The sequence below is a fragment of the Cryptomeria japonica genome, chromosome 1 (genome assembly GCF_030272615.1).
Source record: "Cryptomeria japonica chromosome 1, Sugi_1.0, whole genome shotgun sequence".
Taxonomy (NCBI): domain Eukaryota; kingdom Viridiplantae; phylum Streptophyta; class Pinopsida; order Cupressales; family Cupressaceae; genus Cryptomeria; species Cryptomeria japonica.
The window spans coordinates 284215865-284360043 of record NC_081405.1 but is presented as its reverse complement, the minus strand read 5'-3'; positions in this window follow the sequence as shown (position 1 = coordinate 284360043).

Here is a 144179-nt window from a genome sequence, read left to right as displayed (position 1 = left end):
TCCCAAATTTACAGGTGATTTCGAGATGTTTTGACCCCTGAAACCAAGCCCCCAAGTTCAAAATAGGACTTAATTAGGGTTTTTGATTGGAGGAATAAAATGAAAAGGGCACGATTTAACGAAAGGGCCCAACTTTATGATGTGGAGGATGATGAAATAGGACCTTAGACCTAATTAATTTGATTAATTAAGTGCTAAAGGAGAAATGCAATGCAAAATGTAAAATGCACCAAGGCGGGTGCTAAACTAGGTGTGAAATTGTACCACCCTAGCAAGTGTGTACAATTTACGACGCTACAATAATATAAAGCTAAAATAAACAGATAACAATCATACATGATTCAATCCATAACACATATATTTTGGTTACGCAGAAACTCTTGGTTAGAGAGAAAAACTGTGGTGGGGATGGCACCCACAACTTCACTACTGCAATAATAAAGGGTGCTCGGTTAGAGCTACATGTTTAGCTATTTCTGATAGCTTACCTTGTTAGGAGTAACAAGATTTGTTAGATCTACCTTGCTAAAGGATTTTACAACACTTAAACTAAATGCTACACCTAGTAAGAGGCTTTACAATTTATAGACTTGATTAGAGTCTTTTATCTTGTTAAAGGTTTCTCTTACAACTTCAAAATATTACAATAAAATCATTACAAATATATGCAACTTTACATCTAGAATGTTATAGCAGATTCTATGTGCTCAGAATATGATTACCTTTCTTATAGCATACCTTGGTAACCCATATAGTAACTCGGTAAACCCTTTTGTTTACTCTGTTCTTTGACTGTTCTCTAAAATCCTTCTCAGTGACCTTTGTGTCTCTGTAATAGTCATAACACTTAGTGCTTTCACATGTCTTGCTTCATATATCTCTATATCTTCCTTTCTGTCATGCTACATGTATATTTCTAATCTTAATCCATGTTGTATAAATAGATCTCTTATGACGGTGATCCTTTCATTGCTTTGATCTTACAAACATGTTTTATCGAATGAATAATCATGCAAAATATTTCATTGGTTAGATGACCTCAAAATCATACACAATCTTTAAGAGCAATTTCCAATGTGATAACGGTTAGATGTGCCTCGATCTTGTAACATGTTTTCATATGTATGTCCAAGTTCAATGAATCTAGTAACACATTTCACTTGGTGTATATCAACTCGGTGTGTCATCTTTGCTACTTGGTAGACATGGAATGATACTCGGTAGACAACTCGGTGTATACTGCGCTTTGAGATTATTTTCTTCTGTAACTGACTAGACTATGCATATTGACTGAATATTTTAGTAGTAGTAACCGAATAGAGTATATAGAATAACTTTGAACATAAAACCAATGACAACTTGATAAGTAGTAATACCTCACTCACTACATATAAATCCATACTACAATCTAGAGAAGTATTGAACTGCAAAAGATAGCATCTCCTATGCCTGAGTACAGTTCAAGTTAAGCTCAATACCAGAGGACTAAATCCTCTTACATAAACCCAATTTGATCTCCAATGATTGACCAAATCCTCTGCCTAAATGATATTACATTATTCTCATATTACATCCCTTTCCCATAACCATGATGATCTACAATGAGATCTTACATCTATATATACAAACCCTTGACCATAAACAATTAGGTCGGCCGTGAGATAATAAAATAATTACATAATTACAACCCATGTTGGCCTTAGACCAAATAAATAATATCCAACAAATAAGACATCTCGAAAACACATTGAGAGCTCTAATCCACACATTAAATTAAAGTCAATCCATAACCTAGATCAATCGGGACCCAGTACTAGTCCACATGCTACAACAATGATCTCCATCTACCAAGTCTTGAACATGATCACTATCAGCATCCTGAAACTTCACCAAAGCTACACCAACACCACTTATGCAATTCATCAAGGATCTTCATGAAAAGCTCTATCAGTGAAACCCTCTCCAGAACCAGAAGCCAAGCTTCTAAGAAAACAAGATAGCATCCGATCTCTAGACTAAAACCAACTGATTGAATATGAATATGAGTATCATGAATAAGCCAATTCCATAAACAAATCATATTGAAGTTCTACCAGATCATGCTAGATCCAAACCAACCAGAAACCACTCATCCTACCAGGACCAAAAGGGTGTCGGTAAAGCATCCCAATAGCTAGTGTTGGCATCAATGACAAAACATCAATGCAACACATAATCTATTCCACCAAATGGCCAGAAATATAAGCCATAGAACATTTAAAAACTATCCACAAAAGATAACACCAAGATTTGTACTTGGAAAACCTGGAAAAGGGAAAAGATAACACCAAGATTTGTACTTGGAAAACTTGGTAAAGGGAAAAACCATGGTGGGAAGCCAACCCACTGTCAAATAATACTTATGCAGTAAGTATGTGATTATAAAAAGAGAGGCCTACACATGCAAGAAGGCCAATATCCTAGAGTGCACTACTCATCGCAAAAGGAGCCTCACTAATTACAAAATAAATCCATACTACAATCCAGAAAGAAGAGTGAACTGCAAGAATAGTATCTCCTATGCTTGAGTAGAGTTCTAGTTAAGCTCAGTACTAGAGGTCTTAAACCTCTTTCACCAACCTAATTCGATCACCTATGATTGACCAAAACCTCTGCATATGATTACAACCTTATTTGCACACAGATAATTGGATATCCCCTAAAACTATAAACCCATAACCATAACCATAACATGATCTACAAAGAGATCTCACATTAAATTTATACCAACATGGCACTTAAACAATTAGGTTGGCCACCTAAAAGATAATACAATAAATTCATAATATAAACCTGCAATCTAATGATCAACCAAGTCGGCCTAAGACCAGAATAACATAATCCAATCAATAGATCCAACTGGTAATGCATTGGGATCATCCACCAACACATTACATAAACTAGTCCATAACCTAGTAGAATAAGATAGCATTAGGTCCGGTCCTAAATACAACACCACCGATCAACAAGAACATGAACAAGATAACCAACAACATCCCAAAATCCATCTAGAAGCTGCACCAATACCACTTATCACTTGCATCAAAAGTTCTTTAGCAAACCTCTGTCGGTAAAACCCTTACTGATGACCAAAATTCTTAGTACAATAAATGATAGCTCCTGATTCATCAAATCTGGAACCAACTGATCGTGATACGCATCTAAATAGCATGAATGACTGATCCAAACCAATTCCACAAACCAAAGCATACAGGATCAATGTCATAATCCAACCACTCTACCGAAATCTACCAAAATCCAGTAAACAACCATAACAACCAGTGTTGCCATCAATGACAAAACATCAATGCAACACATAATCAATTCATCCAATTTGCCAATAATCTCCCCCTTTGGCATTGATGGCAACACTAGATGTGAAAAACATCCAAGTGCCAATAAATGCCAAACAAGTCTCCCCCAAAGGAAGAGAGCCAACAATCTCCCATAAGATGATATTACAATAAAGTTAACAAACACCCCTTTTGAATGATATCCTCATTAAGCTTTGATCTCTCCCCTTTGACTGATATTTTGTTAAGCTTTGTTTTTCACATATATCACTCCCCTTTTGACATCAATAACAAAAATCTAACATAAATATCAAAGAAAAATCATAAATCCACTAAACCACATAGTTGGCTACTCCCCATGAGTAGTAGCACCAGCACATCAATCCAGAATGAATAGTAGCTATGCAGATGCATACTGGACTGATGCCAATCAACATCACTCAAGTCTCTAACAAAGGGGAAAAAAACCCCAATCTGTCTCTGAAGTACTCAAATGATTCCTTAGGCAAGTGTTTAGTGAAGATATCTATAATCTACTCTTTAGTGTTCACATCAACTAGTCTGACTTAATTTTCTTCCACCTTCTCCTTCAAAAAGTTGTACTTGAGAGATATGTGCTTTGTCTTAGAATGAAATACTAGATACTTTGATATGTCAATAGCAATAGAGTTATCACAGTGAATAACTACTGGTTCATTACAATCCACCTTTATATCCTTCAACATTTTCTTCATCCATAGAACTTGTGTACAGTTAGTAGCAAAAACAACATACTCAGCTTCAGCAGTAGATAAAGAGGTACATGACTATTTCTTGTTGATCCATGAAACAAGTTTCTTTCCAAGAAAGAAAGCTCCATTGGATGTACTCTTCCGGTCATCAACAACTCTACCCCAATCTACATCTGCATATGTACATAATGTAAACACATCATTATTAGGATACCACAAACCATATTTAGTTGTTCCTTGAAAATACCTAAAAATCCTTTTCACCACACTCTCATGATTCTCTCTAGGATCACTCTGATATCTTGATACAAAACAAAATGCATTCATTATATCCGATTTAGTCTGAGTCAGATATAACAAACCTCCAACCATAAACTTGTACATTGTAGGATTTACAGGTGTTGATGCATCTATATTAGTTAGTTTTTCACTTGTAACCATAGGAGTACCAACCAGTTTAGAATTTTCCATGCCAAATTTCTTCAGCAACTCCCTAGCATACTTAATTTGATAGATGAAAATACCTTTATCAGTCTGAGTAATATAAAAACCTAAGAAAAATTTCATCTCCCCAATCATAGACATCTCAAATTCATTCTTCATATTATCAGAGAATTCCATACATAACTTATCCTCACCTCCAAAAATGATATCATCAACAAAGACCCCAACAATCAATAAGTCATCATCAATGATCTTATAATATAAATTACTGTCAGTATTACCTTTAGTGAAACCGAGCTTCAAAAGATGTTTATCCAATCTTGCATACCTAGCTCTGGGGGCTTGTTTCAATCCATATAAAGCTTTCCTTAACCTGCAAACCATGTTTTTGTCATCTAAAAGTGAAAGTCCATTAGGATGCTCAATATAAACTTCCTCTTCAAGATCTCCATTCAGAAATGCACACTTAACATCCATCTGATAAACCTTGTAGTTCTTATGTGCAGCATAAGAAATAATCTCACATCTTTAATACTAGCTACCAGAGAAAAAGTCTCATCATAATCAATTCCTTCCTTCTGATAATATCCTGTACAAACCAATCTAGATGTCACAACCCTCCTTTATCACTTTTTTTGATTTAAATACAAAACTCTACTTATATTCTTTGGATGAATTATTGAATGAATATTGTAAGGGAATAAAATAATAATAATAAACCCCACACACATGGAAAATGCATATATATTTTAAATTAGTTATTTAATTTCCCTCACCCAAATTAAGGCACATGTTGTAGGAGGAATAAGAAGCTTCTAGAGGCTTCTCCACCTCCTTGCATGTAACTCCTCCCACTAAGCCCAATTAATTTGCATGGAGGCCAAATTGGGAGAGAATCTCCTTTTTTTTCCAATTAATAATTAGGTAGTGGGAATTTGAAATTTCTTTTATAAAATAGGTACAAGTTTCAAAAGAAAAGTTAGCTATTCCATAAGAAATTTCTGCAAGTTGAATTCTCTTTTGTAGTCCACTCTCATTGGCAGCTAAGATTTTTGTTGGGAGGATTTCTCTTCAAATTGGAGGATCAAGGAAGATTCTACACCATCTTCAAGCATCCAGGTTCCTTCAACTTAGTTTATGCATCTTATTTTTATGGTAGATTAGATTTGATTAGATTAATTATGAGCATGAAATTCATTTGTGTTTTGTTAAAGAATTAGTTTAGATTTTGTAGAAAATGAGAGTCATGGTTTAAATAAGATTCATTGTTAAAATTCTTGATATGAAATTAGTCTTAGATTTTGTAAAGAATGAGATTCATTGTTTGAAATTTTGATAAGGAATTAGTAGAGAATGAGATTTATTGTTAAATAGGATTCATTGTTTAAATTTTTGATATTAGTTTCAGATCTTTAGAAAATAAAATTCATTGTTTAAAGTTTTGATAAGAAAATTTGTTTCAGATTTTGTAGAATGAAATTCATTGTTTTAAATTCTTAGTTTCTGATTTTGTAGAAAATAAGATTCATTGTTTTACTTCTGAAAAGAAATTAGTTTCAGAGTAAATGGAAATTAGATTCATTATCTTCAGTTTATTTTGATAAAAATTAGATCTCCCTGTGTGTATAAATAAATATCCTCTCTCTGTGAATGAATTTTTCCTGTGTAAAGAAATGAATAACTCTCTCTTTCTGTGAATGAATTTTCCCTGTGTAAAGAAATGGATAACTCTCTCTGTGAATGAATTTTCCCTGTGTAAAGAAATGAACAACTCTCTCTCTGTGAATGAAATTCTTCCTGTGTAAAGAAATGAATTCCTTTCTCTGTGAATGAGTTTTCCCTGTGTAGGAAACAGAAGAAATGAAGAAAAGAAATAAACTCTCTTTATCTGTAAATGTATTTCCCTGTAGAAAAATAAAGAAATGAAAAAAAAATCCCTCTGGTTACTGCTTCATTTTATCTCTGAAATCTAATCTACAAACATTACCCTGCTCTGAGTAATCTTCAATAACTCATTAAAAATAAATTTAATACTCCTGTATGAGATAAAAAAATGATAATAATAATAATATAACATTTATGTACTCATATATATATATATATATATATATATAAAAATTTATGCATTATAACATTTAGGTACTTACATATATATATATATATATATATATATATATATATATATATATATATATATATATATATATATATATATTTATATCTATATATATACATATATAAATTAAAAAAAACCCAAAAGCAAGAAAACCCCATCGAACGTAGAAAAATCTCCTTAAGCTCCGTAACGCACGGCTTTCCACGTGCTCGGGTCGCAGTTTGCATGGACGGTTTCAATAAACCGTCGCAGGGTACGGGGGGGCCCACGGCATCCCCTCATCCCTGCGGACCTGCGACTGCAGGGCCGCAGGGGTGATGGGACCCGTGGTCCCCACCCCGCAGCCCCTTTATTATCATAACAAAACCTTTTAAAATTGATTTTTTTTGTAATTCGAAGTTGAAGTTTTATATTGTTTTTTTTTAAATAATAATCTAAGTTAATTACCATTTAGTTAATTTTTTTTTTAGGGTTGATAATAATGACATTTAATGATGATTTTATTTTCCTTAATGTAAATTTAAGGATATTGAATTTCAATTAGAAATGGGATTAATGATTGTAATTAAACTATCCTTAATAGACTTTAAAATTGTAGACTATATTCTTCTAAAATTAAGAAAACATTGGGACACTTGATTGGTCCTTGGAGATTAACTTACCTTATTACAAATATTTAGATTTAATCGTCATTTTGGACTCGCTAAGTCATCTTACATCATGGATTAATTGCTTTCGTTCATAGCATGCGAATTATTATATCTTTCATGCAATTACTATTATGCAAGTTCCATTTGTTATGCAAATTACACTTCAAGTAGTTACTTCAATTAATTACGCTTTCATTTTGTTATTCGTAGTTAGAAAACTAAATAAAGGAAGTTGGAAAACCAAAACTAGCAGCGTTCGGTATATATGGTGCCTCTGGGTCACACTTACGGGTAATGCCGTCGTGTTGAACTACTGCACTTAACGCCTAATAAAGCTGCATTAACGACGTCTGTGGCATCGTCCCTATAAATCGTCGGGGAGTAATAAGGGACATTTGGAAGTTAAAATCCAAGGGGCGGGTAATCCCTCTTGGATCGATAATTTAATAAGATAACTTTTAATGAATTTCACATCCGTTGAGATAAACCATAGTAAACCCCTCTTAGGGATGGTCAAGTTAAGAGCTCTCGTGAAATTTACTTTATTTATTTAATTATTTATTTACCTCGAAGGGATATTGGTGATTGCAATTGGGTGACGCTCATTATAAGTATTAGGTTCTAGTTATTTTGTTTAGGCCACAAGCAATAGGCCATCTTGAGCATTCGCTTAAGTGCTACCTTCGTGGGTAGCAACCGCAGAGAAACTGTCTGGGACACTGACCCTAGAAAGGGTTGTGTACCCACAAATCAGTTTACATCAAACCATAGATTAGAAAATAGAACTACATACTTTACGCCTTGATCCCGTGCCGAAGCGGGTATGTAGGCAGTCTTGGGACGGAGTTGTCCCTCGTACTCAGGCGTTCGTGGGTGGGGTCTAGGCTTGGTTGAGTAAGAATCCTAATTGAAAGATAAGATAATCAAACTTAATTCAATGCATACTTGGAAGGAATCCCGTATGGATTCGCTTGACTTCCCGAGGCTTTAAGCCAAATTCCGAGGCGGAATTCAAGCTTGTATTATTTCCTTATTACTCCTAAGGACGGCGACCTCGGTGCATTCTTGTTAGAAGAATGTAGTACTTAGTGAGTGGCTCAGGACCCGAATGGTCCCGATGAGTCTAAGTCTCTAGCCAGAGCATCTCCTATCCCGTTTGGATGGATGCCTACCCCGTATGGGTAGATGCCTATCCCGTATTGGATAGATGGAATTTACGTCCCGTATGGACAATTGCCTAACCCGTATGGTTAGAAGCTCATCCCGAATGGATGAATGCCCAATCCTATTTGGATGGATGCCCAGAGTATGCAATTGAATAAAACATAATAAAGAAAAAAAAAATATACTCAATTTTTGTTGGATGAATCATGGTGGGTTATTACACTAGCCTTATTCCTCACAACTTGTCCATATTCATTGAATTTATTCTTAAAACCCCATTTAGTCCCAATAACATTCTTATTTTCAGGTCGGGGAACTAAAGTCCATGTCTTATTCTTTTATATCTGATCTAATTCCTCTTCCATAGCTTTCATCCAACATTCATCTTTACATGCTTCAATTACTGATGTCGGTTCAACTGGAGAAGTTAAATTTACCTCATCAACTTCCAACCTTCTTCTTGTTATCACTCATTTATTCTTGTCTCCAATGATCTGATCTTTTGAATGATTTAACCTAACATAATTAAAACTCTTCTGACTTTCTGTTCCTCTACTTTGATCTTCAGTTATTGTTGAATTTTTTGATACTACTGGAGTAACTAGTTCAACATTTTGTTCTAGTGTAGGTGCTACCGGTTTTGTTATGATCATTTCCACTATCATTTCTCTCTCATTAGTTCTGATTTGACTTCTATTCAGCTCATCCAGCTTGACATTAGTGTTCTCCACAATTCTCTGCAATCTTTTTTAATAACATATGTATGCTTTTCTTTCATTAGAATAACCAATAAATATCCCTTCATCACACCTAGTATCAAACTTTCCAATGGAATTATCTCTTTTGATATAGCATTTACTACCAAAGATTTTGAAAGACTTAACTGTAAATGTATAACCAAACCATAACTTGTAAGGTGTCTTACCAATGTCTCCTTTGATATGAACTTTGTTGAATGTGTATACCACCATGCTCATACCTTCTCTCCAGCAGATATGAGGTAGATTAGCTTCCATCATCATAGTTCTAGCCGCATCCAAGATAGTTATGTTCTTCCTTTCCACAATACCATTCCGTTGAGGTGTCTGGGGTGCAGATAACTGTCTCCTTATCCCATTCTTTTCACAATACTTGTTAAATTCACCAGATGTGAATTCTCCACCTTGATTAGACCTTAAGCATTTAATCTTCAATCATGTCTCTGTCTCAAATTTAGCTTTAAAGATCTTAAATTTTCAAATCCTTTAGATTTCTCCCTTAGAAAAGTAACCCACATCATTCTAGAATAGTCATCAATGATTATCATAAAATATCTATCACCTTGAAAACTTTTGATTCTAGCAGGACCACACAAATCAGTATGAATAAGATCAAGAACATCATTAGATTTGTCTTGTATACTCTTAAAATAAGTTCTGACTTGCTTTCCCATTTGACATTCCTTACATAGCGGATTATAGGGCTTCACAACCTTAGGTATATCTCTAACTGCCTTAGTGGAATTGATCTTAACAATGAAATCAAAATTCACATGACACAGCCTCTTATACCATATCCAACTCTCATCAATTTGTGCAATAAAACATGTCTTCTCACCGGAGTTCAAATGAAATATGTTACCTTTAGTTTGAGTACCGAATGTAATCTCCAATCTAGATTTGTTGATAATCTTACATTTTCCATCCTTGACCTGCAACTAAAATACCTTATACACCACTTGTCCTACACTCAAAATATTATGCCTTATACCTTAAACATAATAAATATTTTTAGTATTATGCTTACCATCCAATGATATAGTTCCTCTTCCCTTGATCATGTATTCTTTGTTATCTCAAAATCTAACCAGACCACCATCAAATTCTTACAAAGATAGAAACATCCTTTTATCTCCAGTCATATAATGTGAACATCCACTGTCTATCACCCATTCATCCTTGTCTTCAACTTTAGCAGCAAGGGCCTTTTCTTCAGGTACCAGATCATCTTCCTTGATAGCCAATAATACCCATTCCTTTCCATTGCCATATCCACTAGTTGAATCTTGTGTAGGTTCATCATTAGAATCAGTCATACCTTCCTCATCCTCATAGTACCATGATTTGTCTTTGTCCCTCATATACTTATGCTTGTTCTGATAATCATGGTTGGGCCTAAAAGATATTCTAGCTCTTTCCTCAACTATTGAGTTCCTTTCAGGACATCTAGATGCAAAATGACCTATCTTATTACATGCAAAACATTTAAAAGGTGATTTTTCTTCATACTTACTTCCTATCAGAGCTTTAGGTACTCTTCTAGCAAATAGGGCTTCAAATTTCTTAAACTCTTCATATTATTTCTTCATTTCCTTTAGTTTCTTATCATATAAGGCTTTCGATTCACTCTTGTTGATAGATGATGTAGATGAATGAAAAGAAAGTTCAAATTTCACAACTCCAGAAGTACCAAATTCCTCAATCTCAAAAGTAGATAACTTTCCAACCAAGGTATCCCTATTAAAAGAGGTGTTTGCCATTGTTATGAACTCATTAATTGCAGTAGTCATCATCTTATAAGCCGGTGGCAAAGCTCTCAATACTTTAGAAACTATTTCATCTTCACTCAGAGATCCACCGCAACACTAAATTTCCAGAACAATTTCATTAACTCTCCATAAAAGCAGTAATCCTTTCATCTTCTTCCATCTTTAGGTTCTCATATCTCACTTTGTAACAATCAAGTTTATAAATTTTAATAGTAGGGTCACCTTCATTCAGACTCTCCAATTGATCCTATATAGCCTTTGTAGTTGATTTGTCAGTTAGTCCAATAACTTGTAGATCAAAAAGGGGACACAAAAGAGCTTCTCTAGCTCTATAATCATTTTCAATTTCCTTATCCAAGCCTACCAGAGGAGGATTTACAGATGATGGATTATTAGGTGTATATCCTTTCTTAGTGATCTCCCAAATCTCCTTACCAAGAAATCTTAGATGAGTCTCCATCCGAATCTTCCATACTCTATAATTTGTTCCATCAATCCAAGGAATTTCTCTCCGAAAAATAGCTACAAATGAACTTAATGAAATTGAACTATTAGATTCCATAGGATCTTCCTTGAGTGGTTAAGCTTCTACAGAGAGGACCAAGCTTTGATACCAATTGTTAGACAACTCAGATAACTAGTGGACAATTGAGAGGGGGGGTGAATCGGTTGTCAACATATTATAAAACTTTAAGCATTAAAACCTTATTACCAGAATACATAAACCAAGTAGCAGAATAGTAGATATAATAGTTAAGAACAAATATAAGACACAAAATATTTACCAACCATCCACAAAAGATAACACCAAGATTTGTACATGGAAAACTTGGTAAAGGGAAAAAACATGGTGGGAAACCTACCCATAGTCAGATAATACTTCTGTAGTAAGTATGTGATTACAAAAAGAGGGGCTTACACATGAAGGAAGGCCAGTCACCTAGAGAACACTGCTCATCACAAAAGGAGCCTCACTAAATACAAAATAAATCCAGACTACAATCTGGAAAGAAGAGTGAACTGTAAGAATATCATCTCCTATGTTTGAGTACAGTTCTAGTTAAGATTAGTACTAGAGGTCTTAAACCTCTTTCACCAACCCAATTCGATCACCTATGATCGACCAAAACCTTTGTATATGATTACAACCTTATTCACACACAAATAATTTCATAACCCCTAAAACTATAAACCTATAACCATAAGCATAACCACAACCATAACATGATCTACAAAGAGATCTTACATCATATTTATACCAACTCGGGACCTAAACAATTACGTTGGCCACCTAAAAGATAATACAATAAATACATAATATAAACCCACAATCCAATGATCAACCAAGTCAGCCTAAGACTGAAACAACATAATCCAATCAATAGATCCAATCGGTAACGTATCGGGATCATCCACCAACATGTTACATAACCCAGTCCATAATCTAGTAGAATAAGATAGCATTAGGTTTGGTCCTAAATGCAACACCACCCATCAACAAAAACATGAACAAGATAACCAACAACATCCTGAAAGTCATCTAGAAGCCGCACCAATACCACTTATCACATGCATAAAAATATCTTCAACAAAGCTCTACCAATAAAACCCTTATAGGTGACCAAACGACTTACTAGAACAAATGATAGGTCCTGATTCATCAAAACCCAAACCAACTAATCGTGATACACATCTGAATAACATGAATGATAGATCCAAACCAATTCCACAAACCAAAGCATATCGGAGCATACTGGATCAATATCATAATCCAACCACTTTACCGGAACCTACCGAAAACCGGTAAACAACCAAAATAGTCAGTGATACCATGAATGACAAAACATCCATGCAACACATAATCAATTCCTGCAATTTGCCAACATACACACACATACAACCACATACATGCATACACATACACATGCATGCATACATACACATACACACACATGCATGCACATACACAAGCATACACACATATACAAACATACACACAAATGTACATGTATGCATGCATATATGTGTATATATGTGTGTATGCAAGTGTATGTGCATGTATGGGTGTGTATGTGTATATATGTATGCTTACATGTTTATGTCTATGTGAGTATCACGTGTGTATGTGGGTGTATGTGTGTGTGTGTATGTATCTATGTGTATATGTATGTATGTATGTTTATGTGTGTATTTGTGTGTATGAGTGTATGTATGTCTATATATATGCATGTGGGTGTTTGTCTGTCTATATGTATGTATGTATGTATGTGGGTATGTATGTTGTATGTATGTTTGTGTCTATGTATATTTATGTGTGTATGCGTGTATATATATGTATGTGTGTGTATGGGTAAGTGCACAAAGCTGGGGGACCAAAAAGGGGTCTTAAGATCCCATTTTTTTATTTTTTTGAAAACAATAAATTCTGAACTTCGACAAGAAAATGAAGATAGTTACACTCAAAATATGAGGATGCAGCAAGAAAAAGAGTTGTAGTGCTCCGAGTCTACTTTCTAAACTACATTTTTTTTTTAAATGGTGGAGATTAAGGGTTTCAGAAAGGGGGAGCACATAAAATAGTGTTGTTTTCTCAAAAAAAAATAACATAGCACCTGGTGTGCTCCCCCTAAAATGTCAACTTTTTTTTTGAATTTTTGAAACCGTTCTAATGAGAAATTAGCTAACATCATGTAGTTCATGCTAGATTTTTTGGTTAGTTTTTTAATCAATACATGATTTTTTACTAATTTTCAAAGTGGACACATCCTGAAAAGCATAAATTTGAGTGTGCTCCCCCTAAAAATTTGTGAAAACTAATCAAAATTAATTTATTTTCTTGAAATTATGTAGAATGGAATCTAGTTTCTAAAAAAGTATTTTTTTTAAAATTCGATAAACAAGTAAAAATCTATGGCCGAAATATGACATGTTGATTTTTGACAAAAAACAGACACACTAACAAAAGAAATTATGGATGAAGACCTTAACATTATCAAAATTTGAAAATAATTATATGGTTGGATAGCTAAGAGAGAGCTTGACAATTATATGGTGTTATTTTTATTTTATTGAAAGACGTACAAACTTGATGGAGAGCATGAACAAAAAAGTAAGAAAATTTTCAATATTTGCTGGAAAACACATCTCAGACCTGAGAAGGGCATCCAAGCTTTTGGGTTGGATGCCCAAGACAAATCCAAGCCTTTGCCTTGGTGTTTTCCAAGGCAACACATTTGGTGTGTACCAAACAAAAAAAAAAATTTAAATCCCTTTAGCATGTGCATGCACCAATGGATTTCATAAAAAAATTTCATCTTAGAAAGAAAAAAGTGTTCTCTCTCTTGGAATAAATACATAAAATATAAGTTACATGGGTAAAAGCACAATGTTGTGTCACACTTTTATCAAGGCATTTTGATAGCATAAAAGTGACATTTCTAAATTGAATTTTGAAATGATGTAAACTGATCAAATGTAGAAATACTAATGAAATTTATGTTTGTTATTTTTTAATTTTTTTAGGAAAAAAATTGATATTTTTTTTAATAAATTCAAAGAGATTTTTCATTGCTAAAAAATGCTGAAAATCAAGGGTTCTAGTTGGCGTCAACAAAAAAACTGAAAAATGGACTTATTTTTTTTAGATTTTTTTTTCCAAATAGAGAAAATATATATGCAGTGTTAAAAAAATAAATAAATAAATTTGATGTATATTTTTCTCGTTATAATATTTTGAAATCCAACCTAGCTAAATTTGACATTTTTTGTTCGACATCACCTTTTGACTACTAAATTTATCATTAACCAAAAAAAAAAACCCTTTTCGAGAAAAAACTCTCATCTAGTGAAAAATGATTTTTTTAATTTTTAATTTTTTTTTAATATTTATTTTTTAATTTCTAATCAGCCTCTTTTTTAACATTAAAAAGATACTCACAATGTTTAATTAATTAAAAATATTAAAAAGTATCAAAATAGTAAAAAAATTATATGACTGGATTCGTGACTTCGAGCTCTGCAAAAGGGTATTTTTCATTTTTTGTAAAAAGAAATTATGTGTGACGAAAAATTGGTCAGAAGTTCAATCTGGTGAAAATGTAGAGCAAATGGCCATTTTGGTGCCACATGGCAGGCCACATCGGCTAGTTTGGTCGGACTCCTACCCATCAAACTTAGTCCCCCATCCGACCAAGGGACAAAAATATATTTTTTTTTTGTTTTTTGTTTTATTTGCGAAGTCATTGACAACCATTTGGATGTATTGTTGACGACTTTTACAAGGTATTTTTTATTCAATTTAGTATTTTTTATGTTAATTTTAATTTATTAATATTTTAATATTTAAATTACGTTTATAATTTGAGTTTTTACCCTTTTTCCATTTAAATACTTGTAGTTTTTTGGGGAGAGGGTGATAGGGTCATCCTTCCAATCCTGGAGGCCCCTAGTTGTTTTCTCACCAAAAAGGAAGCACTAGTGAATACACCTCTCAAGGTGCCCCTACACTTGAGTTGACAGAGATTCTAGGTTTTGGGCTGAAGTTACCACCATGAGAACATTGACCTTAGGATAAGAAAGTGTTTGATATGTTTTCGATTATATTTAGACCCGTGGAAATTGAGCTAAATTTGGCCTATGAACATACACATTGGTCATGTTAATTTTTATAGTATCACTAGTTGTAATGATCATTGTGTCTTCTTGTTTGCGATGTTTGATCTAAATGACTACAAAAAAATTATGTATATGTGTTTCTATATATGTATATATATGTTCATGTATGTGTTTATGTGTGTGTATTCATGCATGTGTGTATGTGTATGTTTGTGCATGTGTATACATGTATGTTTGTACATATGTATGTGCACACATGTGTGTGTATATGTCTATGTCTTTATATGTGTGTATGTGTGTATGTACGAGTATGTGTAGATATATGTGTGTGTGTATGTGTGAGTATATATATGAATGAGTATATGTGTATGTGTGTGTATGTGTGTGTATGTATGTGTGTGTGTATATGTGTAGGTGTGTATATGTATGTGAACGTACATGTGTGTGTGAATATGTTAGTAGGTGTGTATGTGTATGTATGTCTACATGTGTGAGTTTGTGTGTATGTATGTGTGTATGTAAGTGTGTATGTGTATGTGTATGTGTGTGAGTATGTGTGCATGTATATGTATGTGTATGTGTGAGTATGTATGTGTACATGTGTATATCTGTATGAGTGTATGTGTGTGTATGTATGTGTATGTGAGTGTATGAGTGTATGTGCATGTGAATGTATGAGTGTATGTGTATGTATGAGTATGTGTGTATGAGTGTATGTGTGTGTGTATGTATGTGTGAATGTGTGCATGTATGGGTGTGTATGTGTGTATGCGTGTGTATGCATGTATGTGTGTGTATGCATGTGTGTGTGTATGTATGTGTGTGTGTGCATGTGTGTTTGTATGTATGTGTGTATGTGTGTATGTATGTGTGTGTGCATGTGTGTTTGTATGTATGTGTGTATGTGTGTATGTATGTATGTGTGCATGTGTCTATGTGTGAGTATATATGTTTATGAGTATATATGTGTAAGTGTGTGCATGTATGTGTATATGTATGTGCACGTACATGTGTGTGTGTGAATGTGTGAGTATGTGTGTATGTATGTATGTGTATGTGTGTGAGTACGTGTGTATGTATGTGTCTATGTGTGTGTATGTATGTGTGTATGTATGCATGTTTGTGTATGTGTGTGAGTATGTGTGTATGTGTATGTATGTGTATGTTTATGTGTGAGTATGTATGTGTATGTGTGTATGTGTGTATGTGTATGTGTGTATGAGTGTATGTGTGTATGTATGTATGTGTATGTGAGTATATGAGTGTATGTGTATGTATGATTATGAGTGTATGTATGTGTGAATGTGTGCATGTATGTGTGTGTATCTAGGTGTGTGTGTGTGTGTGTGTGAATGTTTGTGTATGTATATGTATGTGTATGTGTATATATTGTGAATGTATGTGTATGTATATGTATGTGTATGTGTATATTTTTGTATATATTGTGTATATGTGTATGTATGTATGTGTGTGTATGTGTATCTATGTATATGTGTATGTGTATGTTTGTGTATATACTGGTATATGTGTGTGTATGTATGTATGTGTGTGTTTGCATGTATGTTTATGCATGTATGTTTATGCGTATGCATGTATGTGTGTCTATCTATGTCTATGTTTCTATGTCTGGATGTATGTATGTGTGTGTGTTTGTATTTATGTGTGTATATACTATGTATATGTGTATATTTATATTTAAAGCTAGGTCCAATTGACTTGAAATATATGTGCATGTGTATATAGAGGTTTGTAGATTTGGATTGCTTCTCAATAGAAATTTGTCCAATGGCCAATAAAAGGACTAGATTACGGAAGTATGATCGAAGAAAAGAGACAAAAAAAAGGTATACAACACCTGCTCAAGAACAAGTTCCCATTGATGATGAAATGGTCCTGATTCAAGAAAGAGAAGAAATTGGTTCTAGTCAATCCAAAAAAAAATTATTTGGTATGTCCAATTTGATGGAGATGGATGAAGGTTCTCTTTTCAATGAGATTTTAGTTGAGGATATGGTACCAGAAAGCACAATAAAGCTATACAAAAAAAATTTTTGGGATGAATATTTTCAAGATAAATCTCTAATTGGAAGAGCACAATTGTTTGCAAAGTTATTTAGGAGAAAAGAAATGACCCCCATTCTGGAGTTGCTGGGTGTTGATGACAAGAAGAAATCATCAAAGGGTTCATTAAATTAGACAGTGGTTGAAAATTTGCAAGAATCTCTGAAATGTATTGAGAGCACAAATCAAACTACTGATTTAAGTGTTACACGGAGAGCATTAATGATTATTATTTCTAGTAAGAAATTATCACAGAGAAGACAAACTCAAGCAATTTCCAAGTTATTGGATGTCTCTAGAAGAACTGTGTAGAGATATATTAGGAAAAAAAATAGATTGGATGAGAATATTAAAAATAATTGGATCAATATTTGTAGGTTTCCTCGAAAAGATGGAATTGTTGGAGATGTAAAAAGACTTGTTATTGAATACTGGACTAGTCAATCTCATGTTTCTTCCAATAGAAGAGACACTATACAAATTAGAGATGAAGATGGTACAAAAATTGCACATCCAAAATAGTTTATAGACACAACATAGAGCGAACTGTTTGGAGCATTCAAACAAGAATTTCCATATGTAAAATAAAATTTGAGGGATTATGACCATGTTTTGTGCGTATCAATAAGGTATGTGAAACTTGTTGTCGAAATCATGTTGAATTTCAGCTACACCTCTAGTCATATAAACAGGCAATGGCAGAAACTAATCCAAATGTAGTCATCCCTGCAAGTGCAACTCAATTTGTGAAGTCTATTTTATGTGATAGATTAGAAGGTACAGATGAGTACAATGTATAAAAAAATACATGTGTTGACTATAGAGATTTGAAGAAATTTGTATAGATTGAGAACATTGATCTTTTAGCGCAAGTTCTATGGAAGAGATTTGAATATAAAAAATATCAAACAAAGTCAGGAGCCGAATAGAAAAAAATTATGTTAAAAGAGAGTGAATTGCCTTACAAAAAGTTTATGTGTAGATTTCACAATATGATATATCCACATATCCTACATTGTCATGGTGAAGATGGCAAGAAAAACAATTTGTATCTCAAAAAATTGCTTTCCTTTGGGTTGTATTATTTCAATAGTAGACTTCTCTGAGAATTATACATTCAGTCCTCACATAGAGATTCAAAGTCAATACTATCATTCTGAGTAGGTTGCCATTTTGTACAAGTTTTGTATAGACATGCAGAGTTTCATGTAGATGGTGTAGAATCTGGTGAAGATGAATGCATTATAATTAAAGAAGTTCATTTTTATATCATTGATGATAGTTGTCATGACAGGTGTTATGAAGCACATTGTTTTGAGAATTTCTTTGAAAATATTATACATCATCAAATAAATGCTTCACAACATTGGATTTAGTCTGATGGATGTGCTGGTAAGCGAAAAAATTGATTAAATTTCTTGTAGTATTTTAATTATCTAGTATAATTAAGTATTGTAAACTAATACAATAGATTTGATTGTAACTTCACATGACAATTTAAATCTACAAAAGCATTCAATTGATTGTCACAGCAACATGCTAAACGTGGTCTAAAGTTTATGTGAAACTTTTTTGAGAGTGGACATGGAAAAGGAGAGCATGATGGAGTAGGAGCCTATGTGAAGCGTGCACTTCACCAACATGAACTTGGAGGTAACAACATCGAAATTCAAGTGAGCTAGTAGAATGGTGCAAAAATAATTTTTGGGCACATGACACGACATACAACAAATGCTATTTTTGGGAAGTTAAAGACATATTGTACCTACATACATACATACACACATGCACACATATGTATATACATATATACATGTACACACCCACACATACACCCACATACACACATACACATACTTACATGCATGCATGACACATACACACATGCATGCACATGTCCAGACACATACATGCATACATACACATGTACATGTACGTGTGTATTTATGTGTGTACATATGCATGTATGCGTGTGTACATGTGCATGTATGTGTTTATGTGTATGTATGCATGCATTAATGTGTATGTGTATGTGTGTGTATGTGTGTGTGTGTATGTATGTATGTGTATATGTATATGTATGTGTGTTTGTGTGTGTGTATGTATGTATGTGTATATGTATATGTATGTGTGTTTGTGTGTGTATGTATGTATGTGGGTGTATGTGTGTGTGTGTGTGTTTGTGTGTGTGTATGTATGTATGTGTATATGTATATGTATGTGTGTTTATGTGTATATGTATATGTATGTGTGTTTGTGTGTGTGTATGTATGTATGTCAGTTTGTGAGAAAATGATTTAAAAAAAAATTATTTAACAAGTATATTTGCATTTTTTTTTAATAGTTTTCTAATGAATTTTTTAATTTTCCTAGCGTTAATTATTTTTTAATATTTTTCTAATATTTTCATTCTAAAATTTTTGAAGAAATTGATAAACAATTCAATAAAAATAATTATAGCAATAAATATATAATTTTTTTTAATTACAAATACAAAACAAAAAAAAGGGAAAAAAATAAACGTACCTGGAAAAATGGGGGCTAGAAATAAGCTCCTTGTGAGTCTGGCCGAACTCCTAAATCTCCTTAGGGTGCAAATGGGGGTCAGTGGGGAAAAAATCAATTTATATAACTGATAGTTCGGTCATACTTGGTCCAACTGGACTCGATATGGTCGGACTCCTGGTGCCATTTCAGTGCCACATAGGCACCACATGGCCCAGTTGTAGTCCGATCGGACTACCCATAGTTGGTTGAAAGTGTGACATAGGATCATGCATTTACCCATTTTTATATTTGTCTTTTTTCTTTCTTATTTTTTAAGTTATATTTTATGTATATATTGTCAGGGTGTTTGAGAGTTGTTCCAAATCTCTAGGAGTTATAATGTAGATTCTAGTTTTTTTATTATTCATATAAATTTCAGTAATCAGCATGCTCCTATCAGCATTATCTTTCTTATCTCTTCCCTATATTCTCCTCTCTCTTCCTTAACCCCTACCTCTCTCTCTCTCTCTCAGGTCTCTCCCTCTCTACTTCCTTCCCTCTCTCAAGTATCTCTCCCTCTCTTTCCCATCTCCCTCATCCTCTCTCTCTATCTTGTCTATCCCTCTCTTTCCCTCTTTCACTTGGCCTCTCTCTTTCTCTCCTCTCAAGTATCTCTATCTCTCACTATCTCCGCCTCTCTTAGGTGTCTCTCTCTCCCATTCTATCCCTCCATACCCCTCCCTTTATCTTCCTCTCCCTCCCCATCCCTTTCTCTTCCTCTCTCAAGTCTTTCTTTCCCTCTATTGCTCTTCCTCTATCTCTCCCTTTCTCTTTCTCTCAATTCTCTCTATCAATTCTCTCACTCTCAACCTCTATCTATATATATTTCTCTCCTCCTCTCTCGATTGTCTCTCTCTCCCATTATTTATCACTGTTTCCCTCTCTTCATTTTATTCCCTCTATCCCTTTGTCTCACTCTCTAACTCTCTTTCACTATCTTTCTCTCCCATTCTTTCTCTCTTAAGTCTCTCTCCCTCTCTACCTATATCTCTCTATCTCACTCTCCTCTCTCAAGTGTATCTATCTCCCATTATCTCTCTCTCTCTCTCTATCTCTCTCTCTCTAACTCTCTATCCATCTCTCTTCCTCTCCCATTATTTATCTCTTAAGTCTCTCACTCTTGACCTCTATCTCTCTATCTCACTCTCCTCTCTCAAGTGTATCTCTATTACATTCTCCCTCTCTCTCCCTTCTCATTATATCTTCACAGTCTCTCCCTCTCCCCCTCCCTTTAACCCTCTCTCTCTCTAGTCTCTTATAATCTCCTTTCATCCCTTCCTCCCTCTCACTCAAGATCTCTTTATCTCTCACTTTCTCTTACTCTATCTCTCACCATCCATCCCTCCACCTCTTAGGTATCTCTCTCACAATCCCTATATCCACCTCTCAAGTCTCTCTATATCTCTCCCACTAGGACCTATCTCTCTCTCCCTCTCTTAGGTGTCTCTATCCCATTCTCTCTCTCTCTCTCTCTCTCTCTCTCTCTCTCTCTCTCTCTCTCTCTCATTCTTCCTATTGACCTCTTTGTCTCTCTCTCTCTCTCCCCCTCCATTTTCCTTTATCTCTCTCTCAAGTGTCTCTCCCATTCTTTCCCTCTCTCCCTCACCATATCTCTCTCTCTCTCTCTCTCTCTCTCTCTCTCTCTCTCTCTCTCTCTCTCTCTCTCTCTCTCTCTCTCTCTCTCTCTCTCTCTCTCTCTCTCTCTCTCTCTCAACCTCTATCTCTCTACCTCACTCTCCTCTCTTAGGTGTATCTCTCTCCCTTTCCCTCCCTCTCCCCTCCCCCTCCCTCTTCCCCTTTCTCATTATCACTCTTTCTCACTCTCTACCTCTCTTCACCTCTCTCTCTCTACTCTCTTGTAGTCTCCTTCCATCCCTTCCTCTCACTCTCTCTTTCTCTCTCTCACCATCCCTTCCTCCACCTCTTAGGTATCTATCTCACCTTCCCTCCCTCCACCTCTTAAGTCTCTCTCTCTCACAATCCCTCCATCCACTTCTTGGGTCTCTCTATATCTCCCCCACTCCCTATCTGTATCTCTTCCCCTCTCTTAGGTGTCTCTATCCCATTCTTTCCTCTATCTATCTATCTCTCCCCTCTCTCAATTGTATCTCTCCTATTCTCTCCCTCCCCCTCTCTTTCTCTTTTTCACATAAGTCTCTCTCTCTAACTCTCTCTCTCTCAATCTCTCTTTATCTCTTATTTCTCTCCCTCTCAACCTCTATCTCTCTATCTCACTCTGCTCCTCTCTTAGGTGTTTCTCTCTCCCATTCTTTCCCTTTCTCCTCCCCCTCCATCTCTCCCTTTCTCATTTTCTCTCCCTCTCTCTTCCCTCTCCCTCCCTCACTAGGGTCATATGGTGTCCTAAGAGGCTACACATGTTAGAACACCATATGACACCTTAGGACACCATATGACCCATTAGGACATCATATTGTCCTAAGAGCTCATATTTTGTCCTAAGGGGTCATATGGTGTCCTAAGGGGTCATATGGGATCCTAAATATGACCCCTGACAACACCATATGACCTCTTAGGACACCATATGACCCATTAGGACATCATATTGTCCTAAGGGGTCACATGGTGTCGTTAGGGATCATAAGGGGTCCTAAGGGGCCATGTATGTGTTAGAACACCATATGACTCCTTAGGACACCATATTGATATCATATGGTCTTAAGGAGTCATATGGTGTCCCCAGGGCCCATAAATGTGTTAGAACACCATATGACCCCTTAGGACACAATATATCCCCTTATGACACCATATGACACCTTAGGACATCATATTGTCCTAATGGGTCATATGGTGTCATAAGGGGTCATATGGTGTCTTGAGGGGGCACATGATGTCATTAGGGGTCATCTGGAGTCTTCAGGGGCCATGCATGTGTTAGAACACCATATGACCCCTTAAGACACCTTATGGAAATCATATGGTGTCCTAAGGTGTCATATGGTGTCCTAAGGGGTCATATAGTTTCATATGGACATCATATAGTTTTAAGGGGTCAAATGGTGTCCTCAAGGCCCACACATGTGTTAGAACACCATATGACCCCTTGTGACACAATATGTCCCCTTAGCACACCATATGACCCATTAGGACATCATATTGTCTTAAGGGGTCATATGGTGTTGTAAGGGGTCATGTCATGTACTAGGATGTTATAAGGGCTCATATGGTGTCCTAAGGGATCATATGAGGCTGTTAGGGGTCATATGCAGTTGTAAGGGTCCACACATGTGTTAGAACACCATATGACACCATATGACCCATCAGGACATCATATTGTCCTAAGGGGCCATATGGTGTCCTCAAGGGTCATATGGTGTCTCAACAGATCATATGGTGTCGTTAGGGGTCAAATAGGGTCCTAAGGGCCCACACATGTATTAGAATGCCATATGACCCCTTAGGACACCATATGACCCATTAGGACATCATATTGTCATAAGGGGTCATATGCTGTCATAAGGGGTCATGTCATGTATTAGGATGTTAAAAGGGGTCATATGGGTCATATGTGGTCCTAAGGGCCCACACATGTGTTAGAACACCATATGACCCCTTAGGACACCATATGACCCATTAGGACATCATATTGTCTTAAGGGATCATATGGTGTCACAAGGAGTCATGTCGTGTACTATGATGTTAAAGGGGGTCATATAGTGTCCTCAAGGGTCATATGGTGTCATAAAGGGTCATAAGGTGTTGTTAGGGGTCATATGGGGACCCAAGGGCTCACATATGTGTTAGAATGCCATATGACCCCTTGGGACACCATATGACACCTTAGGACACCATATGACCCATCAAGACATTATATTGTCCTAAGGGCTCATATGTTGTCCTAAGGGTTCATATGGTATCCTGAGGGGTCATATGGTGTTGTTATGGGTCATATGGGGTCCTAAGGGGCCATTCATGTGTTAGAATGCCATATGACCCCTTAGGACACCATATGACCCATTAGGACATCATATTGTTCTAAGGGGTCATATGGTGTCATAAGGGGTCATGTTGTGTACTAGGATGTTAAAAGGGGTTTAATGGGGTCCTCGAGGGTCATATGGTGTTGTTAAGGTTCATATGGGGTCCTAAGGGCCCACAGATGTGTTAGAACACCATATGACCCCCTCGAACACCATATGATCCATTAGGACATCATATTGTCCTAAGGGGTCATATGTTGTCCTAAGGGGTCATATGGGGTCATCAGGGGTCATATGGGTTCCTAAGGGGTAAGGCATGTGTTAGAAAACCATATGAATCCTTACGACACCATATGACCCCTTAAGACACCATATGAACCATTAGGACATCATATTATCCTAAGGAGTCATATGGTTTCATAAAGGGTCGCATGGTGTCATTAGGGGTCATATGGGGTCTTAAGGGGCCACACATTTCTTAGAACACCATATGACCCCTTAGGACACCATATGCACATCATATGGACCTAAGGGGTCATATGGTTTTCTAAGGGCCCACACATGTTAGAAGACCATATGACCCCTTAGGATACCATATGTCCCCTTAGGACACCATATGACACCTTAGGACATCATATTGTCCTTGTCATGCTATGTGAAGTGTAACTGTACCTGCAAACACAATGCACTCAATAAATCATTACAAGCATGGTTAGAAGATATAAAACAATAAAATGTAAAACCATAGCTAATCAACTTATTGCCTCCTAGTAAATGTGAGTATCAGAAATGCTCTTAGATATGATTATGCATATTCTAGTGACTTGACTACACTTAGATGGAGAATTTGAATGATGAAAATGTATGATCTAGCAAGAATAGCATGATTAAGCTATATGAGTTCATTATTGATCTAGGAAATGAACTAAGAGTAAGATGCAATTAAGCTAAAGTTGAACATGATAACATTGCTAAAGAATGATAAACTAGAAGCTAGATGCCTATAGTAACAATGCATAAGATGAGAATGAAATGGGATCCATATTTCTCAAAATGAGGTCTATTTATAGGATTTTCCAAGGCTAGGGGTGAGGTGGCATGAATCAACAGTCAAGATTGATCTGAACATATCAATGGTTAAATTGGAGGAAGATTGCAAAGGGGGTTGGTTTAAAGGGAACATATGTCATCTCTATGGTGAGAAGTGTCAAGAGGCTTCTAGAAGGAGTTGAATGAAAGGGAACACTTAGTGACAAGTGTTAGAAGGTTCTAGAAGATGTTCGATGAAAGGGGACATGTGGGTAGGTAGAATGGGTTAAGTTTAGGAATGGTTAGGTTTAGGAGTGGTAGAAGTTAGGATAATTTGAATTAGAAATTCAAATAATATGGAAAAGGCTAATTAATTTCAACAACTCACAATTGATTTTTTTAATTAATTAAAGGATTTAGAAAAAATGATTTTCATGGAGGGAATTAATTAATCAAAGGGTTGAAATGAACCTATTAAATAAATCCTTAGATTTATTAATAAGTAGATGAATGGGGAAATTTAATCAAATTGCTTAGTGAATTCAATTAAGCTGGGGAGGAGGATTAATTAAATAATTTATTATTCAATTAATTATCTTTAGACCATTTTTAGGTGTATACAGTCCTAATAGGTCATATTGTGTCATAAAGGGTCATATGGTGTCTTGAGAGGCCACTTGGTGTTGTTAGGGGTCATATGGAGTCCTAAGGGACCATACATGTGTTTTAACTATTAGAAAACTCAAATAACTGGAAGACAACTGAGAGGGGGGGGGGTGAATCAGTTGTCATAGATCACCATAACTATTAGCAATTTAAAAATTTAATACCAGAACCCAAAACATTAATACCAGAATGCTTAAACCAAATACTGACATAGCAGTTAAACCAATTAAGCATAAACAATAATCATAGAATAAATACCATCCATAGGACACCAAGATTTATATGTGGGAAACTAGGTAAAGGGAAATACCATAGTGGGAAGCCTACCCACAGTGAAATTATATTTCTGCAATAAGTACTTGAATCACAATTGAGGAGCCTACACTTGCAGGAAGGCCAATAGCCTAGAGCACACTGCTCATCACATAAGGAGTCTCACTAACTACATATAAATCCAGACTACAATCCTAAGAAGTGTTGAACTGCAAAAGATAGCATCTCCTATGCTTGAGTATAGTTTTGGTTAAGCTCAATACCGGAGGACTAAATCCTCTTACATAAACCCAATTCAATCTCCAATAATTGACCAAATCCTCTACCTAAATAATATTACATTATTTGCATATTACATTCTTTGACCATGACCTCTACAATAACCATGATGATCTATAATGAGTTCTTACATATATATATACAAACCCTTAACCATAAACAATTAGGTCAGCCACCGGATAATAAACCAATTACATAATTACAAACCATGTCGGCCTTAGACCAAACTGTTGGCATTGACAAAACTGGTTAATCTAGTGAACCGGTATATGTGCTGAGATCTGTCATTGATGTCTAACACTGACCGGTGGAGTGCTATCGGTGGAAGTGGTGTATCTGAGTAGAAAAGGTGATGACTTATAAACATATGGAAATAGATGACCAAAGTTCAATCAGCTCAAGGGAAGACATACTAAGCTAACCTGTCTATCACTTAAGAAGATCGGTGTTGAGATTAGATCTTCAGGTTGGTCATTCTGATGATGATGAAGTCACAAAAGGTGACTTAGGCAAGAAGGCTTGAGGTTGTATGCAAAAAGAGAAAGAGACTTGATGCTATCACAACAAATCGACAATCAAAGGATAGTAATATAGAGTGCAGTGGTATACCGATACACCGGTAAGGGAGAAGGAAGATAGGTGATCACCATAAATCTCAGAGCGGTGATCAGTTATTTAGTTGTGGTGGAAAAAGGTGAGTTGGTGAGCTTGTGTCTACACCAAACTAAGAGTTAGTGAAGTCAACTTTAGTCATCATGCAATTAAGCCATGATTACTTGTGGATTTTCTACTTCACATTTATATAACTGAACTCGACCCAGAAGTCACTCTTTTTGGGGGACACAGTGGTAGAATTGGGTGAGTAGTTGGCGGAATTGTTGCATGGCATGCAAAAAAAGAGTGGGAAGATTTAAATTTGAAATCTACCAAAAATATATGATTGCATTGATTAAGGAAACACCTTAAGGTGATGGAAAGGAATGTATAAAGTATTTTGAGTTCATTCAAAATATTCTTGATCGTAAAATTTGGAAAGTACAGATCATGTGCAAGGTGATTCAAAAAGTGAAGAGTAGTGTGAGGAAATGATAAAAATATTTAGTAGAGCAGAGAGTATATGAGGTATACCGGTAGAGTGCAGAGCCAGGGGATAGAGGACCAGTAGAGTGTAGAGTCAAGGGACAAAGGACCGATAGAGTGTAGATCTGAGGGTCAGAGGACCAACAAAGTGCAGACCAAAGGTATAAGAAGAATACTAGTGTTGTGTAGAGAAGACAAAATCGGTATGGATAAACTATGATTCTCATTATGATTTGATCAAGCTATCAGTAGGTAATTCAACAGATCATCCTTTTGTTTCTTTCTAACCATTTCAACTTAAATCCCTTAATCGGGTGGACTTTAACAAGTCCCTTTGTAAAACCCCTTAACTGGGTGACATTTTAATTGATGTTCTTAAGTCCTTTAACGAGGCTACCTTTAATAGGGTAAAGGGACTAATAGGCCTTAAACAAAATCCCTTAATCGGGTGGCACCTAATAGTGTCCTTGTAATCTCCTAACAGGGATGGCTCCTCACCGGGCATACTCTAGAAGAGTACAAATTTTGTGAGTTCCTACTCACACCGTGGTTTTCTCCCATTTGGGTTTCCACAAGATAGATTTTGGTGTCACTGTATATCTTTTCATGCATGCATATTATTCTACAGTAATTAAGTATATTGATGAATATTAAGTTAGTGTAGAGTTGAGTTAAAAGTTTTAATTGTGAATTTTTTTTGATAAAGTGTTTATTCACCCCTCCCCTCTCAGCACCGGTTGGGACAAACAATTTGTATCAGAGCATAGGTCCTTAGATTCAGAATAATCTTAAAAGCTCAAGGAAATATCCAAGATGATGCGAAAGGAGGGTCCTAAGTTCTCTAAGGAAAATTATACCTGATGGTGTGGTAGAATGAAGCTTTACCTAAGATCCCTAGGAGACCATTACTAGAATCATGTAATCACAAAGTATAATGAGCCTTTAGGGGTTCTCACTCCAAATCAGATCAAGGAAAGGCAAGACAATAATGTTGCTATGGATCTGATTGTTAGCACCCTTTTTGATAATGAATATGTTGAGGTTCAAGATTTGAAAACATCTTTTCATATATAGAATAAGTTAAAGATAGTATATGGAGGAGATCCTCATGTTCAAAAGGCTAAAGTGGATGGCATGCGAGGAAAATATGATGAGATGAGGATACAAGAAGGAGAAAATGTAGAGCAGTATAGCAAAAGAATAAAGGATGTAGTAAAATCCATTAAAAGTGTTGGAGGATATTTTGAAGAGGAAGATGTGGTCAACAAAATCCTTAGAACCTTGCTACCATAATATTCCATAAGGGTTTCTGTAATCCAGGAACTCAGATCCTTGGGAATAGTTCATGTCTCGTTTGACTCACTAATTGGTAAGTTGACTACTTTTGAACTGAGCAAATATGACAATAGTGTACCAAAGATTGATGCTTCTTTCAAAGTTTCCATGATGCATGCACCAACAAGGAGAAGAAAATAAATTGGAAGTAGTTCTACACAAGAACCGATCACGCTCATGAAAGTGACAATCTGTTATCTAAAGAAAAGGAACAAGATGAGATTGAAGCTCTATTGAAAAGAAGATTGCCAAGAGGAAAAGGAAAGTATAAAGGTAAATTACCCTTAAAGTGTTTCTCCTATAATAAGATAGGTCATATTGCTTCCAGATGTCCTAACAATGATAGAGATAGGAAGGATAATTTTAGAAGCTACAAGGACAAGAACAAGAAAGAGTGTTATCTTGTAGAAGGAGTCACTATTGAAGAATCAGAAGGATCTAATGGAGATCGAATTTCATTTGTGGTAGTTAAGGAAGATAACACAGAGGAATGTGATATGACACTGATTTTTACTTGAAACTAGTGTGGAGATTGGGTAATTGATAGTGGTTGCACTCACCCTCTTGACCGATCATAGAAACAAATTCCTCAGCATGGAGGATTTCAATGGAGGAACTGTGAGATTTGGAAATGATGCTCCTTATGCAGTAAAAGGTAAGGGATCTATAGCCCTAAATGATAAAATAAATTGTGAAGATATTTATTAGGAAGAAGGGCTAAACTATAGTCTGTTAAGTGTTTCACAACTTAACAATAAGGGTTACTGGTTAGAGTTCAATGAAAGGAATATGTAAAATAAATGACAAATCAGGAAGTTTGATTGATACCGGTAAACAATCTAGAGGTAATTTGTTTCACCTAAACACCACCAGAAGTAGTTGTCTAATGGCAAAGGTAGAAGATAGTTGGTTGTGGCACAAAAGACTGTGTCATGTTAACTTTGATAACATAGAAAAAGTCAGTGAGATGAAGTTTGTCAGAGGTATGCCTAATATAGTGAAACCTGAAAAATGCTATGTGTAAAGAATGTCAACTAGGAAAGTTGACCAGGTCCAGTGTCAGCAACAAATCTTTTTCATCTGAAAATGTTTTGGACTTAGTTCATACAGACTTGTGTGGTCCTATGAGAACCAAGAGTTTCTATGGAGACCAGTATTTTATGTCGATTGTGGATGACTTCTCATGACTGATGTGGTTTGTATTCTTGAAGGAAAAAATATGAAGCCTTTTACATGTTTAAAGTCTTTAAGGCTCAAGTAGAGAGAGGAACCAATAAGAATCTAAAATTTATGAGATCAAATAGAGGAGGAGAGTTCACCTCTCAAGAGTTAATGAATTACTATGAAGAACAAGGGATTATGAGACAAATGTCTGCACCCAGAACACCTCAGCAAAATGGGGTTGCTGAAAGAAGAACTAAAGCTCTTATTGATTGTGCAAGAACTCTGATGATACAAAAGGATATCCCACACATTTTCTAGAGAGAAGCAGTGAGCACTGCTATTTACACCTTGAATCGGATATAGGTAAAGAAAGGGACAAATAAAACTCCCTATGAATTATGGTGTGGATACTCACCTAATGTCTGTTATTTCAAAGTATTTGGAAGTAGGTGCTATATCAAGAGGGATGAGTACTCTAGAAAATTTGATCCCAAGAGTGATGAATGAACCTTCTTAGGCTACTCCACAAAGAGTAAGGCATATTGGTGTTTGAACAAAAGGATCGGTAAGATTGTGGAGAGTGCAAACATCAGAGTAGATGAGTACTATGAGAAAAATGAACAGGATAGCAAGAGTGAACCAAAGGACTATAAAGGGTTCGAGTACACTGTACCAGTGGAACCTGCTGAAGGGGATCTTGTTGAAGTGGAAACTGAAGAAGCTTTTGAAGTAGAACCTACACAACTGGTAGAAGAAGCTCCAAGAAATGAACCAGTATTAGCAAAGTATGTCAGAAACAATCACTCTACTGAAAATATCATTGGTGACAAAGATGCATGAGTACTAACTAGAAGAAGAGCAAGAGAGAATGCATGTCTACTCTCCATAATTGAGCCCAAAAAAACAAAGGACGCTCTAAAAGTTGATGACTAGATCAAAGCCATGGAAGAAGAACTGGAGCAAATTGAGAAAAATGAAACATGGACTCTAGTGCCTAGACCGAAAAACAAAAATGTGATAGGCACTAAATGGGTGTTTATAAATAAAATGGATGAAACTGATAAAGTGATAAGAAACAAAGAAAGATTAGTTTGCAAAGGATATGCTCGGGAAGAAGGTTTGGACTATGGAGAAACCTTCACACTAGTGGCCAGGCTAGAAGGGGTTAGAATTTTGCTGGCCTATGCTGCTTACAAAAATTTCAAAGTTTACCAAATGGATGTCAAATTGACATTCTTGAATGGTGTGTTAGAGGAAGAAGTAAACATAGAGCAATCAGAAGCATTTGCATCTTAAGATGGAAGAAATATGGTATGCAAGTTGCAGAAGGCTCTATATGGACTAAAACAAGAACCAAGATCTTGGTATGAGAGGTCCCACTCATATCTATTAATCATAGGGTTCAAGAGAACTAGTGATAATAGTAACTTATATCTAAAGACCAGAGAAGAAAGAAAACATCTAATTGCTGAAATCTTTGTAGATGACATCATCTTTGGAGGAGATGATGAGATGAGCCGAGGGTTTTTAGAACAAATGAAGGAAGAATTTGAGATGCTCATGATCAGTGAGATAAAAATTTCATCGACCTGCAAGTCTCACAACTAAAGAATGGCATATTCATCAGTCAGACCAAGTACATAAGGGAAATTCTGAAAACTTTTCGAATGGAAGATTGCAAACCTATTGGAAATCCAATGGTTATAGGTCGCAAGCTCTCTAAATATGATGAGGCTCATGAAGTGGATGAGATAATTTACTGGTCCATGATCGGTAAGTTGTAATATGCAATACACAATAGACCAGACATAGCACAAGTTGTTGTCTTGGTTGCCAGATTTTTTGCAAATCCAAAAGAGACTCATATGGTGGCAGTTAAGAGAATATTTAGATACCTAAAGGGGACTAATGAGTATGGTCTCTAGTATCCACATAAGGGAGACTTTAGCTTAAGTGTCTTCACTAATTTAGATTGGGTAGGGAACATTGATGACTGAGAGAGCACTAGTGGAGGTGCATTCTTTCTTGGATATAGGATTGTGTCTTGGACAAGCAAGAAACAAAATTGTATATCTCAATCCATAGCTGAGATTGAATATGTGGTTGTTGCAATCAATTGCACACAGATAGTTTGGATCAAAAAAATATTGGAAGGTATCCAAGAAAAGGTGATTGGACCGGTAGTAATTCATTGCCACAACACCAATGCCATTGACATATCCAAGAATTTGGTGATACATTCCAAGACAAAGAATATAGCTATCAAATATAACTATCTAAGGGAACAAGTTCAAGAAAAGGAAGTGATGTTGGAGTATATACCAACAAAAGAGTAGGTGGCTGGTATCTTCACCAAGCCACTACAGAAGGATACCTTTGAATATCTCAGAGGTAAGTTAGGGGTGATGCCCCTACCTGCAATAAAGTAAGTAAAAAGGGCTCTATATCAATCTGGTATGATTTCTTTAAAAAAAAAATCTCTAAGAGCAGATTGATAAGTGTGGACTATTCCGGTTAGGGGGAGCAGTCTTGTAAGTGTACTTAAATGCATCGTTCACATTGTTGTCAAAGGGAGAGATATGATTATAGTGTTTGAGCATTGGTAAGTAGTGATTGAGTTGAAACTGCTAAAATAGAGTATTACCAATGTTAGGGGGAGATATTCATTACTCAAAGAAGAAGTAATGACTAGGTACAGAAATGAAGAAAGTACATGCAACTGATAAGTCAGACTCTGAAGTGTTGCCATCAATGCCAAAGGGGGAGATTGTTGGCATTGACAAAACTAGTTAATCTAGTGAACTGGTATATGCACTGCGATTTATCATTGATATCTAGCACTAACCGATGGAGTGGTATCGATGGAAGTGGTATATCTCAGTGGCAAAGGTGATGAATTGTAAACACATTGAAACAACATTAGAAACATATGACCAAAGTTCAATCAGCTCAAGGGAAGACAAACTAAGCTAACCGGTCTGTCACTCAAGAAGATCATTGTTGAGATCAGATATTCAGGCTGGTCATTCTGATGATGATGAAGTCACAAAAGGTGACTTAGGAAAGAAGGCTTAAGGTTGTATGTAAATAGAGAAAGAGACTTGATGCTGGAACAACAAATCGGCAATCAAAGGATGAACCGGTAATATAAAGCACAATGGTATATCGGTACACCGGTAAGGGAGGAAGATAGGTGATCACCATAAATCTTAGAGTAGTGATTAGTTATTTATTTGTAGTGGAAAAAGGTGAGCTGGTGAGCTTGTGTCTACACCAAACTAAGAGTTAGTGAAGTCAACTTCAGTCATCATGCAATTAAGCCATGATTACTTCCAGATTTTCTGCTTCGCATTTATATGACTGAACCCAACCCAAAAGACACTATTTTTGGGGGATGCAGTGGTAGAATTGGGTGAGTAGTTGGCTGAATTGTTGCAAGGAGTGCAGAGCAAGAGTGAGAATATTTGAATTCAAAATCTATGAAAAATATGTGATTGTATTGATTAAGGAAACACCTGAAGGTGATGGCAAGGAATGTATAAAGTATTTTGAGTTCATTCAAAATATTCTTGATCGTAAAATTTGCAAAGTACAAATCATGTGAAAGGTGATCCAAAAAGTGAAGAGTAGAGTGTGAGGAAAATCTAAAAAGATTTAGTAGAGAAGAGAGTGTATGAGGTAGAATGGCAGAGTGCAGAGCTGAGGGATAGATGAAAGATAAAGTGCGGAGCTCAGGGATAGAGAACTGACAGAGTGTAGAGCCGAGGATCAAAGAATAGACAGAGTGCAGAGCCGAAGGTATAAGCAAAAAACTAGTGTTGTGTAGAGTAGACACAACTAGTATGGATAGACTATGATTCTCATTGTGATCTGATCAAGCTATTAGTAGCTAATTTAGCAGATCATCCTTATGTTGCTTTCTAACCATTGCAACTGAAATCCATTAATCGAGTGGACTTTAACAAGTCCCTTTGTAAAATCCCTTAACCGGGTGAGATCTTAATTGATGTTCTTAAGTCCTTTAACCAAGCTACCTTTAACAGGGTAAAGGCACTAATAGGTCTTAAACAAAATCCCTTAACTGGGTGGCACCTAATAGTGTCCTTGTAATCTCCTAACAAGGATGGCTCATCACCAGGCATACTCTAGAAGAGTATAAATTTTGTGAGTTCCTACTCACACTATGGTTTTCTCCCATTTGGGTTTCCATGAGATAAATATTGGTGTCATTGTATATCTTTTCATGCATGCATATTCTTCTATAGTAATTAAGTAGATTGATGAATATTAAGTTAGTGTAGATTTGAGTTAAAAGTTTTAATTGTGAATTTTTTTTGATAAAGTGTTGATTAACCCCTCCCCTCTCAACACCAATTAGGACCAACACAAACAAATAATATCCAACACATAAGACATCCCAAAAATACATCAAGAGGTCCAATCCACATGTTACATTAAAGTCGGTCCATAACCTAGATCAATGGGGACCCATTATAGGTCCACATGCTACAACAATGATCTCCATCCACCAAATATCAAACATGATCACCAAGAACATCCTACAACTCCACCAAAAGTTGCACCGATAACACTTATGCAATTCATCAAAGATATTCATCAAAATCTCTGGTGAAACCCTCACCGGAACCAAAAACCAAGCTTCTAAGCAAGCAGGAAAGCATTCAATCAATAGACTAGAGCCAACTAACCAAATATGAGCAGGAGTATCATGAACAAGCCAATTCCATCACCAAACTATACCAGATCATGCCAGATCCAAATAAACCAAAAACCACTCAATCTACCAGGACCAGAAGGGTGTCGGTAAAGCATCCAAATAGCTAGTGTTGGCATCAATGACAAAATATCAATGCAACACATAATTAATTCAACCAAATAGCCAAAAATCTCCCCCTTTGGCATTGATGGCAACACTAGATGTGAAAAACATCTAAGTACCAAGAAATGCCAAACAAGTCTCCCCCAATTGAAGGCAACCAACAATCTCCCATATACAGCTCTGAATGTCAATTTCTCTCCCTTTACTTTTCTTATTCATATTTCTCTCCCTTTGACTTTTTCACATCAATATCTCTCCCCCTTTGACATCAATGTCATAAATCTCACAAAAATATCAAAGCAAGAACATAAACCACTGAATCACAAAGTTGACTACTCCCCCTGAGCAGTAGCATCCCAGGTCAGTGTCAGAATGAATAGTATCTTTGATAATATAAATACATAAATTAATCTATAAGACATAATCTACTCTTTAATCATAAATAAACTCATAGGTCAATTAAGAAGTCTATTTCATACATAATATGAAACAAGTTTAAGAAATTGATAAAACCATCATAGATATCAAAGAGTTAAATACAATTTTCATATACAATGGAAGGTACAAATTTCTCATTACATATCATTATACCATACTTAGGCTTCCTAATTTCCTTAAGTATTATACAAACATAAAGAAAGTGAGATACATCTGTCAATCTCCAATCTAAGGCGCTTCTTTTCAGTCCATTGAATGAAGATGGGAACAAGATTCAGGCACTTTTTTCGCCCAACCTTGAAGCTTACACTTCCCTGAAATTCTTGGTCAATCAAGAATACCCAACCCTACACAAATTGTTTTAACCAAAGAATTCGAAAGACAAGAGGGAATCTAGTGCATGCCTAGATGATACATGCATTTTCATTTTTCTAATTCTTTTAAGAAATAAGAATTATCATTCAAGGATATGGTAGAGAGCATAAAATAAGGAATTCCATCTATTTCAATGGATAATTCAATTCATTACTTGGCCAAGTATAATTCCATGCATAGAAAAAATAAATAGTTGGAAAAAGCAACTATTCTCTCTAAGATTCCATATTCGACACCCATCCCAGAAGGTAACTTTCTATTCACAAGCCTATCTAGCTTGGTTCTCACAAACAAGATTACATTTAAAGAATACAATCTTTTGACTAATTGATCTAACAAATTTCCTATTACTCTCATAAATTAAACACTATTTCATAACTTTCACCTAAATGCAAACAATCTTTCGTAATTCGATAAGAAAATATTTTTTCATCAAAAATATTTGAATAAATACAAAGTAAGAAGAAGGTGTAATGCAAGTATGATTCTTTTCATATAAATGAGTTAACTTTTGAGTACACATTCTATAATTGAAAATCTATCCTAACCCATTGACATTATTCACCATTCTTAAACAATATAATTGCATATCTTAACTATTTCACCTAATGATTTTCTTCTATGTATATTCAAGGAATAAATAAACAAATTCAATAAAAAAACACATGGAATATCATAATTGAAATCGTATGCTACAACCATAGCTTTATTTCACTAACCTTCATTATTGCAAAATAACCAAAATGAAATAAAGTTCCTTCCTTCTTACACTTGAGACTGGCTTGGAATGAGCTCTTTCGTGCCTCCTCTAAATTCTAATCTCTCTTCTAACTCAATATCTTTCTATCCACTCTGCTTGCTAATTTCTATATTTTTTCCTCCCCCTTCCTATCAAACCTATCCTGCATTTATACTATTTTTCCCTATGATATATGCTAGGTCTAAGGCTCGATTATTGTTATCAATTTGAAGTCTTTTCTTTATCATCGATTGGTCTATTGCTTTAACCATTCCACTTCTTCCTTTTCCCAAAGTGCTACTAGTTAGCAATCTCTCTAGTCTACACGTCTATGGTTCTTGGATCCTCACTATTGTTCTCTAAAGTTGTGGTGATCTGAGTTGATCTCCTCTCACCATAGATCATGGAACAACTTCACAACTATCACTGTGGAAACAAGGAGTTAACTACAATCTTTTATTGTAGAGAACACTACATGCCAAATCAACTACTACCACCATGAGATAGGGAAGTAATCTGCACGTTTAGTTTGTCATGGCACTACATGCCAAGTTTCCTTCCTCCCCCAAAGGTCATGAGCCACCATGTGGAGGAATTGACTGCAGATCAGCTATCGACTTCTAATAGTCGATAACCAACCTGCCACCTTTTTGCATAAACTTTAATATATAACACCTAAACAAGTTACAATATAAACATTGCATTTAATTATTAAATGTTAAATAAAAAGAAAACCTAATTAAAAATTTTAAGATATTTAATAAATTAATAACATATGAATATATATATATAGCATTTGATTTCATTTATAAAAAGGTTTAAAATAAATATGCTAATATATACTTATAAATTATTACTTTGAATTAACATGATCATTTCTTTCATTTTTAAATATAACATAGCTTATAAACAATCATCAAATTTTATGCATACAAACTCCATACAATTAATTAATCAATGAGACCATAATACTCATTTTCCAACGAACAAAACAATAATCAACTTTCTACCATTGAAATCATGTCGACATAAAGTTTACATTCTAAATCAGATTTAATAAAAATGTTAGGTCGCTAATTAATTAACCCTAATTTTCAACTATTGGACATTTTCAAATATGCAATCAACATAATGACTAATTATTACTCAAATCATTTCAATTTAAAAATAAGCATAGACAAAGTCACAATTCAAACAATGATGCATTGACAAAGTCTTATTTGCACAAACAATTTTTCTATTGTGGTGTGTAAGATTCCCCTAGTCTACCAAAGTCATAAGCTAAAAACAACTCTGCCTAAGTCATGTTCTCACCTTCATCTTCATTCACCTGTCCCTACATCACTTGCACTCAATATTTCATCAGCAATGATGATCCCTAATTAAGATAATAATAGATATCGAATTACATATTGCATGAGTAAAATGCATACATCATTTCCTATTATTTGTATACAACTTCATTATCATCAAAATGAATGCTCCTATCTTTTTCTATTTCAATTCATAAATAAAAACCTACATTATATCTCATAGAAACATATTATCAAAAATACGGTTCATGAAATCCTTCCCCTCTTGGAAGAGACATTGTCTCAATGTCTTATTACTCATTAATAATCACATAGAAATTCCATCTCATAATCACATCAAGTTTCAAATATAAATAATAACAATAGCATAAATGCTATCCAAGTTCACATCATAAAATTGAAATCATTGTTTCAAAGATATCTCAAAGGATAAGCAACTATTTCCTAAGAAATCAAATGAGGAAAATGGCGGTCAATCATCTCAGCATCCTCCCATGTAGCGCTATCCTAAGAATATTGGTCCCACTAAATCTTATACTGAGTGAAATCTCTACTACGTAGCTTTACACTACGCTGATCTAGGATTCAGATGGGCTCCATTATCACCACCCCTGGATCCTGTACCTGTAAAGATTGCCAATCAAGAATATGAGATGTATCAGCATGATAAGGTTTCAATAAAGAAACATGAAACACATTTTGGATTCGAGCTAGAGGAGGGGGTAAAGATATTCTATAAGCAACTAGATTGATAGCCCCTAGTACATCAAAGGGTCCCACATATCTTGGTGCCAACTTTGATGATTTTACAAATGAGATAGAGCTCTTATGAGGTTTGACTCTTAAAAAGACTTTATCTCCTGCAGTAAATTGTTTGTAAGTCCTATTTCGGTTTGCATAACTCTTCTGTCAGTCAGCTGCCTCCTTCAACCTAGTCTTTATCAACACCATTTTCTCATCCATTTCCTTAAGTAAATCAGGACCAATGATGATCCTATCCTCTAGTCTATCCCAACTGATAGGTGTGCGACACTTTCACCCATAGAGTGCTTCAAAAGGCATCATCCCTAAGGATGCATGAAAGGAGTTGTTATAAGAAAATTCAACCAAAGGCAAGTACTCCTCCCATTTGTATTGCTGATCCATGCAACACATCCATAAAAGATCTTCCACTACCTAATTAACCCTTTCTATTTGGCCATCAGTCTGAGGGTGATATGCTAAGCTAAAATTTAGTCTTGTTCCCAATGTTGCATATAATGTTGTCCAGAATCTGGAAGTCATCTTAGTATCCCTATCTGATATTATGGTTTCTGGAACACCATGTAACCAAAAAATTTCTTCCACAAATTTCTTGGCAAGAACAAATGATCCATCCTTGAGATTTCCAGGTATGAAATGTGCAACTTTAGTCAACTTATCCACTACTACTAAGATAGTGTCATGTTTATTTTTGTTCATCGATAATCCTTGGATAAAATCCATACTAATTACCTGCCACTTGTATTCTAGTATAACATGTTGGAATAAAAGTCCTGGTGGATGAACATGTTCAACTTTCACTCACTGACATTCCAAACATTGTGCCACATACTCAATCACTTCCTTTATGAGTTTAGGCCTGGAATACAAAGATCTTAGATCATCTACCATCTTTGTTATTCTAGGGTGTCCTAAATAAGGTGTATTGTGCATCTCATGCAATATTAACTTCCTCAACTCTCCCCCTTTAGGTATGTACATTCTTCCTTGGTATCTTAAAATAACCTCAGGTTCTATTTCATATCCATCATAACAATGATCTAAAGAATTTTTTTCCAAGGCTTGTTTAACCCTTAGGTAATTCTCATCTTCCAGAAGATTCTACAACACTTGTTGTTTCAAGTTTGTTCTAGTTGTCACCATAGAGGATAGGTGTCTTCTTCTGCTGAGAGCATAAACTACTCTATTTTCCTTCCCTTTGATATATTCAATACCAAAATCATACTCACTTAGGAATTCAAGCCACCTTCTTTTTCTTGCATTAAGGTTAGGTTGTGTAAAGATATACTTCAATCCTAAATGATTTGTTTTTAGCTCAAAAGGCTTCCCTAAAAGGTAATGCCTCCACATTTGTAATGCTTAATTAATAGCTAGAAGTTCTAAGTCATGCAGTGCATAATTAATCTCATATTGCTTCAGCAAGATCATAAAATATCTATCACCTTGAATACTTTTAGTCCTTATTGGTCCACAAAGGTCTATATGAACCAAATCTAAGAAATGTTTTGCTGAGAAATATTTGCTCTTAAAAGCTGAGGATGTCATCTTCCCTAATTGACATTCCTTACAAAGAGAATTCACCAGTTTGTCCAACTGAGGGAAACCTCTTACTGACTTGGACTTACTGATTTTGACAATGTTATCAAAATTTATATGACAAAATTTTCGATGCCAAAGCCAACTATCATCTACTTTAGCAATTAAACAGTTGTTGACTTTAGGATTTAGGTGAAAGAGATTACATTTTGTCCGCTTTCTATTTGCAATCAGTTCATCTTTTCTCCCATAGATTTTGTAAATTTCATTCTTAAATTCCAATGGATAACCTCTTTCATTGAGTTGACCTACACTTAAAAGATTGTGCTTTAATCCTTCAACCCAGTAAACATCATCTACACTGCTCTTTCCATTAAGAGAAATGGATCCCTTTCCTTTTACCATGCATGGTGTTTCATTTCCAAATATCACAACTCCATCAAATTCCTTCAAAGTAATAAATTTACTCCGTTCACCAGTCATGTGGTGTGAACAACCATTATCTATGATCCAATCATCAAAACTATCCATGCAAGAAACTAATGCCTTTTGATAAGATGTCTCCTCTTTAATGGCAACAAAGCTAATGTCTTCATTTGCATCTCCCTCAGATTCCTCATTAGTGATACCACCAACAACTACAATGAGGCAATCTCTTTTTCCTTTTCCTTTGTACTTCTTGTACTTCTCATGCTTATTCTCATTGTCACCATTAGGATAGTTAGAAAAAATATGTCCAATCCAGTTACATGCAAAACACTTCAAAGGTAATTTACCTCTGTACTTACTGGTACCTCTAGGTAGCCTCTTGGCCAACAATACTTCAAGCTCGATCAAATTGTCTTTATCATCAACTTCTCTTCTGGATCTAGACTCCTAACTATGATCGGCTTCTCTGCTTTTCCTCACAGGTGGGTTATAAAATGAAGCTCTAAATGCAGATTTGGATTTTTGAGAACTACCATCATAACCATTTAATTCAAATGTAGTAAGTTTAGCAATGATGGAGTCAAGAGTTACCTTTTTTTATCAATAGACTTTATATCCTGAATGGCTGCAACTCGGATAGCATAGACTGATAGAAGGGTTCTCAACACCTTACTAACCAATGTGGTATCCTCCACCTTACCACCAGCACTCTTCATCTCACCGACTATCTCCTTGATCCTCTGACCATACTATTGAATATTCTCACCTTCAGCCATCTGCATGTCATCAAATTTACCTCTCAGACTCTCTTCTTTGGCAATCTTCACATGCTCATCACCGCTATAGATATCCTCAAGTTTCTTCCACACATCATAAGCAGTCTCCAGACCATGGACATCAACATACTCTGAATCAGACAAGGAATTGATAATGGCCTCTAGTGCTTGATTATTCTCTTGTTGCTATTTCTTTTGATCATTAGACATAATCCCACTAGGTGCAGTATATTTTGTAACAACATGTTCCAAGTATTGACTTCCTAGATATTTGATATAGATTTCCATCCTATCAATCCATATTTTATAGTTTTCCCTATTAAACTTTGGACCTTCTTTCTTCATCATGTTCTTCTAGATCTTTACCTCAAGTTGTTAGGCTTGGACACTAGAGGACCTGAAATGCTCTGATACCAATTGATGATATGATGAATCAATGAGGATCTGGACAAATACTGAGAGGGAGGGTGAATCAGTAGATAGAAAACTAACTTAACTCTCACCAAACTCAAAAAAAGTCTCACAATTCAATCACTAAACTAACTGGTTCAAACACTAAGTAATAAACTACAATAACACTGATAGTTTACCAGTTGACTGACATATCAAAATAATAGTATAACAGATCTGAAACTCCCAAACCTTTTAACCAAAACATCAAAATACTTTACTAACAATAGTAAAAGCACATTTCAGATCAGTGCCAGTCATTTTAATATAACTAAGTGGATTTAACAGTTAAACAAATCAACCATATCAAAACATAACCATAAAAACCATACACCACTTGACACAATGATTTTTGATGTGGAAACCCAAATGGGAAATACCACAATGGGGATAAATACCCACAAGTATTGTGAACTCTTCTAAAGTTCCCCTTGTTAGGAGCCAAACTTGTTAAAGCTTTACAAAAATGTCCTGTTAGGAACAGATCCTGTTAGGGACCACCCGGTTAAGGGATTGATGATAATGCCCTATTAGAAGCAATACCCTATTAGGAGTAACCTCAATAGAGGATTTAAAATCCAAGATAATGGATCACATGGTTAGAGGATTTAGATAGCACTAAGTCTATTAAAGCTTACCTGGTTAAGGGATTTAACTATTGTAATTGTTAGAGAACAACAGGGGTTTGTTGATCTGGTAAATAGCACTACTCTGCTTGATCAGATCCTTTACATGCTCATATCTTCCTTCACACATACTATAGATACTCCTTTTGGTTCAGCAATCAATCACACTGACACTTAACCAAACTTACCAACTCTTACAACAAAACAACTCATCGACCTTATAAGGAAAACAATAGATCAATAACACATCACAAACCTAAGATCTCATAGAGATTACAAACAAATCAGTTCACGTATGACTGTTAGATTACATATTCATCATCAACATATTGTTCAAGACAACCTCGACTACTCCTTGATCACCGCTTCATTGATTCTTGTAACTCATCACATAGTTTCCACTTCATGGAATGTACTAACTCATTCCCAAGATAAAATAGTTTTCTCTACACACCAAAATAACTTTGAAATTCATCACATGCATCATGCATATGTGACATGATCATCTTCGATCACCATTTGATTATAGATCAATACAACCAATTCACCAAGCTCCATCGATTAGGATTTGGCATATCAACATGTAGGGTTACCTATTGATGTCACTGCTTCTAAAGTAATACTAGTTTCCTTCACTTTCTCATCTACTTGTTGCAAAACAACATCATTACCAGTTACAATTGACATCAATGACAACATAATAGTTCATCAATGCAATCTTCTATCAAATGCCAACAATGTCATCAATCTTCAACAAACTCCATCTTCAATCCGGTTATACTCTCTATCTACAACTTGCTCAACCTTGCCTTCTTCATCACTTGACCAATTATGCTATAAACTAGTTTGTCAAAGTGACAAACATATCCTTCAATCTTTGTACTGACAACTCATCATATCTACCCAGTTGATTTGTTGCATATATTTGATCTTATGCAGCTAAGGCAACTTAGTGTTTCATTAGTTGATCTAGTGTAAGCCTTCAATCAATAGCCTTAAATTCTTTTGTCTTATCATGGATTACTATGATGCATTCCATGCATAATAGGAGATAAGCTCCACTTAGTGGTGGGAGTGGATCCTTATCATCAATACACCAATATGGATTCCTTGTTTGAGCATGCACATGTGATCCGGTTGGGCACACTCACTATCAGTCTTCTCTTCTTCTCATGATATCTTCTTCATCCAGTGACTGCAACTATATCTGGTGGGAGTCCTACTATTTCACATCCACACAACATACTATTTTGCACTTCTGGATTAGCTCACCATGTAGATCCACTTGTTGGTTGGGAAAATGCACTGCCAACAAAACACTTACTGGTTGTTATACCATACCGGTCTCTAGTCCATGTATTCAACACAAGTCAACACTAACTTGTGTACCAGTGACTCCAATGATCATTATGCTGAATGACCTTCTCTTCCTTTCTGGTGACCTACTATGCTAGTTGACATCAATGACACCATTTCCACTATGCATCGATGACAACACTTCTCTTCAATTTCCCATACTGGTTACTATCCTATACTGGTTGACATCAATAACAACACAATGCCAACAATCTCCCCATTTGGCATTGATGTCAACACATGTAGTATCTAGTATACTAGAGATTCTCTTTCTTCCCCTTTGTGTGTTCCATGGATTCTCACACATATAGTATGTGATATACTACAAAATATCTCTTCCCCTTTGACAACAATGGAAAAGGGCATTATCACGATTTCTATCTTCCTTGTGTCTATCAGGCACTAACACATTTCTCTCCCCCATTTTCTCTACTAGATGCTTCTCCTCCTTTGACCATCATACATTGTATCCTCTCAATTCACAACACTTGAGATGGAGGGCTCTACCACCAACTGACACCAATTTCTCAACAACCAAGTGTATATACAATCTAGATCCCTATTGCATATACAAGTATGAAACCAATTGAAGGCACATGTGTTAGTGAATACAACATACCTGCCGGTCAGACTGCATCATCTCCCCTTTGATATGTCAAAGTTATTCTAACCCCAATTTGCTAATATCAAGTGTTGAAGCTGACACTGATACCAATTGTATCTCTTCCAATACCAAATGCATGTTCTCTTATGTGGGTAACTTTCCCTACTTCCAAACAACTCCCCCGGTGGTCTAGTTGTGATTTCAATTAAGTAAAATTGAATAGTCATTGAAATACCTCACAACCTCAAACTGATGAGCACATCCCATGGTCTCAAACATACTGGTACAACCAAATACACTTGCACACCCTATGTTCAACAAGTCTAATACAAGTCATAAAACATGGTTGTCAACTCCCCCTAAGTCATACATCTCAGATCTTAATTTGTCTATTAGGTTCTAAACTGGATCCAAACTGCCCCAAGTTATACCAGTTGAGCTATGCATATGTGATTAATTTGATGATCTATCAACTCCACAATTTCCACCATAGCATATGACTATTGGCAAGTGCACACTCCAATGAGAAATTGTAGGTGATTGAAGGTTTTGTCATTGATGGCAATCTTGCAATCATATGATACCAGCAAGACAATATACCAGCACCGGCAGCGATAGACTCTACACCGGCATACAGGACATCGACAGACAAAGGAAGGATATTGGCACCTTGGCCGACATGAATCTTGTTTATAATATATTTTGTAATTAATTGTAAAATCATTGTAAGCCAACATGGCGAGTTGTAATATGACTCATATATGTATGAGATCATTGTAGAACATTTTGTAAGAAAGTAATAGGCAAAATTATGTAGACCTAATATGCGAATTTTAGGTTAAGGGTTTATATATGTAGCAGAGCTAAAACCGGTACTGGATCTGGCATAGCAGATGCTATTTTGAAGCAGCAGAAGACATTAGATTTGTATAATCCATTTTGTAAGTCAGTGTGACTTCTTCTTTTATAGTCGAGTAGTGAGCTCTAGGCACTTGGCCTTCCTGAATGTGCAGGCCCCTATTGTAAGAGTAATATTCACTTATTGGTCAGTAAGCAAATATTATGGGTCACAAATCCCATTGAGGTTTTTCCCACACCAAGTTTCCTTGTTAAACTATTGTGTTATGGTGTGTTTTTCATGTGGTTGTTGTTATCTTTGTTTACTGCATTATTTTTGGTTTACCAGTATATTGTATTGATATGCTTTACATGTTTTAAATCAAGTAAATTCTATAACCGATTACATACTGATTAACCCCCCTCTCAGTATCTTTGGGAATCCAAACAATTGGTATCAGAGCCTGGTCCTCTATTTTCAGAAGCATAACAACTTGAGGAAGATCTTGTAACCAATAGAGATGGATAACTTGAAGAAACAATTGGAAACAACTCTTTCAGACTATGATACAAAAAAATTGAAGAATATCAAACTTGAAGATGATCTAAAAGCTGCTCAGGATATCATTGAAGCACTTCAATAAAATTACACTATAGCAAGGAATAAAAGAAGAGAACTTTGTGAGAAGATGCAGAAAGAGGGAGATGAAAAGGAAACTCTTAATGATCTAGTAAACAAACTAAGACAAGAGATAAGTACAATACACAATTAGATGCAGGATATGACTATGAGGTTTTGCAAAGAAATTGAAGATAGGAAGAAAAATGAAGAAGATCTTACTAGAAGACTGAATGATGCTGCAAATAAAAACACAAGACTTATTTATGAAAATGATATGTTGAAGATGGATCTGATGCACACACAAAACGACTCAAATGAACTTATGAGACAGAAAGAAATCTTGGAAAGAGAACTGGCTACTACAAATCAGCACAAGGAAAAATTCAAGAAAAGCTCAGAAGAACTTGGTGACATGCTGAAAAATCAGAAACCTAATGGTGACACTAATGGCCTTGGCTTTGAAGCTGGTGAAAGCTCTGGTACTGCAAAAACACATGATCATAGCAAACCAGTAAGACAACCAATTACTTATAAATTTAATGGCAAATGCTTTAACTGTAACAAGTATGGTCATAGAGAAAATCAATGTAGATCTAGAAATTATCAGAACACCAATACACCCACCGATTAGTGTTCTAAATGCAACAAAGTTGGTCATAATTCACATAATTGTAGAATGAATGTAAGATGTTATGTTTGTGGAAGATTTGGACACTTATCTAATCAATGCAAAACACAAACCGGCATAGGATATGGGAAAGCAATTCAGAAAAACAATGTGACTTGTTATGCCTATAACAAGATTGGACACAATGCTAAATTTTGTAGAAGCAAGTCCTCACTGGCAAATAACAAAGGTCCTAGTTTGAAAGGTAAAGAAAACGTTGAAGAGGTATAGCAAGAATTCTCAAAACAATGGACCAAAAAATCAGAACAAAATGTTGATAGGAATACTCCATCGACAAAATAGAGTAACATTCCACTGGCAGGAGACTCTTCATCTAATTGAAGGAAAATCCTTTTGAGGGTTTTGAAACTAAATGTAAAACATGCTATTATTCCCTCGGTTGATGGTGAGAAGTTGAGATTACTTCTTTACCGGCAGATAAGTTAAGTTGTGACTTAACCAACAAGCATTAAATATGGTAGGTGAAGAAAATAACATTATAAAACAAGTATTTTGGCTCCATTTTCATTTCACCGAGCACTCAATCTTCGAGAGCGTGAAAATCCCGAGCAAAGGAATTCCAATCAAAGAAGTGAAGCAATCTATCAAATCTTTCATCCCTAAGGCAGATTAAAGTATTTATAGCTATGGCATCCTCATCTACTCTTGAATTTATTGCAAACCCTACTATTGTTCAAGTTATTAAACGCCCTAGACCCGTATTCCAGCTAGTTCCCGAAATTGCAAAGAAAGATGATAGTTTAGGTGCATTTTCTCAAATACCTAAAGGGGTATTATATGCTAAAGACCCTAGAATGTATATACACTGTCATATTGGTGAACTAGGTGATGAGGAAATTAAGAATATGTATAAATCTATAATTTGTGATGAATCTGAAAATGTCAAAACTGAACACAAGATAATAGAAACCCTAGGTTTTATAGAAATTCTTAGTATCCCAGATTTCCCCAAGGATATTGTAAGAATTGTGATAAGCAGGGTTCATGGCGAATTCTTTTGGTTGGTCTTTATTCACAAGATTACTAAAGAAGTAGTAAAGGTTGTGACAGGGTTACCCTCCATCGGCAACAAACCTGACAAAACTAAGAAGGTCTCAAATGACATAGTGATAAACCTAACCGATGCAACATTCGACAAAAGGTCTCTAAGGGTAAATGATGTAATGGATATCAATGTCAAATTTATCAGTATGATCTTAGGTTACAAGACTACACATGCAAATAGGTTAAACATAGTTTCTAGCCTATGCATTAAAAGTGCCTATGATATAGTAAATAATAATGCAAGGATAGACATATGTGAATGGCTTAAAGATGAACTGATTGATAATTTGGGAAAGATAAAGAAAGACAAGAAAGGAACATTCAGATTTGGAAACCTACTTGTTTGTCTAATTCTATATATAACCAAACAAGTACCCGATATTGGCACCAAAGATTTTGGATATGATATACTAGTAGGAAAACAACTATTAGTATTGCTAAACAACATGGGTGAGAACATGGAAAAGAACTTAAATGAGTATTTTTAGGCATTAAAAGCTCGAATGAAAACAAGAGTAAAGTTATCACAAGCTATTGTAGATAAGTACCAAAAGGAAATTTGTTTTGTAAAAAAGAAAGATGAAATTTGGATGGAGGCAGTTGTTCCTAGAACCATATGGGTCACTGAAATGGGGTATAAGACTGATGACAACATAATAGAAACCTATGCAAAAACCCTCCTAGAAGCTCCTAAGGAGCCTGAAGAAGAAGTATTTGGCAATGGTGAAACTATAGAAAGTCAAATTCAATCAAAGAAAAGAGTTAAAAAGGTTGAGGCAACTATTAGAAAAGGAACCTGGCAGGCAAAAGCTATTAAACAAGATGTGCTAAAGCAAATAGGTATAACTAAAGTTAAATTAGAAGCAATCCAACTGGAAACACACATTTCACCAATGGGAACTTCCTCAAAAAGTGACACGCCTGCAATATTCAAGAGAGTTGAGAGGAAGAGAAAACCTTCACCGACACCTTCTCCTACACCAAAAAGACAGAAGCAACAGGTAGTAAGGCCCCCAACAAAGAAATTAACTCCAAAGAAAAAGAAGTTGACTCCTAAAAGGAAGTCAAAACAAACTATAACTCCTATTGATAAATTACTAGATGAAATTACTGAGGATGGCAAGTTGAAGAATATTAGCAAACTGTATAACACACTATCCACTGATGACAAGGAGAAAGTAGAGAACAATGTAATATTACACTTAGATATTTTCAAGAAATTTTTTATGCAAGTTGTTGATGAAATACTAGCAGATCTATACAATAGACTAGAAGCTAGAAGAGTAGCTATTATTGAGCTTGATAAGAAAATAAAGATTGAAAAATTACTTGTTCTTCATCATGTTAACTCACCTGATGAGATAGATCAATTGATCTCTAAGGCTAACTGGTCAGTATTCTCAATTGCTCATTGGCATGTAGCACTAATGGCAGGGAGAGTGAATCAGATAACAAAGGAAACAATAGATGCATGGGATATATTCCTGGTAGAAAAAGAAAAGAAAAAAAGAGTATCAAAAACCTAAAACCTTCAAGGTATACCAAAAGTATAGGGACAAAGGAAAAGGAAAGGTTGGTGGACCTCCCAGTATAAAGATAATAGACAACTTACCCCCACCTCCTTTAGATACTCCACTGGTAGACACTACTGAAAATCAACCGGAAACAAAGAGTATGAAGACAACACACAAGGACACAAATCCTAATTCTAAGGTGTTGTACACAATGAATATCAACACACATGAAGTCAACATTGTGGTTGATAAGGAAACAAGTGAGAAAAGAGATGTGGCAACTAAGCCACCAGTAGAAGACACAACATCTAAGACAAATGTTGAAGATATAGTTGGAGACATTGAAATTGGGAGTGAGCAACAAACTAAACAGACAATGAATACAAGAAAAACTGATAGCAGTGGTATTGAGCAACTAACTGAAAACATTTCAGGGGCAAGCATAGAGAAACCGGTAGAAAATACAAAATCACAAGCAAAAAAACCAATAGTGGATACCACTGAAAAATCATTAGACACACCATCAGAGAAACCATCAGTATAGAGCACAAAGAAATAGGAAGAACAACAAGTTCACTCACAAGTACATTCAAAGATAGTGCCACCGGCTACAATTGAAAAACCTAAACCTTTGGTAGCTGAAATGGAGACACAAACTGATCCTCCAGCAAAAGAGGAAAGAAATGCTATTATCACCACCAGCCGATTACCAATTGTGAAGTCAGTTGCATAGACATCCACAACCTCCATGTCTAAATTTAGACCAACAAATATGATAGAGGTATTGCTAGATTCAATTAAGAAAATAACAGATTGTAATGCACTAGCATATAAGGCTATTGATTACACCATACCAATTTTGAAGATGATAGCTCCAAAGTGTAACATAGACAACAAAGATTCTTTGAATCAATTAGACACATTGTCTAAGTATATAACTGATAACCTAATAACACTAGACAAAATAAATGAGGATACATTTAAGGAGAGATTGAAAAAGGAAAAAGAAAAATTCTTTGAGGATATAGTTAAGAAGAACAAGGGAGAGATGGACACTCTTTTACTGGAACTCAATGAAATCATTTCTAACTTCAAGAAACTATACAGGGATACATGCAAAATAGATGTATTAATAGAAGATCTTGACAAAGAAATCAGAAAGACACAGGATAAGATTAACAATATTGTTGACAATTTGATTGGGACATCAGATTCATTTTTGGAATTAGAAAAGAAAATTGCAAAGCAAGAAGAGAAAATCAAGAAACTAGAAACTGAAAAACAAAGAATAAAGGACAAAGCAAAGGACTTAAAATGCTGACTTGGTCCAAGATTAGAGTATCTTAATTCTTTAAGAAAAGAAATATCTGAGGCTCTGGTTCCTAGACTAAAGACACCAGAAGAGAAAATGCACATAGTCACCGGTACAGTGCAGAGAACCCATGAGGCTATAAAAGATAGTAAAACATTTAGCAATGACATAAATTCAATTTTGACAGATATTTTTCAGAGTGTAACCCACCAGTTCCAAGAAACTAGGTATGAATCCATTGACAACTAATGACAACCTTTGTCATTGATGTCAAAGGGGGAGTAGAGGCTATGAGAAAAATGATTAGCAAATGGCTCATCAGCTCAGGGGGAGCTCATATTTTTTTTGGTAAGACAATTCTGGCAGACTCATTTTTGGATGACATTTTTTGGATTTTTCTCATGAGTTGCCATCAATACCAAAGGGGGAGATTGTTGGCAAATGCACACTCCAATGAGAAATTGTAGGTGATTAAAGGTTTTGTCATTGATGGAAATCTTGCAATCATATGATACCGGCAAGACAATATACCAGTACTAGTAGCGACAGACTCTACATCGGCATACAAGACATCGACAGACAAAGGAAGGATTTTGGCACCCTGGTCGACATGAATCTTGTTTATAATATATTTTGTAATTAATTGTAAAATCATTGTAAGCCAACATGGTGAGTTGTAATATGACTCATATATGTATGAGATCATTGTAGAACATTTTGTAAGAAAGTAATAAGTGAAATTATGCAGAACTAATATGTGAATTTTAGGTTAAGGGTTTATATATGTAGCAGAGCTAAAACCGGTACTGGATCTGGCATAGCAGATGCTATTTTGAAGTAGTAGAAGACATTAGATTTGTATAATCCATTTTGTAAGTCAGTGTGACTTCTTATTTTGTGGTTGAGCAATGAGCTCTAGGCAATTAGCCTTCTTGCATGTGGAGGCCCCTATTGTAAGAGTAATATTCACTTATTGGCCAGTAAGCAAATATTGTGGGTCATAAATCCCACCGAGGTTGTTCCTACATCGGGTTTCCTCTTTAAACTACTATATTATGGTGTGCTTTTTATGTGGTTGTTGTTATCTTTGTTTACTGCATTACTTTTGGTAAATTGATATGCTTTACATGTTTTAAATCAAGTAAATTCTATAACCGGTTAGATACTGATTCACCCCCCCTCTTAGTATCTTTGGGAATCCTAACAATGACATGATCTGAGGTGTACACAATGCCATACAATATCGCTATCATGCCATAAATCAAACTAGTTAGCACACAAAGGATGTATGTAAACAAGATCAAATACTGGGCCAATATATGTCATTCAGGATTTTTTTAGTACCACTTGAGTCATAAATACCTCAATCCATGCTACCGGAGTTAATGACATGATCTTAGATCTCATTGTCTTACATAACCTGCAAATACCAATTAATATACATACCGGTAACATACTACACATACCGGTTTCCTGCACCGATCCATCATCTCTACCGGAGTACCTTCCTCCAAATCTTGTCTTCTTATGTCAATTTTCTTCTGATCCCAATTGCAAATTATCCATTCAATGACAAATGGAGTAGTGATCCATCTCTCATCTGTAGGTGTGTAGCCAAGGAAGCCACTACACACACTTGTCATCTCATTTTCTTCCTTCTTATCGACAACAACATGTCTTCTCCTTTGTCCTTATCAAGCATGGGGGTAAATGATCTGATAAATATTTAGCTCCCCCTTAGTCTTTCATCTCCTTTAATATTTAGGAGATATCACTTGTGCATTGAATGCACAATGTCGGTCCATGGTTGCATCTTCTTGCTTCTTCCTCCATACTTGCTTGACTTCACTCTTCTTCCCATTTTCAATCTTGGGAGTAGGTCTTACTTTCTTATGTTGATTGCTCCTTGTTCTAATAGATTCTACCACATGATTGGAAGCATTGCTATAGAAGAAAACTATGTTCATGCCAATCACATGATTAGAGGACCTTCTGTTAAACTGGTTATACCATCTTCTATTGGTCATGCTATTGTAACCAACTATTGCAACCGATGGACCTCTTGATCTTGTAGGAACAAAACCTCTTCTCCTTTTGTTCCATGCAACATCTTGTCTCTCATATGCTCTAAAGCCATTTCCTTGTTGAGCATAGCCACTATATCGACTGTCATGTGACTACAAGTTCATCCTTCTGCAATTATGACCTCTATGCCCAAATCCATTGCAATTATAACATACATAATTTGCATTTCTTGAGGCATAAAATTGACTCTTCTTTTATGCATGGGAGAAAATCTATGCATGTTTCTACAACTTGACATAATATGGCCATAAGCATTACTTCTTGGACAAACTGCATTCTTATTTCTAGACTTTTTTATGCATTCATCTGCCTTGTGACCATAATCTTTGCAAGAGAAGTAGTAACCGGTAAAGAATGGTATATGAGTTACAAATTTATTCTGCCATGCATGTGGAGATCTTACCAGTTTAGTATTTCCATGACTGCTTCTCAGGGGATGGATCTTAGGATGTTCACTTTCTGCAGTTCTTCCATTTGATACCTTCTTTTCCCACACTTGCTTTGTCTTGTGGGCAGTAGCATTTCCTTGTCTTATATGTTGTCATTCTATTTTGGCTTCTAGTGAAGCTGCCTTGTCCCATCTTTCCTTGTCCTTTAGGATCTCTGTTATTTCTCCTTCTTGCAACACCAGTCTTCATCCTTAGCCTCACGTCTTCAGTGGTTGTGGTTAGATCAACCTTCTTCTGGAGAGTATTTTAGACAATGAAGGTATGTCCCTTGTTATCTCCATTTGAGGAGACAAACAAAATGCCATTGTGGGGGACATTCTTGCTAGTGGAGAATTCACTAGCACCACTTCCTAATACTCTGATGTCCTTGGAGTGCTTTTTCTTTTTCAACATCTTATCCAAGGCATCACTATTGCTATCAAATTGGATCCTCACCTTGAGCTCAGCTTGACACTTCTCAAGGTCATTTCAGAGATTCTTCATTTCTCCTTCTTGCTGCTTATACTTTTTATCCTTTGCCTCTAGCTTAGATACTAGATCTTTACACTTTTCATTTCTTGGTTTCTTCTCGTTGAGTCTTCAACTCTAAGATACATTTCTCAGATTCTTCATGGCATTTGATCAATCGGTTTTGTTCCACAACTGCAACATTCTTGAATAACTTGTATTCTTTCCTCACTCTACTAATTTCTTTGAGTGCACTTACAAGTTCTCCTTCAAGATCAACTTCTTCTTCATCTTCATCTTCACCTTCACTATAACTCCCAAACACATCTTGTAAATAGGAATGATTTGCATGATCATTCTTAGATGTGTGCCTCTCATCTTTTGATTCTTGAGCCATGAAGAGGTGAGTTCCTTCTTCATCATTGTTGTTGCTTCTCACTAATCTATCTTCATCTGCAGATCTATGTGATCAATTTCTTTTCTTTCTCTCACTAACCGGATCTGCAGTGCAAGGTTCATTCCCATAAAGTTTCTTCAATCTTTTCAATAGGCTTTTTGTCGATTTGCATATGTCCACCTATGAAAAACCATCATCTATGAGCCCACAAAATATAGCCTTCATTGCTACATTATTGTATCAGTATCTTCTTTCTGCTTCTGAATCGGTGGGAGGATTGACTTGAGGGTATGTGCAAGATCATGGTGTGCCAAAATAGGCCCTTCAATGGCAATGAAATTTTAGAAAATTAGAGTTATGCAACTTGACATGAAATTTTGAATAAGTTGTGAACATTATTTTTAAAATATGTAACAATAGAATCTATAGAAAATTGAATATAGTTTCTAAGCTACTAGTTGTTTTTTGAAAAAAAAAAATCCTCTTTGATGAAAATTTCAAATTTCAATGCAGTGGTACTTAAATTTTAGGAAAAAGATAAGAAGTACACGTATGTATGACCACCCTAATTACAATCAAATCATAATATTTTTTTATAATATTTATAATATAAGTATTAGACTCATGTTCGGATGTGACACATATTTTTTCATAATTTTTTATAAAGTAAACAATTATTTATGATTTTTTTACTATAGCTTTTCAGAAATTCATAAACTCCTACGTCTAACCACCTTAACTTGGTCAAAACCTTATGAATTTTTATTTTTAAAATTTTTTCCCTATAATATACGAAGCATAGGATGTGATTCATGTTTTGGATTCAAAAAATATTATGCCGTTTAAAAGTTATGAGTGTTTTTCAATCAGTCTATCAATCAAGACTATAATCAAAATTCAATTAGAAAATAAATAATAACTATTTATTAAAGTTGAAATAAGACAAGCCTTATATTGTTGGAAAGTTGAGAACGTCCTTAAAACACCCTATTCGTTTTATCAATTTTGGCTATTAAAAAAGTTGTCAGCCACTAGTGTAAATTCTGGAAAATCAAGGAATACTGAAAAACACATTTTCTTAGTTGACTTTCCAGGATTGTCACTTCCAAGCCAAATCCCAAAGCATTCCCAAGCCAAAATTTGAAATTTAAAAATTTTACAACAAAAATCAGATATCCAATTTTAATAAGTAAATTCACTAACTAAATTTGCACAGAATTAATCTAATATTTATTAATATATTAATATATAATATTTTAATATATTAATTTATAAATAAATTAGTATATGATATTAGGGAGAGGGAGAGAGGGAGAGAGAGAGAGAGAGAGAGAGAGAGAGAGAGAGAGAGAGAGAGAGAGAGAGACATTAGGGGAGGGGGAGAGAGAGATTAGGGGAGAGGGGGGAGATAGAGATTAAGACACCAAATTGTGTCATTATGGGTCATATGGTGTCCTAAGGGGTTGTACACCATAGGACACATAGCGACCCAATATGGTGTCATAAGGGGTCATATTGTGTCCTAAGGGGTCGTATGATGTCTTAAAGGGGTCATATGACACAATATGACCTATTAGGACACAATATGACTCATAATAACACAATTTGGTGTCTTAAGGGGTCATATGGTGTCCTAAGGGGTCGCAGAACACAATATGACCCCTTAGAACACCATAGGACCTATAATGACCCAATATGGTATCTTAAGGGGTCATATGGTGTCCTAAGGGGTCGTAGGACACAATATGACCCCTTAGGACACCATAGGACCCATAACGACCCAATATGGTGTCATAAGGGGTTGTATGTTGTCCTTAGGGGTCATATGTTGTCCCATGACCCCTTAAGACACAAGATGAACCATAACGACACAAATTTGGTATCTTAAGGGGTCATATGGTATCCCATGACCCCTTAGGACACCATATGACCACTAATGACACCATATGGTGTCATAAGGGGTCCTATGGTGTCCATAGGGGTCATATGGTGTCTTGCGACCCCTTAAGACACCATAAGACACCTTAAGACACCAAATTGTGTCGTTAGGGGTCATATGGTGTCCTAAGGGGTCATAGGACCTAATATGACCCCTTAGGACACCATATGAGCCCTAACAACACCATATGGTCTCATAAGGGGTCGTATGTTGTCCTTAGGGGTCATATGGTGTCCCATGACCCCTTATGACCCCTTAGGGCACCATATGACTCATTATGACACCATATTGGGTTGTTATTGGTCCTATGGTGTCCTAAGGGGTCATATTATGTCCTATGACCCCTTAGGACACCATATGACCCCTAATGAGACAATTTTGTGTCTTAAAGGTTCATATGGTGTCCTAAGGGGTCATATTGTGTCCTACAACCCCTTAGAACACCATATGACCCCTAACAACACAATTTGGTGTCTTAAGGGGTTGTCTGGTGTCCATAGGGGTCATATGGTGTCCTATGACCCCTTAGGACACCATATGACCCCTTAAGACACCAAATTGTGTCCTTAGGGGTGATATTGTGTCCTATGGGGTTGTATTTTGTTGTTAGGGGTCGAATTGTGTCCTAAGGGGTCATATGATGTCTTAAAGGGGTCATATGACATAATATGACCCATAACGACACAATTTGGTGTCTTAAGGGGTCATATGGTGTCCATAATGGTCATATGATGTCCTAAAGGGGTAATATGACATAATATGACCCATTAGGACAAAATATGACCCATAACAACACAAATTGGTGTCTTAAGGGGTCATATGGTGTTCTAAGAGGTTCAAGGACACAATATGACCCCTTAGGACACCATATGACCCCTAACGATACCATATGGTGTCATAAAGGGTCATATGTTGTCCTTAGGGGTCATATGGTGTCATAAGGGGTCCTATGGTGCCCATAAGGGCCATATGGTATCCTACCACCCCTTAGGACAACATATGACCCCTTAAGACACCAAATTATGTTGTTAGGGGTCATATGGTGTTCTAAGGGATCGTATAACACAATATGACCCCTTAGGACACCATATTACCCCTTAAGACACCAAATTGTATTGTTAGAGGTTATATGGTGTCCTAAGGGGTTTTAGGACACAATATGACCTCTTAGGACACCATATGACCTCTTAAGACAACAAATTGTGTCTTTAGGGGTCATATGGTTTCCTAAGGGGTCGTAGGAAATAATATGACCCCTTAGGACACCATAGGACACATAACGACCCAATATGGAGTCATAATGGGTCATATGGTGTCCTAAGGGGTCACAAGGGGTCATGGAACACCATATGACCCCTAAGGACAACATACAACCCCTTATGACACCATATGGTGTTTCTAGGGGTCATATGGTGTCCTAAGACACCACATGACCCCTTAAGACACCAAATTGTGTTGTTATTCATCATATTATTTCCTAAGGGGTTGTAGGACATAATATGACCCCTTAGGAAACCATATGACCCCTTAAGACACCAAATTGTGTTGTTAGGGGTCATATGGTGTCTTAAGGGGTCATAGGACATAATATGACCCCTTAGGACACCATAGGACCCATAACAACCCAATATGGTGTCACAACGGGTTGTATGGTGTCCTAAGGGGTCATGGGAAACCATTTGAACCCTAAGGACAACATACGACCCCTTATGACACCATATGGTGTCCTAAGACACTATATGACCCCTTAAGACACCAAATTATGTCGTTATGGGTCATATGGTTTCCTAAGGGATTGTAGGACACAATATGACCCCTTAGCACACTATAGGACCCATAGTGACCCAATATGGTGTCATAAGGGGTCATATGGTGTCTTAAGGGGTCATATGATGTCTTTTAAAGGGGTCATATGATACAATATGACCCATTAGGAGACAATATTACCCATAACGATACAATTTGGTGTCTTAAGGGGTCATATGGTGTCCTAAGGGGTCCCAAGACACAATATGACCCCTAACAACACCATATGGTGTCATAAGGGGTCATGTTGTCCATAGGGGTCATATGGTGTTGTAAGTAGTCCTATTGTGTCCATAGGGGTCATATGGTGTCTTATGACCCCTTAGGACACCATATGACCCCTTAAGACACCAAATTGTGTCATTAGGGGTCATTTGGTGCCCTAAGGAGTCTTAGGACACTCTATGACTCTTTAGGACACCATATGACCCCTTAAGACACCAAATTGTGTCAGTAGGGGTCATATGGTGTCCTAAGGTGTCGTAGGACACAATATGACCCCTTAGGACACCATATGACCCCTTAAGACACCAAATTGTGTTGTTAGGGGTCATAAGGTGTCCTAAGGGGTTGTAGGACATAATATGACCCCTTAGGACACCATATGACCCCTTAAGACACCAAATTGTGTCTTTAGGGATCATATGGTGTCCTAAGGGGTCGTAGGACATACTATGATCCCTTAGAACACCGTAGGACGTATAACAACCCAATATGGTGTCATAATGGGTCGTATGGTGTCCTAAGGGTCATAAGGGGTTATGAGACACCATATGACCCCTTTATGACACCATATGGTGTTGTTAGGGGTCATATGGTGTCCATAGAGGTCATATGGTGTCCTGGGACACCATATGACTACTTAAGACACCAAATTGTGTCGTTATGGGTCATATGGTGTCCTAAGGGGTCGTAGGACACAATATGACCCCTTAGGAAACCATATGACCCCTTAAGACACCAAATTGTATCGTTAAGGGTCATATGGTGTCCTAAGGGGTCGTAGGACACAATATGACCCCTTAGGACACCATAGGACCCACAACAACCCAACATGGTGTCATAATAGGTTTTATGGTGTCCTAAGGGGTCATAAGGGGTCATGGGACACCATATGACCGCTAAGGACAACATACAACCCCTTATGACACCATATGGTGTTGTTAGGGGTCATAGGTTGTCCATAGGTGTCATATGGTGTCCTAAGACACTATATGACCCTTTATGACACCAAATTATGTCATTATGGGTCATATCATGTCTTAAGGGGTCATAGGAAAAAATATGACCCCTTAGGACACCATAAGACTCATAATGATTCAATATGGTGTCATAAGGGTTCATATGGTGTCCTAAGGGGTCATATGATACAATATGACCCATTCCGACACAATATGACCCATAACGACATAGTTTAGTGTCTTAAGGGGTCATATGGTGTCCTAAGGGGCCCCAGGACACTATATGACCCCTTAGGACACCATATGACCCCTACCAACACCATATGGTGTCATAAGGTGCCATATGTTCTCCTTAGGGGTCATATGTTGTCATAAGGGATCCTATGGTGTCCATAGGGGTCATATTGTGTCCTACGACTCCTTAGGACACCATATGACCCCTTAAGACACCAAATTGTGTCGTTATGGGTCATATGGTGTCCTAAGGGGTCATAGGACACTATATGACTCCTTAGAACACCATATGACCCCTTAAGACACCAAATTGTGTCGTTGGGGGTCATATGATGTCCTAAGGGGTCTTAGGACACAATATGATCCCTTAGGACAACATATGACCCCTTAAGACACCAAATTATGTCATTAGGGGTCATATGGTATTCTAAGGAGTTGTAGGACACAATATGGCCTCTTAGGACACCATATGACCCCTTAAGACACCAAATTGTGTTGTTAGGGGTCATAGGACATAATTGTTGGTATTTTGGTATGGTTTTGTCATTGATGTCAACACCTACTAAAACACTAGCACTCTGGAAATCTAGTAGCATTCACCGACAAGCAAGTAACTATTGCACAGTTACTGGTATATGGTTCACCAGCATGATATAATGATCACCGACACTTGGAATGATATGGAAGACACTTGGTAATGTCGAAGACATCATGTGGACTCTTTGTTTTGAATAATTATTCACTGGTATAATCATATTTTCATATTTGCTTTTACTGGCAAATAGGTCCAGGGTTACCTAGGGTTACACCGGTAGGTTTATCTTTTCCAGATCAGCATGGAACGCTATGAAGATGAAATATTATTGTTGCAAATACATTAAGCTGACATGTTTAATCAGTTATTGCATCAGATATTATATTGATTGTAAAATGTTTTTATTGTAATATCTTGTAGAGTCGACCTACTAAAATTGGTCTTAAGTTATGGTATAAATGTAAGATCTTATTTGTAAGATTGAATGTGGGATGCGAAAAAGAATTGTGTGAAGGTATATGCAAGATTAAGCAGAGGTATACATGAAGACATCATTTGAAGGTAAAGCTAGGTTTTTGTGAAAGCATATCAGCATTACACCGGTACTGAATCTAGCATATGAAGATTCTATTTTGTGCAGTACATTCTTATTGGATTTAACCATCCAACTATAGTCAGTGTGACTCCCATTTTGTGATTGAGCAGTGAGCTCTAGGCTGTTGGCCTTTCTACATGTGCAGACCCCATTTATGTACACTTACTATCTATAGTAGTATCATCCGATTGTGGGTAAGGTTTCCCACCGTGGTTTTTCCTCTTACAGGGTTTCCACATACAAATATTGGTGTTATGTGTTGTGAATGACTTTGTATTTATGTTTCATACATTAATCTTTACCAGTATAGCAATTTACTGTTAACACTATCTACTGGCATACTTAACTAGTTTACCGATATTAAGCATTAAGTTGGTTAAGTGGTTTTTGGTTTCAATTTATTAGACAACTGATTCACCCCCCCCTCTCAGTTGTCTCTGGGACCTAACAATTAGTATTAGAGCTTAGTCCTCTTTTTGCAGAAGTTTAACAACTTGAGGAGATCCAATGTCTATTAGTTATTTCAGGAAGGACAGTCCTAAACTTGATGGAACCAACTATGGGATATGGAAGATTAGGATGGAGACACGTCTAAATTGCATTGGTAAAGACATCTAGGAAGTTACAAAGAATGGCTATACTGTTGCTGTAGCTGGTCAGACTGCTCCAACTACCTTAGCTAAAGATGAGGAGAATGATTGCAAAGCAAGAGAAGCACTTTTGAGTGCATTATCATATCAAAAAATCATGGGATTATCAGATAGGTCTACTGCTAAAGCTATTTGGGATCATTTGGAAACACTGAATGAAGGAGATTCCATAGTCAAGATTGCAAAACTTGAAAGCTTCCAAGTCAGGTATGAACATTTGAAAATGGAAGAAGATGAAAGGATTTCTGCCTTTATGGCAAGAGTAAATGAAATTGTTTTCGGTATTAAATGTTGTGGAGGAACCTTGAGTGAGGTTGAAATTGTTTCAAAAATATTAAGAGGATTGCCACTGGAATATAAAATGAAGGTTACTACTATAAATGAGTTGAGAACAATGCCTAATACATCAGTAACGAGGGATACATTGATTGGAAAACTTTCAGCTTTTGAAATTGAGGAATTTGGTCCTATTGCTACTATAAAGACAAATTTGGCCTTTAAAGCATCAACATCATCTGCTCCATCATTTGACAAGTCAGATTGGAAAGCCTTTTATGCAAGATAACTTGAAGAAACTAGGAAGGAGAATGAAGAATTGAAGAACTTGAAGCACTATTTGCAAGGAAAATGCTAAAAGGTCTAGTTGGAAGTAAGTATGAAGGTAAACCACCCTTTAAATGTTTTAACTGCAATAAGATTGGTCATATGGCTTCGAGATGCCCTAATAGACATGCTAGACTAAGAGAAGAAGCTAGAAGAACATACAAGCCTAATCCTAAATATTAGAGATACAGATTTAAGAAGAACAAGGATAAATCTTGTTACATTGCTGATGAAGGTGTGACTGATGATTCTAATGAGGATCCAACAAACAATGGATGGGTTTTTGTTGCTATAACAAAAGATCAATTGGCACCTACTTCTCAACCGATAGAACAAGCCCTAGCAACTAAAGTTGAAGTAAAGGATGAATGGATCATTGACTCAGGATGCTCACATCATATGACAGGTGACAAAGGTAAATTCTTGAACTTTCAAGAATACAATGGAGGTTTAGTAAGATTTGGAGATGACAAAGTCTGTTCAATCAAAGGTAAGGGTATAATATCTCTTGATGGTAAGCATAACACTGACAATGTCTACTATGTTGAAGGATTAAAGCATAATCTTTTAAGTGTTGGTCAATTGGTTGAGAAAGGATTTCAGTTACAATTTAAGAATGGAAAATGCAAAATCATGAATAGAACTGGTTTGGAAATTGCAATTGGTAATCAAACTAAAGGTAATATCTTTCATTTGAATAACAGTGAAAAGGCATGCTTGATTGCACATATAGATGAAAGTTGGTTATGGCATAAGAGACTTTGTCATGTAAACTTTGATTGCATTGTGAAGATCAATACTTCTAAGGCAGTTAGAGATCTACCTAAAATTGTGAAACCTCATAATACAATTTGTAAGGAATGTCAATTTGGAAAACAAGTTAGAGCTAGTTTCAAAAGTATTCCAGAAAAATCCAATAATGCTCTTGACTTGATTCACATTGATTTATGTGGTCCAGCTAGAACTAAAAGCTTACAAGGTGATAGATATTTCATCTTAACTATTGATGATTATTCTAGAATGTGTTGGGTTACTTTTCTCAGAGAAAAATTAGAAGCACTTGGAAAGTTCAAACTATTCAAAGCAATGGTTGAAAATGAAACCGATAAGAAAATCAAAGGTTTAAGATCAGAGCAAGGAGGAGAATTCACATCTACAGACTTTAATACATTCTATGAAGTGAATGGAATCAGAAGACAATTATCAGCACCTTGGACACCAGAGCAGAATGGAGTTGTTGAAAGGAAAAACAAAACTATCTTGGATGTAGCAAGGAGCATGTTATCTGAAGAAAATTTATCACATGTGTATTGGAGAGAAGCAGTTAGCACAACCATCTATACATTCAACAAAGTTCACATCAAAGGTGAAACTGGTAAGACCCCTGATGAACTATGGTTTGGTAATACTCCTACTCTTAAGTATGTCAGAATTTTTGGAAGTAAATGTTATATTAGAAGAGATGAGTATATTGACAAATTTGATCCTAGAAGTGATGAGGAATATTTCTTGGTTATTCATCTAAGAGTAAGGCATATAGATGTTTTTACAAGAGATTGCAGAAAATTGTTGAGAGTAGCAATGTAAAGATTGATGAACAATCCAGAGGAACTTCAAGGTATATAGACTCTGAACCGGCAACAGAAATTGTGACAAATGAACCTACAATAAATCCACTGGTACAAAATGAAGATCCAGTTACCCCATTACCATCAGAAGATTCCATAGTAATTGAAGAACAACAACAAACTAAGACACCTCGGTATGTAAGATTGAATCATTCTGAAGATCAGATAATTGGAAACAAATTTAAAGGAGTTATGGCAACAGGAAGATTGGCAAATGAAGAGGTATGTCTTATTTCTCAAATTGAACCATCATCTGTTAATGAGGAAGTGAAGATAAATTTTGGATTAAAGCTATGGAAGAAGAATTAGGACAAATTGAGAAAAATAATACTTAGACATTAGTTCCTCGACCTAAAGATAAAAATGTAATTGGAACTAAATGGGTATTTAGAAACAAACTTAATGAAGATGGTAAGGTTGTCGGAAATAAAGAAAGACTAGTGTGTAAGGGATATTCTCAAAAAGAAGGAGTTGATTACAATGAAACCTTTGCACCAATAGCTATAATTAAGGCAGTCAGATTATTCTTGGCTTTTGTAGCTCACAAGAACTACAAAGTTTATCAAATGGATATTAAATGTGCATTCTTGAATGGAGATCTTGGAGAGGAAGTCTATATTGAACAACCTGATGGATTTTTTTTGACAGATGACAATGATATGGTTTGCAGGTTAAGAAAAGCTCTGTATGGATTGAAACAAGCCCTAGGAGCTTGGTATGCAAGATTGGATAAGTATCTTTTAAAGGTTGGTTTTACTAAAGGAAATGCAGACAACAATTTATAATACAAAATAGCTAATGATGACATCTTGACTATAGAAGTATTCATTGATGATATAATCTTTGGAGGAGAAGATGGATTATGTAAGGAATTTTCTATTAAAATGCAGCAAGAATTTGAAATGTCTATGATTGGAGAAATAAAATTCTTTTTAGGATTGCAGATTTCACAAACTGATAAAGGTATTTTTTTTAGTCAATCCAAGTACCTGAAAGAGTTACTCAAGAAATTTGGAATGGAGAACTCTAAACCGGTAAGCACACCTATGACTACAAATGACAAATTATCTCAAAGGTATGAATCTACACCTGTTAATCCAACTAGATACAAATCTATGATAGGAGGTTTACTGTATTTGACACAAACCAAACCTGATATTATGAATGCAGTATGTATTGTTTCAAGATTTCAAAGTAATCCTAGGGAAAATCATGAATCAATAGTAAAAAGAATTTTTTGGTACTTACAAGGCACTGCAAATCTTGGATTATGGTATCCTAGAGATGAAAATTTTGATCTATGTGCATACACAAATGCAAATTAGGTAGGAGATGTGGATGATAGAAAAAGAACGACTGACAGAGCATTCTTTCTTGGAAAGAGATTAGTTTCTTGGTTGAGTAAGAAACAAAGTTGTACATCTTTATCAATTGCAGAATCAGAATATGTTGCAGCAACAACTAACTGTACACAAGTAATATGGCTTAAACAAATGTTGAAAGACATAAAGGTAAAATGCAAGGAGCCTATCACTATATATTATGATAACACTATAGTAATTGATATATCTAAGAATCCGGTATTACATTCTAAAACAAAACATGTTTCTATCAAACTAAATTTTCTAAGGGAAAAAGTTGAAGAAAAGGAGATAAAACTGGTTTATGTGAATACTAAAGAACAACTTGCAGATATTTTCACAAAACCTTTGCCTAAGGAGAATTTTGAATATCTTAGAGATCAACTTGGAGTCATATCACTACTGGTAGAAACACAGATAGTTGATGATTGTCATCAACCAGCATAATTGAAAGACAAATCTTTTACTCCGGTCTTTGATGAGGAAGCTACTTCTTAGGGGGAGTAGTTGGTATATTGAATTGATTGGTATTTTGTATATGAACTTGGTCTTATTATAAATTTGGCATTTGATGTCAAAGGGGGAGAGATATCTATGGAAAAACACATTCTCTTTTAAGGAGAGATTGGTATTGAAAAACTTTGGATAACACATGTTGCTCCCAGGGGGAGAGATTGTTGGTTTTTGGTATTTGGCACTTTTGTTTAGGCACTTTGATGGTTTTTCCATCTTGTGTTGCCATCAATGCCAAACGGGGAGATTGTTGGTATTTTGGTATGGTTTTTTCATTGACGTCAACACCTACTAAAACACTAGCACTCTGGAAATCCAACAACATTCACCGACAAGCAAGTAACTATTGCACGGTTACTGGTATATGGTTCACCGACAGGATATTATGATCATCGACACTTGGAATGATATGGAAGACACCTGGTAATGTCGAAGACATTGTGTGGACACTTTATTTTGAAGAATTATTCACTGGTATAATCATAATTGCATATTTTCTTTTACCGACAAATAGGTCTAGGGTTACCTAGGGTTACACCGGTAGGTTTATCTTTTCCAGATCAGCATGGCAGGCTATGAAGATGATTTATTATTGTTGCAAATTTATTAAGCTGACATGTTTAATTAGTTATTGCATCGAATATTATATTGATTGAAAAATGTTTTTATTGTAATATCTTGTAGAGCCGACCTACTAAAATTAATCTTAGGTTATGGTATAAATGTAAGATCTTATTTGTAAGATCAAATGTGGGATGCGAAAAAGAATTGTGTGAAGGTATATGCGAGATTAAGCAAAGGTATACACGAAGACATCATTTGAAGGTAAAGCTAGGTTTTTGTGAAAGCATATTAGCATTACACGGGTACTGAATCCAGCATATGAAGATGCTATTTTGTGCAATACATTCTTATTGGATTTAACCATCCAACTGTAGTCAGTGTGACTCCCATTTTGTGATTGAGCAATGAGCTCTAGGCTGTTGGCCTTTCTGCATGTGCAGACCCCATTTATGTACACTTACTATCTGCAATAGTATCATCTGATTGTGGGTAAGGTTTCCCACTGTGGTTTTCCCCCTTACAGGGTTTCCACATACAAATATTAGTGTTATTTGTTGTGAATGACTTTGTATTTATGTTTCATGCATTAATCTTTACCGGTATAGCAATTTACTGTTAACACTATCTACCAACATACTTAATTGGTTTACCGATATTAAGCATTAAGTTGGTTAAGTGGTTTTTGGTTTGAATTTATTAGACAACTGATTCCCCCCCCCTCTTAGTTGTGTTTAGGACCTAACAATAATATGATCCCTTAGAACACCATAGGACCTATAATAACCCAATATGGTGTCATAATGGGTTGTATGGTGTCCTAAGGGTCATAAGGGGTTATGGGACACCATATGACCCCTAACTAGAAAATACAACCCCTTATGACACCATATGGTGTTGTTAGGGGTCATATGGTGTCCATAGGGGTCATATGGTGTCCTAGGACGCCATATGACCACTTAAGGCACCAAATTGTGTCGTTATGGGTCATATGGAATCCTAAGGGGTCGTAGGACACAATATGTCCCCTTAGGAAACCATATGAACCCTTAAGACACCAAATTGTGTCTATAGGGGTTAGATGGTATCCTAAGTGGTTTTAGGACACAATATGACCCCTTAGGACAACATAGGACCCATAGCGACCCAACATGGTGTTAGAAGGGGTTATATGGTTTCCAAAGGGGTCATATGATGTCTTAAAGGGGTCATATGACATAATATGACCCATTAGGACACAATATGACCCATAGCGACACAATTTGGTGTCTTAAGGGGTCATATGGTGTCTTAGAACACCATATGACCCCTATGGACACCATATGACCCCTAATGACACCATATGGTGTCATATGACCCCTATGGACACCATATGACCCCTAATGACACCATATGGTGTCATAAGGGATCGTATGTTGCCTTAGGGGTCATATAGTGTCCCATGACCCCTAAAGACACAATTTAGTGTCTTAAGGGGTCATATTGTGTCCTACGACCCCTTAGGATACCATATGATCCCTAATGATACAATTTGGTGTCTTAAGGGGTCATATGGTGTCTTAAGGGGTCATATGATGTCTTAAAGGGGTCATATGACACAATATCACCCATTAAGACACAATCTCTCTGTCTCTCTGTCTCTCTCTCTCTCTCCTGATGTCTCTATCTTTGTCTCTCTCCCCCTCCCTTGATGTCTCTCTCTCTCCCACTCCCATGATTTCTCTCTTTGCCCCTCCCCCAATGTCTCTCTCTCTCTCCCCCTCCCCTGATGTATCTCTCTCTCTCTCTCTCTAGAATATGAGTAATAAAATCAGATATTGGATTTTATCAGATATCCAATTTCTATCATTACCATTAATGTGGCAACGGTAAAAAACAAAAGGTGGCGGGAAAATTTTTTGGGACCACAAATTTATACATTAAAATTGGATATCCAATTTTTGTAAATAAAAAAGAGCCTTGTGGGCCATTTTGTGGATTCCAATGGCCCACAATTTGCATATTCTATTTTTTGTCAATAATCATAGGTTTTTCTGATAGGTTGAGACAAATTTGTGCTTTTTTGAGATTCTTAAAGTCAAATCTTACATTGTCAATCATTTAGGAGCATCTTTGTGGAGGTAAATGGGGAGTAGTAGTCATCGGAAGTCTAAACGCAAAATAAAACTTTCAAATGACCAAATTGAAGTGTATAGAGAAAGAGATAGAGAAGGTCAGAGGAGGAGAAGACAAGGTATGTTAAATATTGCTAATGTTACTTAAGCGAATAGGAAATTGAATTTGAAAATGAGTCACAAGTTATTGAAAATGAAAATATAGATTTTGAAAGTGAAAATTTTAAAAATGTTGAAAATGTTGAAATGGTTAATGAAAATGCTCAACATGTGGAAAATTTTGACATAGGAGGTGAAAATGTGGAAAACTTTGACATTGAAGGTGGAATTTCTCAACCAAGTGAACCATATATAACACCTAATTACTTTAGAAATGAAGACCCTCTCATGGATGAAAGACAAATTCGAAATCCAAGACCTTCAAGAACCCCAAAATGGTTCTTGAAATTGATGAGAACATTATTGCGAATCTTGAAGGCAAGAGGTCAACAAGAACTGTTCGGTTGTGGGCTACACAACTTTTCAACCAAAATTTTAGCAATAAGACATTGACCGAGCAATGCCAACTCTTTGTTCAATTGCTAAAGATGATAAAGATGAGACCATTGGTAAACAAATTGAAGGTTCATATGAACAAGAAGATGGAGAGAAATTATATTATTGCCAAAATCTATTTGATGCTCTCAATTCTATTGGAAATAATACCAAAGAAAGAGATAAGAGAGTCGCTTGAAGAGTGTTTACAACCTCCTTAGCAAGCTATCAAATGAGGAAGGCTCATCAAACAAGACAAACTTGTGTTAATTTTAACATAAACCATAAATCTTTGGATAAAGCACTTGCACAAAGACAAAGAAATGACGATCCACTTCAACAAGATACATGGGCTTTTGGTGGGAGGCTTCCATGTGTTGATAGAAAGTTGACTGACAATGTGAAGGAGGAGATTCAAAAATTTTGACACTCTAATTCTAGTGTGTCACCCAATGTAAAGGACATTTTGAAATTAAGAATCGGCAACCTAGACCGCACATCGCATCCCAAACATTTCTTGGAATCAAGCCAAACAATGTTGTACAATTTTTTTTGTGAAGTACATCCAACTTTGCAAATATCTCAAAGGGCCTTTGAATATTTGAAACCATTTTATTATGTTCCTCTTAAGATTCACAATACTTGTTGTTGCAAGTACCATGTGGATTTTTCAATGAACCATGAAATTTTATGTCATATTTGTTCTATGATGCATACTAATGAGATGTTACAAGAGTGTGGTGCAATGTTATTTCTGATATCATCAAGAGACTTGCAAGATCCATTTTTATTCCCTAGATATGATGACTTCTATTTCTATAGAGATTATTATTTGAATGAGAAGTGCTCAAAATTTGGTGGGTTGTCAATGTTTGTTTCATGTTTTCATGAGGGCAGCGAACATGAGTTTGGAAAGAATTATGTTGAGAAAAAAAGATATGAGTTAGTGAAATATACATTGAAGAGTGGAGGTGAAGGATCTAGATGTGAATTAGTCTCAAGAGAAGTGAGTATTGCTGATTTTATTTTGGATTTTATGGAAAATCTTTTCTACAAGTATGCAAGGCACACCCATAGGTCTCAATGGTTGGATCAACAATTCAGGATCTGTAAGAACTCTTTCCCGACTGGCACTATTGTATCAGTGGTTGATTTTGCAAAGAACTATACATTGCAACCACAAAATGAGGTACAACCTAAGTACTACAATTCAATCCAGATTGCTATTTTTGTTCACATTACATATAGACATACTCTTGATAGTACAAAAGAGGATAGGAAGATAATCAAGGAGTATCATTTTTATATTAGTGATGATAGATCACACTCCTCCGAGTATGTGCAACATTATTTTGAGAATGTTTTTGAGTTATTGCATGAGAAAGATATTGCAATTGATCAACATATCATATGGTTAGATAACTATACGAGTCAATTCAAGAATGCCCTTATGTTTTATTGGTTGAGTAGAATGCATGTAGAGAGGCATATACCTCATATTTGGTGGTTTTTTGAGGAAGGGCATGGGAAGGGGGAGCATGATGGAGCAAGTGCATGTTTGAAGAGAGCTCTAGTTAAGGAGCAATTGAGGATTTCAGGTGCAAATTTCTCTGATGCATGTTATATTGTTGATTGGCATAGTTCAACATTGTCACATGGAGGTACTCTTGATTCTGTAGTGACCAGATTCTTTTGGTTGGTTGAGGAGGGCACAATGGGAGATAGATTGGATTGTCAAACAATTAAAGATTCTTCAAAGATGCATTCATTTCTTAGCTCAGATACAAGTACATGGACCATTTGGACACGAGCATTGGCTTGTTTTAGTTAGAGTTTTGTTCGATGTGATTGGGATCAATGCGAGTCAAGTGAGTGGGTTGATACGTGGGTTCCCCAATATCTAACTCCTTTATCTCAAACAATATCCTTGTCAAATGATGGCCTGGAAAGCTCACTTGAGTATGACCTTCTATCAGATCTTGTACAACCAAACATGTTTTTGTAGTTGTTACACCGCAAGGGAATGAAGAGATCAAATATTGGTTGGCATGATGTGTACAGGGAAAACAAAAGCTAACACAACCAGTGACAGATGATGATGAGTTCACATATCCTACAGGTTTAGTTGTTATTGTGGGAACTTGGTTGTGAACATACATGATTAGAAAGAATGGCATACCTACATTTGAAGACTATGAGAGACACAAAACCATTATAATGTATTCACACCTTATTATAGCTACAACTGTCAAGTTGTTGAAGCATCAAGCAAAACCAAATACCAAAGAGCTATGGACAGTGACTATTGCTGATCATGAAGCAATACTGGATACTCTTAAGCAAAGAGTTGAACCTTCAGGCATACTTGAGTAGTAGGTCTTTAATGGTGCCTTATTTTTTTTATCATGCATTTCATTTCAAACAATGATCATTAAACCTTAATGTTCAAGTTTGTTATGTGTATATTAAGGATGTGTTCAAAATGCAAGTTTATTGATGAACACTTTTTTTGGCAATATGGTTTGTGCATGAACATAGCGAGTACACTCAATATAATTAGAAGGGATGTATTTTTGCAACACAACTTATTATCATGCATTTGAGTTGCTTTACAATTTTTGTTATTAGAGAACACTATTTGACAATTTTTGATGATATAATTATTGCAAAACCTTTATGCTTATGCAGGACTTTTTTGATGATATACAACAATATCACATTATGATTTTTGTGTCAACATAGTGGGTTTTGTTGATATAATTCGAAGGGACATATTTTTATGGTATATAATCCCACATTTTCATTTATTATCATGCATTTCAGTTGAAGTGATTATCATAAAGCCTTTATGTTCATCCATGCATTTTATTTGTAGACTAAAAATTCTTAAAAGTATAGGTTCATGCAAGATCATTCGCCGTTGACAAGACCTTCTCTTGGTGATGGTACATATTCCTTTGTGCATTAATGAGATTAAATTTTGTACATAAACATTAAGTCAAGTGAATGTATTGCTATTTAGAAATGACCATATCTACCATCATCTTCAACCATGTAGAGAAATATAGTGAGAAGGGCTTTAATCAACATGCATCTTTCTTCAAAGTTATGCTTGTATACTTTGTTGAGAAACTTGTAAATTTCATAATTATACAATCCTGTACGTCTTAAAAATGCTTCAAATGATCTATTTATAATTTGAAAAACTAATGTGTATTAAGTGTTATAATTTATTTCTTGTAGCACATTCATTCCGTATAAAAAGGTTACTTATTTTGTTCTTCATTTATATGCAGGCATTGTTGCACGTAAGCTTTTCTCTTAGGACATGAGGATGTCTGATGCAGATGAAGTGGGATGTTGTATTTGTATATGGATGTGAATTGATGTAACTTTGTTATGATGATATACAATGTCCATGAGCAAATTGGTTTAGTTATATTGATGATATATAATGTATCTATACATGAGTACATTGGTGTAGTTGTATTGATGATGAAAAGAAATCATGTTTGCATATGCCTTCATGGATGTCACATGCAAGTTTAATGCTAATTATGTGTATACAATACATGGAAATATTGATGATCATTATGTGTCTATAGTGTAATGCTTGTTTATCTATATTTTTCATTGAACAAGTTAGGGCCATAGATTCTGAGATAGGATTTTGTAGGGACCCCTCTCATGGCCCCGTAGGTTCAAATGGACCATTCGCAGGTGCTACGGATTTTGAGTTAGGGCCCGTAAAAGTTTGACAATTTTTAGCACTAAGGGCACTCAAGGGATGACGTCGGTAAGGGATGACCCCAAGTGTTCAACCGAGTGTAGGGGAAAAATAGGAGCATGCATAGGGTAATAATGCTTAACTAGACATGTCAGAGCTGACGGTTCATTGTCACGACGAGCAGAATGAGAAATTGGCCATGCAACAACATTCGATTGAATGAGACTGATGATTTTTTCACCAACCAAAAAAATGCTTCCATAATAAAACTGTAGGGAAAATTGAAAAACTGAGATAGGTTTTTGTAGGGACCTCTCTTGTGGCCCCTTAGATTCAAATGGATCATTCGTAGGTGCCATAGATTCCCAGTTAGGGCCTGTCAAAGTTTGACAATTTTTAGCACTTACGGTGCTCAAGGGATGACATTGGTAGGGCATGACCCCGAGCGTTCGACCAAGTGGGGGGGAAAAATAGGAGCATGCATAGGGTAATAATGCCTAACTAGACATTTTGAAGCTGATGGTTCATTATCATGACGACCAGAATGAGAAATTGGCCATGTGACAACATTCGATTGAATGAGACTGACGATTTTTTTGCCAACCAAAAAAATGCCGCCCTAATAAAACCGTAGGGAAAATTAAAAAACCAAGATAGGATTTTGTAGGGACCCCTCTTGTGGCCCCATAGGTTAAAATAGATTGTTAATAGGTGCTACGAATTCTGAGTTAGGTCCTGTCAAAGTTTGATTATTTTTAGCACTTACGACGTTCAAGGGACGACATCAGTAGGGCGTGACCCCAAGTGTTCGACCAAGTGGGGGGGGGGGGAATAGGAGCATGAATAGGGTAATAATGCCTAAATAGACATGTCGAAGTTGATGGTTCGTTATCACAATGAGCAGAACGAGAAATTGGCTTTGTGACAACATTCGATTGAATGAGACTCACAATTTTTTTGCCAACCGAAAAAATGCTGCCCTAATAAAACTATAGGGAAAATTGAAAAAATGAGATAGGATTTTGTAGGGACCCCTCTCATGGCCCCATAGGTTCAAACAAATCATTCATAGGTTCCACGGATTCTAAGTTAGGGCTTGTCAAAATTTGACAATTTTTAGCACTTATGGTGCTCAAGGGACGACGTTGGTAGGGTGTGACCCCGAGCATTCGACCGATTGGGGTGGGAAAATAGGAGCATGCATAGGGTAATAATTCCTAACTAGACATGTCAGAGCCAATGGTCCATCATCACGATGAGCAGAACGAGAAATTGGCAACGCAACAAGATTTGATTGATTGAGACTGACGATTTTTTTGCCAACCAAGAAAATGCTGCCCTAATAAAACCATAGGGAAAATTGAAAAACTGAGATAGGATTTTGTAGGGATCCCTCTTGTGACCCCATAGGTTCAAATGGATTGTTTACAGGTACCACAGATTCTGAGTTAGGGCCCGTCAAAGTTTGACAATGTTTAGCACTTAGGGCACTCAAGGGACGATGCCAGTACGACATGACCCTGAGCATTTGACCGAGTTGGGGGGAAAATAGGAGAATGCATAGGGTAATAATGCCTAACTGGAAATGGTAAAGTCGTCGGTTCATCATCTCTTGGCATATGCACACTCCAATGAGACATTGTAGATAGAAGATGATCTAAAGGTAGCTTAGGATATCATTCAGGCACTTCAAGAGAATCTTACTGTTGCAAGAAATAAGAGAAGAGAACTTTGTGAAAAAATGCAAACTAAAAATGATGAAAAGGAATCACTTAATGATCAGATAAGCAAGCTAAAACTAGAGAACATGACAACAAAGAATGAAATGCAGGATATGACTATGAGATTTTGTAAAGAAATTGAGGATAGGAAGAAGAATGAAGAAGAATTGACCAGAAGACTAAGTGATGTAGCAAATGAGAACACAAGACTTAGCTATGAAAATGATTTATTGAAGACAGATCTAATGCACACTCAGAATGACTCAAATGAACTGATGAGATAGAAAGAAGTCTTAGAAAGAGAACTAGAAAATGCAAATCAACATAAAGAAAAATTCAAGAAAAGCTCAGAGGAACTTGGCACCTTGCTGAAGAATCAAAAACCTAAAGGTGACACTTCTAAAATTGGCTTTGAAGTTGGTGAAAGCTTTGGTACTGCAAATACTCAGGATCATAGCCAACCGGTAAGACAACCTAATACTTATAAATTCAATGGAAAATGCTTTAACTGTAATAAGTATGGTCATAGAGAAAATGAATGTAGATCTAGAAATTATCAGAATATCAACACACCCACCAGTCAATGTTCTAAATGCAACAAAGTTGGTCACAACTCTGAAAAATTGTAGAATGAATGTGAGATGTTATGTTTGTGGAAGATTTGGACATTTATCTAATCAATGTAGAACACAAATCGGCATAGGTTATGGGAAAGCTATTCAGAAGAATAATGTAACTTGTTATGCATGTAACAAGATTGGGCATATTGAAAAATTTTGTAGAAGTAAAGGATCACCAGCAAACAGCAAAAGTTCTAGCTTGAAGGGTAAAGAAAAAGTTGAAGAGGTTAAGCAAGAATTCTCAAAACAATGGATTAGAAAAGTTGATCTAAATATTGGGAATACTCCTCCACCGGTAGAACCAGTCAATGCTTCACTGGCAGGATAGAGTGATGCTTCATCGACAGGACAGAGTAGTGCTCCATCAGTAGGAAGTTCTTCATCGAATTGAAGAAAGTTTCCTGGAGGGTTTGGCAATCTAATGACACATGTGCTATTATTCCCTCGATTAGAGATGAGAAGTTGGAAATTACTTTATTACCGGTAGATAATGTTAAGTAACTACTTAACTGGCATACATTTAATGTGGTAGATGGCAAAAAGACACTATAAATTTGAGGTTTTGGCTCCATTTCATTTCACTGAGATTTCAAACCTATGAAGAGCACGAAGATTCTGAGCTAAGGCATTTTTGAGGAAGAGGCAAGAACACTTCAAGCAATCATCCATCCTAAAGGTAGTAAAAGGTATTTTATCATGGCATCCACCTCTGCACTTGAATATATAGTAAACCCTACTGTTGTCAAAGATATAAAAAGACCTAGGCCTGTATTTCAATTAGTTCCTAAAGTAGCAAAGAAAGATGATACTTTAGGTGGTTTTTCTCAAATTCCTAAGGGATTTGTTTATGCTGAAGATCCCAAAATTTACATTCATTGCAACATTGAGGAACTAGGAGATGAAGAGATTAAAACCATGTTTAAATCTATCATATGTGATGAATCTAGTAATGTAAAAGATGAACATAAGATCATTGAAACCCTAGGATTTATAGAGATCCTTAGCATTTCTAAATTCCCCAAGGATGTGATTAGGTTAGTCTTAAGCAGGGTACATGGTGAATTTTTCTGGTTAGATGCAATTCACAAAATCACCAAGGAAGCTATGAAAGTTGTCACAGGGTTACTGACCATTGGTAAAAGGCTAGACAAGACTAAAAAGGTCTCCAATGACCTAGTTATAAACCTAATTGGTGCAACATCTGACAGAAGGACCTTGAGAGTCAATGATATAAAAGATACTAATGTAAGATTTATCAGCATGATATTAGGATATAAAGCTACTCATGCAAATAGACTCAATTTAGTTTCAAGTTTATGCACTACGAGTGCTTATGACATGGTCATAGATAATGCAAAGATTGATGTATGTGAGTGGTTGAAGGATGAATTAATTGACAACTTAGGCAAGATTAAGAAGGACAAGAAAGGAACTTTTAAATCTGGAAATTTGCTAGTATGTCTGATGCTACATATAACCAAATAGGTTCTTGGTATAGGCTACAAAGAACTTGGATATGATAGGTAGGTAAACAGCTAACAAAACTATTCAATAATATGGGAGAAGATAAGGAAAACAATATCCATGATTTCTTTCAAGCACTTAAGGCCAAAATGAAGAAAAGAATCAGATTATCACAAAACATTGTTGACAAATATAAGGATGAAATATGCTTTGTAATCAAGAAGGATGAGATCTGGATGGAAGCAGTCATCCCTAGGACAGTTTGGGTAATAGAGATGGGCTACGAAATAGATGATAATATAATTGAAACTTATGCTAAAGCACTTCTAGAAGCCCCTAAAGAACCTAAGGAAGAAGTATTTGGTAGTGCAGAAACTATTGAAAGCCAAATACAATCTAAGAAAAGAGTGAAAAAGGTTGAGGCAGAAGTAAGAAAAGGTTCTAGGCAAGCAAAGGAAATCAAGGATAAAGTAATGGAACAAACTGGTATAATAGAGGATGAGTTAGCAACTCCACAACCTGAAACTCACCTATCATCGGTAGGCACATCTTCAGAGAATGACATGCCTGCAACTTTCAAAAGAGTTGTAAGGAAAAGAGATCCCTCACCAGCAACCACACCCTCACCTAGGAGGATTAGACAAAAACAACAAGCAGTGAGATCTCTGGTAAGAAAGGCTACACCAAAGAAGAAGAAGAGGACAAGCAAGGACTTGGCCCCTCTTGACATACTATTGAATGAAATTATAGAGGAAGGGAAATTGAAGAATATAGAGAAACTATATGACACTCTAACACCTAATGAAAAAGAACAAGTAGAAAATAGTGTTATGTTGCATATGGATATGTATAAGAAATTTTTTATGGAAGTAGTAGATGAAGTACCAGATGAGCTATTTAAGAGACTGGAAGCAAGAAGACAAGCAATAGTAGAACTTGACAAGAAAATAAAGATAGAAAAGCTACTTGCTATATACCCGATGAATTCACCCAAAGAAATTGATGACTTAATTGCTAAAGCCAACCGGTTAGTATTTTCTACTACACACTGGCACATTGCTTTAATGGTTGGAAGAGTTAATGAGGTGACTGAGGAGACAGAAAATGCATGGGACATTTTCCTAGTGGAAAAAGAAAAACAAGAAGAATACATGAGCCACAAACCTATAAAGGTATATCAGAAAGAAAGAGACAAGGGTAAAGGTAAAGTTGGTGGACCGCCCAGTATCAAGGTTAAAGACAAATTACCCCCACCTCCTTTGATTACTCCACCAATAACAACAACAACTACAAAAGATCAACCGACAATTGAAAGTATGGATGTAGAGGATGTCAATCCTAATCCTGAAGTCTTATATACAGTGGATGTTGATACTCAAAAGATCAACATTGTGGTAGACAAAGATATAGCTGATAAGACTAAAATGGCTAGTGAGCCACCGATAGTTGAGCAAAATGATAACACACAAGAGAAACTGACAGATGACAAAGAGCAACAACTAGAAACTCAGACTCAAACTGAGGCAATGCAACAAACAGAGAAACAAATAGAGAAAAAGGCTCCTGAACAGGAACAACAATAGAAACAGGAACAGGTTCATAAGGAAACAGTGCCACCGGCAACTGGAGAAACAAAAAAACCATTGCTTAAGGAAATGCAAACATAAAAAAACCTACCAGAGGTCAATACAAGCTTGGTTACTTCCACTAGCGATACTCAGAATGTAGGTTCCTCATCATCAGGCTACAAATCAACTAATGTGACTAAAGTACTATTAGATTCAATTAAAAAGATAACAGATTGCATCTCACAAGCTTATAAGGCAATAGATGACACAATACCAATTTTGAAGGTAATTGCTCCTAACTGTAATATAGACAATAAAGATTCTTTAGGACAACTTGATACCTTGTGTAAATATATCACAGAAAACATTGAGAAATTAAAGGAAGAGACATTGAAGGACAAATTGGAAATTGAAAAGCAAAGATTCTTTGATGAGAAGATAAAGAAGTGTACCAAAGATTTTGACATACTTCTACCAGAACTGTGTAACTTATTGAAAGAGTACAAAACTCTATACAAAGACACTTGTAAGACAAACTTTTTGACTGTAGATTTAGATAAGAATATGAGCAAGGTATAGGATGAAATCAATAAACTTGCAGATAATTTTGTTAACTCACCTGATACATTATCAGTTTTTCAAAAGATAACAAATTTTGAGGAAGAAATACTTAAATTAGAAAGAGAAAAGGAGAGAATAGTGAGTAAGGCAAAGCATCTGAGATTAAAACTGAGTCCAAGATTGGACTATCTAGCATCATTACGAAAGGAAATATCTTAGGCATTGATACAAGGACAGAAAACATCGGCAGAGCATTTGTAGCATCTCACTGGTATAGTTAAAAGAATAGAGACAACAATAAGAGATAGTAAAAAGTTTATGGAGAGTATAAACTTGATTTTGGCGGATCTATTTCAAATTGTAACTACCTAGTTACAAGGTTGAAACTACAAACTGTACTGACATCTTGACAACCTTTGTCATTGATGCCAAAGGGGGAGTAGTGGGATGAGAAAATTCAACATCACAAGAATCATATGCTTAGGGGGAGCACACACATTTTTGGTAACATTTTTTGGACTTCACATTTTTGGATACACTTTTTTTTTTAATTCTCTTATTGGCCAGTAAGTGGATATTGTGGGTCACAAATCCCACCGAGGTTTTTCCCACACCGGGTTTCCTCGTTAAATCCTTGTGTCATGGTGTTCTTTTCATATGGATGTTTTTAATTTTGTTTATTGCATTATTTCTTGCATACCGGTACACTGTTATAATATGTTCTGCATGTTTTAAGATAAGAAATTCTACTCATTGGTTAGATACTAATTCACCCACCCCCCCTCTCAGTATCTATGGGAATCCTAACATCATCATGATGAGTAGCATGAGAAATTGGCCATGCGACAACATTTGATTGAATGAGATTGATAATTTTTTCGCCAACTAAAAAAATGCTGCCCTAATAAAACCGTAGGGAAACTTGAAAAACTGAGATAGGATTTTGTAGGGACCCCTCTCATGGCACATAGGTTCAAATGGATCATTCACAGGTGTTGTGGATCCTGAGTTAGGGCACGCCAAAGTTTGACAACTTTTAGCACGTAGGACACTCAAAGGATGACATCGGTAGGGCTTGACCCCAAGCATTCAACTAAATGCTGGGACAAAATAAGAGCATTCATAGGGTAATAATGCCTAACTAGACATGTCAAAACTGACGCTTCATTGTCACAATGAGCAGAATGAGAAATTGGCCATGCAACAACATTCAATTGAATGAAACTCATGATTTTTTTGCCAACTGAAAAAATGCTTACCTAATAAAACCGTAGGGATACTTGAAAAACTGAGATAGGTTTTTGTAGGGACCCCTCTTATGGCCTTGTAGGTTCAAATGGATTGTTCATAGGTGCCACGGATTCCTAATTAGGGCCTATCAAAGTTTGATAATTTTTAGCACTCAGGACAGTCAAGGGATGATGTCGGTAGGGCATGACCTTGAGCGTTCGACCAACGAGGGGTGGGGGAAATAGGCACATGCATAGGGTAATAATTCCTAACTAGACATGTCAAAGCTGATGGTTCATTGTCATGATGAGCAAAACGAGAAATTGGCCATGCAACAACATTCAATTGAATGAGACTAACAATTTTTTTGCCAGTCGAAAAAATGCTGCCCTAATTAAACCATAGGGAAAATTGAAAAACTGAGATAGGATTTTGTAAGGACCCCTCTTGTGGCCCTATAGGTTCAAATGGATCATTCGTAGGTGCTATGAATTCTGAGTTAGGGCTCGTCAAAGTTTGATAATTTTTAGCACTTACGACGCTCAAGGGATGACGCTGATAGGGCGTGACCCTGAGCATTTGACCAAGTGGGGGGGGGAATAGGAGCATGCATAGGGCAATAATTCCTAACTGGACATGTCAGAGCTGATAGTTTGTCATCACGATGAGCAGAACAAGAAATTGGCTATGCGACAACATTTGATTGAATGAGATTGATGATTTTTTTGCCAACTGAAAAAATGTTGCTCTAATAAAACCGTAGGGAAAATTGAAAAACCAAGATAGGATTTTGTAGGGACCCCTCTCATAGCCCCATAGGTTCAAACAAATCATTCATAGGTGCCACGATTCTAAGTTAGGGCCCATCAAAGTTTGACAATTTTTAGCACTTACGGTGGGGCGTGACCCCGAGTGTTCGACCAAGTGGGGGGGAAAAATAGGAGCATGCATAGGGTAATAATGCCTAACTAGACATGTCAGAGCCAACGGTTCATCATTGTGATGAGAAGAACAAGAAATTTCCCATGGGACAACATTCGATTGAATGAGACTGACGATTTTTTTGCCAACCAAAAAAATGTTGCCCTAATAAAACTGTAGGGAAACTTGAAAAACTAAGATAGGATTTTGTAGGGGACCCTCTTGTGATCTTGTAGGTTCAAATGGATCATTTGTAGGTGCCACAAATTCTAAGTTAGGGCCCGTCAAAGTTTGACAATTTTTAGCACTTAGGACGCTCAAGGGACGATGCTAGTACGACTTGACCTCGAGTGTTTGATTGAGTGGGGGGGAAAAATAGGAGCATACATAGGGTAATAATTCCTAACTAGACATGTTAGAGCCAATGGTTCATCATCACAATGAGCAGCATAAGAAATTGGCCACGTGATAACATTCGATTGAATGAGATTGACGATTTTTCCGCCAACTGAAAAAAATTCTACACTAATAAAACCGTAGGGAAACTTGAAAAACCAAGATAGGATTTTGTAGGGACCCCTCTTTTGGTCCCATAGGTTCAAAGGGATCATTCATAGGTGCCACAAATTTTGAGTTAGGGCTCGTCAAAGTTTGATAATTTTTAGCACTTAGGGTGCTCAAGGGACAACACCGATAGGGTGTGACCCCGAGTGTTTGACCAACTGGGGGGGGGGGAAATAGGACCATGCATAGGGTAATAATGCCTAACTAGACATGTTGGAGCTGACGATTCATTATCACAATGAGCAGAACAAGAAATTGGCCATGCGACAACATTTGATTGAATGAGACTAACGATTTTTTTGCCAATGGAAAAAATGTTGCCCTAATAAAACCATAGGGAAACTTGAAAAACTAAGATAGGGTTTTGTAGAGACCCCTCTCATGGCCTCATATGTTTGAATGGATCATTTGTAGGTGCCATGGATTCTGAGGTAGGGCCCGTCAAAGTTTGACAAGTTTTAGCACTTAGCGCGCTCAAGGGATGACACCAGTAGGGTGTGACCCCGAGCGTTCGACCGAGTGGGGGGGAAAAATAGGAGCATGCATAGGGTAATAATGCCTAACTAGACATGTAAAAGCTGATGCTTCATTGTCACAATGAGCAAAATGAGAAATTGGCCACGCGACAACATTCGATTGAATGAAACTGACAATTTTTTTAGCAACTGAAAAAATGCTGCCCTAATAAAACCGTAGGGAATATTAAAAAACCGAGATAGGATTTTGTAGGGACCCATCTTGAGGCCTTGTAGATTAAAACAAATCACTCATAGGTGCTACAAATTTCAAGTTAGGGACCGTCAAAGTTTGATAATTTTTAGCACTTACGACGCTCAAGGGACGACGCTGGTAGGGCGTGACCCCAAGCATTCGACTGAGTGGGGGGACAAAATAGGACCATGCATAGGGTAATAATGAATTGTATCAATTATTGTTCATTAAATGAATTGTATTGTTCATTATACAAACAACACTTACGATGAAATGAAATAAATTGTATTGTTCATGAAATAACCATTATTAACCATTATTAATTATTGGAATGAAGATTAAATATTTCTATGATAACACCATGCACAAATGAGCAACAATATATATGATCGAATATTAACTTCTGTGTATATAAAAATGTCAAATGATTACAAATGTATGTTCATACAAAAATATGGCATAAATGCCAACTCAAACAAAATGTATGTCTAAATACGTGAATGTATGTCCATATAAAAAATATACATGCCAAATATACATGCAAGCATCCCAAAACCATCTATAACATCCTAAGATGTTGATGGATCATCAAAATCGTTCCTCTTCTCCACACAACTCGGCTCTGAAGGATCTTGCACAAGAAAAACAAACCACGATTAATATTAGTTATATTATATAAATCACATTCAAAAATTTAACATAAAAATGAACTATAATTGAACTATTCATTTTTACCTCATCTCCATGTTTTCTCTTTGGTTTTGTAGGACTCTTGATGCATGTCTTCGGTAGAGGAGGTATGTTTTCAATATTTTCATACACAACCTACATATATTCACAAACATGACATCGATACAAGTTAGCATATAATTGTCACTGATAATAACAAATTATATCTACTAAACACAAAATAAAATAAACACACAAGTACTCGAGGCATCTCTTCTTCTTCTTCTTCTTCTTCTTCTTCTTCTTCTTCATCTTCAGGTATACTAGGTGTAGTGATCAAGGGTGTGAAGCCAAGAATTCTCTGTACATATACACAACAAGTATATGAAACTATCAATCTATGTCTAGACATGTATAATCACTATAAGTTATTTAAACTATTCATTCAATCATATTTGCATTCAATTACCTTTCCCTTATCTCCAACTACACTACCAGATCCTAAATCACACTACCCCGCACTCGTGCTGCTTGTGCCCTACAAGAGTAAAATAAGATATACATGCAAGTTACTACATAATCTAATTAATACCAATATAAATGATGATAATGTATGTACAATAAAATACAAACGACTAGGTGCAATAATATATGTATCATCAAGCTATCAAGGCCAAATCAAATGGCCGACAAGGTTCCTTCTTGAATCTGTCTCAACTCCTCCTTGGTCATCAACTATTAAATAGACCATGTGAATAAAAATTAGTACTTAATATTATCTAGATTATAAATATTCATTTAAAATATAGCATGAACTATGAAAATACAAATCTTACCACTACATCATCAATGTATGATGACAGTGCCTCCTCACCTCTAGCATGTGAGGACTCCCCAGGGTATCCTCCAGTCTATGTCATAACATCTGGTGCATCATGCATCTCATGCACCTCATAATATGCACTGTCCGTAGGAGGATCAACAAGTTGTCCAACTAGACCCAAGCATACATGCCCACACATGACACAACTGTGGGGCACACAAATGTGTGGAGCCGAGGATGACATGTCAGCACCACTGGATGCACTGCTACCATCAAAAGTAGGCTGAGCTACTAAACCAACCTGAGAAACCAAAAAGCTACTCAAAGAGTGAATAGCCGATATGGTCCGTGAAGTCGCCTCACAAAAGATATCCGGATGTTGCACTAGAGGTGGGGGATCAATAGGAGGAGGGGGGACATATGGGCCCTGGACTACTCTGACTATCCCAGGTCTATTTTGGGGCATACCTAAACCCACACCCTGGAAAGGTTGGATGTCAAATAGTTCACATGTTTGCCTAAAACAAACTCAACATAAAAAAATTTTATGAAGTAGAAGGGGACATCAAGATTGTTATCGGGTGGTTTGTCGAAAACCATCCACCAACGATCCCAAGTTTTTTCACAATACCATCATTTGTGCACCATTTAATAAAAGGTTTTATTTTTTGGGGTCTACGGGTTGACCAGTGCGGGGATTCACAAATAATGAGGTGATATCAGCTTTCGATATCTCAAGATCCTTGATCTCCTTATACGACAAGCCATCCACATACTGGTCCCTCATAGAATCTCGCCATAAAAGGGTGACATTGTGCTCCTTAGTCATGGTTTCCATACTCTTTATGATCGATGTGAGAGAATCAAACATTGGGTTTAGACAAGGGATCCTATGATATACATTTGCAATCCCCCTCAATTCATTCAAATTTTGTGCAATCAAATCCTAAATTGAGGGGGGGTTTGGCAAAGGAGGGTTTGGTTTTTGTGGTTGTGGTTGATCAATGCTTTCATTGTTATCCCCCATTTTTAACCTAATTGAATGTAAACAATTGAATTTAGTTAACAAATTTAAACAATTTTGTATTTGATTTAAAAAAACCTAGTTTTCATGAAAAAACCATATTTTCGATGAAAAAACAAATAAACATTAAAAAAAATACAAAATTGAATGAAAATGATTGAAAACAATAAAAATCTTACGTTTCAATGTGTTTTTTAGCAATTTTTGGGAGAAAACCAGATATCAGATGAAATCGGATATCGGATCTCCACAAAATCACGTAGCCCGTGGGTTAAAAATAACTCACGGGCTGTCACAGTCCAAATATATTATCTTAGAAAATCAGATATCCAATTTTCATACTTAAATTATTTTAAAATAACATTATATTATAAAATATATTTATATATTATATAATATAATAATATATTATTATATTATATATTATATTATTATATAATATAATAATATAATATATAATATATAATATAATAATATATTATATATTATATAATATATTTTTAAATTTAAAATTACAAATAAAAATCAGATATCCGATTTTCTTAGGTAATTACCATGCCAAGGTGTACTAACACCTAGGCCAAGTAAAAAGTCAACATGGATTTTTGCATTTTTAGGTGAGTGGAGAAGGCTATTTTTTTCACATCACCACTTTTTGGCCCCCCATGATCCTACACTAACCCTTTACTAGGGTATCCATTGACAACCAACATCCACACATCAAACCCTAAAGAGGATAGGTAGACTTCCATCCTACAACTCCAAACAAAAAAGTTTGAACCATCAAATACAAGAGTACAGATACACTAAAAAAACCATTGTGTTTAAATAATAGAATCTACTGAAGCTGGAGAAAGCTTATCAAATGGTAACCTAAGCTCTGATACCAATTTTTGAACACAAGATGTCACAAAGAGGGGAGGTGAACCAGTGGTTTCTAAATTTTTCCCATTTCTATCCTGTGTGTATTTTGGTTAACTGATCTAACATAAAGCAAATATATCGGTTAAATGGGAGAATAACACAAAAGCAACCACACATAAAAGGGACATCACATAACATAAAATGTATGAGGAAAACCCAAGATGGGAAAAACCTAAGTGAGAAATGTTGCTGGAGAGTACTGCTACAATCCTGCCTCACAATGAAAACCTCGATTACAACATTTAGGGAACCAACCCAAGGAGTACCACTCCCTCTTTAGGGCACCAATCCAAGGAGCACCAACCCCTAATTTTAGGGCACCAACCCAAGGAGCACCAACCCCTACACCAAGCTCCAACTCAGTGATTACAAAAACATATATCAAATACAAAAGTAATCTCCTTGTTACAAAAGTAGCTCATCAATCAGCATCATCATACGCTTTACCTTTCAATGCATGTCTTCTATCTTTAGTCGACTGTAGCATGATTTTTGGCCTTGTGTCTAGTCAATCACGTGTGTGATGCAGTTTCCTTCACCAACTTTGATCTACAAGACTAGTTTGTATTGGATCTTTGTTGTTTCCTTGATCTCAAGCCACAATCCTCTGCAATCATTCCTCAAGCTTTGTGGTTGTCTTTAAATGTTGGACCAATGACCAACAACCTCACCAACACACCACACTGACCTATGCATGCATGCTACTTCACCTTCATGTGGCACCTTTGTCGGCATCCACCTTGGCTCACCATATCAGTTTGACTTGGTCACTAACCAGTAGGACACAACTGGGTCCATCTATTGGTTCACAAACCTTGTCAGTTATACCCTAGTTGGTCTATCTTCAACCTTGCACTTTACTTCTCTTTTGGTGGAACACCTAGACTGGTCAACACTCTTGCCAACCTACCTCATGGACATCTTCAACAGATGGGAGCCTTTCACTTCTGCACCTTGCCAGCTTTACCAGTGGACATACTTACCGCCAACCACCTTGATGACACCATGTCATCAATATTCAACAAATTCCATCCTCAATATGGTTGCACTCTCTGTCTACAACTTGCTCAACCTTGCCTTCTTCATCACTTGATTGGTTCTCCTATCAACTATTTTGTCAAAGTGACAAACATATTCTTCAATCTATGTACTGACAACTCATCATGTCTACCGAGCTGATCTGGTACATATCTTTGATCTCATGTACCTAAGGCAACTTAGTGTTTCATCGGTTGATCCAGTGTAAGAGTTAAATCACCTACCTTCAATTATTTTGTCTTATCTCAGAGGACTATGATGCATTCCATGAATAATATGAGATAAGCTCCACTTACCAGTGGGAGTGGATCCTTGTCATCCACATCTTGCAATGCGCCAATATGGATTCCCTGTTTGAGTAGGCATATCTTCAAATAGGTACATATGATCCGGTTGGGCACACTCACTGTCAGTCTTCTCTTCTTCCTGTGATATCTTCTTCATCTGGTGACTGGAACTATATCTCATGGGAGTCATGTTGTTCCACATCCACACATCATACCGATTTGGACTTCTAGATTAGCTCACCCTGTAGATCCACTTGTCGGTTGGCAAAAATGCACTACCAGCAAAACACTTACCGATTGTTATACCATACTGATCTCCAGTCCATATCTTCAACACAAGTCAACACTAACTTGTGTACCAATGACTCCAATGATCATTATGTTGAATGACCTTCTTTTCCTTACCGGTGACTTGCTATGCTAGTTGACATCAATGATACCATTTCTTGTATGCATCAATGACAACACTGATCATCAATCTCCCATGCTGGTTACTTTCCTATACCGGTTGGCATCAATGAAAACACAATGCCAACAATGAATAGGTAATTTTGCACCTTTTTCCTTTAGAGACTATCTAAGGATCAATTTATGAACAAATTGAGCAAATTTTGATTTCAAAGTAGTTGCAACAAATTAACTCAAATGTCCATGTGTACATCACGAGGGCTTCACTTAGTGAGCCTATTTTATATCACCTGCGTTCATGGCATACTAAACAATCCCCCTATTTTCAAAAAATATTGCCCTAAACTCCCTTTTTTCCACCCCCTCCCAATACACAACCTAAATAAATACACTCTATTTGCACAAAACATTGCATTTTTTCATAGCCCGAATTAAAAACCCCCCTATTATCACCGATGGAAAATATATTGCACCCTCATTTTTGGGATGTTAAACATCCCAATATATGATATTGCCTATTTAGTGAAGCCCCCGTGGTATACATATGTATAAATATTGTATAAAATAACTTGAATGTGTTGTGTAATTAATTATTCATGTTGGATATTATTACACTTTACTTAAGTTTACTTAGGATAATGCATTTCATAGTAGTTTGGGTATGAGACACTTGGGTGTTTGTGCCACATTGGGATAGTGTGTGTAGGAGAATTTACACCTTTTATGGTGTTGATCTTGTTACTACTTTATCATATCCACTTATTGTGGAGTGATAATTCCACCTTCGGTGGGTGATCCACCTCATGTGGATCATTTTATTGTTTCTCCTACCTACCACACCTATTTCCTACCTACCATTGTTTCTTATTGAGCCACATGTCATGTTTATGTGCTCACATATCCATATAGCCTTGCCTATATAAGGAGGCTCATATTCATTTTATGCAACAATTTGATGATCCAGTTGATCAGCTTGCTTATATAGGCAAGGCTATATGGATATGTGAGCACACAAACATGACATGTGGCTCAATAAGAAACAAGGGTAGATAGGAAATAGGTGTGGTAGGTAGGAGAAACAATATAATATTCCACATGAGGTGGATCATCCATCAAAGGTGGAATTATCACTCCACAATAAGTGGATATGATAGAGTAGTAATAAGATCAACACCATAAAAGGTGGAAATTAAAGATCCAAAAAAAAAAATTGTTTTGGTAGGTGGGGGGGGGTCCTTTTTGGACCGTAGGTCATACAGGCTTGTAGGGTAGTTTTTGAGTATTGTAGGTGGTCCCTATGCCACCTCCGTAGGGTACCTATCACCGCAGGCCACTTGCGACGGTCCCACAGGGACAATTTTCAATTTTTTTTTAAATTCAAAAATTCAAAAAAAAATCATGTTTGTTTTTTTTCTTTATTGGTTTTTAATAAATATTTTTTTTGCATGGATTTTAATAAAAAATAATTATTAAACTTTTAATTAAGTTTTTAAAAACAAAAGTATCATGGAATAAGTCAAATTGGGAACACAATTTTTTCTTGTCACTTCATACCTGTCTTGCAGTGCTTCCAACTGACAGTCAAGGGGGGGGGGGGGGTCAATTTTCTCCTTTATATCTCTTTGCCACATCCCAATTGGAGGCATCTTTTTCTGCTGTATTCTATAGGGCTTCTTGGTGGCATCATTTTCATGTTTCCATATTTGCACTATCATTTTGTATGCTCTTGCTTGACCAATGTTGTACTTGCACTATCATTAAGTGTCACACGTCTTTGTATCTTGTCATTATTGATATTTTTTATGTAATCCTCTTGTACACATAGATTAGGAATATCTTGTGAGAGTTGGTGCATGACTCCAGTTGAGACTTAGATTGTACACATTTGTGCATGGCTCCCATGAGACTTTGATTGTATCAATATTTCTACCATTTACAAGTATCCAGATGATGCTCAAAGAAGGTTGTCTCCATGCCTGATCTTTATTTTTGTTTCAGCAAGTGATTCATCATCATCAATATTGGTACCTAGTTTTGTCACACTTTGACATTATTGGTGCAACATTGGCTCTCTTTCTTTCTTATGGGGAGGTATTTTGGTCAACACCATTGGACCATCTTTGCAGGAGATTTTACCTTGAAAGGGGGCTTCATGGTCTTCTTTTCTCTCTTATGGGGGGGATATATTTTTTTCTTCTCATACATCATTGAGATCATTGTGTGCTTTCATCATCTCTCTTTTGGGGGAGGGTTTTTTCCTATTGGATTTTTCTCTCTTTCTCTGCTTTATGGGAGATTGCATTTGCATTTGTTCATGGGTACCTAACATGGCCTTGTAGCCAGGACCAATCTTGTATTGCTTAGTTGCATTGTAGACTTAATTTTAATCCCCTAAGTTGCACTTAAGGGGGGGTGTTGGTGTAATTAATTATTCATGTTGGATATTATTACACTTTACTTAAGTTTACTTAGGATAATGTATTTCATAGTAGTTTGGGTATGAGACACTTGGGTGTTTGTGTACTCACATATCCATATAGTCTTGCTTATTTAAGCAGGCTCATCTACATTGTATAAAACAACAACAATGTAATGATCCAGTTGATCAATATTTTCTTGATAGAATATAGTTTATTCCTATCATCTATTTTGATCTCTCTTATTTGTGCTTTCCATTGCCTCTAGATCTTAGCAAATCTCACAGAATGTATGTGTACATATGTATATATCTATAACGATCCAAAAAAATAGCTCAAATGTAAATAAATACATATGTATGATGATAAAAAAAATAACTCAAATGTACATGTGTACATATGTATATATGTATTATGATGGCAAAAAAAAACTTGAATGTACATACATATATGCACATATATATATGTATCGTGGTAAAAAAAAAATGAGTTCACTTGTACTAATAAGTTAAGTGAGCTCACGGTACATTAAATCTAGATCCTCTTTGTCTTTTACTATCTCTAATATCCTTTCATGATCTTCGATAGGAAACCTCAACTTTTGGGGGCCACAACCTCTTTTTTGTAAAGTTTCTAAATGTAATCTTGTTTCTATAACTAAGTGACTATAATGCAAAACTTTTTGGCTAGGCATGTATTTAGTAAATGTAACACCATTGTTATATATATTGGTTTTTTGATAATTAGGACCTTCAACAATGACTAATCCAGTGGGATATTATTTCTCATCGGGATCTTCCAATGATTCAGACAATTTACATTTTGGTTTTGTGCATCTTAGTAGGTAATACTCAACACCTTCTACATTGTCAAGATCTGCAACCACAACAAAAATATTACCTATACACCATAAATTACAAACAATTAAATTATAAAGTGTATGGTAGAATGTATAAAGAATTCAAATTTAATTTAAATTTAAACAAAGTACATGAAAATACATAAGGATATTTAAATAAAATGAAAGTGTACCTAATAAAACTAAATCAGAAACACGTTCATAATCAACTGAGTATAGATGATCATGAATATCTACAATGGCACTGTCTTCATAAGGAGGCATTATGACTAATTGTTTCATGTCCCATTGTGAAATAAATCCATCTCTAATGTTTTGACATTGTTGAATATTTGCGTTGTTTTCAATGTAATCAACACAAAAATATGATTTTTCTTATTTGAATCACAAGAGGTTTGTTAAGTTCTATAGACATGACTTGTTTTCTTGATGTGTTTTCAATAGAAAAATAAGGTCTAAGTTCTCTTACCTAAATCACAAGAGGTTTTCTATGTTTTGCAGTCATTACCTGATGCAAAATTCTAATACCATTAATTGTTTGGCAATTATAAGGATTGGATCAATCAATATCTTTAACTTTCCAAAATAGAATTTGTTGTAAGTCGTGTCATGAGCACCAAAATGACTTTTGCACCATGCTACTATCTCACTTGAATTTTGTATGATCTTACCTGCACATTAACTTATTTTAGCAATTTAACTCCAACACATAAGATACATACTCAAGTAAATAGAGATTTATTGAAAGAAGTACACAAATATATGTTAAACATGTACCTCCAAGTTCAAGTTGGCAAAGTGCACACATTACACATGCTCCTACTCCATCATGCTCTCCTTTTCCATGTCCACTCTTAAAAAAGTTCCACAAAAACTTTAGACTACGTTTAGCATGCTATTGTGACAACCAATTGAATGCTTTTGTAGATTTAAATTGTCCTGTGGAGTTACAATCAAATCTAATATATTAGTTTTAAAAATTTAATTATACTATTTAATTAAAAGACTACATGAAATTTAATCAATTTTTACACTTACCAACACATTCATCAGACCAAATCCAATGTTGTGAAGCATTTATCTGATAGTGTATGATATTTTTGAAAAAAAATCTCAAAACAATGTGCTACATAAATCCTGTCATGACAAATATCATCACTAATATAAAAATAAACTTCTTTAATGATAATGCATTCATCTATACCACATTCTACACCATCCACATGAAACTTTGCATGTCTATACAAAACTTGTAAAAATTGCAACCTGCTCAGAATGATAGTATTGACTTTAAATCTCTTTGTGAGGACTAAATGCATAGTTCTTAAAGAAGTCTACTATTAAGAGAATACAACCTAGAGGAAAGCAATTTTTTGAGATATGAAATTGTTTATCTTGCCATCTTGCACCATTAAAATAATGGATATGTGGTGTAGGTGTACCTCATCAACAAGAAAATAATGGCTCTAACAATGAAGATTAGGACCCTAATAGTTGTCTTAGTGTGTCTTGTGTTTATGCAAGTTTGTTTCATATATTCAATAAACCCCACCATGTTAACCCATGTCACCAATTAGGCAATTGATAAGCTAATTGGGACAATGTGGTCAATAAGGGGTAGTAGAAGGTTTAGTTTTGTGTTTGATAGGTTTTTGGAATGTTTTAGGGGTGTTTGGTTGATCCAAGTGTGTGGATCCCCACCTTAGAAAGTTTGACAATATTTTGTGCAAAATTGAAACTTTTGAAAGTGCGACTTTTAAGTACAAAAGTGCAACTTTTCAAAATGTGGTTGGGGAAAGCCTTTAAATGGCTCCAGCCTCCTCCAAATTAGGTTGGAAACCATTGGATAGTTGTATAAACCTTGTGGACATGATTCCCAAGGTTGCTGATGTGGTGGTTTGAAGTTGAGAAGCAATAAAACATTAAAATATTGAAGTTTTCCCAGAAATTCTGAGTTTGCAGTGATTGTACAGATTGAATAGTCACACAATTCATGGAGTAGATGGAGGAATGAACTAGATTTGATTTGGTGGTGATATAAGACTTTGATTGTGTCTATGTAGTGAGAACCCTCTATTTTTCTGACTGTAACCCAACTAGTAAGGGTTTGGCTAGGGTTTTACTTGAAAATGGCCATATCTTGTATCTCCTTCCTCTAGAAGTTAATTCATTTGGTGGAGTGCAAGATTGGTCAATGTAAACTAAGGTTTTCATGGGTTTTGGCAGGGAATATTTGGTTGTGAGGGGAAAGAAGCAAAACTAGTTAAGCATCTCTATGTGACTATCTTAGGCAAATTTAGGACAGTCACCACAAAACATTATAGCGGTGGATTCCAAGCATGCAACCCTGGAATTAGAGGTTATTCACCATCTCCCACATGCTCATGAAGTTTATTTTCCTAATTGGATTCAAGAACTGGTAGTTGCTTTGTAAAATAGGCCTAATTGCCCTAATTAGGTCTCTTAGCCTCTAAAGGGTTCGGACCCTGAAAGTGCAGATCTAAGCTAACCAATTTGGGGATAAGTGTAACTCCCAAAAGAGTATCTGAAATGGTAATTTTTTTGTATGAGTGTGTGGAAATTTTTTGAGTTAAGATCAATTTTATCGCCAAATAGGGCTACTATCTTAGGGGGTAGGTTTCTATAGGAGGTATAGGGAATTAGAGTCTAAACCCAAAACCAATGCTTGGACCAATCTCTAATGGCCATGAATGAACCAATTCAAAATCCCTTAGGAGTAGGGTGTCATGGGATGGTGTATGGTAGGTATTGAGGCATTTACTCATCTTGAGTAGGCCCAAGCCTAGTGAATTTGTAAGTAGTTTCACCTAAGGTGTGGAGTCCTTCCTTGCAAGACCCTTGTGATCATTTGAGGGGTCAGAGGTCTAACCTTGTTAGGCCTTATCCTTAGATGTGTGGGTAGGGCTCTGGATATAGTGGTATCAAAGCATAGGAGTGTTCTTTGGGTAGAAGGAGAAGACAAGATGTTAGAAGAAGAGGGATCCCAAGATGTCCTATCAAGGATGACCAATGCTGAGTTGAATTTCCTGGTGAAGAAGCAGATGGAAGAGAGAAGAGTAGTTAGGGCTAAGAATTAGCCCCTGAGAGATGAAATGGACCGGTTGAAGGACATAGTAGAGAGGGGAGAGAGAGACTCTAGAGATGTTGAAGAAGGGGATGAAGAGGTGATCCCTAGGTAGGAGGAACTAGAGGTTCCTATAGACTAGAGACCCTTGATGAGTGTCCTCAAGTTCATGGAAAGAAGAACAATGGATGTGAAGATGAATTTTCTAGTGTTTGCAGGAACGATGGAGCCTGATACAGTGATGGAGTGGATAGACTCCTTGGACAAAATTTTTGAAAGTGAAGACATACTAGAGCACCAGAGAGTGAAGATGGCCCAATCCAAGGGGTTGCACTGACTTGGTGGACTTTCATCCAAGATGAGAGAGTGAAAGAGGGAAAAAGAAAAGTGGCTACATGGAAGAATATGATGGCTTTGGTGAAGGAATCCCATGTCCCAATGGACTACAATGTCCAATTGGCTAGAAGAAGACAAAACTTGAAACAAAAGGAGATGGATGTGAGTTCCTATAGAGAGGATTTCATGAAGTTGTGTGTGAGGAGCAAGGTGAAAGAGAGTGAAGATGAGAAGGTGGCTAGGTATCTCAATGGGTTGAGATTTTCAATCCAAGAAGATTTGAATCTCCACACCCCAGAGATAGTCCAAAAGTGCTTTCAATTGGCACTCAAGGTGGAGGAGAATTTGAAGAGAAGGTAGGAACAAAATGGCAGAGGTAAAGGGAGACAACAAAGAGGGGGAAGAGGCCCTTGCAAAGGTAGGGGAAATGATTTTGGATACCAAGGAGACTCTAGCCAAGAAGGAAACAAAGGAGAGAGTGGTTACAACCAAGAAGGGGGCTACAATCCAAGAGGGAACTTTAGGAGTAGAAGACCACCCTCTAGAGGAAGATCCCAAGGCTGAGGACCTCCTAGATGTTATAACTGCAACCAAGAGGGAACAAGGCCAATAAGTGTCTAGAGATGGCTTATAGCTCCATGGGAGAAAGGAGAAGCAGTTTGGTGCAGGAATTTGATTGTCAAAGTGTGGCAAGTGCAAACACCTATCAAAGTTTTAATGCTCCTGATAACTATGGCTATCCTAAAAGAGGAGAGGCTCTGATGATGAGGAGAGAAATAACCACCATCAAGGTACCTGATAAGGATTCTACACAAAGTAAATCTCTTTTCAAAACCACTTGCAAGGCAATAGGAAAGGTATACAAGGTCTTGATAGAATCCAGATCCATGGAAATTTTTGTATCACTTGAAATGGTAGAAAAGATTAAACTTAGAAGGTTGCCTCATCCTTACCCCTACAAGGTCTCATGGCTCACCCAAGGTCAGAAAGCCATGGTAGAAGAGCAGGCTTGGGTGGAGTTTCAAATTGGATCATACAAGGATAGATTGCTATTTGATATAACCAAGATGGATGCATGCCATCTCTTATTTGGGAGACCATGGTAGTATGACTTGAAAGCTCATCATGATGGGGTGAGAAACACTTATTCAATCACCAAGGATGGTAAGGTGATAGAACTCTTACCTCTGATAGAGGAAGAGACAAAATCAAAAGGGAAAGATTCCAAAGTGTTGATGGTAGAAGGAAAACAGTTCATGAAGGAGATTGCAGAGAAAGGTGTAGTTTTCTATGCCCTCATGCCTAGTCCCAAGGTGACAAGGAAAGAGAAATTTGTAGAAGAGAAAGGAGGACAAAAGCACATGGACCCTGTAGTCAGATAGTTGCTTGATAAGTATAAAGGCATCATCTTAGATGGAATGCCAAGATCCCTACCGCTGGTGAGAGACATCAATCATTACATAGATATGATCCATGGATCTACTCTCCCAAACAAAGAAGCATACAAATTCACTCCAGATCAAAATGCAAAAATGGCAAGGCAAATTGAAGAGTTTCTTGAATCAAACCTAATTGGCAAGAGCTTAAGCCCATGTGTAGTACCTATTGTCCTTGCACCCAAGAAAGAAGGCACTTGGAGGCTTTGCACAGACTCAAGGGCCATCAACAAGATAACCATAAGGTATAGGTTCCCAATCCCTAGGATAGAGGATTTGCTTGATTGTTTGGGGAATGCTAAAAATTTCACCAAAATTGATCTAAAAAGTGGATACCATCAGATTAGGATAAGGCCAGGGGATGAATGGAAAACAACTTTTAAAAACAATGAGGGGTTATATGAGTGGAAAGTCATGCCATTTGGGTTGTCTAATACCCCTAGTACCTTTATGAGGTTGATGAATGAGGTCTTGGTGGAATTTATAAGCAAGTTTGTCATAGTATACCTAGATGATATCTTGATATTTAGTCACACAAGAGAAGAGCACCTCAAACACATAGATATGGTTCTCAAGAGGTTACATTAAGAGAAACTAATGATCAATTTGGATAAGTGTTTGTTCATGCAAGATGAGACCATCTACTTGGGCTTTGTAATCTCACAAGGTGAGTTGAAAATGGACCAGGAGAAGGTAAGTGCTATACTATCTTCGCCAACACCTAAAATCATGAATGATGTCCAGAGTTTCCATGGTTTAGAAACTTTTTATAGGAAGTTCATAAGAGGATTTAGTCATGTTTGTGCACCAATGCTTGACACCATAAAAGGAGGACAAAAGTGTAGGTTTAGTTGGACCAAGGAGGTAGATGATTATTTTGAAACCTTGAAGAAGAAAGTTGTAGAACAACCAGTCCTTGCCCTACCAGATTTCAACAAGATATATTAAGTGGAATGTGATGTAAGCCACATGGATATTAGGGTAGTACTCTATAAAGAAGGAAGGCCAATTAATTTTTTTAGTGAAATGATGCCAAGAGGAGATACTCATCCTATGACTTGGAGATGTATGCTTTGGTTTAGCCATTGAAGAAGTGGAGGCACTATTTATTGCCTAAGGAGTTCATAGTTTTCACTAATAATCAAGCACTTAGTTTCATAAATAGTCAAGAGAAGTTAAACCACCAACACATGAAGTGGGTAGAGACCCTACAAGCCTTCACCTTCACCCTCAAACACAAGAAGGGGGTCAAGAACAAAGTTGCAGATGCTTTCAGTAGGAGGGTCTTAACTATCAACCAAATCAAGATGGCAAGTGTTGGCATTGACTCCTTGAAGAATATGTATGATGTTGATGAAGACTTTGGAGAGATATATAAGGTATGTGAAACTTTTGGTGAGAGGTATCATATTGAGTTTTCTAAATTTCTGATACAAGATGGATTTTTATTCAAAGGAGGATAGTTATGTATTCCTAAGTGTTCCATGAGGTTAAATATCATTAGGGAGAAGGATTGTGGAGATATAGAAGGCCATTTTGGCCTTGACAAGACCCTTGACCTTGTGAAGAGATACTATTACTGGCCTAAGTTGTAGACAGATGTAAGGAAGTTTGTCAAAACATGTGTAATATGTCAGAAAGCCAAGGGGAAGTCCACTAATGCAAGTTTGTATCAGCCCTTACCCATTCCTTCTAGGCCATGGGAGAGCATAAGTATGGAGTTTGTGTTGGGTCTTCCTAGGAAAAGGAGGGGATTTGATAGTGTCTTTGTATTGGTGGATAGGTTTAGTAAAATGGCTCATTTCTTGCCGTGTAAGAATTCTTGTGATGCCTCATATGTTGCAGAGCTATTCTTCAAAGAAATAGTCTAGATACATGGATTGCCTCTAAACATTGTTTCAGATAGAGATGTGAAGTCTATAGGTCACTTTTGGAGGACCCTTTGGAAGAAGTTGGGAACCTAACTTTCACATCATCCTACCATCCTCAAACGGATGGGCAAACTAAAGTTGTCAATAGGTCATTGGGAAACCTATTTATATGTTTGACAAGGCAACATGGAGAAAAGTGGGACAATATACTGTCACAAGCAGAGTTCTCACACAATGACACCTTAAATAGAAGCACTGGGAAGTCTCCTTTCCAAATTGTGTATGGCATCCACCCAAGGGGTGTATTGGAGTTAAGGGATTTTCGCAAGGAAGATCCCATTAGTGTAGATGGTGAAGCTTTTGCAACAACCATCAAAAAGGTGCATGACCAAGTGAAGTCACATCTCCAACAATCTACAGAGAAGTACAAGGCCTATGCTAATAAGAAAAAGAGGGATGTGCAGTTTAGTGTTGGGGATTTGGTATGGGTACATCTGAAGAAGGAGAGACTCCCAAAGGGTAAGAACACAAAAATCATGCAGAGGAAGATTGGACCATCTCAGATTTTGAAGAAATATGGGCAAAATGCATATGAAATCCAACTTCCTCCTGATCATGGATTATCACCCATTTTTAATGTGTGTGATCTTACACTTTCAAAGGTAGTGACAATGAAGTGGAGGAACCAATGCAGGTTACAATAGACAATGACATTCCAAGGCATGAATCAACTCAATTGAGAAAAGTGTTATACACTAGAGTCACAAAGAAGACAAGGAACAAGGAGTAAATTGAGTACTTGGTGGCTTGAAAGGACAAACCAAACTCTAAGGTAGTTTGGATGATAGATAAACAAATTTCCAACCATGGTGTAGACTTACAAACTCTGATCTCAAGTGGGCTTGAGATCTCTTCTTCTGGGGAGTATGGTGTAGGTGCACCTCATCAACAAGAAAATCATGGCTCTAAGGATGAATATTAGGACCCTAATAGTTATCTTAGTGTGTCATGTGTTTATGCAAGTTTGTTTCACATATTCAATAAACCCCACCATGTGAACCCATGTCACCAATTAGGCAATTTGATAAGCCAATTGGGACAATGTGGTCAGTAAGGGGTAATAGAAGGTTTAGTTTTGTGTTTGATATGTTTTTGACATGTTTTAGGGGTTTTTGGTTGATCCAAGTGTGTGGATCGCCACCTTAGAAAGTTTGACAATATTTTGTGCAAAATTGCAACTTTTGAAAGTGCAACTTTTCAAAATGTGGTTGGGGAAAGTCTTTCAATGGCTCAAACCTCTTGAAAATTTGGTTAAAAACCATTGGAGAGTTTTATAAACCATGTGGAAATGATTCCCAAGGTTTCTGATGTGGTGATTTGAATTTGAGAAGCAATAAAACACTGAAATACTTAAGTTTTCCCAGAAATTCTAAGTTTGCAGTGATTGTACGTGTTTGTACGTATTGAATTGAGTCACACCATTCATGGAGTAGATGGAGGAATAAACTAGATTTTATTTGGTGGTGGTTTGAGACTTTGATTGTGTCTATGTAGTGAGAACCCTCCATTTTTTTTACTGTTACCCGGAAAGTAAGGGTTTGGCTAGGGTTTTACTTGAAAATGGCCATATCTTGCACCTTCTTCCTCTAGAAGTTAATTTATTTGGTGGAGTGCAATATTGGTCAATTTAAACTAAGGTTTTCATGGGTTTTTGTAGGGAATATTTGGTTGTGAGGAGAAAGAAGCAAAACTAGGTAGGCATCTCTATGTGACTACCTTAGGCAAATTTAGGACAGTCACCACAAAAAATTATAGTGGTGGATTCCAGGTGTGAAACCCTAGAATTAGAGGTTATTAACCATCCCCCACATGCTCATGAAGTTTATTTTCCTGATTGGATTGAATAACTGGTAGTTGCTTTGTAAAATAGGCCTAATTGCCCTAATTAGGTCTCTTAGCCTCTAAAGGGTTTAGACCCTGAAAGTGAAGATCTAAGCTAACCATTTTGGGGATATGTGTAAATCCAAAAAGGGTATCTAAAATGGTAAATTTTTTGTACAATTGTGTGGAACATTTTGGAGTTAAGATCAATTTTATCACCAAATAGGGCTACTAGCCTACAGGGTAGGTTTCTAAAGGAGGTATAAGGAATTGGAGTCTAAACCCAAAACCAATGCTTGGATCAGTCTCTAATGGCCATAAATGAACCAATTCCAAATACCTTAGGAGAAGGATGTCATGTGATGGTGTATGGTAGGTATTGAGGCATTTACTCATCTTGAGTAGGCCCAAGCCTAGTGAATTTGTGAGTAGTTTCACCCAAGGTGTGGAGTCATTCCTTGCAGGACCCTTGTGATCATTTGAGGGGTCAGAGGTCCAACCTTGTTAGGTATTATCATTAGATGTATGGGTAGGGCTCTACATCAATATGTGGATATATCATGTTCTGAAATCTACACATAAACTCTTTGTAAGGAAATTCACTCTCTTTTAACATAAATTTTTTTGATTTAGCTCCTTACTTTGTCTGATATTTATCATATTCAAATCTCTTCCACAAAACTTGCACTAAAAGATCAATTTTCTCAATTTGTACAAATTTATTCAAATCTCCACAATCAACACATGTATTTTTTATACATTGTACATTGAAGTCATCTAAACCTTCTATTTTGTCACACAAAATAGACTTCACAAATTGTGTTGTACTTGTAGGGATGGATACATTTCGATTAGTTTTAGCCATTTCCTTTTATATGACTGGAGGTGCAACTGAAATTCAACGTAATTTTGACAACAAGTTTCATGTACCTTATTGATACGCACAAGACATGGTCGTAATCCCTCAAACATCTTTTGAAATATCTTGACATCTGGAAATTTTTGTTTAAATGCTTCAAACAATTTGTTCTGTGTTGTGTCTATAAACTATTTTGGATGTGAAATTTTTGTACCATCTTTATCCCTAATCCATATAGTGTCTCTTCTATTGGAAGAAACACAAGAGCGTCTGGTCTAATATTCAACAACAAGTCTTTTTACATCTTCAACAAATCTATCTTTTTGAGGAACCCAACAAATATTGACCCAATTCTTTTTAATATTCTCATCCAACCTATTTCTTTTCCTAATATATCTCTGGACAGTTCTTCTAGAGACATTTAATAACTAGGAAATTGCTTGAGTTTGTCTTCTATGTGATAATTTCTTACTAGAAATCATAGTCATTAATGCTCTCTGAGAAACACTTAAATCAACATCTCGACTCGTGCTCTCAATACATTTAAGAGCTTCTTGCAAATTTTCAACCATTGTCTGATTTATTGATTTTTCTGATGATTTCGTCTTGTTATCAACACCCATAAACTCCAAAACAGGTGTCATTTATTTTTTCCTAAATAACTTTGTAAACAATTGTGCTCTTCCAATTAGAGATTTATCTTAAAAATATTCATCCCATATTGTTTTGCAATGTGCTTTCTAGTACAATATCCTCAACTGAAATCTCATTGAAAAGAGCATCTTCATCCATCTCCATCGAATTGGCCATACCAAATAAAAAATTTCTAGATTGACTAGGACCAATTTCTTGTCTTTCCTGAATCACGACCACTTCATCATCAATGGGAACTTGTTCTTGAGTAGGTGTTGTAGCCCTTTTTTTGTCTCTTTCACTTGGTCATACTTCCATAATCATCCTTTTATTGCCCACTCTAAATTTCTATTGAGAAGAAATCCAAATTTGTAGACCTCTAAATACATATGCCCACATGCATATATATGTCAAGTGAATTGGACCAGACTCTAAACATGCATACATGTTTAAAAGTTATTCTACTTGTCAAGTCCCTGTACATACAAAATGAACACAAATGGTCCACTTAACTAATATACTTAGTTGATAATGACTCTCTTGTTAATTGATAATGAATGGTCCACTTAACTGACCTAATGAGTCCATACGTTGTATGAAAACCATACATATTACATAGACATACATAAATACATACATACGCACACATACACACATACACACATACACACACTGGTGCAGGGCACCTAGAATTGATTTTTTTGTTTTATGCAATGTAATAAGGATGAATGTTAATCATCCAGTTGATAGTTGATCCTTTTGTGTGGTCAAGGAACTCTAAGGTCATTTTATAAACCTTGAGTTAACCTTAGTCCACTAGGATCCTTCTAGGTCCAATAGGACATTTTCTCAAATTGATGAGTTTTGGAATTAGGAGGTAGATTTCTGATGTTTTGTACTCATTTTAGACATTTTGGAACCATTTAGAAGTTTGAAATCATTTAGGAGTCCTAGAATGTAAAAATGCAAAAAAAATGCAAAAGTTGCACTTGACAACTTTTTGCAAATTTTGACAACTTTTTCAAAAAATGGTTAAATGTTAGTTCCAATGGTTCCCAACCACCTTAGTTCGGTTGAACCTATTAGGAGAAGCCTATTTAGGCCTTGATTTCGACTTCCAAAGGGTTGAAAGGTGAATTGGATGCAAAATTTCATCAAAATTCTGATTAAAATATAGTTTTATGAGCAATCACGTGTTTGTATAGATTGGAAAGTTAGATATAGGTCCATGATTGAATATTCATGTGAAGTACCTTTCATTTGAATCTAATTTGAGTGAATTTGGTATTGTATTGAGAGAGTTATTGAATTTTTTCTAAAAACTACTATAAACCCTAGGGTTTTGGGGTTTTTCTGCTAAATGGACAATATCTTGCAATTCCAGAGGTAATAATTCAATCCCCTTTGGAATTTGCAAGGTATAATGATGTATTTTAATATCCCAAATGCTCAGGATCTGGTGAATGCATTTTTATGGTGTGGGTGCAAGCAATAGGCTAAATATCTTCATGTATTTAGCCTGCCAATTGGGGTATGAAGTGTGCAGATCAGTAGAAGGACCAAGGGGTTGCTGAAAACTGATAAAAAAGCATGAAATCAAGTTGAATAGACCTCTCAAGACTCTGTCCTAGCCTTGTGTACCCATCACCAAGTGTTTGTTTGTGTTCCAAGCCTAAATTGGCCAATTAGGCCTGTGAACCAAGTAAGGGTTTGGTAGTGTAGGAGTGGGGTGAGGCTCTGCCCTCTTGGGGGTTGTTCAACCTTAAGAAGGAGGCTCCAAATCAGTAAAAATAGTACCACATCCTTTGTGGAATTTGTTTTGTATTAATCGATTCCTTGCTGATAGGCGTAATAGCCTAGTAGGTCTAAAAGGTGAAGTTGGCATTGTAAGGTTTGGGGGAAGCAAACTAGTGATTGATTCTTAGTTGTTTTGGGTCCTTGAAGGTGTCCCTACTACTATTTTGGATCAGAGGATAGATTTGTGTCATTTGCCCTATTTGAGTCTCATTAGGGGATTGAGTCTATGAAGCAACTTTTGTGTCTAAGTTGAGTAACCCATAAGGGATTGGGTTTGGCCTTGTATAGGTCTAAGGGTTGTGTGAGGGTGGTCCTTCACATCCTTACCAAGAGTGGGTAAGGTTGACTAGGTTGGAAGAGTCACCTTTTGAGTTTTGTAACATGTGAGACCATTTTGACACTTCCTGTTGTGCTCTCTGCATCAAGTGGTATCAGAGCACTACTAAGATCCTTGGAGGTGGAAAGATGTCAGAAAATGAAGGCAATGATGGGGATGAATTCCCTCAAAACATTACCAATAAGGAGTTAGCCAAAATGCTCAAGGAGCACCTTGCAAAGAGCAAGAAGATGGAGATGGAGATGGAGAGACTCAAGCAAAGACAAGAAGGAAGAAGGGAGGAAGAGGAGTGTGAGGAAGAAGAGGAAGAGATACCTGTATCTCGGTTGGAGAGGTTGAACATACCAGCAGACCAAAGACATTTCTTGGAGGCTCTTGAAAGAGTAGGAAGAAAGGATAGCAAACTAGATGTCCCAATGTTCATGGGAAGGATGAATGTGGAAGAATGCATGGATTGGGTGGAAGCCCTTGAAAACTACTTTGAATGTGATGATACACCTGAGAGTTCAAAGGTGAAGATAGCCAAATCAAAGATGAAGGGTCTAGCATTGAGTTGGTGGAACTTCCTACAGAATGAGAGGGTTGAGAACAATAAGGCACCTATCACCATGTGGAAGAGGATGTCGGCTGAGATAAAGAAGCAATTTGTACTAGAAGACTATGAAGTTTCCCTCCACAAGAAGCTACATAACCTGAAACAAAAAGATATGGATGTAAGTACCTATACAGAGGAATTTCACAAACTTACCTTGAAAACTAAAATATCTGAAACTGAAAATCAGAAGTTGGCTAGGTACTTGAATGGATTGAAATATAGTATTCAAGATGAATTAAGTTTGTTTAATCCTGAATCAGTCCATAAGTGTCATCAAATGGCTTTGAAAATAGAAAAAAAAAAAAAGAAAGAGAGGTGAGAAAAGCAATAGGGGTGGCAGAGGTAATTAGAACTTTAGAGGAAGGGGCAGATTTCAAGGCAAAAGTTCATCATCAAGACCACAAGGTGAGGGCAGCCAGCAAGATGCTGAGAAAGATTCAAGTCATAGAGGCAATCCTAGAGGTGGAAGAGGCAATGGAAGGGGCAGATTTGGAGGTAGAGGCCCTAATGTATTCACTGGGAGATGTTTCTCATGTAACCAAGTAGGCCACCAATCATTTAGGTGTCCTGAGAAAGCAAGCAGTAGTTCAGGCCAGTAAGGAGAAAGAAGAGTGCAACTAGCCCAAGATGATGACCATCAAAGTACCACCTCATATCACACCACCTCATCATGACTTGCTGATCCAGTAAGTGGAGAATCTATTATGTTCAATAGAACACTTTTGACACCAATCAATAAGGAGCCTCCACAAAGAAAGTCTTTGTTTCGAACCAAATGTTTGGTGAATGGTAAAGTATGCAAGGTAATAGTTGATTCTGGTTCTACTGAGAACTTGGCTTCTACTGAGATGATTGAGAAGTTAGGATTAAAGAAAATACCTCATCCTAACCCCTATAAAGTATCATGGTTGAATAAGGAGCAACAAACACTAGTTGATGAACAATGTTGGGTCAGTTTTTCAATTGGTGACTATGAAGACAAAGTTTTGTGTGAAGTAGTGACTATGGATGCTTGCCATCTTCTTCTAGGGAGACCTTGGCAATATGACACTAGTGCTCAACATGATGGCAAGAGGAATGTGTATCACATTAAGAAGAATGGTGAAAATTTCACAATGACTTCCTTACCGGATGATGCTAAGGAAAAGACCTCAACTAGTAGTGTGATGTTGGTTGGAGAGAAGGAGTTCATGAAAGGCCTAAGGGAAGAGAAGACACTTTGTTTTGCTATTGTGGTGAAGCCTAAGGACAACATACCTAAGAAAGAAAAAAATTAGAACTTGTTGAAGAATGTAGGCCCCAAGGAGGTTGCTGATTTGTTGGATCAGTATAAAGGAATTATTGCAGATGGTACCAATGATACCTTGCCCCCTGAAAGGATGATAAGTCATTGTATAGATCTGATTCTAGGAGCCACCTTGCCTAATAAGGCTGCTTATAAACTCACCCCTGAACAAAATGCAGAAATAGCAAGGCAGATTCAAGAATTGTTCAAGAAGGGTTTCATAAGGAAAAGTGTTAGTCCTTGTGCTATACCAACAGTCCTTGCACCTAAGAAAGAGGCAACTTGGAGATTATGCATTGACTCTAGAGCAATCAATAAGATAACCATTAGATACCGGTTTCCTATGCCTAGATTGGAAGATCTTATGGATTGTTTAGGAGGGGCTAAGTACTACTCAAAAATTGACCTCAAAAGTGGATACCATCAGATAAGGATCAAATAGGGAGATGAATGGAAAACAACTTTGAAGACCAATGAAGGTTTGTTTGAGTGGGTTGTATTGCCTTTTGGGTTGTCTAATGCTCCTAGAACTTTTATGCACTTGATGAATGAAGTCCTAGCACCTTTCATTAACAAGTTTATTGTAGTATATATGGATGATATTTTGGTGTTTAGCAGCAGCAAGGAGGAGCACCTCAAACACTTAGACATGGTCCTCAAGAAACTCCATGAAGAGCAACTGAAAATCAACCTTGAGAAGTGTTCATTCATGCAAGAAGAGTTGGTTTTCCTAGGATTTGTCATCTCAAAAGGAAATTTGAAAAAGGATCCATCCAAAGTTGAAGCCATCCTTAATTGGCTAGCACCTACCAATGCAATTGAGGTAAAAAGTTTTCATGGCTTATGTAGTTTCTATAGAAAGTTCATTAGAAACCTTAGTGGAATTTGTACTCCACTCATAGATACCATAAAAGGTGGAAGGAAATGTGTGTTTGTATGGACCAATGAAGCTAGTAGGTCATTTGAGATGTTAAAAAAGAAGATTGTAGAACTTCCCACCCTTGTACTTCCTGATTTTCATAAAGTCTTTGTGATAGAATGTGATGCTAGCAATAGGGCTATTGGAGGAGTCCTAAGCCAAGAAGGGAGGCTAGTAGCCTTCTTTAGTGAAAAGTTGAATGAGGCTAAACAAAAGTACTCCACCTATGACCTTGAACTCTATGCTATGGTTCAAGCCTTGAGAAAATGGAGGCACTACCTACTTCCCAAGGAGTTTATTGTTTTTATAGACAATCATGCTTTGAGTTTTCTAAATAGGCAAGAGAAACTTCATCATAGACATGTTAAATGGATGGAATTCTTGCAATCCTATACTTTTACCATAAAACATAAGAAAGGTGTTGCTAATAAGGTTGTTGATGCTCTAAGTAGGAGGAGTTTGACCATCCAAGAAGTTCAATTAGAAAGTGCAGGTATACACACAATAAAGGACATTTATGCTATGGATGAAGATTTCAAGGAAGCCTACAAGGTATGCATTGATAGGACAACAAAGTATCATATTGAATTCTCTGAGTTTTTGGTGCAAGATGGATTTTTATTCAAAGGTAGTTTTCTTTGTGAGCCTAAGGGGTCAGTAAGGGAGAATATAATAAAGAAAAAACATTGTGGGAGTCTAGCAGGTCACTTTGGGATAGATAAAACATTGGAGTTGGTAAGAAGATTTTATTTTTGGCCTAAACTTCAGACTGATGTAAGAAAGTTTGTTGAGACTTGTTTTATTTGTCAAAGGGCCAAGGGCCAAACATCTAATGCAGGACTATATACACCATTGCCTATCCCTTCAAAGCCATGGGATTCAGTAAGTATGGACTTTGTGCTTGGTCTTCCAAGAACCAAATCTGGTTATGACAGTGTGTATGTGGTTGTGGACAGATTTTCCAAGATGGCTCACTTTATCCCTTTCAAGAACACACATGATGCTTCACATGTTGCAGGTTTATTCTTTAAAGAGGTAGTTAGACTCCATGGATTACCTATGTCAATCATATCAGATAGGGATCCTAAGTTTATAGGTCACTTTTAAAGGACCCTATGGAAAAATCTTGGAACCAATGTTGCCTTATCTTCAGCATATCATCCCCAATCAGATGGATAGACTGAGGTCATAAATAGGTCACTTGGAAACCTCTTGAGATGCCTAACACAAGAATATGATTCAAGTTGGGATTCTATCTTGGCACAAGCTGAATTTTCTTATAATGATTCCATTAACAGGAGTACAGGTATGACACCTTTTCAAGTTGTTTATGGTGTGCACCCTAGAGGGATAATGGAACTCAGAGATGTTAGTCATTTGGAGAAGAAGAGTGCTTTGGCTGAAGATTTTGTAGAGGTAATGAAGGATGTGCATGATCAAGTAAGGAACTAACTGCAACATACCACAGAAAAGTATAAGGCAACAACAAATAAAAAAAGAAGAGATTTGCAATTCAAGGTGGGTGATCTAGTGATGGTACATCTGAGAAAGGAGAGGTTACCTAAGGAGAAATATACCAAGTTGCTAATGAAGAAGCTTGGTCCTTGGAAGATCCTCAAGAAGTGTGGCAACAATGCCTACAAAGTGGACTTACTTTCTTCTATTGGTTTGTCACCTATTTTTAATGTTGCTGACCTGTATCCTTATAAAGGATCTGTAGATGATGTTTTTGTTGTAGGTGAATCAGATGTCCAGCAAGATGAGTCACTCAAGGAGATATCATAGCCATTGATGTTAGAGATTCAGAGCATCCTTGATAAGTGGGTGATCAAACACACAAGGAGGAAGGTGCATTATGAGTATTTGGTCAAATGGAAACACCAACCCCTGGAGGAAGCCACATGGATGACTAAGGAGGCCATTAAAAAAGCAAGGTTTTAGTTTGAGTCCATTCCAACTCAAGGGACTTGAGTTCTTTTGAACTTGTGGAGTATGGTGCAAGGCACCTAGACTTGATTTTCTTATTTTATGCAATGTAATAAGAATGAATGTTAATCATCTAGTTGATAGTTGATCCTTTTGTGTGGTCAAGGAACTCTAAGGTCATTCTATAAACCTTGAGTTAACCTTAGTCCACTAGGATCCTTCTAGGTCCAATAGGACATTTTCTCATATTGATGAGTTTTCACATTAGGAGGTATATTTCTAATGTTTTGTAGTCATTTTAGATATTTTGGAACCATTTAGAAGTTTGAAATCATTTAGGAGTCCTAGAATGCAAAAATGCAAAAAAAATGCAAAAGTTGCACTTGACAACTTTTTCAAAAAATGGTTAAATGTTAGTTCCAACGGTTCCCATCCACCTTGGTTCAGTTGAACCTATTAGGAGAAGCCTATTTAGGCCTTGATTTTGACTTCCAAAGGGTTGAAAGGCAAATTGGATGCAAAATTTCATCAAAATTCTGATAAAAATACAATTTTCTAAGCAATCACATGTTTGTACAGATTTGTATAGATTGGAAAGTTAGATACAGGTCCATGATTGAATAGTCATGTGAAGTACCTTTCATTTGAATCTAATTTGAGTGAATTTGGTATTGTATTGAGAGAGTTATTGAATTTTTTCTAAAAACTGCTATAAACCCTAGGCTTTTGGGGTTTTTCTGCTAAATGGACAATATCTTGCAATTCTAGAGGTAATAATTCAAGCCCCTTTGGAATTTACAAGGTATAATGATTTATATTAATATCCCAAATACTTAGGATCTGGTGAATGCATTTTTATGGTGTGGGTGCAAGCCATAGGCTAAATATCTTCATGTATTTAGCTTGCCAATTGGGGTACGAAGTGTGCAGATCGGTAGAAGGACCAAGGGGTTGGTGAAAACTGATAAAAAGGCATGAAATCAAGTTGAATAGACCTCTCAAGACTCTGTCCTATCCCTGTGTACCCATCACCAAGCGTTTGTTTGTGTTCCAAGCCTAAATTGGCCAATTAGGCTTGCGAACCGAGTAAGGGTTTGGTAGTGCAGGACTGGGGTGAGGCTCTGCCCTCTTGGGGGTTGTTCAAACTTAGGAAGGAGGTTCCAAATTAGTAAAAATAGTACCACATCCTTTGTGGAATTTGTTTTGTATTAACCAGTTCCTTGCTGACAGGCCTAGTAGCCTAGTAGGTCTAAAAGGTGAAGTTGGCGTTGTAAGGTTTGGGGGAAGCAAACTAGTGATTGATTCTTAGATGTTTAGGGTCCTTGAAGGTGTCCCTACTACTTTTTTGGATCAGAGGACAGATTTGTGTCATTTTCCCTATTTGAGTCTCATTAGGGGATTGAGTCTCTGAAGCAACTTTTGTGTCCAAGTTGAGTAACCCATAAGGGATTGGGTTTGGCCTTGTATAGATCTAGGGGTTGTGTGAGGGTGGTCCTTCACATCCTTACCAAGAGTGGGTAAGGTTGACTAGGTTGGAAGAGTCACCTTTTGAGTTGTGTAACATGTGAGACCATTTTGACACTTCCTATTGTGCTCTCTGCATTACACACGCACACATACACACATACACACATACACACATGTACACACACAAACATACAGACATACGAACATAGACAAAAGTATACACACATATGTATCATACATACATACATACATACATACACACACACAAATACACACATACACATACACATACACATACACATACACATACACATACACATACACATACACATACATACACATACACATACACATACACATAAATATACATACACACACACATGTGTACACATACACACATACATGCATACACACACATATACACACATACACATACACATACACATATACATACACATACACATACACATACACATACACATACACATAAACATACATGTACATACTCACACATACATGCATACACACATACACACATACACACATACACACACACACATAGACACATACATATACACATATATATACACACATGCACATACAGAAATACATATACACGTACACATACACACATACACACACACATGTGTACACATACACACATACACACACATACACATACCCATACACACACATACACAACCATAAACATACACACACATACACACACATACACACACATACACATACCCATACACACACATACACAAGCATAAACATACACACACATACACACACATACACACACATACACATACACACATACATGTACAAACTCACACATACACATACACATACACATACACATACACATACACATACACATACACATGCACATGCATACACACAAACATGTATACACACATACACATACACATACACATATACATATACACATACAGCCATTCACACATACACACATACACACACACACATACACACATAGAGATACACATACACACATACTCACACATACACACATACATGTAAATACTCACACATACACACATGCACATGCACACATACACACATGTACATACACACATATATACACACATACACATGTACACATACACATATACACATATACAAAATTCTACACTTTCATGTACATGTTTACATTAAATATTCACACACATAGACACACACACACAGACATATCATGTACATACATACACACACACACACATACACACACATATAAACACATACATATACATACATACACATATATATATAGACACACACACACATACACATACACACATACACACACATACACACATACATAAACACATACACACACAGACACACACAGACACACACACATATAGACAGACACATATACACATACACACATGGATATTAAAACATATATACATGCATACACATACAAACATACATGTACATACTCACACATACATAGATGCACATACACACACACACATATACACACATACACATGCACACATACACATATACACATTCATGTATTGTATACATTAAATATACACACACATATACATAGACATAGACACATGTACACATAGACACACAAACAAACATATGTATACACATACATACACATACATGGGTGAACTCACAATGTTGGTTCCCACTTTTTCATACATCCTAATTTTGCTGAAATCATACATTTTTTAGAAAATATAATGGTTTAAACTTTAAGAGGTCCCATTTGAAGTAATTAATTGAAGAGAGTTAGATCAAATGCTCTTAGACCAAAATTTCTTGGATAGAACCTCTCTACTTCTAAATCATATTTGCAATGGAGTCTCCTTTGCATTTATCAAATGCTGATAAAAAACCAATTTTACATTAGCTTTTGGGGTGTCAAATGAATTCATTTAGAAGTTTTTTTAAAAGTATTTAGCCCTTATTATAAGCTTTCCAAATAGTATAATTTTTAATATATTTAATTTCATTAATATATTTTTATTTTATTTCTTATGAATGTAGGTTTTCACCGAACATGAACTTCTTTGTTCAATGCTTATGGAAAAATAATAAACATCACCCAAAAAATTTTGAAAAATATTTACGCACTAGGTATTGAAGTCCTCTTTGCAAATAAAAGAAAAAAAATGATTTTCGTTACATATACAACAAGTTATGTAATATCAAATGCACATATGTCAAAATCATAGTTGACTCCAAATCATAATAAAATATGAAATATTGAAGATAATGTTACAAAACCAATTGAAAACACTAGATATGGATGTTACAATGCCAAATTAAAAAGAATCACATTCATATCTATTATAGAAGAAATGTTATGCTATACAGATTGAGTTTCACTCTTTAAAAAAGTTGTTTTTTGAAAAACTAGTTTTCAAGGGAGATAGAAGAATGAAAGCAAATCAATTCCAAAAATTATTAAAAAAATATTTTTAGAATCTACATACAAAATGACACAAATCACTAGTTTGCATCATCTACAAATTCTTTACGGTTTAGAAGTAATAGGTGTCTGAATCTGAAGTTTTTTCTGAAAATGAATATTGTAGTGTCAAAGTTGGCAAAAATGTGTAACCCACTATTGTGGGTTCACCCACACACACACACACACACACACACACACACACACACATACATACACACATATGTGCACACATACATATACATACACACATATATACACATACATATACACACATACACATACACATGTACACGCATACACATACATATATACATTGGATAGACACAAATGCATACATGACATACATACATACACAATACACACACACACATACATACACATATACATACATATACACACACATGTATACAAATATACACATACATACACATACACATACACACATGTACACACATACACACATACATGTAGACAAACATACATGATACAGACATACATACACATACACACATACATACATATAGACATACAAATTTTTTGTAGCCAATTAGATCAAACATTGCAAACAAGAAGACACAATGATTGTTACAACTATTGATAGTCCAAAAATTAACGTCAATGTGTATGTTCATTGGCCAAATTCAACCCAATTTCCATAGGTCTAAATATAATCGAAAACACATGAAACACTTTCTTATCCTAAAGTCAATGTTCTTATGGCAGTAAATTCAACCCACAACCTAGAATTTCTGTTGGCTCAAGTGTAGGGACACCTTAAGGGGTGTATTCACTATTTTTTCCTTTTTTGTGAGAGGACAACTAGGGGCCTCCAAGACTAGAAGGATGAACCAATCACCCTCTCCCCCAAAAGCTACAAGTTGCTTATGATAAGTCAAGGATTTCTGCCTCATCTCATGGGAGCCTTATGATGAGTATCTTGGGGGGAAAACCAACTATCCCCTTGCACTTAAATTATTGCAATTTTTGGTCAAAAAAGGTGGGTCACTACTCTAAGGTGTCTAGTGGGGGAACTTCATTGGTCCTTGGTGCCTATCAAACTGGTGGTGATCCACTTAAGAATCTATCCCAGTCCTCATAAGAGGATTTTTATGCATCTCACACAAGTGTGGATATTGAGGGAACCTGTCAGATAGACCAACTTCACCAAGTCATTGCAACTTTCGCCTAACATATTTATTTATATAGCGGGCTGAAGAAGTATCGCTTGGGTCATCCCCCTCTCACCCAACCTTATGGGCTTCTCAGGAGGACAAACACTTCTACCTAAAAAGATGATAACAATTTCTCTTACACCCAACGTCCAATGGAAGATGAGGGGAGCTTGGATACTTTTGTTATCATCTTTAGGGTTCTATCTAAACACAAAGCATGCCAAAGGCACAAGACACTTCAAGCAAGTTAATTAACCCTAAAATGAAATAAAGATATAAACCTAATTAAACTAGAAAGGAAAAGACAAACAAACATGTAGCATTATTTAAAATAAAATATGTGTAAAAACTCAATGCTGTCACTTTTTTTCTAATTTAATATTTTTACATCCAATTACCCACAAAATATAAATATTAAAATATTTAGATTAATAAATTAAAATTAATATAAAACAATATTAAATTGAATAAAAAAAACCTTTTAAAAGTTGTCCACAAAAATACGTTTAAATGACCTTAAAATTAACCCTGTTAATATAGTCGATGGAATTTATGAAAAAAGACAAAAAAAAAACACAAAAATTGACACTTTGCCCCCTGGTTGGCTGGGGGATCAAAACTGGCGCAAAGTAGTTCGACCGGACTCAGTTGGACTGGACTAGCCTAAGTGTAATGTGATGTGGCACCAAAAAGCTCAAAAACTCTACATTTCAAAATGTTTTAATTTCTGTCATATTTTCTTCAGGCATAATTTTTTTTACAAAAATAAAAAAATAGCCTTTTGTAGAGCTCAAAATCATGAATCTAGTCATATAATTTTCTTTTATCATTTTGATTATTTTCGTACTTTTTATTAATTAAACAGTGTGAGTAGGTTTATAAAGCTAAAAAAGAAGTTGATTAGAAATTTAAAAAAAAATATAAAATGATATTTAAAAAATAAAAAATAAAAAATTTCACTAGATGAGAGAATCTTCTCCAAAAGGGTTTTTTTTTTATATAATGATAAATTTAGTAGCCAAAAGGTGACATCGAATGAAAACTACCAAATTTAGCTATGTTAGACTTCAAAATATTATTACGAGAAAAAAATACATCAAAATTTTATTTTATTTTTAACGCTACATATATATGTCCTTTATTTGGAAAAATAAAAAAGAAAGATCATTTTCATTTTTTTTGGTGATGCTGACTAAAACCCCTGATTTTTAGCATTTTCAACAATAAAAATTTGTCTTTGAATTTATAAAAAATGTCAAAAAATTTTAAATATTTTTTTAAAAAATAACAAACATAAATTTTATTAATATTTCTACATTTGATCTATTTACATCATTTTGAAATTCAATTTAGAAATGCCACTTTTATGTAGTTGAAGTTAAACAAGTTTAGTTGTGATGGCTACTTCCTTTATAAAAGTGTAACAGGACATTATGCTTTTACCCAGGGGTAGGTGGGAGAAATAATAATATATTCCACATGAGGTGGATCACCCATCGAAGGTGGAATGTAACAACAAGATAAGGCCATAAAAGGTGTAGTTTCTCCTACATGCATCATCCCTATGTGCACACTTCCCTAAGTGTCTCATATCCAAACTACTATGAAATGCATTACCCTAAGTCAACTTAATTGAAGTGTAATTATGAGACATAATTTACACCAGCACAAATAAAGAAATTACCACAATGACATTAAGCTCTCTCTTAGCTATATAACCATATAATTTTTTTCATGTTTTGATTTTGTTATGGTTTTTCATCTTTAATTTCTTTTGTTAGTATGTTTGTTTTCTTATAAAAACCAACATGTGCTATTTTGGGTTTAGTTTTTTATTTGTTCATTGAATCTTGAAACAAATTACATTTTTAGAAACTAGACTCCATTCTACACATATTGAAAATTTTATTTTCAACTTTTGATTAGTTTTCAATAATTTTAGGGGGAGCATGCTTAATTTTTTTTTTTTTTGAGGATGAGTCCATTTCAAAAATTAGGAAAAAGTCATATACTCATTAAAAAAGTAGCCAAAAAATTTGGCATATACTACATGGTGTTCACAAATTTCTCATAGGAGTGATTTTCAAAATTTTAAAGAAAAGTTAACATTTTAAGGGTGCAGCAAAAGATGTTATGTTATATTTTTTGCATAAAAATAGGACCACTTTTCTTGGCCCCCCTTTGGTATCACAAATTGGTGAATATACCCCACTATCATTGGTTACAAACATGAACTACTAATGATGGATGTCATAATTCATGTCATCCTTCCATACGTTGAACTATCAATTGAATGTCAAATTCATTCAAGTTGGTTCTTGTTTACAAAAACTCATTGCACCTGTAGCATTGTAAATTGTCACCAATCTAATTTTCACCTCACGTTTGTGGTCTGACTTTAGCGTGTCTTATCCTCATCCCCTCTCTAGGTACATTCAAGCCTGATTATCTAACTTTCATGTCATGTACACCCTTTAATGGGTCCACCTATGAGATGCCCATCATCAAGATTGCTTATTTTAGTTTTCTTTATAGAAGGACCAGGGCACAAATCACCTTGGTTTGGACTAGGGTTCCCTAAAATGCCTTGGTCCCTCACAAAGGTGCCTCAATTTGAAATGGGGTATTAGCCATATCTCCCCACCAACATTTGATCCTCAGGGATACACATGACCATTGGAGGTTGGCCTAATCGGTAAACTACCTAGGGAATCCTATATAAAGACATCCTATAAATTCATTTTGACATCAATCATATATCTATAACATTCATGCATCCATGAAGCATTAGCTATCAAGCATCTTTTGAGTTTCAGGGTTGCATACTCATCATCAACTATTGTGGAGTAAAGTTACATCAATATCCATGCAAGCATGTGTGTATGATTAGGAATTTTCATGTTCATGTGTTTGTCATTCCATTACATTCAACACTTGTGATTACATTCAAAGAGCATCACATCATCATCATCAATTGTAGATTTGAGGTGTATTTCCTTAACATTTATTTAAGCATTTTTATTGTTTCAATTTACGGTTAATTTCAAAACCAAGGTTTGACCTAAGGCAAACTCCTATTCCCAACATCTTTCCCTTTCTTTTTGTGTACATGAAATAGGTGCAGAGTTGTACATGAGAAATCTGGTAAAGTTCATAGTGATGAACATGTGGGCTTTTGATGATGGAACATTTGGAGGACCAAGTCGAATCTGTGCTACCTAGTCTTGAAAAATTAGGCCGAACTTCAGAGGACAGGTTTTAGACATCTCATTTTTCTTAGATCTAGGTTAGTGGCTTTGTAGGACATCAATAGCTTATTGTTTCTATTAGATCACTTCAGTAATCCCTCATTTTACCCTAATTTCATAAACAATCATGATTCAACTTAGGAAGAAGGAAATTCACATCCCACACAATTGGGTAAGTCTTATTAGCATTCTCAGCCCTCTTTCTAATCAAATTGAGGTTAGATCGATTGGATTTCCCCCTTTCTTTCAATGCATGGTTAATTTGGTTAGTTAGTGGTTTTATTTGTTGAAACCTTAATTCCAAATTTACACCATTACAACATCCTTATATGGCTATAGAGTTCCTCTTAGTGTAATCACATAGAAGTGCTTTGCATTTTTTATAAAAATATTTTGCATTAGAGAAATTTTTCATTTATTTTAAAATCAAACAATCATCATGTGATTTTTAAATGTAAATCCTTTTCAAGGAGGAAAAACACCAAATATTATGCTATAAGTCACCTATTTTTATTTCTAAACATTAAAGAAATTAATTGATATTTAAAAAGGTATATAAAATGGATGAGGCATAAAATAATTACTAATTATTTAATTGTTGAATTATTTGATACTTAGTATAAATATTAAATTTTCATAAATCAAAATTAAAAATAGTAAAATTATATGACAATGTTTACTAAATTTATGAATCATTTATTCATTGTAACAATGTATGGATATGGAAAAAGCCAACTCTTTCCCATTAAAGGTTGTTCCATGACTCTTGGTTCATCTCATACCTATTATGGTTAGTGGATGCAACAAACAACTATATGTAGATGTCTAAAATTAATTAAATTAAATATTTAATTAATTTAGCCTTTCTTAATTAATTATGTTTATTTTTATTTTTATTTATTTATTTATTCATCAAGCGCTTTTGACTTGAGCTATGAACCAGTGAGGTCACAAGGAGAACCTCATCTCCGAATCGAGGGCCAATGCATCCTCTTTGAAGCATCCTACATAGCCTGAGAGCACAGCTATCAATTTCCTAGCCAACGAATAGAGAGAAATCGACCAGCGAGCATTGGGGGGACCAAGAGCACGCTCCATTTTTAACAATCATTCTTCACCCTACACCAATGATGAACTACCTCTCTGGCCAAAGCAAACCAGTTGTCTACCAAGTCAGCAAACCAATGCAGCGATGAATGATGTGGAGTGGCAGGGGCGGAGAGGGGCCAAGCCCCATGCATCGAACTCATGACCTCCATTGAGGGAGGCTCGCAAAAGTACCGCTGTGCTATGAGATGAACCCCTAATTTAATTATGTTTATCCTTATTCTTCTCAAAATTATTTAAACCAAACTTAATTTTGTCACTATAGTCCAATAATTAATTTTCCAATAAATTAATTATTTTCCATTCTTTTAAAGTCATCCAAATTATTAATTCTTCTCAAATTCTTCTTAGATAATTAATTCTAATTAATTAACCCAATCATGTGATTCCTACAAATCACTTCTTCTAATCTTCACTTAGCCTAATTAATTCTTCCAGAACTATGATTAACATTATTCTTCAATTTTATATTCCTCCACTCATTCTCTCTCCTCATGTCACATCCTCCTAACTTTCCCACTTGCACTTTGACATCCCATTAATCCACCTAATCACCCCTCTTAATCATTTACACATTCCTAATCCCCATGATTAGGAGCAAGTCAACCATTTGCCATAAATGGTTTGTCCCCCTTCATCCTCCTAACCTTAAATGCAACCACTTTGGTCATGTCAAAGGATTTCAAATCCTTTGCACAGTCCCATGCCCTCTCTTCCCAACAAATTTTTAATTTATTTTCTCCTTTATTCCTTCTATGCAATCTTTTATTTGGGAATTTTTAATTCCCTTGTCCCTTCCCAAGGAATTTTTTATTCCTTTTTATTCTTCCAATGTTCCTAGGGATCTCTTCCCCATTCACCTTGAGGAGTGTGGAGACAAGAAATGCCTTTATGGAAAATCTCTTGGTCTCCACACCTTGTCCTCTCAATCCTTTCCATCACTTTCCTTCAATTTCCACCCTCCATTTCAAATCAATCTTGGCCCTGTTGGACATTGTTGCTGCTATGATATGGTGTTGCCATTGATGTCAACATATTCCTGTGATTTTCTCTAGAGTTTGTAGAATGGGAAGATCTTATGATCCGGTTTTGCAGTTTGTATTTCCTCTAGTATATTCTAGTGTAATCAGATATTGAGCTGAGATTTTGGGATGTTGTCTAGGATGGTCTTGTGTTTCTTCATTTTAGATGGATCATTATTTGGTGCTCCCCAAGTTATCTTTCTTCGTGACAGTTGTTGATTGGCTATGTTCTTGAGTTTCAAATGTTGATCGATGAAGATTTGATAAGTGGTGTTGGTGTAGTTGTTACTGATGATTCTAACATGCTTTTTGGTGTTTCCTAGTTGTGTCTTATTTGTTTTCATGATCTGTATTGATCGTTGTGTGATTTTTTGGTGGTTTTCATGAACCGGTGATGTTATTCGTGTTATGTGGTTTTTCTAGAGGTGTAGTGTGTTGCGGATGATCTTGGAATAATTTCTGATGGAATTGAGCATTTGGGAATTTGAATTAGGTGCATGTTATGTCATGTAAATCATTAGATTGGTTTGGTGGTCAATCTTTATATCATGTGATGTAATTTTGTAATTATCATAGCCAACCTTGTTGTCAAGGTTGATGATTTGTATATATAGGTAATATTGTCATGTCATTTGGTAGTAGAGAGTGTGTCTCCATTATCAGAGAGAGGTTTATGTGTGAACAATGATTCATCCTTTGGTATTGTGATTGAGCAGAGATTGGTGTTGCAGGGAAGACATTTGTGCTTAATCAAAATTGTCATTAGGAATTTGGAGATGTTATTATTGCAATTTATTTCTTTCAGATTGTAGTCTGAATCTTGTTGTAAGTCAATGAGACTTCCGTGAAGGTTGTAGCCTTCAAGGTCATTATCTTTTGAGCAATGAGCTCTAGGAAGTGTTCCTGGATGCATGTGCATTCCCCATTATAATATTTACACATACTGCTACAGAGTATTATCTTACTATGGGTAGGTTCCCACCATGGTTTTTTCCTTGATTGGGTTTTCCACATCAAAATATTGGTGTTGTGTGTTGTATTTTCTCATCTCCATTATCACTACAATTTATCAAATTTGTTTTGTGGTTAAGTTTATTGATCTGGTGAAAACTGATTCACCCCCCTCTCAGATTTCTTCATTGTTGTTGCCAACAGGCCCTCTATTTTGGCCTCCTACAATCTATAAATTGGAGTCTCCTCCCCTCATTTCCATATGTCGTCTTTATGCGATCTTATGCTATCCTTTTTAACTTAGAAATCTCGCTATAGAATCCATATTATAGTCAAATCCCTCCATACTTAGCCATTATCATTCCATCTAGTCATTAATCTACCTTGTTGTTGTGTAGCAGAGAGAATTCCACATTCAAACCAAGAGACAATTTAATAAAGAAAGGAAGGGGCATATTCTTTGCTTCACCAAAGTCTCTATCGAAGGAGCAAGAGAAGAATTTGGAAGGTATAATGATGTTTCTCATACATGTTATGTAGTTTATTTGTTTATTTGAAATGATACTAACCATTTTCACCTTCATAAATTTTCCCTTGGTTCACTATCAAACTTTCCCTGATGAAGGTTTGCAAAACCTCAAAAGATGTAAGTTCATTAGATTGTGTTAACATTATTGTCAAGAGATGAAATAAATATTCCATAGGTTATCTATGCTAATACATTCTATAATCATATAGTTGAGTCTAGATAAAACATTATAAAACATTAACATCAATAATGAAAGAAAAAAGGATTACTTAGTTTAATGAATGAAAATTGATATTCTATTGGTATGAAAATTTATATGACCCAACTCAAAGCTCTAATGTTTGATCTACAAAAATAAAGTCTTGATAAACTAAAAAGTATTGGAACTCCATGAGTAACCTTGATCTAGAAAATTATGACATTAAATGTTTTATATAGCCTTGATCTATATATTTTTTTATTCTTAAGAGCCTACTTATTTTTTATATCTAGATTTTATGGTGCTAAAAAACTAGTTTTTAGGGGTAGATGCAAGAAAATGGGAGACCAAAAGGTGGTCTTGAATGAAAAATTGTAGTTACACTCAAGATTTGAAGGTGCATCAATAACAAGAGTCATATAACTTCAAATCTACTTTCTAAAATTCTATTTTTTTTTAAATAACGAGGATTAAGGGTTTCAAAAAGGGGCGCTACATAAAGTGGTCTTGTTTTTATTAAAAAAACATAACATAGTGTCTAATGTGGCCCCACTAAAATGTTAATTTTTTTAGGATTTCAAAAATCACTTTGGTGGAAAATTATTTGACACCACGTAACTTATGCACGAATTTTTCACTAATTTTTAATGAATATATGATTTTATACTAATTTTCAAAGTGGATGCATATTGAAAAACTAAAATATGAGCCTGCAGACACTTAAATTTAATGAAAACTAATCAAAATTCATTTTTTTTCACTATGTATAGAATAGAATTTGGTTTCTAAAAAATGTAATTTATTTGAAACTTTGATCAACATTGAAAATGAAGTAAAAAGTACCACACATTAGTTTTGGGCAAAAAAATGGATACACTAATAAAAGAAATTAAAAATTAAAACCTTAACATACTCAAAATATGAAAAAAAAATGGTTAGAAAGTTAAGAGAATGTAATATTATTGTGGTATTTTTTAACTTTACATTGAAATACATGCAAACTTGATGGACAACATACTAAAAAATTGTGCAAATTTTTTACAACTTCAAAAAGCGCACCTTTGGAAATTGAAATGTCTATCCAACCCAAAGGGTTGGAAATTACCAAGGTAAATAATAATGTGCTAGAACTATAACACACTCACATTATGTGAATTACTTATAATAAATTGACATAATGTGAACACATTCACTTGCATTTTTGTTAAAGAAAATCCTCTCTCTCCCTACCCTCTCCATCCTTTCTTCCTTCCCTCTTTATCCCTCATCAGAGCTCTAGACCTATCTTTCTCCCTCCATATCACTCTCCCTCTTTGTTTATCTTTCTCTATACCTATCTCTTTGCTAGACAACTCAGAAAATTGGTGGAGATTGAGAGGGGGGGGGTGAATCAGTTGTTAATAGATTATAGAACTTTAAGCATTAAAACCTTATTACCAGAATACATAAATGAAATACTAGAATATTAGATATAACAGTTAAGCACAAATATAATCCACAAAACATTTACCAACCATCCACAAAAGATAACACCAAGATTTTTACATGGAAAACCCAGTAAAGGGAAAAACCATGATGGGAAGCCTACCCACAGTTAGATAATACTTCTGCAGTAAGTATGTGATTAGAAAAAGAGGGGCCTGCACATGTAGGAAGGCCAATAGCCCAGAGCGCACTTCTCATCATAAAAGGAGCCTCACTGACTACAAAATAAATCCAAACTACAATAATAGCATCTCCTATGCAGTTCTGGTTAAGATCAGTATCAGAGGTCTTAAAATTGTTTCACCAACCCAATTTGATCACCTATGATCGACCAAAATCTCTACATATGATTACAACCTTATTCACACACAGGTAATCTTATATCCCAAAAACCCACGAATTTCCCCATAATCTGCAAAGAGATCTTACATCTTATTTATACCAACCTGAGACATAAACAATTAGGTCAGACACTTAAAATATAATACAATAAATTCATAACATAAACCTGCAATTCGATGATCAACCAAGTCGGCCTAAGATCAAAACAACATAATCCAATGAATAGATCCAACCGAAAAGGCATAGGGATCATCCACCAACATGTTACATAAATCGGTCCATAACCTAGTAGAATAAGATAACATTAGGTCCAGACCCAAATCCAACACCACCAATCAACAAGAACATGAAAAAGATAACCACCAACGTCCCGAAAGCCATCTAGAAGCCGCACCAACACCACTTAACAAGTGCATCAAAAGATCTTCAACAAAGCTTTGCTAGTAAAATTCTTACTGGTGACCAAAAGGCTTACTAGAACAAATGATATCTCTTGAGTCATCAAATCCCAAGACAACTAATCATGATACACATTTGAATATCATGAATGACAGATCCAAACCAATTCCACAAACTAAAGCATACCGGAGCATACCAGATCAATATCATAATCCAACCGCTCTGACTAACCTACCAGAAACTGGTACAACCGGTGTTGCCATCAATGACAAAACATAAATGCAACACATAATCAATTCCTCCAATTTCCAAAAAATCTCCCCCTTTAGCATTGATAGCAACACTAGATGTGAAAAACATCCAAGTGCTAATAAATGCCAAACAAGTCTTCCCCAAAGGAAGACAACCAACAATCTCCCATAAGATGATATTACAATGAATTTAACAAACTCCCCCTGTGAATGATATCCATGTTAATCTCTGATCTCACTTTAACTGATATTCTATTAAGCTCTATTTTTTGATATATATCTCCCCCTTTGACATCAATTCCAAAAATTTGACATAAACAAGAAAGAAAAATCATAAATCTATTGAACCACAAAACTAACTACTCCCCTTAAATAGTAGCACCAACACATCAATTCAGAATGAATAGTAGCTCTTATAATTCATACTAGACTGATGCCTATTAGCATCACTCAAGTCTCTACTGGAGGGGAAGAAACCCCCAATTTGTCTCTAAAGTACTCAAATGATTCCTTAGGCAAAGGTTTAGTGAAGATATCTACACTCTGCTCTTTAGTGTTCACATAAACTAGTTTGAATTCATTTGCTTCCACCTTCTCCTTCGAAAAGTTGTACTTTATAGATATGTGCTTTGTCTTTGAATGAAATACCAGATTCTTTGATATGTCAATAGTAGCAGAGTTATCACATTTAATAATTACCGATTCATTACAATCCACCCTTATATCCTTCAACATTTGTTTCATCCATAGAACTTGTGTATAGTTAGTAGTAGCAACAACATACTCAACTTTAGTAGTATATAAAGAGGTACATGACTACTTATTGTTGATCCGTGAAACAAGTTTCTTTCTAAGATCGAAAGCTCCATTGGATGTGCTCTTCCGGTCATCAATATCTCTAGCCCAATTTGCATCTGTATATACACATAGTATAAAATCATCATTTTTAGGACACCACAAACCATATTCAGTTGTTCCTTGCAAATACTTGAAAATCTTATTCACCAAAAGTCTCATGATTCTCTCTAGGATCACTTTGAAATCTTGATACAATACAAACTGCATTTATTATATCTGGTCTAGTCTGAGTTAGATATAACAAACCTCCAATCATAGATTTGTACCTTGTAGGATTTACTAGTGTTGATCTATCTATCTTAATCAATTTCTCACTTGCAACCATAGGAGTACCAACCAGTTTAGAATTCTCCATACCAAATTTCTTCAACAACTCCCTAGCATACTTAGTTTAACAGATGAAAATACCTTTTTCAGTCTAAGTAATCTGCAAAACCTAAGAAAAATTTCATCTCCCCAATAATGGACATCTCAAATTCATTCTTCATATTATTAGAGAATTACATACATAACTTATCCTCACCTCCAAAAATGATATCATCAATAAAGACTTCAACAACAAATATGTCATCATCAATGATCTTATAATATAAATTACTATCAGCATTACCTTTAGTGAAACCAATCCTCAAAAGATATTTATCCAATCTCGCATACCAAGATCTAGGGGCTTGTTTCAATCCATATAAATCTTTCCTTAACCTGCAAACCATGTTTTTGTCATCTGAAAGTGGAAATCCATCAGTCTGCTCAATGTAAACTTCCTCTTCAAGATCTCCATTTAGAAATGCACACTTAACATCCACCTGATAAACCTTGTAGTTCTTATGGACAACATAAGCAAGAAATAATCTCACAACTTCAATCCTAGCTACCAGAGCAAAAGTCTCATCATAATCAATTCCTTCCTTCTAAGAATATCCTTTACAAACCAATCTAGCCTTATTCCTCACAATTTGTCCATCTTTGTTTAATTTATTCCTAAAAGCCCATTTAGTCCCAATAACATTCTTATTTTTAGGTCAGGGAACTAAAGTCCATGTATTATTCTTTTCTATCTGATCTAATTCCTCTTCCATAACTTTTATCCAATATTCATATTTACATGCTTCAATTACTAATGTCAGTTCAATTTGAGAAATTAAACATACCTCATCAACTACCAACCTTCTTCATGTCATCACTCCTTTATTCTTGTCTCCAATGATTTGATCTTCTGAATGATTTAACCTAACATACTTAGGAGTCTTTTGATTTTGTGTTCCTCTACTCTAATCTTCAGTTACTGTTGAATTTTTTGATATTGTCGGAGTAACTAGTTCAATATTGTGTTCCAGTGTAGGTGCTACCAATTTGGTTATGATCATTTCCACTATCGGTTCTCTCTCATAAGTTCTGATTTGACTTCTGTTTAGGTCATCCACCTTGACATTAGTTCTCTCCATAATTCTCTGCAATCTTTTTTTATAACATCTATATGCTTTTCTTTCATTAGAATAACCAAGAAATATCCCTTCATCACATCTAGGATCAAAATTTCCAATGGAATCATCTCTTTTGATATAGCATTTACTACCAAAGATTCTGAAATACTTTTGACTATAGGTGTATGACCAAACCATAACTCATAAGGTGTCTTACTGGTGTCTCCTTTGATATGAACTCTATTGAATGTGTATACTACTGTGATCATAGTTTCTCTCCAATAGATATGAGGCAGATTAGCTTCCATCATCATAGTTCTAGCCACATCCAAGATAGTTTTGTTCTTCCTTTCCACAACTCCATTTTCTTGAGGTGTCCAGGGTGGAAATAACTGTCTCCTTATCCTATTATTTTCATAATAATTGTTTAATTCACCGGATGTGAATTCTCCACCCTGATCAGACCTTGAGCATTTAAACTTCAATCTTGTCTCTATCTCAACTTTAGCTTTAAATATTTTAAATTTTTTGAATGCTTCAAATTTGTCCCTTAGAAAAGTAACGCACATCATTCTAGAATAGTCATCAATGATTAGCATAAAATATCTATCACCTTGAAAACTTTTGATTCTAGCACGACCACACAAATCAATATGAATAAGATTAAGAACATCATTAGATTTGTCTTGTATACTCTTAAAATAAGTTCTGACTTGCTTTCCCATTTGACATTCCTTACATACATGATTGTAGGGCTTCACAATGTTAGGTATATCTCTATCTATCTTAGTAGAACTGATCTTTACAATGCAATCAAAATTCACATGGCACAACCTCTTATTCCATATCCAACTCTCATCAATTTGTGAAATCAAACATGTCTTCTCACCAGAGTTCAAATGAAATATGTTACCTTTAGTCTGATTACTGGTTGCAATCTCCAATCCAGATTTGTTGATAATCTTGGATTTTCCATCCTTGAATAGTAACTGAAATCCCTTATCCACAACCTGTCCTACAATAAAAAGATTATACCTTAAACCTTCAACATAATAAACATTATCAGTATCATTCTTACCATCCAATTATATAGTTCCTCTTCCCTTGATCATGCATGCTTTGTCATCTCCAAATCTAACTAGACCGCCATCAAATTCTTGGAAAGATAGAAAATTCCTTTTATCTCCAATCATATGATGTGAATATTCACTTTCTATCACCCATTCATCCTTGTCTTCAAATTAGTAGCAAGGGCATTTTCTTCAGGTACCAAATCATCTTCCTTGATAGCCAAGAATACCCATTCCTTTCCATTCCTGGATCCACTAGTTGAATATTGTGTCAGTTCATCATCAGAATCAGTCACACCTTCCTCATCCGCATAGTGTCATGATTTATCTTTGTTACCCTTGTACTTATGCTTGTTCTGATAATCATGGTTAGGCCTAAAATATCTTCTATCTCTTTCCTCAAATCTTGAATTCCTTTCAAAACATCTAGATGCAAAATGACCTATCTTATTACATGCAAAACATTTAAAAGGTGATTTTCCTTCATATTTACTTCCTGTTGGACCTTTAGGTACTCCTCTAGCAAATACAACTTCAAGTTGCTCAAACTCTTTATCTTCTTTCCTCATTTCCTCTAGTTCCTTAGCATATAAATCTTTTGAATCACTCTTGCTGGTAGATGATGTTGATGCATGAAAAGCAGGTTCAGATTTTGCAACTCTAGAAGGACCAAATTTCTCATGCTCAAAAGCATATAACTTCCCAACCAAGGTATCCTTATTAATAGAGGTGTTTGCCATTGTTCTCAACTCATTAATTGTAGTAGCATTCATCTTATAAGTCAGTGGCAAAGCTCTCAATACTTTAGAAACTATTTAATCTTCACTCAAAGATCCACCACAACACTAAATTCCCAAAACAATTTCATTAACTCTCTCCATAAAAGCAGTAATCCTTTCACCTTGTTCCATCTTTAGGTTCTCATATCTCACCTGGTAACCATCAAGTCTAGCAATTTTAATAGTAGGGTCACCTTCATTATGAGTCTCCAATTTATCTTATATAGCCTTTGCAGTTGATTTGTTGGTTAGTCCCATTACTTGTTGATCAAAAAGTGCACACAAAAGGGATTCTCTAGCTCAACGATCATTTTCAATATCCTTATCCAAGCCCGCTAGAGGAGGATCGCCAGATGCTAGATTATGGGATATATATCCTTTCTTAATGATCTCCCAAATCTCCTTACCAAGACATCACAGATGAGTCTCCATCTGAATCTTCCATACTCTATAATTTATTTCATCAAGCCTAGGAATTTCTCTTCAAAAAATAGTTGTAGATGAACTTCAACTATTTATATGCCATAGGATGTTTTTCAAGTGGTTAAGCTTCTACAGAGAGGACTAGGAAGTGATACCAATTGTTAGACAACTCAGATAATTGGTGAACAACTGAGAGGGGGGATCAGTTGTTAACCGATTATATAACTTTAAGCATTAAAACCTTATTATCGGAATATATAAACCAAATACCAGAATAATAGATATAATAGTTAAGCACAAATATAATCCAAAAAACATTTAGCAACCATCCACAAAATATAACACCAAGATTTCTACATGGAAAACCCGGTAAAGGGAAAAACCACGGTGAGAAGCCTACCCATAGTCAGATAATACTTCTATAGTAAGTATGTGATTACAAAAAGAGGGGATTGCACATGCAAGAAGGCCAACATCCTAGAGCGCACTTCTCATCACAAAAGAATCCTCACTAACTACAAAATAAACTGAGACTACAATCTAGAAAGAAGACTGAACTACATGAATAACATCTCCTATGCCTAAATACAATTCCAGTTAAGCTCAATACCGAAGGTCTTAAGCCTATTTCACCAATCCAATTTGATCACCTATGATTGATTAAAATATTTACATATGATTACAACCTTATCTGCACACAAATAATCCTATATCCCAAAAACCCATGAATATGCCCATAATCTACAAAGAGATCTTACATCATATTTATACCAAATTGGGACCTAAACAATTAGGTCAGCCACCTAAAAGATAATACAATAAATTCATAACATAAACCCACAATCCAATGATCAACCAAGCCGGCCTAGGACTGAAACAAACTAATCCAATCAATAGATCCAACTAGAAACACATCGGGATCATCCACCAACATGTTACATAAATCGGTCCATAACCTAGCATAATAAGATATCATTAGGTCCAAATCCAACATTACCAATCAACGGGAACATGAACAAGATAACCATCAGCATCCCAAAAGCCATCTAGAAGCAACACCAACACCACTTATCAAGTGCATCAAAAGATCTTCAACAAAGCTTTGTCAATAAAACCCTTATCGATGACCAAAGGATTACTACAACAAATGATAGCTCCTGAGTAATCAAATCTCGGACCAACTAATCTTGATACACATCTTAATAGAATGAATGACAAATCCAAACCAAAGCATACTAGATCAATATAATAATCCAACCGCTCTATCGAAAACCGGTAAACAAAGAAAATAGCCAATGTTTCCATCAATGACAAAACATCAATGTAACACATAATCAATTCGTCCTATTTCCAACACTCTCTACCTCTCCTTCACTTCCTCCTCCCCTCCCTTCCCCTATCTTTCCTATCCATTTATCTATATCTCTCTCTACCTCTCCCTCCCTCTCTCCCTCAATCTCCCTCTCCCTATCACCTCTTAATGTCTCCTAATTGCCTCCCTCCCTCTTTAGTTGTCTTCATCTTCTCCTCCCTCTATTAAAATTTGGATTGAATTTTCCTTGTAAATGTAATTGTAAAAGGCTACCAAACTCCCTCCTTATCCTCATACCATCCCTTTGGAACCATAGATTTTAACTTAACATATAAAGTCCTTAGTACTAGAGAAACTATTGTCACCATATAAAACTAATGAAACAAATAAGGCAACAAAATATCATCTCATTGAATGAAAAGAACAATATCCAACAAGAAGCTCTAGTCAACTTACTTGTAATCCAACAAGCTTAATTCTTAAAACATCCCTAGTGTAGAGTTGTATACAACACCCAAAAAACTGATCATTGAAGAAAGTTTACAACAATCTACTAGGAAAAGATTGCTTAAAAGAATGAAACTTTCTATAGCCTAACTAAACAAAAATGATTGTTTGGATGTGTTCACATAAAAGGAAATTTCAAAATTTAAAACTTTAGTTTCATATAACCAAGCATAGAGTTATAAGCAATCTTTACAAGCTTGAACAAAAGCTCAAAAGAAAAACTAACAATCCTTGACAAGAACTAAGAAAGTACATCATGCATTTCTATAGAATATAATATCTATAGTAAGATAGAAGATGGGAAGAAAAAAACCCTAGAAATGGAGTGTGATGTGAACCCTTTTTTCACGTATATGGTGGGTGAGATTAATTTCTTTGGGCATTATTGTGATCGATTTGTTTAAATTATGAGTAATTTGAAGGTAGGTGTGGTCCATATGGGTAGTATAAAAATGGTTATTTTAGAGGAAATCATTAGAAATGTTATTGGGATTGGTTGCAAGGGATTAAAAAGTCTCTCATCTAAGAAAGAATGCTTACAAAGACTAAATTGACTTGCTTTTGGAGGAAAGTGAGGATCTCATAAGAAATAAAAAATTGTTACAACTATAAGGACTTTCTGGCTCCTTGGGGAATGGTAAGATATCATCTCATTAAGTATTTTACTTTGGAAGATCAATTTGTGGCAATATATGGTTATCACTTCCCTCTCTTGAATCATTTTTATCATAAATACTTGGTCATTTTTTCTATTTTTCCTTTTTTCTTCTTTAAATTATTTTATTAAAGGAGCCTATCCTCCCCTTTAGTAAGGTTTGATGGTTTCCCTCTATAATTTTAGCCTCAAGACCTCCACATTTGTTAATCCCTCACCTCCTATACCACAAGATTTTTTTGAATTTAACACTAACCCCTTAGCTAAGGAGAAAGGAAAAAAGAATATTTCTTTCTTAGAAGATAATCTATTGTCCTCACTTGATAAAAAACTAAATGTTGACTCTTCTTCTAGTTTCTGTATGCTAGGTCCCAGAGACAACTGAGAGGGGGGGTGAATCAGTTGTCTAATAAATTCAACCAAAATTAACTTAACCAAAACTTAATGCTTAATACTGATAAACCAAGCTTTATGCTGGTAAACAGTCTTAATAGTTAATTGCAGTACCGGTAAAGATTAATGCATGAAACAGAAAGACAGTAACATCCACAACACATAACACAATTATTTGTATGTGGAAAACTTGTAAGGGGAAAAACCATGGTGGGAAGCCTTACCCATAATCAAGTGATACTACTGCAGATAGTATGTGTGTACAATATGGATTCTGCACATGCAGAAAGGCCAGTTGCTTAGAGTTCACTGCTCAATCACAAAATGAAAGTCACACTGAATACAATTGGATGGTTAAATCCAATGATAATGTACTGCATAAAATAGCATCTTCATATGCTGGATTCAGTACCAGTTTAGTTCTGATTGCCTTCACAAAATCCTTCCTTCAACCTTCAAATGATGTCTGCGTGTATAGCTCTGCTTATTTTCACATATACCTTTTTGCAATCCTTTTTGCATTCACACTTCAATCTCACAAATGAGATCTTACATTTATACCATACCCTAAGACCAACTGAATAGGTTGGCTCAATAAAAGATATTACAAATAAATGAATATCTAATGCATGATGTCAGCTCAATGCATTTACAATAATAATAAATCATCTCCATAACATGTCATGATGATTTGGAATAGATATGTCTGTCGGTGCTTATCCTGGACCTATTTTCCAGTAACAACAAATATGCAAACCCAAATAAACAATTAACCAAATTGCCAAAACCAAGTGATCAAATAATGTCTTCAACATAACCAACTAGTCTCCAAGTCATTCCAAGTGTTAGGGAACAATATAATCTGCAAGTGAACCAAATATCGGTGACTTCGCATAAGTCTCTAACTTGCCTGTGAACATAAACAAAGATCTCCAAGTGCTGATAAGTGTTGACAAATGATGACAAGCATTGACATCAATGACAAAACCATATCAACATATCCAAAATGCCAACAATCTCCCCCTTTGGCATTGATGGCAACACAAGATGGAAAAATCATCAAAGTGCCAAAACAAAAATGCCAAAAACCAAAAACCAACAATCTCCCAAAGAGATCATTAACCAGAAATAAAAAATACATAATATCTCTCCGCTTAGGAATAATCTCTCCCAAAAGAAAAAGATAATGTGTTTTTCCATATCAATCTCTCCCCCTTTGACGTCAAATTCCAAAGCAATACAATACCAAATACAATTAGTTCAAAGAACTTATCACAAAATACCAACTCATTCAATATACCAACTACTCCCCCTGAGAAGTAGCTCTCCTCATCAAATCCAGAATAAAAGATTTCTCTCTTGATTCTGTCAGTTGATGAAAAACATCAACTGTCTAAGTCTCTACTAGTGGGGGTAGGACTCCAAGTTTCTCTCTGAGATATTCAAAAGTTTCCTTAGGCAAAGGCTTTGTAAAAATATCTGCAATCTTCTCTTTAGTATTCACATAAACCAATTTCACTTCTTTTGCTTCAACATTCTCCTTTAGAAAGTTCAGTTTGATAGAAACATGTTTAGTTTTAGAGTGAAGTACTAAGTTCTTAGATATATCAATTATTGCTCTATTATCACAATAAATAGTTATAGGTTCTTTGCAATTTATGTTTATGTCCTTCAACATTTTCTTGATCCATAATACCTGTGTACAATTGGTTACCGCTGCAACATATTCTGATTCTGCTATTGATAGACTTGTACAACTTTGTTTCTTGCTCAACCATGAAATTAGTCTGTTACCAAGAAAAAATGCTTTGTTGGCGGTACTTTTTATGTCATCCACATCTCCTACCCAATTAGCATATGTGTATGCACATAAGTCAAAATTTTCATCTCTAGGATACCTTTAACCAAGATTTGTAGTGCCTTGTAGGTATCAAAAAATCCTTTTCACTGTAGATTCATGATTTTCTTTAGGATTACTCTGAAATCTTGAAACAATACATACTGCATTCATAATATCAAGTCTTGTTTGTGTCAATGTTAGAGTTATCTTGTATTAGCTAATAATTATTTATTTAATTATTAGTCTATTAAACTCTACGCTTAAGCTAAACTTAGGCACTTAATAAATATTGTAGGTATTTAATAATTATTCTAATTATTGAATACACATTATCCCTTTAGGGTTTCTTTAGGGTTGCTATTATCCTTTTATAAGGATTGTATTGTACTTTTTCATAAATTGATTCCCTTTCTGAATGATAATTTTCTTCTTTAGAGCATTTATGCTTTTTTTGCTTTATGTGTCTCCATTCTTCTCTTGTGACAGGTATTTGCATGCAGGTGTTCTTGGGATCTTTGAAGTTGTATTGCCTCAACTTCTTCATGGTATCAGAGTAGTTTGGGCCAAAACAGACCTCACGGTTGGCTTCCAAAGGGTGTTTCCATTCATTTTGATATATAATTTGACCTATTTCGGTGACAAGTGCATCTGGGCCATGATTTTTTCATTGGCATGCTTTACGAGGCACAAAAATCTGTATGGTTGTACCTACAAATGCATCAGAAAATTTTCATCAAAAAAAAATTAATTTAAAATTGATTTTTTTTACCATTTTTATGCTCAAAAAGAGGGGTTTTTTTTTCTTTTGGTCATATCTTAGACATAAGGAGTCATTTTTTTGAAAACGAATAGGTGTCAAAAAGCTGGTTCCGAGCCGAACCTCTTCATATTGGTAATTTTGTCCAATTTTGTTTTTTGACTATGTTTTTTTCTAGTCAAAGTGGGGTCTCTTTTTTGCACTCCGAGAGCCATAGAATGAGCATTCGGACTTCATTTTTTGAAAACTTTATATCATTGGAAAGCTTGTTTAGTGCACTTTCTAGCTACATGAGTTTTATTTCTAGATTTTGCTCCATGTATATTTTATTCAGTTTTTTTCTTTTCAGCACTCTGGTGGATATCTTGGTTGTTTTAGGTCCTGGGATCTCTTCTCTAGGTAGGATGTCTCTATTTTGGTTCTTGTTTCTATTTCTAGTCTTCTTATCATTGTAGCTTATATTTATGCAAACGCACTGAGATAAAGTGCCATCATGTATTGCTTACATGGAATCTTGCACCTCTTGTGCCTTATTGTACATGCACTACTTATAAAGTGCCATGGGGGGGTTTATGTTTGCTTTGTTTGCCATCTACCATTGTCCAATGAGTGTTCCTGCCACGACATTTGCCTCATGATGTGTGTCAAGTGAGTGTTCCTTCCATGACACCATGTACTTTCTCCGCACCTTCGATGTTCCTGGTTCTTCGTCATGCAGTTCTTGTTGGCCGTTATTTTCAGTGTACCTGTCCCTCTCCCTTTTCACCATTATGGGGAGGTTTGTCCCGTTGGTTCTAATGCTTCTTTGTTTTATTGATCAGCTCTTCAGGCTTTGGTGTCTCATGCCATTTGTATCTTCGAGTTCAGTTGTTTGCCTTTGTTTGCCATCTGATTCAAGTAGTGCCATTTGAGGGCACTCATGCAGATTACAGTCTTCTCTACCTGGTCATGTTCTATTTTAGTGGAGGTTCTTCAGATCAGTAGTTACTCTTCGGCAGCGTTTGTAGCTATTTCCTGCTTTAGTGGTGTTCTTTTTGCTTTTCCATCTCTTTGTGGAGTAGAGTTTTTTCCCATGTGGTTTTATCTATTTCTCCATTTCATAGAGATTTGGTTGTGATTGGGTACCTCATCAGGCCTTGTTGCCGGGACCCAAATTTGCCTTCATCATGTAGTTGCATTTTTTGCTTCATGCATTTAGTTTTTTAGCTACTCCCTAAGTTCATCTTAAGGGGGGGTGTTAGAGTTATCTTGTATTAGCTAATAATTATTTATTTAATTATTAGTCTATTAAACTCTACGCTTAAGCTAAACTTAGGCATTTAATAAATATTGTAGGTATTTAATAATTATTCTAATTATTAAATACACACTATCCCTTTAGGGTTTCTTTAGGGTTGCTATTATCCTTTTATAAGGATTGTATTGTACTTTTTCATAAATTGATTCCCTTTCTGAATGATAATTTTCTTCTTCAGAGCATTTGTGCTTTTTTACTTTATGTGCCTCCATTATTCTCTTGTGACAGGTATTTGCATGCAGGTGTTCTTGGGATCTCTAAAGTTGTACTTCCTCAACTTCTTCAAAATACAGTAAACCTCCTATAGCGTCGTAAATTGTATGCACTTGCTAGGGTGGTACAATTTCACACCTAGTTTAGCACCCACCTTGGCGCATTTTGCATTTTGCATTACATTTCCCCTTTAGCACTTAATTAATTAAATTAATTAGGTCTAAGGTTCTATTTTATCATCTCCCATATCATAAAGTTGGGCCCTTTTCATTAAAGTGTGCCCCTTTCATTTTATTCTTCCAAAACATCATTTAATCAAAAACCCTAATTAGGTCCTATTTTGAACTTGGGGGCTTGATTTTGGGGGTCAAAAAATCTCGAAATCACCTGTAACTTTGGGATTCTCTCTAAAATCATCATATCTGATGGCCCTAAAAAATTGGTGAAAAGTTGTTTGGACCATGGCACCCGGAGTGCACATGGTCCTGGACATTTTTCCCAAAATTTTAGGAGCGCAATCCAATCATAAAATAAAGCTTAACCCCAAGAAATTGGCAGGATATTCAATCTCTAGGTCGGCCAAAAATTGGAATTAAGACCTAGGGTTTCATATATAAGAGCTCTCTTTCTTCATTTGAAAGGGATCCGAAATTTTGGCTTTCAAGGACCTTCTATGCAGCGAAAGAGTAGATCTTTGAAGACTTCAACAACATTCAACATCCATCCATCAAGCATCCATCAATTTCATTCATCCATTTAGGGCTTTGAAGCCATTGAAGAACAATAAGGGATCACTGACTGAAGATTGGCTTGTACCCCTCCCTTGGGGTTGGGTATGATTTCATGTTGTTTTCATGTCTTTGCATAAGCCTCATTATATCATTTGTATTCATGCTTTAGATCATTTTGCATCTTGATTTGGAGCATTTACATTATCATTTACAAGCAATTAGGGTTTACTTTCTAGGTTGCTCTAGTTTGCTTACTTGCATTTTAGGATCTTGCACACACACAAGCTCTACACACACATTACTTTTACAATACAACTTGGCTATTCGTGGAGGTGGAAATCACCAAAGTGGGGGTTTGACTAAGGCAAAACCCTATATAGCCGCCCACCATACCCTTTTCAGATATAAGTGTAGGTTTCAGGATTCGGACGACGTCGCAAGTTGCAGATCCGGGAAAAGCAGGTTGAGACAGCACTCCACACCAAATTTCAGAGCAAAAGACCAGGACAAGGGCGTGGGGTGCCCTGGTCCTACCAGGACAGGGGCGTTGGGTGCCTTGGTCCCTGGGACAGGGGTGTTGGGCACCCTGGTCCTTCTATCAGACAACAATTTTCAGCATTTTTGACAGCTTTTCAAGTTGCAAAACAACAGTTTCTGGAGCAGTTTCAGGAGCAGAATCAAGATAGTGGCACCGATGCCCCCGTCTCAAACATTTTCATTCCGATTTTGACTCCGGGTACGTGTTTGCATTCTTTTCTTATCCTTGTGTTTACAGCTTTCCATTGTTTAAGTTCAATTTTGCAATCTTGTTATTAGTTCATACTTGCACTTTGGGGTTAGGGATTGAACTTGCATCATTTTATCTTTCAATTACAACAAAGGAATAGAAATCGTAATAGGTATCCCATGGCTCTCTCTTCCACAAAAAGAAGTATCCAATTGTGTGATACCTCTAGGCTCTTTCGTATTCCGCAAGTGTGTGGTTGAAAGTGAGATTAGGGCATGTTTGCTTAGTGTCACTTTTTCTCCTACACATTTTTGGTGAACCCGACGTGAATTCCAATCTTCTCTAATTCTGATTTATGTTTTCAAATTTGAGTGTTTATGCTATTTCAAATTCAAATTTGTATTTACAAGTTTTAATTTCTTGGAAGATTCAAAAATTTAGAGGAAATTTTTGCTAAAACCCTAATTTTTCAATTCAAAGTTGAACTTGTGGATAGCTTAATTGGGATTAATAATTTCAAATCTGATTTGGGAACTCATTTGAATCATAAATTTAATTTTCTAAATCTACATTCTAAGTGCTTGCATTGGTTAAAATTAAACATTTCCTTCTATTTTGCATGTGTTATCATTTGAAAGAGGAAAATTGTTGTCATGATGCATTCATTTCATAGATGTGATAATGGGTTAGCTTCCCTTGTTTCAATTTTTCCTTCTCCTAAAGAATCTCCCCCCATCTATAACAACATTTTAGTGCCTAAAAGAGTTGCTACCAATCTATTTGAGACTCTCCCATGCTCTAAGGATGAAGACTTTAAGAGTGATCTTGACAATTCTCCTAAAATGTGCCCTTCCTATTTAGCTATCCTAGAGGAAGAGAATGATATCATAAACACCTTTCTTAATGTTACTTCATCTTCCCTACATGATGCCTCTCTAAGTGAAAAGGTATTGATGGACACTGACTTATTTTCTCCTAAAGTTGGTCCTTCCAATGGGGGCATGTTAGTGCAACAAGAGGCTATGAACACTTCTTTCAAAGATCTCCTTCCTAAGCATGAATCTTTGGAGAAATATGTTCATGTTCCTCCTAAAAAACACTCCCTTCATGAGGATCCTTTTGTGCAAGAAGATGACATTATCCCTACATTTCCTAGTGATGGCATTTTCTTTTCCAACAAAATTCCCACTAGAGATGATGAATTAATGATAAATGCTTACCCTTCTCCTAAAGTTTGTCTTACCCATAAGCATCCCTTAGAGAAAGAAAATGAAATAATAAGCAATTTCCTTAATTCTCTCTCCCCTAAAGATCATATTGAACATATTTTGAGGAAAGAGGATGAGTTTAACACATCTATTGATGCTCTCCCTCCTAAGGATGAGGAATTAATAAACAATGTTATCTCCTCTCCCGAAATTAACAATACTTCAAACATTCCTTTCAACCACTTCACTATTTGGGATGAAACATTAGAAGAAGGTGTATATTATTCTCTACCCCATGAGAGAACCCTAGCCAAAGGGGATGAAATCAAGATTGAAAACTCCCTTGATAGTTTCTCACCTTCCTTGAATCTCAATTATTCTCCCTCTAAAAATAAAGCATCTCCCCCTCCTCAACTTGGTTCTACTCATAAGGAGACCCTAGTTCAAAGCAAGATGGTTAAGATCTCTTTCAAAGATCTCCCTCTCAAAAGTGAGACTTTAGAGAGTAATGTTGATCCTTCTCCTAGAGAGTTTATTCCCCATGTAGATCATTTGAGGATAGAGGATGATATGACCTTTCCTAGTATTACTTTTCCTACTAGAACATCAATGCCTACCCCTTGTCTCTCTCCTAAAATTGATTTAATCCGTGATGAGATTTTAGTGCAAGAGAAGACTATCAATAATTCTTCCAACACTTTTGTTCTTTCCTCTAGACCATCCTCAATCAATTTGATACATGTGAATGAAACACCTAACAAACCTCTCTTCACTGTCCAAGGTGCTTGTCCTTCTCAAAATTCTCAACCTTTAAATAAGCCTATCTTAGTGGTTCAAGGTGGTTATGCTAATGATTCCTTTTGCACTCCTAAGAAACCTATTATTACTGTGCAAGGAGGTTATTCTTCTAAGAGCCCTTATGAGTATGCTAAGCAACTGACTAGCGAGAGTTATCATGCGGTTTCTCATACCTATAACACAAGAAACAATAGGCAACCTAACCCTCCTCCAGTTAGCCCAACTTCACTTCCTCCTTCCCAACCAATTCTTCTGCAAGCTCCACGTATTTCACAAGTTCTTGGTAAGGAATATGATCTCATAGAACAACTTAAAGCTACCCCTGCTAAGATATCCCTTTGGGATTTGATCCAAACTTCTTCCATTCATCATGGAATGTTACAAGATGCCTTGAAAGAGTTGAATGTTCCTCCACCTAATACATCTATTAATATAGTGTCTTTGGTTAACTCTATGATGAATCCTAAAGCTCAAATTGTGTTTACTCAAGATGAGTTACCTTCTAGTGAAATTCAACATCAATATGATCCCTTGATGATTTTGGTTATCATAAATGACACTGCTATAAGACAAACACTGGTAGATAATGGCTCTGGCCTTAATGTGTGTAGCATTAATCTATTGCATAAGATGAATGTGGATACATCCCTTATTGAGCCTGACTCTCATCCCATTCGAGGCTTTGATAATGTGGCTAAGTCTTCATTAGGTATTATCACCTTACCCATCACAGTGGGACCTGTTACTTTGCCTACTCCTATCCATGTTATGTCAGGAAATCTAACATACAACTTGTTATTAGGGAGACCTTGGATTCATAGTATGCAAGTTGTCCCCTCTACATTACATAGACAAGTTAAATTTATTTATAATAATAAGACATATACCTTGATAGGTGATACTAATTTTCAAGCTTGTTTGTAAACATCTACTTCCAAAGGGAGTTCTTCTAAACCTTCCTCTTCTAGCGATGACTCTGTAACTATGAACAAATCATCATCATTTGATAATCAAAATTCTTTGGATGAGCCTGAAGTTCCTGAAGAAGATTCTTCTCAACTTGAATCTACACATGAAAAGGATTTTGATCCTGAGAAGGTTCTCGCAGAAGATGATTGGGGATCTCTTGATTTTAATCCCACCTTTGTAGGTGAGTATAGGGTTCCTCCTAGAGAGCTTAAAGTTAAAAAGAAGGAAGAAACTAGAGATCAATCAGTCTTACCTGAACCTATGAGCAATAATCTTGTGGCCACTTCTCAAACTTCTTCTCCTCACACCTCTAATTCTGAAGAATTTGATTCTTTGTCTTATGAAAGACCACCTTCTCTTTCTGAAATGGCTAATCGTTATGGTCCTGGTTTTCACATTTTTGCTAAGAGTGGCTATAGTGGAAATGGTTGTGGCACAAACGAACAAGGAATTAAAGTTCCTTTAGAACATAACATGCATGAATATTCATTTGGACTTGGATATAATCTTTCTAAGCCCACCAAAGCATCTAAAAGACCATCTCAATGTGAATGCTATATTTAGTAGTGATGATGATCTCACTTCAACTAAATCATCTTCTACTTCTATCAACTCTCATTCCCCTCATAAGGAAATCTTGGCGATGAACAAATCCCTTTATGACTCCCCTCAAATTTGTAAATCCACTTATGAATCTTTATCTCCTATTCATCATAAAGTCCTTTCCTCCAAGGATAAGGCTCTAATAAATTACACTCATCCCTCTTCTAAGATTTCTTGTGACTTTTCTTCTTCAATTTTTATCATTTTATACATGTTTTTTATCTCACTTATAGTTGAGCATTTAGCATGTCATATTCAAATACCTCATTCAATCTATCATGTCTTTAAATAACATTAATGGCTATTATGTTGCTCATCATTATGTGACATTGGTAGCTCATTTACTAGGGGCTCATTGTCATTCATGATGGTACAATTTCAAGTGCAATCATATTTTTGAAGCAACATAATAGCCTAATTTTCTATGTTATCTCTTGTTCCTATGGGGACAAGAGTGATTTCATACATCTCTTCTTTTTATGGTTAAATTTCCCTTTAGGGTAATAGTGTGGAAATATTGATCATCTTTTCTTTAGAATCCTCTTTTCCTAGATATGGGAGAAGATGTGTATCCTCTTTCTTATCCTACCCACTTCTTGTGAGAAGCATTTTACATACACTAATGTCTTGCTTGCATGAACTCATGTGAGTATTTAGTACATTTTTCTTATGTCCAAATCTCTCCCTAGAAGATTGTGTAAGTCCTTCTCATTGACCTTATCCTTGGGAGGCAATGATCTTTCCTTATTTTTATCTAAGGGTCCACTTTTTCCTATTTCGTGGATGGTGTGAACTTTATTGCTTGATGTTATTCCTTGTATGCATTTGTTGTTGTTTGTTCAAGGATTCTCTCTTACAAGAGGTGTAAGTCCTTGACTACAACCTCTTTTTCACTTGGTAAAATACATCCATAATGAATTCACTCTCCCAATTGGGTTAAAAAGAGCGTCATCCTTCATTAAGAATCACTTTCACCTCGCAAAAGAAGGAAGTATTGCATTCTTGTTCTCTTCTTTGTCTTATTCTAGAAGGTGTTATATTTGTCTAAGACAATTCCTCTCGGGGATAGGGGGCTTTTTTACAAAGATCTCTTCTCCTCTAAGGATCTCCTTTACACATACTACAGGATATCCCTTTTCAACTATCTTATCCTTGCTTAAAGAGTGCAAAACTCTCTTGCTTGGATCTATGACATTGTTGCATTTTTGGGGTATCTTCTTTTGTGATGAAGGTAGGTATCCTTTTTCTACTTTGCTTATGACATAAACATTACACTTTTTGAGCAATGGATTATTCTCGGAACCAGAGCACAGACTCTTAGAGCAAGATGTCTCCATTTTTCTTTTATGCAAGGTGATTATTCTCGGAACCAGAGCACAGACTCTTAGAGCAAGATGTCACGCTTTTGTACTATACATATATAGGTTGTAGCATACTCGGGCATAGACTCTTATGAGGTGCTTCTAACCTCACTTACACACACATGCACGAGGTTGAGTGGAACTAGCGGCATAAGGCTAGACTTTCTCACTCTCCTCCCTTACATGGATCACCTAGATAGACTCTAGGGGCTAGTTTTCCATGTCCTTTTTCCCATGGATCACCTAGACAAGATCTAGGGGTGAGAAGTCCATGTTTTCTCTCTCACCATTCTTCTCATGGATCACCAATGTGTGTATTCATGCTTTTTTCCTTTCTTTTCTTCTCTTTTCATTTTGTTTCCATTTACATCCTTCATCTTGTGTTAGAGAACTCTCAAATCCTCACATTCTTTGTTGTGTTGGAATTGAGATTTAGTCCTCTTTCTTACCAAATGATTCTCCATTAGTTTTTGATCTCATATCAAATCTTCTTGTGAGCATTTGTCATCAATATTCTTTAACAATTCGAAGTGGTAAACATGATACCCTGTTTCAACTCACTAAAATTAGCAAGCCGAAATAGGGGGGGGCATATAGCTACCCTCGAATTTTCATCACCTTCCTTAGTAAGCATTAGGTGATTTTGTGATCTAACGTGTGTTTTGTAGGGTGCGGTTCCTAACTGTGTACTGCAAATACCGCTGGGGGCTTCGTTCGACAGACTTATGGATATATCCTTTTTCAAATAATGTTTACTTTTCTGTACTTTAGCTTGCATATGCACATAGTGTTCATATGACCGCTAAATTGGGGGCTAAATGTAGCATCATAAATTGTATGCACTTGCTAGGGTGGTACAATTTCACACCTAGTTTAGCACCCACCTTGGCGCATTTTGCATTTTGCATTACATTTCCCCTTTAGCACTTAATTAATTAAATTAATTAGGTCTAAAGTTCTATTTTATCATCTCCCATATCATAAAGTTGGGCCCTTTTCATTAAAGTGTGCCCCTTTCATTTTATTCTTCCAATACATCATTTAATCAAAAACCCTAATTAGGTCCTATTTTGAACTTGGGGGCTTGATTTTGGGGGTCAAAACATCTTGAAATCACCTGTAACTTCGGGATTCTCTCTAAAATCATCATATCTGACGGCCCTGAAAAATTGGTGAAAAGTTGTTGGGACCATGGCGCCCGGAGTGCACATGGTCCCGGACATTTTTCCTGAAATTTTAGGAGCACGATCCAATCATAAAATAAAGCTTAACCCCAAGAAATTGGCGGGATATTCAATCTCTAGGTCGGCCAAAAATTGGAATTAAGACCTAGGGTTTCATATATAAGAGCTCTCTTTCTTCATTTGAAAGGGATCCAAAATTTTGGCTTTCAAGGACATTCTATGCAGCGAAAGAGAAGATCTTTGAAGACTTCAACAACATTCAACATCCATCCATCAAGCATCCATCTATTTCATTCATCCATTTAGGGCTTTGAAGGCATTGAAGAACAATAAGGGATCACCGACTGAAGATTGGCTTGTACCCCTCCCTTGGGGTTGGGTATGATTTCATGTTGTTTTCATGTCTTTGCATAAGCCTCATTATATCATTTGTATTCATGCTTTAGATCATTTTGCATCTTGATTTGGAGCATTTACATTATCATTTACAAGCAATTAGGGTTTACTTTCTAGGTTGCTCTAGTTTGCTTACTTGCATTTTAGGATCTTGCACACACACAAGCTCTGCACACACATTACTTTTACAATACAACTTGGCTATTCGTGGAGGTGGAAATCACCGAAGTGGGGGTTTGACTAAGGCAAAATCCTATATAGCCACCCACCATACCCTTTTCAGATATAAGTATAGGTTTCGGGATTCGGACGATGCCGCAAGTTGCAGATCCGAGAAAAGCAGGTCGAGACAGCACTCCACACCAAATTTTAGAGCAAAAGACTAGGACAGGGGCGTGAGGCACCCTGGTCCTACCAGGACAGGGGCACTGGGCACCCTGGTCACTAGGCAGGGGCGCTAGGCACCCTGGTCCTTCTATCAGACAGTAATTTTTCAGCATTTTTGACAGCTTTTCAAGTTGCAAAACAACAGTTTTCAGAGCAGTTTCAGGAGAAGAATCAGGACAGTGGCACCGACGCCCCTGTCCTGAACATTTTCATTCTGATTTTGACTCTGGGTACACGTTTGCATTCTTATCTTATCCTTGTGTTTACAGCTTTCCATTGTTTAAGTTTAATTCTGCAATCTTGTTATTAGTTCATACTTGCACTTTGGGGTTAGGGATTGAACTTGCATCATTTTATCTTTCAATTACAACAAAGGAATAGAAATCCTAATAGGTATCCCGTGGCTCTCTCTTCCACAAAAAGAAGTAGCCAATTGTGTGATACCTCTAGGCTCTTTCGTATTCCGCAAGTGTGTGGTTGAAAGTGAGATTAGGGCATGTTTGCTTAGTGTCACTTTTTCTCCTACACACCTCCTATCATAGATTTGTATCTAGTCAGATTAACTGGTGTAGATTCATCCTTCAAAGATAATTTATTAGTTATAGTCATAGGTGTGCTTACCAGTTTATAGTTTTCCATGCCAAATTTCTTTAGTAATTCCTTCAAGTACTTAGATTGACATAGGAATATACCTTTATCAGTATGTGAAATCTGCAATCCTAAAAAGAATTTTATCTCTCCAATCATAGACATTTCAAATTCTTACTGCATTTTGTTAGAAAAGTCTTTACACAAACCATCTTCTCCTCCAAAGATTATATCATCAACAAAAACTTCAATAACTAAGATGTCATCATTTGTCACTTTGTAGTATAGATTGTTGTTAGCATTACCTTTAGTATAACCAAGATTCAAAAGATATTTGTCCAATCTAGCATACCAAGCTCTAGGAGCTTGCTTCAATCCATATAAAGCTTTTCTTAACCTGCAAACCATGTCTTTGTTATCTGTCAAAGAAAATCCATCAGGTTGCTCAATGTAAAATTTTTCTTCAAGATCTCCATTTAGAAATGCACATTTAACATCCATTTGATATACTTTATAATTCTTGTGTGCTACAAAAGCCAATAAAAGTCTGAATACCTCAATTCTAGCTACTGGTGCAAAGGTTTCATTGTAATCAATTCCTTCTTTCTGAGAATATCCCTTACACACTAATCTTGCTTTGTTTCTGATTACCATGCCATGTTTATTAAGTTTATTTCTGAAAACCCATTTAGTTCCAATTACATTTTTGTCTTTAGGCCGGGGAACTAATGACTAAGTGTTATTCCTTTCAATTTGTTCCAATTCATCTTCCATAGCTTTAATCCAATATTTATCTTCACATGCCTCATTAATTGATGTAGGTTCAATTTGTGAAATAAGACATACCTCCTCATTTGTCAATCTTCCTCTAGTCATAACTCCTTGAAATTTATTTCCAATTATTTGATCTTCAGAATGATTCAATCTTACACACCGGGGTGTTTTTACTTCTTGTTGTTCTTTAGTGACTATTGAATCTCCAGATAATGCCGATGTAAATGGATCACCATTATGTATCGGTGTATTCATAATAGGTTCATTTGTGATTATCTCTATTGCTAGTTTAGAGTTTGTGTACCTTGAATTTCCTCTAAACTATTCATCAATCTTCACATTTGCACTCTCAACAATTTTCTGCAATCTCTTGTTAAAACATCTATATGCCTTGCTCTTAGATGAATAACCAAGAAATATTCCTTCATCACTTCTAGGATCAAATTTTCCAATATACTCATCTCTTCTAATATAGCATTTACTTCCAAATATTCTGAAATATTTAAGAGTAGGAGTAATACCTATTAGGTCCTGGAGACAACTGAGAGGGGGGGATGAATCAATTGTCAAATAAATTCAAACCAAAAACAACTTAACCAACTTAATGCTTAATACTGGTAAACCAATTGAATTTGTCGGTAGACAATTTTAACAGTTAATTGCTACACCGGTAAGGATTAGTGCATGAAACATAAAGACAAAGTCATCCACAACACATAACACCAATATTTGTACGTGGAAACCCTATAAGGGGAAAAACCATAGTGGGAAACCTTACCCACAATCAAATGATACTACTACAAATAGTAAGTATACATAAATGGGTTCTGCACATGTAGAAAGGCCAAGCCCTTAGAGCTCACTGCTCAAACACAAAATGGGAGTCACACTAACTACAATTGGATGGTTAAATCCAATAAGAATGTACTGCTAAAATTTGCATCTTCATATGCTGGATTCAGTACCCGTGTAGTTCTGATTGTCTTCACAAAAACCCTCCTTCAATATTCAAATGATGTCTGCGTGTATAGCTCTGCTTATTCTCACATATACCTTCACACAATCCTTTTTCGCATTCCACACTTGATCTTACAAATAAGATCTTATATTTATACCATAACCTAAGACCAATTTTAGTAGGTCGGCTCTACAAGATATTACAATAAAATTAATTTACATATCAATTAATACTCGATGCATCAACCGATTCAATATGTTGGCTTAATGCATTTACAACAATAATAAGTCATCTCCATAACATGCCATGCCGATCTGGAAAAGATAAACTTGTCGGTGTAACCTAGACCTATTTGCCGGTAACAGTAAATATGCAAATGCTAATGTACCAATAAACAAAACTCCAAGACAAAGTGTCCACACAATATCTTCGACATAACCAAGTGTTTTTCATATCATTCCAAGTGTCAGTGATCATTATATCTTGTCGGTGTACCAGATACTGGTGACTATGCATGAGTCACTTGCTTGCCGGTGAATGTTGCTAATTCTCCAAAGTGCCAGAGTTGATAAGTGTTTAGTAGGTGTTGACATCAATGACAGAACCGTACCAAAATACCAATAATACCAAACCATAGTTCATGTGGGGTCTTACCGGTTTCACCTCTGATGTGAACTCTGTTGAATGTATAAATAGCTATATTGACTGCTACTCTCCAATATATATGAGGTAGATTTGCTTATGATATCATACTTCTTGTTGCATCTAAGATAGTTTTGTTTTTCCTTTCCACGACTCCATTCTACTGGGGTGTCTAGGATGTTGATAACTATCTTCTGATCCCGTTCACTTCACAGATGTATTAAATTCATTAAATGTGAATTCACCTCCTTGATCTGATCTCAAACATTTGATTTTCTTGCTTGTTTCATTTTCTACCATTACCTTGAATAGTTTGAACTTTCCAAATGCTTCAGATTTCTCTCCGAGAA